Source organism: Antechinus flavipes, chromosome 2 (genome assembly GCF_016432865.1).
Source record: "Antechinus flavipes isolate AdamAnt ecotype Samford, QLD, Australia chromosome 2, AdamAnt_v2, whole genome shotgun sequence".
Lineage (NCBI taxonomy): Eukaryota > Metazoa > Chordata > Mammalia > Dasyuromorphia > Dasyuridae > Antechinus > Antechinus flavipes.
In genome coordinates, this window is record NC_067399.1 from 273956845 (window position 1) to 274068232 (window position 111388).

General features: G+C 35.2%; 2 protein-coding genes and 2 long non-coding RNA genes across 4 annotated transcripts; 2 read left to right on the forward strand and 2 right to left on the reverse strand.

The window, feature by feature from the left end:
• Nucleotides 1-19760: 19760 nt before the first annotated feature.
• EXD1 (exonuclease 3'-5' domain containing 1) lies at nt 19761-35138 on the reverse strand. The gene is made up of 11 exons (XM_051977107.1): nt 34881-35138; nt 32895-32963; nt 29395-29449; nt 28667-28800; nt 27996-28054; nt 26945-27031; nt 26083-26187; nt 25896-25976; nt 24025-24168; nt 23204-23395; nt 19761-22222 (listed from the first exon to the last, which is right to left on the reverse strand). The coding sequence occupies exons 1-11, from the start codon at nt 35011-35013 to the stop codon at nt 21662-21664; spliced, it is 1620 nt and encodes a 539-aa protein (XP_051833067.1). The 5' UTR covers nt 35014-35138; the 3' UTR covers nt 19761-21661.
• Nucleotides 35139-37454: 2316 nt separating this feature from the next.
• On the forward strand, nt 37455-85968 carry CHP1 (calcineurin like EF-hand protein 1). The gene is made up of 7 exons (XM_051977109.1): nt 37455-38118; nt 47423-47495; nt 60125-60205; nt 64181-64308; nt 72687-72748; nt 83647-83769; nt 84025-85968. Exons 1-7 carry the CDS (start codon nt 38052-38054, stop codon nt 84076-84078), a joined length of 588 nt encoding a protein of 195 aa, XP_051833069.1. The 5' UTR covers nt 37455-38051; the 3' UTR covers nt 84079-85968.
• On the reverse strand, nt 65226-88965 carry LOC127549256 (uncharacterized). Its single transcript, XR_007950544.1, has 2 exons — nt 88762-88965; nt 65226-65501 (listed from the first exon to the last, which is right to left on the reverse strand). It is a non-coding gene; the product is annotated as an uncharacterized LOC127549256 (long non-coding RNA).
• Nucleotides 88966-89106: 141 nt separating this feature from the next.
• On the forward strand, nt 89107-107824 carry LOC127549255 (uncharacterized). Its single transcript, XR_007950543.1, has 4 exons — nt 89107-89409; nt 92172-92264; nt 95707-95747; nt 99727-107824. It is a non-coding gene; the product is annotated as an uncharacterized LOC127549255 (long non-coding RNA).
• The last annotated feature ends 3564 nt before the right edge of the window (nt 107825-111388 follow it).

A 111388-nucleotide genomic window follows, 5' to 3' on the forward strand; every position in this document is an offset into this window, starting at 1 on the left:
TACTAATAGTTTTTCTAATATTGAACCAGCCCTGCATTCCTGGTATAAATCCTACTTGGTCATGGTGTATTAATCCTGAGGATGATTTTCTGTAGTCTTTTTGATAATATTTTATTTAGGATTTTAGCATCAATATTCATTAAGGAGATTGGTCTGTAATTTTCCTTCTCTGTTTTCAACCTACCTGGTTTAGATATCAGTACCATGTCTGTGTCATAAAACGAATTAGGTAGGACCCCTTCGTTCCCTATTTTTTCAAATAGTTTATATGGCATTGGGGTTAATTGTTCTTTAAATGCTTGGTAGAATTCACATGAAAATCCCACTGGTCCTGGGGATTTTTTCTTAGGGAGTTGATTAATAGCTTGTTCTATTTCTTTTTTTGAAATGGGACTATTTAAGCAATTTACTTCCTCCTCTGTTAATCTGGGAAGCCTATATTTTTGGTGGTAGTTATCCATTTCACTTAGGTTATCAAATTTATTGGCATAAAGTTGAGCAAAGTAATTCATTATTAGTCTAATTTCCTTTTCATTGATGGAATGTTCTTGAAAGGTGATATTTTTTAAAAATAAAATTAAAGGGTGAAAGAGGAATATATTGAGAGAAAAGGAAAGGCAAATAAAGGTAGAATGTGATAAATTATCACACATAAAAAAGGCAATAAAAAGCTTTTATAGTGGAGGGGAAGAGGAGAGGAGAGAAAGTGAATGAAACTTACTTTCATCATAATTGGCTCAAAGAGGGGATAACACATTCAATTGGATATAGAAATCTATCTTACCCTACAAGATAGTAGATCTTGTATCCTGCAAATGGATAAAGGAATGAGATGGATGGGGTAGTGATAAAATGGAGGGCAGATTGGGGGAGGGAAGCAAAGGCTTTTTGATGGAGATGAAAGGAGGTAGAGAATATAATAAATTGGGTGGGGAGATAATTAGCAAGAATAATTGTGGGAAAAAAAGTTTGAAGCAAGTTTCTCTGATAAAGACCTTGCTTCTTATACATAAGAGAATGGAGTCAAATTTATGAAAAATAAGAGCCATTTCTTAATTGATAAATGATCAAAAAGATATTAATAATTTTCAGATAAAGTAATCATAGCTATTTCTAATCATGTGAAAAATGCTCTCACTATTGATTGGAGAAATGCAAATTAAAACAATCTGAAGTACTATCACATACCTAATAAATTGGCTACCAGGACAGAAAAGAAAAATGATATATTGGAGAGTATGTGGGGAAAATGAGACAATAATATATTGTTGGTGGAGTTATGAACTGATTCAACCCTTCTGTAATTTGGAACTATGTGAAAAGGATGTGAAACCATTTGTACACTTTGCCCTAGCAATACTATTACTAGGTCTGTATCTCAAAAGAGATTAAAAAAATAATAATAAAATAATCTACATGTACAAAAAATATTAATAGCAGCTTTTTCTGGTGGCAAGAAATTGGAATTGGGGAGATAACCATCAGTTGTGGAATGGCTGAATAAATTATGGTATATGATTATGATGGAATACTATTGTGTTATAAAAAATGATAAGCAGGCTGCTCTCAGAAAAACCTGGAAAGACTTCTATGAGAAAATGAAATGTATTGTTATAAGATGATCAGCTATGAATGACATATCATGACATATCTATTCTCAGCAGTATAATCCAAGATAGTCCTGAAAGACTATGATGAAAAATGTTATCCATACCCAGAGAAAGAACTGATGGTATTTGAATGCATATTGAAGCATACTTTTTTTTACTTTATTTTTCTTGAGGGTTTTTTTGAGTGGGTCTTTGTTTTCTTTCATAACATAATTACTATGGAAATGTTTTACATGATTACACATATATAAGTTATATTGAATTGCTTGCATCCTCAATGAGGGGGGTTTGGGGCTAGAAAGGAGCTGGAATTTGCATGTTTTAAAAACAATGTAAAAATTGTTTTTACATGTAACTGGAGAAAAAATAAAATACTTAATTTGGAAGAAAAAAAAAAACAACCCAAGGTGGTGAAGGAGGAGGGAAAGAAATTGTGAATAAAAAGATAGATAGATGGATAGACAGACAGATAGATAGATAGATAGTTGAGGTCTATCAAATGTTTAAAGTGCAATTAGTACCTGTGCTAAACAAATTATCCTCTATAATGGATTACAAAAACATTCTCCTAAAGTCCTTTCAATATGAAAAATATGATTCCCTTCTCTCCCCCAGCATGCCTGTTGTTACTAACAAAATATGTTATTAACAAGATACAGGAGGAAGAGATGGCAAAAGAAGTGACATTTAAGGCAAGAATTAAATACATTAGATAAGAATAAAAGAGAAGTAATGTAAGATTATTAGATTCCCTAGATGAGAGAGTTACCCCTTTATGGAGGGTTTATGCTAAGATTGAGATTTCAGATTTTATTTGATGGACAATCATATTTGATGGAAGCATCATACATTCTTGAGTAGGGACATGATGAAAGTGGTGTTTCAGAAATTAAAATGATGAAAAGACAGTTAATTGCTTATTCTCATATAGGAGCTCACAAATAAACAAAGGGATTAAAGTAATGTTGAGCCAGAGACTGATTTTTTTTTTCTATTCTTAAAAATCCTCACTTCAGAAGGAGAGAATATTGTGATATTTTAAGCAACTGCATACTTTCTAAGCAAAATATATGATTTCAACTGATGATACTTATTTAACTTTAAGAATTATTTACATTTTTTATCAAACGCTATTTTAAAAAACCTTACATAGAATTAAAGGAGATATTCTTATGGATAGTCAACTAATTTCAACTTCTCTGAATAGTAGGCTTCTCCAGGATTGGTAGAGGAACTAGTTTTATCTAATATGTTCATACATCATCTGTAAGTGGGTGTATAGAAACAGTTCTAAAATAACAAATGACACACAACTTTTCTGGGATGTAAAAAACCCATACCTGGGTATGGTGCAATGGATAGAACAACGGCCCTGGAATTGGGAAGACTTGAGTTCAAATTCGACTTAGACACCTAACACTTACTATCTGGACCCTGAGCAAGTCACTTAACCCAATTGCCTTGCAAAACAAAAAGACTTTAAATCTTCTATATTCTTGTTTTCATACTTCACTGATCATCTCCAGGAATATGTTATTCAATAAATTGTAAATAAAAACTGTGAGATAAACTTAAATGTAAGCAGGCATAAGAACTATGCTTCAAAGTTGATGAAATTACTCATCACTATCCAAGACAACTATTTTGGAATTACTGGAGACTATTCAATAAAGACATAAAATCAAATCATTGCTTCAGTTAAAAAAGAATCAACAAAGATTTCCTGGCATTTCCTTCCAGGAAGGGAAATAGGAGGGGAGTCAGAGACTGTCCACTTTGCTCTTCTAAGTCCACAAAAACTAGATCTACCATGAACATATGTTCATTTATATGTCATTTGTGAACAAACTCATTTCTCCTCGCTGATAGCAAAATAGAAATCAGAGAAAGTATATATGTAAGAATATATACAAGATAATATAGAATGAAGGAGCTCTCCTACCGAGAGTGAGATATCTCAGCTCAACCAAGAGAGAAAATCCTAGATCTCACCAAATGGAAAAATTTCCCAAGTCTCTAGTGTAGCAAACTGAGGATAGGAACATAATAGAGACTGTCCACTCTTTTCCTGTCAACTTTTCAGAATCTTTCCCTCATTTTAGCAACTGGAACAGAGATTGAAATGGCCATCTCTCAAAAATGGAAAGCAAAAAGTACTGGATTTCTCTGTTCTCTTGCTCTTCCCAATTCTGGGCCTACTTCTTCTATAGCAATAGAACCTTGTTCTCCACCAATCAAAAACTAGCCTTATATCAATGGGCTTTGGAAATCAGGTTTGCTGATAAACCTTAATGTTTACCCAACTTTTAATTTCTAGTTCAACATATTCCATATATCTGTCTTGAAGATATAAATATTATGCATATATATATATATATATATGTGTGTGTGTGTGTGTGTGTGTGTACACAGACAAACATGCACACACATTTACTTGCACATCCTTTCTCTCTTGAAGAAGTCTGCATCTTCCAAAAGAGCCATAGGTAGCCCTCAAAAGCATATGTTATATTCCATAAAATTAAATGCAGTATTTTATGTTAAGATGAATTAGGCTGTGATTAATTTCGTAATTCATTTTTCCCCTATGCACTAAGATAAACAGTTATGATCATTTGTTCTCTTTTGTTTATCTTATTGCAAATTTTAAATTACTGTTACTACACTTACCTAGAAGGCATTATGAATTCATTTCGAAAGTGGAATTTCACAAGATGTTAAGCCAAATGCTGCTTTGATATCTCAATCTAGAATATCTAGCATTTCTCTTCTGCCCACTGTTCCTGGAATTCTTAAACCAAAAACCCCCCAGAAAACCAATCAAATCAATCTGGCAGAGGCTGCTATTTATAATTCATCACTGTTACTTAGGATTCCTTTAGCCCCCAGAGGTTTTTAGATTTTTCTTTTTTAAATATTTATTCCATTATTTTAATCAATGTTGAAATCTTGGAGAATGGTGGTTTCCAAGAACACTTTTAAATTCAGTATGTTTATTTTCTTTCCTCCTCCTTTTTTGATTGCTCTAATGCCTAGTATTTATTCAGCACCTGCAGCATACAGAGAGTTGAAGAAAACTTAATTATGCCATAATTTTTGAGATTTTTAATAAACATATCATATATTAAACCTCATTGTCACTGAATCACACTACTAGTCGTGCTAATTTTGAATTTCCTGGATTTTTACTAATAAGTATGTATGAAGGGTATTTACTGTTCCCATCCCATTATGACTAGACCTGATTTTACTTGCCAAAAGATAAAATGTAAACATATATTCAGTGCCTCAGCTATTTGACTGTTCTCAATTTCCTGACTTCTACTTGATGATAATAATGTTTCTTGTAATCTCTCCTTTTAGACATATTTATGAAAATCTTCTCACTTCTCATCAGTATGACTTTATCCATATCCCAAACAACTAATAATTAGAGAAACAAAAACTAAAATAACCCTGAGGTTTTATCTCACACTTATCTAATTGAAAAGATGATAAAAGACAAAAACAATGTTGGATGGATTATGAGATAACAAACACTATTATATTCAGTGAGGTTCTAGATTGGTACATTATTCTGGAAAACAATTTAGAATTAAATGAAACAAGTTACTAGTCTTTTTACATCTTTTGCAATCAATGTCCTGATCAATATATCTCTAGGAGGAAAGAATAAAAGGTCCCATATATCCCAAAATATTTAGAGCCCTTTTACAGTAGCAAATAAAATAGGTACTGATAAGGTAAATTATTCTAAATAAATTGTTGTATATTCAGTTAGTAAGCATTTATTAAGTCTCTCCTATGTGATTTATATTTATGAAGCCTATCCTAATCATTTAACCATTTATTGTATTATTACATATATGACATATTATATAATCATCACAATAAATAAAATATATTACTGTGCTATAAAATGTATTATTAAATTATTAAATATCATATTTTGTTTTTACCTATCTGTATATATTTAGTTTTCCTCCAATAACGTGTAAGTTCTTTGAGAACAGAGACTTTTTTTTCATCTTTGTATCCTTATTGCTCAGCACAGAGTGCTTAATGAATATTTGTTGAATGAATTGGGGGAAAAAAAGGCTAATATGAGAAATTCAGAGAAACATAGGAAATGTATTAAGTATAGAGCAAAGAATGAAGAAGTCTACCATCTTATATACAATTATTATAAAAATGTAAATGAAACACTAATAGGCATGTGAACTCAGTTGTAAAGGACAATCTTGGTTGTAGAAGCTAGATAATGAAAAACATTTACCTCTGCTTGGTAGAGAGATGGGAAGTCTAACAAACAGGTATGGAATGTTGTATATTCTGCCAAAAATACTTACTGTGTTTGTTAGTTTTGTTTCAAGAAAGGATTGTATGGGGAAAGTAACTGTGTCTATTTAAAAAAAAAGAACAATAATAATTTTCAAAAATAAAATATTGATTAAAAAAAGTAGTGACATCCCTGCTACTAAAAGTGTTAAGGGTCACGGCCCTAACTCCCGAGTGGAACAGGCCTTATGTGACCAGCACTGTGTCTACCTGAAATGGCGGAGACTGTAAGTAATGAGGGGCGAGAGCCAGGGTGGTGTGAGACTCTATTACAAAGACTGCAGGTCCTTTTATCATCTTGGTGCTTGTTTCTAGTTACTACTTCATACGTAATCATATTCTAGCTTATAGTAGGTACGTGATTCTCTACAGGAAGCTACACATAGATATGATGTATGCATTTCTCTCCTAATAAGGATATTCAGGGTACTCCCCTCTAAAGTCTGGCACGCCTTTCCTGGGAATTGCCACGTTGCTCCTTTGGGTGGGACCCCCTTCCTCCCAAAGCCAACTTGTTCACCCTTACAAGGCTACCCTCAGATTACCTGAGCTGTGTCCTGTGTGATGTCCAAGGCTGGCGGAGTGTTGGCAGGCCTTCTACGTAAGAAGTCACTGACCAGTTGTCAGAGATATTGTAAAAAGAATATTTTAAAATTTTTGTTTGTTTAATATTTTCCCCCAGTTGCCTTTAAAACAATTTTTTACATTTGTTTTTAAAACTTTTGAGTTCCTTCTCCCAGCCCCCATTAAGAAAACACATGAGAAGTTGGACAAAACATTTCCATAACAGTCATGTTATGACAGAAAACATAGATCTCTCCTCTAAAAAAGAAAAAACCCTCAAGAAAAATAAAGTTTAAAGAGAGTGAGAGAGACTATGCTTCAATCTGTATTCAGATACAACTAACTTCCTTCTCTGGGTATGGATATAAGTCCTTCAGAGTAATCATGGATAATAGCTAAGTCATTCACAGCTAATCATCCCAGAACATTATTATTCCTTTATACACAATATAGTTCACTTTACTTGAGTTCATGGAAGACTTTTCAGGTTTTTTTGAGAACATCATTTCCCATAGAAAAACAAGATTTCGTCATAATCATGTACCACAATTTATTTAGCCTTCCCCCAATTTATGGGCATATCCTCAATTTCCAATTTTTTGCCCTGAGAAAAAAAGCTGCTACAAATATTTTTGTACATATAGGTTCTTTACCTTGTTTTAAAATCTCTTTTAGGATTCATGCCTAGTAATGGTATTGTTAGGTCAAAAGATATGCAAGATTTTATAGCCCTTTGGACAGGGATCATATCTTCCGGTCATTTATCAATTGGGGAATGGCTCTTTTTTTTTTTTTTATATAAATTTGACTCAGACCTGTGTTTGAAAAATGAGGTCTTGTCAAAGAAACTTGCTTCAAAATTCTTTTAAAAATTACTTTTTCTAACTGTATTTTTCCCCATTTATTCTATTCTTTCTCCTTTTACCCTGCCCCTCTTCAAAAGTGTTTTACTACTAATCCTTCCTCCAATATGCCCCCTCTTCTATCAATCACCTTCCCTCCTTCCCATATCCCATTCTCCTTCTACTTTCCTGCAGAGACAAATTTTTTATACCCATATTGAGTATGCATGATATTTCTTCTTTGAGCCAATTCTGATGGGAATAATATTCATTCACTCTCCCTTCTCCTCCCCATTTCCCCTTCCACTATAAAAGCTTTTTCTTACTTCTTAATGGCAGATAATTTACACCATTCTACAGTTTTCTTTCCTTTAATCCCAGCACATTCCTCTCTCCTTAATTTCATTTTTTTTAGATCTTTTCATATTTAATTCACACCTGTGCCCTTTGTCTATATATCTATTCCTTCTACCATAATAATGAATTGCAGGTATTATCCTTCCATGTATGAATGCAAATAGTCCTTTATATCACTTTCCTGATTACTTTCTTATGCTTCTCCTGCGTCTTGTATTTGAAAATTAGATTTTCCATTCAGCTCTGTTCTTTTCATCATGAATGTTTGAAAATCCTCTATTTCATTGAATGACCTTTCCCCTGAAAGATTATATTCAGTTGTGCTGGGTAGGTGACTCTTGATTCTGGCTCTCCAGAATATCATATCCCAAACCCTAAGGTCCTTTAATGTAGAAGCTGCTAACTCTGGTGTTATCCTAACTGTGGCTCCACTCTGCTTGAGTAGTTTCTTTCTGAATGTTTGCAATATTTTCTCCTTGACCTGAGAGTTTGGGAATTTGGCAGTAATATTCCTAGATGATTTGGGTTTGCTGGTTTCCCAAGCAATAGAAGTTAGATAAGCAGATGTCAGAGATGTTGTAAAAAATATTTTTAAAATTTTATTTAATATTTTCCCCATGTTACATTTAAAACAATTTTTAATTCATCCTACTGACAGGCCTTGCAAGTGGTCTTTGTTATCTCTGGGCTGAGAGGTCTAGAAACCACCAGTGTTGCTGGTACTTCAGGGGTCTCTTACTTTGCTGCAGGGGCAGGAACTCAAGCTGGGCTTCCACCTGTTGTCTTCGGCTGGAAAAGGGCTTCCATGGCTGGAAAATATTCTACTCCATCTTTATAGGTATTCTAATGTTCAAAAATTTATTTAAAGTCTTTTTTTTTTTTTTTTTTTTTTTTTTTTTTTTTTTTTTTTTTTGCTGAGTGACTTGCCTAGGGTCACACAGCTAGGATGTTTTAAGTGTCCGAGTCAAATTTTAACTCAGGTCCTCCTGACTTCAGGGCTGGTGCTCTATCTATTGCGCCACCTAGCTGCTCCCTAGAGTCATTATTTAAAGGAATTTGGAACACTTTGGGAGAGAGATTGAGTTCCTGTCTTTACTCTGCCTTCTTAGAAAAAGAAAACTTTTAAGTGAAAAATTGTCTTAGAGAACTCTTTAAGCTTAGTATCAATTCTAAAATAACATAATTGATTTTAATGTGGTTCGTGGAATTTGCCAATAAAGGTATTGAATAAGCATATCCTGAGCTTACGATTTTAAGAAAGGCTTGACATATAATTCATAGGGAAATAAATTGTTTTAAAAAGTAACTTTTAATGATGGCTTCTGGTTTTTTTATTACTTAGTTATCACTAGAATCTCTTCTCTCTTCCCCTCTTAGAAAGCTGTTGCATATTATATTTTTTCTACAAAAGAGAAAATGAGGGGTGAAATTAGCACAATTGATGAATACATTGAAAAAAATCAGAAAACAATACTTTTGTTGGAGAAGTGGATTAGGACTATCTTCTCATAGACTGAGTCATACTTAATCTTTAGAATTTTCTTAAATTAACTTTTGATTTTGGGGGGGTATGGTCATTCTTACCATTTATATTGTTGTATTTATTGTGTATATCATTTTCTTAGTTCTTAATTCACTGTATATTAGTTTGTTTAGATCTTCTCATGTTTCTCTGCATTCATCACATACATCATTTCTTACAGCACAGTAATACTCCATTACAGTCATATACCACAGTTTGGCCATTCTCCCATCAGTGGGAATTTACTTTGTTTCTAATTCTTTACTATCACCAAAGTATTGCTATAAATATTTTTGTATATATATGGACTTTATGATCAATGGCTTTTTTGGAGTATACATATATATATATATAAAAGCCTTTCCATCTGATTTGTAGACAAAACATCCTATATATGCTGTTTTTCTCCATTAGAGTGTGTACTCTTTGAGGACAGGAATTTTTTTTTTCCTCTTATAAAAGAAAAAATGGAGGCCTCCAATTTATTTAACCCTAATTAATTTTGAACTTCCAACTGGCTTCTTAAAAATCAAACTATGGCTGTATTCCATCAAATTTCACAACAAAGGCAATTTCTTCCACGCACTTCCTGATTACTGGAACTTGCTATTTTGGCCATTCCTTGGAAAAAAAATTTCAATAGGCTTTTTTTTCCATTACAAGACTCTTCATTTAAGAGGCTCATAACTTGGATATCAGGTGACTTTCAATTTGCAAACAAGAATGCACTTTAGGGAAATTTGGGAAATCCAGAATGAAGAAGGAAGTATCTTACTTACATGAATCAGGGATGACACTAACATACCAAATTCAGTTTTAAAAGTTTGGGCATTTCATATGTGAATATTCAGTCCTTCTAGCAGTCTGGTCAGTTTCATGAAGAAACAAAACATGAAAGCAAAATAGTTCCTAACTCTGCTAATTCCATTCACTTAGTGTCTTTTCAATTCTCATCTTTCTTGATCCCTCTGTAGCATGGTTCATCTTCTACTTAGTATTCCTTTCTCTCTAGAACCTGTTGGGTATTCCTGGTTGTCTGCCCACTCCGTCTCCATCTTCTTTTCTGAATCTTTATTCAAGGCACACCAGCTAACTATGGGCATCTTCGCTATGGCAGTTTCCTGGATCCTTTTCTCCTCTCCCTCTGTACTATCTTGCTTAGTGATCATATCAGCTCTATTATCATCGGTAATCAGAGTCTCAGATTTATGAAGCTGAAACCTTTCTCTGATTTCATCTTATATCTAACTGCCTATTAGACATTTTGAACTGGATGTCCTATACATAAATTAAACTCAACATATCAAAACTTATCTTTTCACCTAATTTCGTCCTAATTTCTCTGTCAAGGTCATCACCACCATCCTACTAGTCATCCAGGCTCCTAAATTAGATGTCATCCTTAATTTCTGACTCTCCTTTAAGCCCTTATCTTATATAAAGTCTGTTATCGAGTCTTACTTTTACCTTCACAGTTCTCCTATATGTTCCCATCTTTCTTCTGATATAGCAGCTATCTTGGTTCAGATGTACATTTCACAACTAAATTATTGCTATATATTAGTTGGTCTCCTTGTCTTAAGTTTCTCCCCACTCCAGGCCATTCTTCATTCAGCTTTCAAAGCAATCTTCCTAAAATACAACTCTAACCATATCACTTCCCTATTCTATAAAGTTTAATGATTCATTATTACTCGTAGGATAAAATATAAAATCCTCTGATTTTTAAAGCCCTTCAAAGCTTTGCCCCTTCCTGCTTTTTCCATCCTCTTATATGCTACTCCTATCCACATACTCTGTGATCCATTCACACTAGCTGCCTTGCTATTATTCACACAGAACAATCTCTGGGCTTTTACAAACTGTTCTTCACATCTAAAAGTTTTTCTCTTCTTCCTCCATCTGCTGATATCCTTGATTTCCTTAAAAAAATCTCAACTGAAACACCATCTTCTGCAAAAGAACCTCTCAATTCTGTTTCCCTCTAAGATTATCTCCAAATTATTCTGTATATATCTTATTTGCATATAATTGGATTCAAATCCCATTTACATAAGATTTTCCTCATTGATGAACATTGATTACTCAGTGCTCTTCACCTCCATGAAGAGTAAAGTAAGCAAGGTTTGAGAAAAGAGAGATCCTAGGTTCTGGTTTCCAGCTTTGAGAGAGAAGACATGATTTCTAGATTCTCTTTAGATCCCTTAAGGAAGAAAAAGACTGGGTAGAAATCTACTTGCAGAGAAATTGCATCTTAATCAAATCCATATTGCCAGCTTACTTCGTTAAAGACTTTGGGGCACTTTCCTTTAGGTGAGATTTGGGACTCTTTGTTCTGGTTACACGAATATATCTTGATCCCAATGGGACAGCTCATTCACTCTGTATTGTATGGTTGATTCTTATCTGTACACCCTTTATTTGCTATTTACTACATGTGTTCTTTATGGATCTGGATTTGGTAAGAAGAGAATCAATTTTTGCATACAGATTATCAGTATTTAGGGAAGATGAGAAATATACTTCTATCCCAGTACCATTTCTTTGAGAATATAATGGCCCATTCTGGAGAGCAATTTGGAACTATGCTCAAAAAGTTATCAAACTGTGCATACCCTTTGATCCAGCAGTGTTTCTACTGGGCTTATACCCCAAAGAGATACTAAAGAAGGGAAAGGGACCTGTATGTGCCAAAATGTTTGTGGCAGCCTTGTTTGTAGTGGCTAGAAGCTGAAAAATGAATGGATGCCTATCAATTGGAGAATGGTTGAGTAAATTGTGGTATATGAATGCTATGGAATATTATTGTTCTGTAAGGAATGACCAGCAGGATGAATACAGAGAGGACTGGTGAGACTTACATGAACTGATGCTAAGTGAAATGAGCAGAACCAGGAGATCATTATATACTTCAACAATGATACTGTTTGAGGATGTATTCTGATGGAAGTGGATCTCTTCGATAAAGAGAGCTAATTCAGTTTCAAAGATGGACAGAAGCAGCTACACCCAAAGAAAGAACACTGGGAGATGAATATAATCTGCTTGCATTTTTGTTTCTCTTCCCAGGTTATTTATACCTTCTGAATTCAATTCTCCCTGTGCAACAAGAAAAGTGTTCGGTTCTGCACACATATATTGTATCCAGGATATACTGTAACCTATTCAACATGTAAAGGACTGCTTGCCATCTAGGGGAGGGGGTGGAGGGAGAGAGGGGAAAAATCGAAACAGAAGTGAATGCAAGGGATAATGCTGTAAAAAATTACCCTGGCATGGATTCTATCAATAAAAAGTTATTTAAAAAAAAAAAAAGAGAATATAATGGCCAGCTTCTGATCACAACCTCTTTGCTTCCCCTCCTAGCAAGGAGCAAAAGATTCCTTTGGAGAAAAGTGGGCAGGAGAAACTCTAGACAGCCACATCTAGACATACTTAAGTGAACACAAATAACCTACATAGGTATAGTGCACAGCACACACCCTTGCATGTACATAGCTGTTTGTGCTTTGTCAATCCCTATTAAGATTGTAAGCCCTTAATTTGGAACTATGCTTAAAAATCAAACTGTGCATACCCTTTGATCCAGCAGTGTTTCTACTGGGCTTATACCCCAAAGAGATACTAAAGAAGGGAAAGGGATCTGTATATGCCAAAATGTTTGTGGCAGCCCTGTTTGTAGTGGCTAGAAGGTGGAAAATGAATGGATGCCCATCAATTGGAGAACAGTTGAGTAAATTGTGGTATATGAAAGTTACGGAATATTATTGTTCTATAAGGAATGACCAGCAGGATGAACACAGAGAGGACTGGTGAGACTTACATGAGCTGATGCTAAGTGAAATGAGCAGAACCAGGAGATCATTATATACTTCAACAATGATACTGTTTGAGGATGTATTCTGATGGAAGTGGATCTCTTCGATAAAGAGAGCTAATTCAGTTTCAATTGATCAAAGATGGACAGAAGCAGCTACACCCAAAGAAAGAACACTGGGAAATGAATATAAACTGCTTTCATTTTTGTTTTTCTTCCCGGGTTATTTATACTTTCTGAATCCAATTCTCCTGTGCAACAAGAGAACTGTTCGGTTCTGCACACATATATTGTATCTAGGATATACTGTAACCTATTCAACATGTAAAGGACTGCTTGCCATCTGGGGGACGGGGTGGAGGGAGGGAGGGGAAAAATCAGAACAGAAGTGAGTGCAAGGGATAATGCTGTTAAAAAAATTACCCTGGCATGGGTTCTGTCAATAAAAAGTTATTTAAAGAAAAAAAAAAGATTGTAAGCTCTTTGTAGACAGGGATTGTTTTTGTATCCTTACCTTTTAGCACATTGCCTGGCACAGAGTAGGTACTTATATCCTTGCTGACTTCATATTTTTTGGCCAGTTTCCTAAAAAGGGTTAAGTGCCCCACAGGCAAATCTGAAATCTATTTTGAGCATGAAAGTATTGTCTTTTTTGCTTTAATAGATCTTAACTTACAAAATTAAAAAATTTAGTTATACTTCATATGACTTAAATAGGAGTATGTATGTAAAGAGTAATAATATGTATTAAAAATGTTAAAGTAAGACATTAGAGTGTTTTCATTGATATATGGATAATAGGTGATGCCAGAGGTAAGAGTGGCCAGTATAAGAAAATTTTCAGATGAAGAAATTGAAACTATTTCTAGCCATATGAAAAAATGTCCTAAATCACTGCTGATTAGAGAAATGCAAATTAAGACAACGCTGAGATACCACTACATACCTCTCAGCTGGGCTGAGATGACAGGAAAAGATAATGACGAATGTTGGAGGGGATGTGGATAAACTGGGACACTGATATATTGTTGGTAGAAATGTGAATGGATCCATCCATCCTGGGGAGCAGTTTGGAACTATGCTCAAAAAATTATCAAACTGTGCATACCCTTGGATCCAGCAATTTTTCTACTGGGATTATATCCCAAAGAGAGCCTAAAGGAGGGAAAGAGATCCACATATACAAAAATGTTTTTGTAGTGGCTAGAAACTGGAAATTGAATGGATGTCCATCAATTGGAGAATGGCTGAATAAGTTATGGTATATGATAGTTATGGAATATTATTGTTCTGTAAGAAATGACCAACAGGATGGTTTCATAGAGGCTTGGAGAGACTTACATGAACTGATGCAGAGTGAAATGAGCAAAACCAGGAGATCATTATACATGGCAACAAAAGACTATATGAAGATCAATTCTGATGGACATGGCTCTCTTCACCAATGAGATGATTCAAACCAGTTCCGGTTGTTCAGTGATGAAGAGAGCCATGTACACCCAGAGAGAGGACTGTGGGAACTGAGTGTGGTTCACAACATAGCATTTTCACTCTTTTTATTGTTGTTAGCTTGCATTTTATTTTGCTTCTCTTTTTTTAAAAAAACTGGTTTGATTTGATTTTTCTTGTGCAACATGATAATTGCATAAATATGTATGCATATATTGGATTTAACATATATTTCTATCATGTTTAACATGTACAGGACTACTTGCCATCTAGGGGAGGGCATGGGGGAACAAGGGAAAATTGGAACACAAGGTTTTGCAAGGGCTAATGTTGAAGACTTATCCATGCATATGTTTTGAAAAATAAAAAGCTTTAATAAAAATTTTTTAAAAAGATTGGCCAGTATCTCAGTACAGGACAGGCTGCCAAGCAGATACCCTAAAGCCTGTGGGATCAAAAGGGAAACACCTTATTAATGTAGCTAAGGCCTACTAGCCCAAATGGCATCTGGCTATCCCACAAGATTGATGCATGTGCCCCATGCAATATATTAATAATGCAATTCTAAGATAATAGGGCACCATGACTAGGAATGCCCCCAAAGTAAAAGTGTAAAAGCTGGGGTATTCCAAGTACTGCCTAGTACTACTAGCTAGGTTGAGACACCCATGTTTTGCCATCCATTACCAGTGTTCCTAATGGTTCTAAAATATAAATCATCTGTTTTCACTGTAGAGTTCAGTCATGTTTGTGAGCAGTGCACCTCTGTCATATATATCTATTGGGCAACCTTCCTGGCAAGAATTGAGAAATTAGGGTTTTGCCCCAGCCCTGGAAGAGCTCCTCCCTGAAGCCTTTCCTTAGTTCATGTGACACATAGGCTCAGATGAAAAGATAACAGCCACACAGATACAGGGGAACATAGCACTACATGTCTGTGGGTAAAAATCAAGGATCATGATCAAACCCTCTGTCCTTTAGAACAGGCATCTGCGAACAGCCAGGAGCATGACAGAGCAACTGGTTCAATATACAAGATTCTCTATGAGTACTCCTTTAGCAGTAGGGCAAGAAGAGCACTAAAAGGACTGGGACAGGTCCTGAAACATCCAGCAATTGTGGGAGGCAGGTAGAGAGACATGTAGAGCCTTTTTCTATACTGGGTTTCTGCCAGTGGTGAAGGAAGGAGAAGGCAGTACCATAGCAGTAACAGGAAGAGCAAGGCTATTGATTCTCTAGCAGCATGATGAGATTCCGTGCAGTACCCAGGATACCCCAGAGGAGCAGGGGACCAGGCAGCAAAGGCATGAAGCTTCATGAGAGTTGAGATAAATGAATCAAGGGCACTATTCTGGAGGTCAAGTGAAGCCTCTTGTTTACAGGCCTTGGGAAGGGTGGATACAAGGACTAAGGGCACCAATCAGGCAACCAACAAAACCACTTGTTTGCAGGTCTCAGGATACTTGAGTCACTTTTAGAAGGGGTAAAAATCACTTGTCAATATCAAGTAAGTAAAGTGTTATATGAAAAAAGAGAAAGGATAAAAGAAACAAGGCTGTTTGTAACCTCAGGCAACTCTTGAGGTGGCGCAGAATCCCAGAGAGAAGTATTGGCAGTCCATCAATAAAACTTCATCCAACTGGGCCAGCATAGATTCTAAGTTCCTCAGCCTCTTGTTCAGGCCAACCAGCCCAGAAAGGACCAGAGGTTGCTTGGTGGAGCCTCGCATCACTCTATTGCAGGGAGCCAGCATTAGTATGGCACCCACTGCAGACAAGGAAGAAATGTTATTGCCACAAAAAAATCCCAGTACCCAGGGGTACCAGTGACCCAGCCCTTGGTCCACACTTGCCAAAACCCTGCTGGATCCAGAGCACCATACTTTCCTCAGTAAGTAGTGACCATGTGGGACAAGTGCAGGAACCTGGACACAATGGCACCTGCTGGCACTATGTGCCACCATAACCAAGGTGAGAAAGGACAGGTAAAAACACTTCCCCTCCTGCCCAAATCAGTATAATCCAACAATACCTTAAGAGAAGAAGCAGATCCCACAGATACCCCCATCATTACTAGGATGTTTTGGAAACAGGATTAAGGATAAGAAAAAAGGGAAGGAACAGAGACAGAATGAGGTTAGGCCAATGACCTGCCAAGAGATCCAGACCATTCAAAAAGCTGTCTTCCTCTGACTGTTGTTGGAGGTCTATTTAAGGGTACCACTTCTATTTGATGGGTGAGGATTTGAACCTCACAGACAGGACATAAAGCAATTAATCTCTATCTTCAAGGACACAAGGGTCACTCATCAGCTCAAAAATCTGGAAGAACTCATTGAAACTATTGAGGTCCCAACATAGGAAAAAAAGCCCAATACAGCCCAGACAGCTAGCTCAAGACACCCATGTCCTCCCAATGGCATTGGAATATGAGTCATCTATATTCTTTCTAGGTCCAATAAGGTGTATGAGCATTGCAACACTTCCACATTTGTCTGTTGGGGAATTTTGGTAAGCATCCAAAGAATCATGGCTTTCTCAAGTCCCATACTTCTTGGACAGGGACTCCCTGACAACCAAAAATAAAAATTTTTAAAGTTATATAGAGAAAATAGAGATCACAGAGCATGACTATAAAAGCAATGCGCAGTTCTATACAAAGATTGGAAGTACAGCTCAGACCCAATTGCAGTTAATAAGAGAAATTAAGGTCAAGAAAATGACACTGGTATCTATTATTTTTATTTAAAGCTGCACTGAGGGAAAGAGGATCAAAAAAGTAAGATTACTGGATGGAGTGATTTGGATGGTATCTGATGGAGAGAATGCATAATTAATTAAACTTTGCTTCTTCTGCCAAGGAAAATAACATTTGAAATGGAAATGAATGAACCAAAATGACTAATAGGGAGTTGATACACAGATAAAGAACAAATTAAAAACTATCTAGTTTCCCTTGTTGAAGTAAAGTCATCTAACCCAGATGAATTATATATTCATGAGTTTTGAAAGTTGGCAGATATGATTGCTAAACTACTATCACTAATACCTTTGGTATCACAGGACTGAAGAATAGCGAATATTTTAGTTTTCAAAATAGGGAAGAAAACAGTAGATAAATTATAAGCCAGAGAGTTTGACTTAAGAAAACTATTGTTCATTCAAGAGACGGTGAATATCTAGCAAAAGAAAAGGTGGTTATAAAGACCAATATGACTTCATCAAGGACAGGTCATGTCAGATATTTGGTTTATAAGGCCACTAAAGATTTTAGCAAATCTTCTGGCAAATTATGTCACTGTATTCTCATAGAGAAGATGAAAAAATGGACTAGACAATAATACAAATTGTTTAGTCTGGCCATCCAACCTGTTTTGAAACAATTTGTATTATTGTCTAGTCAATTTCTTCATCTTGATATTGACTCTTTAAGGTCTACTCTAGTCTGGGCATCCAACCTGTTTTGAGAGTAGACCTTAAAGAATCAACATCAATGTGACAGGAGTCTTAAGTGAAAGCTTGGCCCTGTGCTGATTTAACAATTTTATCAACAACTTAAAGGCATGCTTATCAAGAGTTCAAATGACACAAAATTGGAAGTATAGTTAAACATACTGGATAAGAGGGATCCAAAAAGATCTTGACATTGAGCTAATTCATTAAGATGAAATTCAGAAGGGATAAGTGTCAATTCACACAGGTACAAAAAATATACTTCACAAGTACAAAATGGGGAGAGAGTCAAAAAGCAGTTCTGTAAAATAATCTGGGAGTTTTAGTGAATTGTATGCTCAATATGAGTCAGCAGTGAGATGTGATAGCTAAAATAGCTAATGCTATGTTAAGCTACATTCAGAGATATAATTTCCAAGAATAGGAATGTGACAATCCTCCTTAACTCAACTCAATAAATAAAAAAAAAATATTAATCACACAGTACGTTCCAACTACCGTGTTAACTATTGGAGATAGAAGTATAAAATTCATGAAGTTCCCACCCCCAAGGAGCTTGTATTCTAGAATAAGAGAATAACATACAGGGAGTGGAGAATGGGGGAGGGTGTTTTGGCCTGAGAAATCACAGAGATGGTGAGCAGAGCCAAAAGATAATCAATTGTCTTTTCAGGAATGATAGTGTTGATTAATTACTGAACTCAGATCTATAGGTTAAAAGGAGGAGGGAGGAAAAAGATACACAAAAGAGAGGTATGACATGAAGATAAAAATCAACACAAAAAATTTTGACCAGTCTATAGAGCAGGAGATGTAGTCCCTAGTCAATGATACAGTGACCAAGATGAGGATGAGTTTTCATTTGATGTATTATGCTCAGGAACAAACCATTCTGAGAGTCAGTGAACCTGAGCCTGCAGGTAAAGGTAAGAAACCATATTTGACTATCTTAAAGAATGAAGAAGTAGATTAAAAAATGTTTTTTTCTGATGTATAGTAAGCTGTCACCCTTTCTTTACTCCTTTCTATCTAATCACATAGCTACCAAATAAGTTCAGGTCCTTATCTTGTTTTACTTAGATTATTGCAATAATTTTCTAATTTGTCTCCCAGTCCTCACTCTCTATCCCTTTCAATCCTTCCCCCACACAGCTGCCCAAATTAATATTCCTAAAGCACAAGTCTCATCCTGTCAATTTCCTAAAAAGCTCTTGTTTACTCTATGATTTAAAAACAAACAAAAAACAGCATCAAATTTCTCTGGCACTTAAAACTCCCCAGATCTCCTTCCAATCAACATTTCCAGGCTTCCACATTGCCACTTTGCTTTCCAATGAAACCGTTCTTGCCCCTCCACATATTTTCATAAGCTGCTCGATGGGGCTTGGGCTGCTCTTTCTCCTCCTCTTCTGGAAAGCCTGGCTTTTTTGTTCTCTCCCCAACCTCTAACAATTATTCCTCACCATCTAGTTACCTTGTATAGAAAATTTATTTGTATACACACTTTCCAGTAGAATATAAACTTCCCAAAGGCAGAGACTGTTTTGTTTTTATTTATATACCCAGAACAGATTGTCTAGAAGGACTTCTTAAACTCTATCCACTTGTGATCCCTTTTCACCCAAGAAATTTTTACAGGATCCCACCTTGAATCTGAACCAATGTGTTTCTGGTAGCATTAGTGTAAGTGAAGTGCAAAGTACGCATGTTGTGTGTTCTGAACTAAGGCTGCAATGAAGTCATGTAATGCAGTAGAGCAAATACTGCCAGAAACAACTCAGATTCATTATACATTTGATTCTGAATTAATTTTTTGGTTGTTACATTCAGAAAGCTTTTTTTATTGTGCCAAATATTTCACAATCTCACATTCAGTTACATTTGGTCTAGAACATAGTAGGTATTTAATAAACTTATTGAATTGAGTAAAGAGTAGCTCTTTTATTTTTGTTACAAACATTCTACACATCCATTCATTTGCAGTCTTATCAATGCTGCAGTGATATCATCCATGTGTCCCTTTCTACATTCCCACTAATATGACTCAGTTCAGATTCCCATCACTACTTACTGACCTAAACTAAATCTCTTTGCAAATCTCCTATACATTTTCTTATTTTAAAATGCTTTTAGATATTTTTTCCTTTACATCATCTACTTTTTTTCTTCGACATTCTTCTTCTTGAAAGTCATCACAAAGAATTATAAAAATATTATGTAAAACTCTAAGGCTTTAATTAAATAAAGCCCCTAAGAAAAGAATCTTATCATTGGAAGGAGATGTCTACATAAAATATTTCTGATCAAACTCTGATATTCAAGATGCATGGATAACAAATAAAAGATAAAAAACTATTCTTCAAAAATTAATCAAAAGATATAAAGTCTCATCAGAAAAAGAATTGTAAAGTTACAAATAATCATATGAAATGCTCCAAATCACTAACAGAAATGTTAATCAAAACAAATGTGAGGTTTTGCCTCAAAGGTAAAGAGCAAAAGATGAGAATAATCACTATTGTTATGGGTTATGAAAAGAAGGTACAAGAATGTTCCATATATGGAGTATAAGTTGGCCCAATCATTTTGGAAAGCAATTTTAAATTATTAAATAAACTGACTAAATCGTCCTTACGTCTTTCCAGGCTTCATCTAAAGCAGTTATCAAACACCTTGTTATGAGTTTCCATTCTAATCACTAAAATTAGGATATGAGATACACAAATAACCTTTCAAAATACCATGTTTTAAAGATAACTAGGTTTCCTCTGGATTATTTCATAAAAATCAAACCCTGATCCTCTGAGCAAATTTTTTGAGAACATCAAGTATCAATACAAACTTCTTTATCTTTAATAAAACAAAAATTTGAAATCTCAAACTACATAGATAGGCTCAATAAGCAAACACTCAGCATCTAAAGACATACCTGAGGACCTTGCCTAAGGATTTAAAGAAAAACACACCCATTAGATACAATTTATGAAAACAGTAAATCAAATCCATGTGCTAAGCAGTTGACAATGTATTGCTTCAAGAACAGGGGTAAATAATAAAAATTTCCTTGGCAGAAAGAAATTTGAAATATAATTCACTGATGTGCTATGGCACAAAGTGATTAAAAACAAAGGAGAAAAACAGTAGTAAAAACAGTAAAGGTTACAATGTACTAACAGTAAAGTGCTCTACAGGTAAATAAATATGACTGAAACTAAAATTCACCACCTCTCTCAAAACTAAATCAAACTTCCCCCAGGTAGAGAAATGACTTTTTGATAATCAAATAAGATTTTCTTCTACTTCAAACTTTTGTATACAATAGAAATAACTATTCCCACTGGTAACCTTGCCATACAATGGTATATATAATTTTGAATCTGACTTTCTCCATTATTTAACATGTCTTTTTTCTCACCCTCACCATAACAAAAACAAATAAAAAACTAATGAAGTGAGGAAGTGAAGACAGAAAAGAACCAGAAATTATACACACTAGGGAAAAAACTAAGTCTTCCTATACTTACAAAGCTAGGAAGATGACTACACACATGTTCCATTACAGAGACTGAAAGCCTGCTTCCAGGTTTGCAGAGCAGTTATATATGAATTTAGCTAAGAGCCAGGCTTCTTCAAGGCTTATCCAATGTTATTTTGGATAAGAGTAAGATTAGGGAACTATAGTTCTCTTTAAAGTAATCTCCTAGAAAACATTAGTTTCCTGCAGAAGAGAAAGAGACAGACACTTTATTTTCTACATTCTCATCTTCCTTTCCCCCCATCAACAGCAGCTCTATTTTCTCTTGTAAGGACATGCTGGATTGAGTCTTGTTTGGCATATCAGTTTGTTCCTTCTGAGTTACTCTGACATCCTTTGAACCCTGTAAGCCAAAGCAATTAGATGTCTTTGTGGTAGAGTCACCTGTTTCTGTGGCCTTCCCTGTGGAAGATGCATGTTGATGTTTTGTTCTCACTTGTTTACTGTCATATTTTGTTTCTTGTTTCGGCAAACATGTATCTTCCTGAGCCTGCTGAGGTTTGAGATATCCTAAATCCAAAGTTTTAGGAAGCCTGGCTCCTTCAAAAGACAAAGAACCTCTAGTGCTTTTCTGTTTCCCTTCTTCTTCCACTGCCTTTTCTTTGGGATATGTTAGTTGTGGTCTGACAAGAAGCCCCTCTGCATTTGTCTCATAATCTTTCATGGCTCGTTCTCTTCGAAGTCTCTGGAAATCCATCAACTGACGCAATTCCTCTGGTAGTTCCATACATGATGGCTATGGAAAGAGAGTGAAACATTCCTGCTTTTTCAAAACTCTTTAATATTGGGGGTAGCTAGGTGGCATAGTGGATAGAGTACCAGGCCCTAAAGTTAGGAGGACCCAAGTTCAAATTCAGACTCAGACACAACACTTCCTAGCTGTGTAACCCTTGCCAAAAAACAAAACCAAACCAAAAAACTCTTTAATATTGTATTTCGAATCATCTTGTACTTAATTTGCAAGCTATAAAGTCTATACTATACTTTAAATTATGTTAATACACTGCCCTCTAGTGACATCAACTAGTATTGAGGATGGAAATTACTAAACTCATCCACAAAACTTTTAAAACAAAACCTGGTATGAGTGTGTATATGGTGGCAAACAATTCCAGAATGTGTTTCCAATAAGAAAAATTGTCTTCCAATAGACTTGGGATGGAAAATGCCAACCATATCAAGAGAATTATGGAGACTGAATATAAATAGAAGCATAATACTTTCACCTTTTTAAAAAATTTCTTTCTTTCTCATGGTTTGATTTTTCTTGCACAACATAATAAACATGGAAATATGTTTTAAATTATTATACATATTTAATCTATATCAGATTGCTTACTATCTTGGAGAGGGGGAAGGTAAAGGAAGAAGGGAGAAAAATTTGGAATACAAAGTCTTAGTTTTTAGCTTTCATTTTTATATCTTCACATGTATTTGGAAAAGTAAAATACTACTGAGGAAAAAAGAACATCTGTCCCGAGGAAACGCCATCAATATAGCAAATCTTTTTCCTCATTAGTTTCCTCATCTGCAAATGGGAATAGTATCTATATGAGCTGCCTCACAAGATAATTATAAGGAAAGTACTTCATAAATCAAAGTGCTCCATAAATGCTAGCTTAGTAAACATTTCAAGTAGAATAGGCACTGTGTTTTACCAAAAAATTAAGAATACCAAAGATCTTTGTCATATACCCACAAGCAAAACTGTTCCTACCTCAGTGCCTCCTAACAAATCTCCAGATCCTTCCCGATAGGTATTCAAGTATGCATCCACCAGTGTAGTCAGGTCAGACATCATCTCATCCAGAAGCAACAAGCGAAGGGGCAGCAAATACATAGTCTCCAGTGCTAGAACTTTCAGCAAGGAAGGTGGCAGGGGTCGCATAAACCATATTTCAGGATTCTCCTGTAGCCACCAAAACAATGTCTTCTGAATTATAAGCAGATATTTAAGACTAACATCTACTTTTGTCCATGTTTCCTTTACTGAAGGGGTAACAGCTTCTTAAATGATTGTCCTATGCATATTTGATAAGTCAACTATTAATAGTTCCTTATTAGGAAGTAGTATATCCCATGCCCTGCCTCAAGTTTCCAAGCATGAAAAAGCACTAACTTCTAATCAAATGAAGACTTCTTCACTCAGAGCTGGCCTAGGAAAGTTAAATGAACAAGACTTATGGTGGTTGTGGCCATTGTCTAAAATTTGGGGATCATGGTTAGACCTCCATAGTAGCAGAAGAAATTATCTTTTCTTTGAGAAAAACTGATGAGAAAATTTTGTTTCCCAATCCCTTAAGTAAGAATTTTGCCCCTCTATACCTAAACTTGAAAACTGAATGCTTTCTGAGAACATCTTTTTGGAAATCCAATAAAACTGGTCTTAGTAAGGTTAAAAATATTTTCCCAAGCAGAAAAATTAAGAATTTGTTATCTTAAGATTGCATCTAGCCTCTTCTCAAGTTGATCATTTGAACAAAGGCTAGAAAAAGCAATTATCATGCAGAATATTCTTTGAAAGTCTCTATTAATCACCTGAACCATCTTTTGCTTGTCATCCAGGAAGGAGACACATTTGGGGGACATTTTAAGATGTCGAATTAAGCTCTCCTGCAAGGTACTGATGCAGTGTGGAAGAAAACCACCTGTTTCCATGGAAAACTGAAGGACATCAGCTACCTGTTATAAAATAAAACAAATAACCACACAAAAGTATTTGTGCAGTGTGAAAACAGTATAATGCAGAATTACAAAAACATTGAACCCCAGTATTGGCACAAATCTGGCAGCCTAAGAGAAGCTTTAAAAGGTTTACTACAAGTCATTGTGAAATTTGCTTTTAAGACTATAATCAGAAATTTAAAGTTTCCTTTTAGATATGGTCTACTAGGATTTGGCTAAGATCATCCTAAATACCAAAGAATTCTGAGGAAAACAGGACATTTGAGCTAGACACTCAATGCTATTATGGAGCATATTTCATTCCCTGTTTCATTGCCCAGTTTAAACCTATAAACCTTTTTTCACAAGCATTCTAATCCTAAAGTAAATCATTTTTTACCTCCTGATATTGTCTACAAAGAGTGAGCACTAAAAGCCACGTTTTCATATGTCTACATACAAATGCGCAAAGTACAGGAGATTAGCAAAATAACCCAGAGATCCTGATAGTAAGAGCCTAAGTTTAACTTCACAGTCATTCCTGAGATTTTGGTGGGATGAGGCCCATGAATAGAATATGGCTCTAAAATAAGAAAACAAGGAGAAAGAGAGAACAGGTGTAAAATGGCAATATCTATGAAGATATGCCTCTGAGAGGAAATCTCAGAATTGGAAGGGTGAAGTATGATATCTGAGTAAACATTAGAGAAGTATAATAGAATTCTCTGAACTGGAAAAGACAAAACAAAACTGATTAATAGGGTATTAAAATCCAAGATATTTAATAAGAGAACATTTTACTTTGTCTGAATACTGTCTGCTAAAGTCCACAGATAGATTCTGAAGAGCTCCAGCTCTACCTTCTAGGTGACTACAAGAACCTACAGATGTGGTTGCTAACCCACAACATCAGTGATTCCTGAAGTAGTGCTGAGAAATGGAGAGATGCTATAGGACAAAAGGACAAATGTTCCCATTTAGACCATAGCTAGAGGACTATTTTCTATTTGGAGTTCCATATTTTATGATGGACTGCACTGTTCTTAAACTGAAACGCATCCATGAGAAGATAACCAAAATAGTGAAGGACCTCAAGGTCGTACCATTATATTTGATGTAGAGAAAAACTTCCTAACTACAAAAGCAACATGGGATACCTCAAGAAGGTACAGTGAAAGTGTCCAGGAAAGGATAGATGAATACCTATGAGGAATATTGCAGAGGGAATTAGCAACTTTTGAGTTCCCTTTCAATTCTGAAATCTTGTGATTCACTGCCAGATTTCAGAATTTCTCCTTTTTACACAAGGGAACTGGCCATTTGGCATAATAAGGCTTTTACTTTATTTATTTTATCATATTTCTTTCAAGTGAATTTAGGAAAAAAGAATAATATATATCCTATAATACAAACCGACTCATTTTTTCTTCTCAATCAGAATCTACTGTTTTCTGTGGATTCAAAACAACAAAATACACACATTCCAATATACCTCTATATGGCAGAGGAGATTTACACAGAAATAGTGACAAGAGTAATGGGGTAAAGAATTCAAAGAGCCATGTTGGAGTCTTGGCTCTAACACTTATACAAGGGTAATTTTAAACAAATAAATCGCTCTCTGGGCCTCTATCTTATCTGTATGATAGGGATAATATAACTGCACTCCTGCCTCCCCAGGTAATGGGAAAATATTTTGTATGGCATAATATGATGAAAATATCAGTTATTATTATTGCACACACCTGTGTGTCAAATACATTGGAAAGAACAATTCCATACTGATGAGAAAGACAGTCAGAAAGCCAACGACAATCATGAATAACCTGAGGAACAAGAAAACAAAATAATTAAGACCTGAATGACACAACAAATACCAATCTCAGATTACCCAACTTCATTCCACATATTAGGAGACTTACTTATACTCACCTTCAAAATCTTTCTATCTTCTAATACCATCTGAAGTCCATTATTGAAAGCTCGACTTCCCAGAAGGAAAATGTCAAATAAGTAAACCCGACTACTTGTTGCCACCTATTTAAAAAATATATATATATATATGATAGACACATATACTCCAGGACTGAGAAGTTGTGGAGGAAAGAGTACAAGGACTGAATAATGGTTAAAATGTGACAAAAAGTTTGACATCCATGCTCTTATGCTATGGAATGTGTTAATAAAGATTTTTCTTTTTTCTTTTCCTTTTTTTTTTTTGGCTGAGGCAATTGGGGTTAAGTGACTTGCCCAGGATCACACAGCAAGGACATGTTAAGTATCTGAGGCCAGATTTGAACTCAGGTCCTCCTGACTTCACAGCTGGTGCTCTATCCACTGTGCCACCTAGCTGTCCCAATAAAGACTTTTCAAAGCAGGTTTATAATTGTTTAAGAAAGGAACTACAAATAATCTGGGATATTTTCAAAGGAAAGAGACCAACACAGTGTTTACATACATAACCTTTTCTCTGGAAAAACTGAAATCTCATTATGTTTTGACTAATTTACCTTTAATAGTTCAGTAATTCCCTCAAAAAACAAAAATTTAGAAAGAATAAGGAATAATATGTAATTGCTACTAGATAATAACTATATGCCATTATGAACACAATATTATGCTAGAGGTCTGTCACATAAAATTTCACAAGCCAAAAACTCAATTTTATATAAATGCTTTCATTTTAAATGGGCAATACAAATTTGACAAGTGTCAATACAGCTTAAAATATTTTGAGTTAGATAAATCAAAAAGAAATAAGTTAATAACTGGGTTCAATTTTTTTTTTCTTCACCTGAAGCCAACAGAGTTTCCCATGACGACATAAATTAACTCCTTCAGCTGCCACACTCAGGACACTCTGTTTCTTGATGTGCAGCATCTAGTAACAACCAAAAGAAAACAGTTCCTGGAAACTCTCAGGCTAATCAATAAAGGAGAGGAATATTAGCAGACCACAGATTTTGGTAATGAAAGAATTTTCACATAAAATAAACATCTATGCTCTGATGAACCTGTTATATTATAAAACTTGCCTTACCGAACCTGCATTATGCATTACTTATTTCTTTCACTGGTAAACGCAAAACAGAAACCCCAACCTGGGAAATGAACCACATTTACAAATCAATATAAAAGCAATAGAAACTGGAACAGCTCCCACTAGCACAAATGCTATTGTTTTTGCAGAGAAATTTCAAGATTCAAGTATCATTAATTCCAAATTCTACAATTCTGTTACAGATATTGGTAGTGTCTTTGTTCAGAGACACTAAAATGCTCTGCATGAAAGCAATATAATATGATACAGTGGAGGGAGCACTGGATTTGGAGCCAGAAAACCTGTGATCTAATCCTAGCTCATTCATTTATTCTCTGTGAGACTTTGGACTAGTTACATACTGTCTCAGAAATGACTTCCATATTTGTAAAACTGATGGAGGAAAGAAAAAGAAAAGAAAGCAATATGATTTTCAAAAGTCCCTTCCATCTCTAAATGTATTACAATAGTGAAAAGGACAAAATTTAGAACAAGTTGCTCATTGAATGATTGAAAACAGAGAGAATAGAACCACATTTCTTCTGATTAAGAAAGGACATGCTTTGGGCCTCAGGAGTTAGACCTTTAAAATCCTTTCCAATTACAAAGTTCTATAAATTTCAGGTTTCTTTTATTACTCATTCAACCAAAATGAAATCTTTCATCCCTAAAATTTTTCAAATTAACAAATTCTTGATAAAACCAGAATTAATCAATGCACAAACATATCTAAAATGTTGTAGAATTTTGACCAGTAATGTTAAAATCTAGAAAGATATGACAAAGAATTTTAAATAATACTTACAGCAGAACCAAACTTTTGTTGGAACTGATTAACTACTGTGTACGTCACATCTTCTTCCTCTAAATGAGAAAGATAACATTACAGACAACTCTCTCATCAACTGATCCTCCAATTTTGACTATCTTCATGAATTTTCCCCATTTGTAAATTAAATACCTACTTTTATTATTGCCTGGTAACGCCTCTCTACTATCCCCACATCTATACTTTGAACATAGGCACAGGAAAGAGAATACCAGGAACAATTTCCTTTGATAATGAAATATTTTCATCCTTATAAAGAAACCTTAAAAATCCTTTCTAGTTTAGATTCTATGTTATTTTCACAATAATTCTCACAAGATCTGAGGACAGAAAAAATGAAAAGAAAAAATGAAAAAAAAAAAAAAAAAAGATGTCTTTCTGACTCCAGGCCTGGTGTTCTGTGAAGTACTACAACACCTAGTTGCCAGTTTGTATTATATATTTAGCCTATTTTCAATACAGCTTATTTTATTACACAACAACCCAGAGGAAATGATGCAGGTTAAATATTTCAGGAATAATCTTACTTTTCATTAGCACAATCAATACAAGGTCAAATCCTGAAAAGTTTTAAACCATGATAAACCTCATTGTGGAAAATTCACAATACAAGAGTCTTTCTTCCAGGCCCCTTATCAATTAATTACCTGATGGACTGTATTTTAAGTCATTCAGCAAGGTGATAGTATGTGACTCAAAGGAAGGAGAAGCTGAATCATTCTGACTCTGGTCTGCTTCTTTCACTTTGTCCATCCTTGTTCCTTCTGTTTTTAGGCTATCCCTACATTAAGACAACACTCAGAGGTATTTATTCTCTACTACCAATGACACATATAGAGTTTATCTTATATCAGTATTATAACACTGCAGGTCTTATGCCCTTAGCATACCTGGCACATAGCAGACACTTAATAAATGCTTATTGATTAACTGAATTTAATAATAATAATAAAAAAGACCTAGTTCTTCTGGCTTAGATTCTCTTGAGAGAGTAAAATTACCTACAAAATAGAAAAAGCCATTCCTATATCCCCTGTACAAAGTATAGGAAAGACTTTTTTTATCCAGACCAGAGTTATATTGCTTTCATGCAGAGCATTTTAGTTTCTCTGAACAAAGAAAGACACTACCAATATCTGTAACAGAATTGTAGAATTTGGAATTAATGATACTTGACACTAATACATTGTTGGTGGAGTTGTGAACAGACCCAACCATTCTGGAGAGTAATTTGGAACTGTGCTCAAAAAGTTATCAAACTATGCATACCCTTTGACCCAGCAGTATTTCTACTGGAATTATATCCCAAAGAGATCTTTTTCTTGGCAAAATTCCTGAAAGACAATGATTTTTAAAAATGATTCTTTCTTCATACCTGACAGAAGCTGTCTTTTCTCCTACTCCTTGTTCCATATCATCCAGCAGTTCCACTAAAAAAAAATACATATATCTGTTTCTGACAGTTCCTCCACATGGAAACCACCATAAACCCTCAAAAACAGATCCTGATTTTGTTAACCAACACAAGGAGTAAACTGAAAAATATAAAGTTTTATTGATGCCTTTTGCTTTTATACTACTTTCCCTTCTATATATAATGCTCTTCTCTCTCCAATGGTTCTTCCCTTCTAAGATTTAAAAAAAAATCAAAACCAAATCATGTTGTCTGATATCATATGTAACAAGCCATCCTCCCCATCTATACAACAAAGGGAAGGAGATAGATTTTTTTAGCTTTTCAGCTGTCCCAACAACAGCTGAGATCATGCTGTTCTTTTTCTTTCTGCCAGTCCATTCAAAACTTTTGTGGTCATTCAAATATAAGTCCATTTCCTTTTATGTATGTACCACATTTGCTAAGTTTTCTTTTCTTATTTTACAAATTTTCATATTATTTTAAGTTATCAATGGGAAGAATTCTTTCCATTAATATAGACCAATAATTGTCTTTACTGAAACTACTTTTTTCAGAATTTGCCAAATGCTCTATTAATTACTAAATCCAATGGCTTTTTCTCAATCTTCCTCTTCTATGATCTCTGCATAGCTTTCATTAGTCATGATCAATTCTGCCTCCTGGATTCTCTAGATTTTTATAACCTTGCTTTTTCCCTCTTCTCCAACCTGACTGATCATTTCTTTTCATTCTCCACTAATTTATCATGCTACTCCCACTCTCAAACCATAGGTGTCTTCCAGGACTCATTGTCTCAGAAGACTTGCTCTGCTGAAATGCAAATTAAGACAACTCTGAGATACCAATCTACACCTCTCTGATTGGCTAAGATGACAGGAAAAGATAATGATGAATGTTGGAGGGGTTGTAGGAAAAACTGAGACACTAATACATTGTTGGTGGAGTTGTGAACAGATCCAACCATTCTGGTGAGCAATTTGGAACTGTGCTCAAAAAGTTATCAAACTATGCATACCCTTTGACCCAGCAGTATTTCTCCAAAGAGATCTTAAAGGAGGGAAAGGGACCCACATGTGCAAAAATGTTTGTGGCAGCCCTTTTTCTAATGGCAAGAAACTAGAAACTGAGTGGATGTCCATCAATTGGAGAATAGCTGAATAAATTATGGTATGTGAATGTTATGGAATATTATTGTTCTATAAGAAATAACTAGCAGGATGATTTCAGAGAGATCTGGAAAGATTTACATGAATTGATGCTAAGTGAAATGAGCAGAACCAGGAGAGCATTATACTCGGCAACAATAAGATTATATGATGATCAATTCTGATGGATGTGGCTCTCTTCAACAATGAGATGATTCAAAACAATTCCAATTGTTCAGTAATGAAGAGAGCCATCTACACCCAGAGAGAGGACTGTGGGAATAGAGTATGAACAACATAGCATTTCCACTCTTTCTGTTGTTTGCTTGCATTTTGTTTTCCTTCTCAGTTTTTTTTCCTTTATTGATCCAATTTTTCTTGTGCAGCAAGATAACTGTATAAATATGTATACATATATTGAATTTAGCATATATTGGACTACCTGACATGTAGGGAAGGGGTTGGGGGAAGAAGGGGAAAATTTGGAATAGAAGGTTTTGCAAGGATCATTGTTGAAAAATTACCCATGCATATGTTTTGTAAATAAAAAACTTTACTATATAAAAAAAAGAGAGACTTGCTTTGCTTATTACATATTCTCTTTTTTTATGTGATCTACTCTCAAGTCACATACACACCCTTACTATATTTCCTAAACTCTACTTACGTACCTTCAACAGCATATTACCCATATCCACCTCTAGTACTTCAAATTTAGCATTTCCCAAAATGAACTTTAATCTTTCCCTTTCCTCCCCTTCTAAACTTCCCTCTTTCTGTTGATAATATCACCATCTTCCCAAACATTGAGGTTCAAAACCTCAGAGTCATCCTTGATTCTTCCTTCTTCTTTATGGCTTACATAATAGTTTAGCTACCAAATCTAATGGATTCTAGTGCTAAAACATTTTTCTTATCTCTTTTCCTTTTTTTCACTAACACAACTATCACTGCTTCAGGGCCTTATTATCTTTTGCCAAGATAATTACCAAAAAGCTCCTAACTGGTCTTCCTACTTTCATTTGCTCTCTTTTGTGATATAATTGCCAAAAAAAAAAGTTTTTAAACCATAGGCCTGATAATGTTATTCTTCTAGTCATAAATCCTCAGTAGACTCCTACCTCCTCCTTTATGATAAAATGCAAACTCCTTGACCTGGAAGTAAAGAACCTCACACCTTCCCACCACCCCCACCCCACTCCCACCCCACATTCCTACCAGTATCCAGTACCAAACTATCTTCCACTCACTTTATCTCCATTCATAATATGTTCCAGGCAAACAGGATTACTTGCCATTTCTCGTAACTCAATATATTGCTTCCCACATTTATGTAGTTAGTCATACTCTGTATAGTGGGATGCTTTTCATCTAAGTTTTTGGGAATTTGTATTTTCCTTTAAAGCTCAGGTATTACCTCCTTTTGTGATGTATTCTAAAGTGTTCTCTTCCTTTCCATATTTTCCTTGGGTCACTTTACTTTCACTTCCTATCTGTTGTCATATTTAATCTATGTACATATATTTCATCTCCCCCAGTAGAATGCTCTTGAAGGCAGGGAAGTTCTCATTTCTGTTTTTATTACCTAGAGTAATGAGTTAATAAACGTTTGTTGAAATGAATTTAACAAACAAACGTACACTGAGATGCTCTGGCATAATGCTTCAAAATAGTAAAAAAAAAAAAAAAAAAAAAAAGGTAAAATTGTACACAAAATTCCAGTGGCTTTATATTTAATGACATTTCCTTGGGGAGTATAAGAATATTTTATAATCTCTTAAAATTTTTTTTCAATAATATTTAATTTTTCCAAATGCAAAGTTTTCAACATTGACTTTTGCAAAACCTCGTGTTGCAAATTTTTCTCTCTCTCCTTCTTTCCCTCCTCCACAAGACAGCAAGGAATACAATATAGGTTAAACATGTGCAATTTTTCTAAACATATTTCCTTATTTGTCATGCTATACAAGAAAAATCAGTTAATTTTTCCTTTAAAAATATATTGTACGAGGCAGCTAGGTGGTGCAGTGGATAGAGCACCAGCCCTGAAGTCAGGGGGACCCAAATTCAAATCTGGTCTCAGACACTTAACATTTCCTAACTGTGTGACCCTGGGCAAGTCACTTAACCCCAATTGCCTCAGCCAAAAAAATAAATAAAATAAAAATAAAAAATATTATCAAGGCTCTAAGAGAAAGTCCCATCATAACAAAATAAAGTAATACTGTTCTTTAATTCCAATTGTTGGAGAATAAAACTTCAGGTTACTAATAGGGTTAATATCAGTCTTCATGTTCAACATGAAATACTCACCATTCACAATTTCATGGCCAAAAAACATTTTCACTCCTGGGACACTTCTGCCAGTCTCCAAATTCTTGACTATGTTTTTGAAAAATGACATTAACAAAATATCATATATTAACAAGAATAATAAAACTACCCCAAATCTATAAAATATCTTGTCTCTTAAAAGCTTAAAATGCTTAAATTTGGATAGAAGAATAAGTTGAACAGAAAACACCAGCTGGCATTGATAACCTCTGCTTCCACCCCCTACAATTGAAAATTCAGGTAAGAAGTCAATCCTATTTCAGAAAAAAAAGGTGGGAGGCTTTGAACTAGAATTGTCCTGATATAGTAGGTAATACAGGCAATTGCTGATAATAGAGATTAATTTCATAATAATACTTTTGATTTGCACAGAAGTATGTAGTTTTCAAAATGATTTTACTTCTATGATTTCACTGATGCCCATAATAGCCATCTAAATTTTTCTTAAACTTCATTTTGCTCATTAGAAAACAAGTCTCAGGAATATACTCAAGGTCATAAAATTGTGGCAGAGAAATTAAAACCCAGATATTAATTAACCACAAATCTCTCCCTACCATAGTACCCTTTAGAAAAAAGATATTTCTCCAACTTAACAATAATAGTTCATATTTATAGCTTACATAAATCTTAAGGTTTGCAAAACGTTGGTTATACAAATACTATATCCCTTTTCATAAATGAGTAATTTATTTAATTAAGTGACGCATCCAGGTTCACATGACTAATTAGTGACAGGGCCTGGCCCAGGACATAATCCCATGTTTGCCTACTATATAAACTGTGCTCTACTATGCCTCTTACAAATGGACTGTGTTCAAAAAGTTCATTTGTAAATACACTTTGAAATTTGGAACTCACTTTTCCACAGAAATTATGTTATGATTAATCAGGAAATTAAAACACAAAGCCTAATTAACACAAATAAAATGGAGAAAGCAATCACTATATTATCTTTGCCAAGAAACCCCAAATAGGAGCACAAAGAGTCTGAAATTGCTGAAACAACTGAACGATAACATATTAACACAGTTGAACCAATAACATCATTAATTACAGTGTCTGTGTAGAACATAAGTTCCAAGTTGCAATTTGTATCACAGAATGCCTGTGAGCAGCAAAAAGGGAGTTTTCTCCCATCACTCCCTTCTTCAAATTCTGTTTCACTGGAAATGGAGAAAAGTTCTCTTGTGAAAGCATCTTGAGAAAGGAAGTCCTTTAAAATAGCTGCTATCCTTAATACTAGGTGTTTTCATGTGAAATATATTCACAAGCAATAAGAATAAATATTTCCCAAAAGGCTATGAATAATCATATAAAAAATTATACAGAACTAGACTTACAGGATTTAGCACTTTAATAAGTGGTTACCTAGATTTATCATCTAACTAGTTGAGTAAACCTAGCCAAGTCAGTATCTTTCCCCTTACATTTCTTTTCTGTAAAATAAGGTAATTGGAATAAATTATTTCTAAGGATCTCAAACCCAAGTTTTGATTCTGTAAATTTGACATTCTTTGTAAATGAAGTGTGTGAATTGGAATAAATTTTTCACCTTAATGGAAAAAAGGATTATAGAAACTTTGACAGGTAAAAAAGGTTACAGAGTTATAGGCTGTTATGCAAAACATTATCTGCCACAGTCTCTCCTGTTGATAAAAAGAAGTCTAACCAACCTTCCAATTTCCCTCAAAGTAGAGAATGGCTCAATATCCAAATGATCAAATGTTGTCATTTAAATCTTAATCATGGTTCATTTCAGAGAATGGTAATTAGAGATTAAAAATAAACAGAGGTACAGCTAGGTGGTGCAGTGGATAGAGCACCAGCCCTGAAGTCAGGAGGACCTGAGTTCAAATCTGCCCTCAGTCACTTAACACTTCCTAGCTGTGTGACCCTGGGCAAGTCATTTAACCCCAATTGCCTCAGCGGGGGGGAAAAAAATTAACATAAATAGAATAAGACCTTTTTTTAGAACAATTATCTTGCTAGGGTCCACATGTTGAAGCACACCCTGGAAGATGCCACAGACTAAAGTAATTTTCACCCTTCTACCCAAAATCTGATTTAAGAAATGGTAATCACTACTGGGATCCATCTTGTTTGACACTAAAAATAATTCTTCAAGCTTGCAGCTTCCTAAGCAGTTGAAAATCGAAAAGAAAATGAGATAAAAGGTTTTTGCTATTGGTTTTTCCTTTTCTTTTACCTGAAAGAAACAAAGAAAAGAATAAGAATTATTAACTTGATACAGTTACTAAGTTCCTATTTTATGCCCAAGCACTATGCTATGAGCTCTCTCAGGAGGTACATAATGGTTCTTTGAAAGAAATATATTATCACAAACACCAATACAAAGTCATATACTGAAAATTAAAGAATTATATGAAAATTCTCCTGCTTCATTAACTAAGAGTAAGAAGTCAAGGAGACAATACATAAATTTATATGGCTAAAGAATACTTCTTAAACAAAATATAAGCAAATAGGAACAAACCAACATTGTGAACTGTTGTCCAAAACATTATTAGTTTCTATTTATTCAGTCCAATATTTAAACATTATAACTACATCACATTACTCTAGGGAAATAAATGGGTATCTCTGAACCTTATAGAACTGCTTGAAGAATGATGAATGAAAACTAACACCAGAAACAGAATATTAAATTCTATCCAGCATACAGCATAATCTCCAAAATATATGTCAAAATATATCACAAGCACAAAGCAAAATTAAAGATCATATTCTTCAAGGAAATTTTAAATTCCTTTTTCTAAGTTAAATAGGTAAGATTTACAAATAACATAAAGAAACTGAAGAAAATCGATTCTAATAAAAGAGAAAAAAGTGCCGTTTCCTTCTATTATTACCTTACTTATTTGATTTGCTTCAAAACTTAATTTTAACATAGCTAAAATAAAAATTAAGATAATAATAAAAGCACAATAAGGCTTTTGCAATTATATCTATTTCATCATGTATAACATTCAAATAGAATAAGGCTGTTATTAAGTTAGTGAACAATTTAAAGCAACACCTTGAAAAAAGTTAAGATGTACAAAGGATTAAGATACAAACACATTTAATATTTCAAGGATCTATGACTTTGCCGACTATTCCCCTCCACCAATGGAGAGTACAAATCCCTTCACCTTAGTTGTTTTTTGAATTTCTGTAACTGAAAAATAAACCGCTTTGTTGCCAACTGTCTCCTTGAGAGGATAACCATATAGCTTGGAGGAAAAGATATTATTAGCTTTCATGTTTGGTAGTGCCTTGCACAACTTTTGTTCCAGTGGTAGTCTCAGAAATCTCCAAAAATTAAAAGTAGCAGCCTACTTTTTCAATTATAAAACCTAAGGTAGCCAATTCTAAATATATACAATAACTCTTCTCAGTTCCCTTCTCGAAATGGCTCAAAGAATGAGACTTTACAAAGTTTTATATGTAAATACATATTCTAAAAACAGGGGAAATTCAAAATATAATTAGAAAATAGAAATAATCCTATGATCTGACGGATTTGCTGATAAAAAGTAAAAGGAAACTTAGGAAATATCAGCAATGGAAAGCTAAACTAACTATAAAGCTGCAATCTAAAATAATCAAGATTTGAGCAGGTTAAGGATTAGAAGAAGAAAAAAAAAACAGATCATGGAATTTAACAGATCATGGATTTTAAGCTGGAAGGTCGTGCATCCGACCAGACTTATATACAATGAAGAAAGTTCAAAATGAAATGCCTATCTTTTCCAAGGCTATCCTGATTTTCCTAATCAACCATAAAAATCTGCAATGCAAAAAAAAAAAGTTCCTCTTTTTCTTCAAGGGTCAACAAGTTATCTAGTAATATTCTATCACTTAAAAAAAAGAATAAAAGAGTAGACCGTTTGTGAAATGTGAAAATTATTGGCAACAAAATGGATGGCTTTCAAGGCTTGCTTGAGCATTTCATTCTTTATTTCAATAATGAAATAAAGAAAATTGGTGGTCACCTGCCTCTGCCTCAGAAACTTATACCCTTTTCTGATTGTGGGAAAGGATTGTTTCTATCATAGAGCGGAAGGGGGAAGAAGTATATGAAGCCCAAGTTCGTGACTACTCGAGGCCTCGCTAGGGGGCACCGGAGGGGACAATAAAGACAAGGGAGGGGAACCGATTGACAGACGCAATGTGTGACCCAAGTCGGTGATTCCTCGAAGCCACGAAGTACAGGCGGCCCAGACAAGGCCAAACTCGGACTAGGACGCCATTACCCCGGCTGTCCGAAGAACCGGGCCCGGAAGACAAGCGAAGAGAGCTTGAAGGCGAAGAACAGTGCCTTGGTCCAAGCTCAGTGTCACTATGGCCCCAAATTCCGAATCCTGCCGCGCTGGGCCTCCCGTACTCGGAAAGAACACGGCCAACTTCCCGGCTAGCCCGCCCCCGCTCACAGGTGCCGGAGCTTGCTCGTTTCCAAGCGAGCCAATCAGCGGGAGCCAATGGGCGCGCGCCTTCGTGGGCGGAGGAGGGAGCGCGGCAATACGTCACCAGAAACCAGAAGCCCTCAACTCCCGACTTGCATTTCTCTAGCGGATTGGACTAAAAAGAGTGGATTTGGGGTTTTGTTTTGTTTTTCACCCCCATCTTTCCAGCAACCTGTAAAGGGGAATCCATAGTGAGCTTTTTTCAGACCATAGAAGAGACCAGGCCTTGAGGACGCAAAAAAAGGGGGTGGGTGCACTTCAACTTCATTTTTGAGGTCACCCTGTCAGGCCATAGTTTTTTGGATTCCAGGTGTCTACGTGCCTCAGGCATTGCCCTTTTTAAGGCAAAGTAACCTGGTTTCAGGGGGCGGGGTTTCTCCCGCAATAGACTAGACCCGAGGGTCGGGTCGGCGATTTCCACACGGGGTCTGCGGTAGGCTACACGGACGTCGGTTCCGTGCGCGGGGGTGATAGGCTGCTTACGATTGGCTGACTCTCTCGGGCCGCCCTCCTCCTCGTGCCCGCCCACAGTCCTCCCTCGGGTCGGCCGAGAGTCTCTGCCTTTCCCTTCCTGACCCCTATCCCTTCCTTCCCTCTCCCTCCCCCCTTTCCCTGCTGCCGCCGCCGCTGTCGCCTCTGCCTCAGGAGGAGCTCGTCCGTCTCGGCGATGGGTTCTCGGGCCTCCACGTTATTGCGGGACGAAGAACTCGAGGAGATAAAAAAAGAAACCGGCTGTGAGTAGGGGCTGCGGTCGGGGAAGAACTGGGCCGGGCCGCGAGTGTGGATACGGTAGCCGCGCTCCCTTTCCAACCCCGCGGGACGCTTACGGCTTCCCGGAGAGCAGGGTTTCGTAGGCCACCGAAGGAACACACCCTCCCTACCTCCCCAAGCCGCGGCACCCCGCCACGGTAGTCTGGGAACCTTGTCCACCTCTTGGTCAGTCCGGCATCGCGCGACACGTCGCCGCCGCCCACTCCACGAGTATGTTCTGGCAGGAGGAGGGGGTGAGCTCGGGTTCGGGGGACTGGGGTCCTCATCTCGGAATGCGAGCGCTCCTCCGCTTTTACATGCATTGCTTGTTCTACTCCGTCCCCGGTAGAGGACAAGGTGTAACTCTCTAAATGAAGGTCTTTTTAGTCACAACCTTCCCCTATTCCAACCCCTCTTTAAACTGAGCTGTGCCCCGGACTCCGCAAGGCAAGCTGCAGCTTCCTAAAGGAGACTGCCGGCTCCCATGACGTTTCTTAGCGGGGACCTCAACCGCCACCAGCTGGTGGAAATCAGAGATCTTTGCCAGGCGCAGAGTGGCTGCCCCCAAACGGGCAGTGAAAGCTAAGGAGTCCGAGCTCCGAGGAGTGACCCAAGACCAGAAACCTGGCGAGTGTATTAAATCCTAAGGATCCCTCCAAGTAGCTCCTCACCCCCAAGTTTTCCCTTGTAAAAAGGAATCCATAGTTAGTCCATTTGAATGTAACTGTGAGTTGTCCAAACTTGTGAGCATCATCTTGCTTGCTGCCTAATTCCAGAGACTGACTTCTACAGCACTAGTGTGCCATATATAGTGGCCTTTCGAAATTGAATGTATTCTAGAAAACTCGGTAAGAATTTGTACTTGGAACTGGCCTAATGTGCATATCTCCTCAACCTGGGCTTAGAGATGATAGAGGACTTTTATCCATAATAATAATAATATTAGCTGACATTTCTGTACTACTACTTTCTAAATCTATGAGAGGCAGTTGTTGGATAGTTAATGAGTTAGGAAGATCTGGATTCTAATTCTACTTTTGTTTTATCTATCTGTGTTACCGCAATCCAGTCATATCACCCTTTTCAGTGTATCTTCACCTAAAAATGCATTAGTATTAGTCTCAAAGGGTTTTTGTGAGGGTCACATGAAATAATATATGCAAAATTTAAACTGATATGTGTCAACCACTATTACTATCAAATCCAGTTCCCTCATTTGATCTTTATAGCAACCCTGTGAGGTAATTGTTGCAGCTATTCTCATTTGCCATATGGAGGAATTCAGACTCAATGAACTTTGGTCACACAGCTTTCCTAATCTTCAGGTGAAACTTGAATCCAGAACTCTCCCCTGATAACCAAGTACAACGCCCTTTCTGTTTTACCAATAGGATGCCCTTACATAGATTATCTCATTTGAGTCTTATCATAACTCTGTGAATTATTACTACAAGTTTTATCCACACTTTGCACAAGGAAACTTGGCTTTAGAAAGTTTGCTATTCACTCATGATTACACAGCTGGGCTAGCTAATAAAATGGATTTCAAACTTCCTAATTCCAGCTTTAGTGCTTATTCCCCTATGCTAAGTGGTATATCTCCTAAAACTCTGGTTTGAGTTTTCTAAATAAGACCAATATATAGACACAAGTATTGACCCTTTAATGATATCTGCCTCCTTGTATTTATACTGCCATCAAAGATAGTTCCTGAATTTTAATCATCTGTATGTAAATCATAGAGAATATGGAATTGCTAGGATTTTAAATGACTGACAATCTTCTTGGGGTAAGTAAAGTACTATCTTATGCATCCAAATGAGGATTATGTTGCACAGCTTTATAGACTCTTAGCAGTAGAAGGGGCCTCAGGTTAAACAATCCTATTTCCCACTCTTTGCAGCAATCTCCCCTTGTACCCAATTCCTAGTAGTCATTCAGTTTCTATTTAAATACCTTCTGTGAGGTGAAGTTTGAATCTTGAGCAAGAAAGGTGGCTTAGTTAAATGCTTTTGATTTACAATATTCATTTGGATTCTTAACCCCAACATTCTTTTTATCACTGGTTCTAACTCTAGGGATAGAGGCTTATGGAGTTCTTGAGTTCTTCAAGCACTTTATTATATTTAGCAATTCTGGCTTCTGGCCACATTGACAAACTCTTCCTGTCATCCTACCCTATTGTCAATAATCACCAGGAAATGAGTTTTCGAATATACTTCTCACCTCACTTCACCCCACCCCACCTCTGAAAAACATATCCAATATGAGGAAATGTGAAAGGAATCAAGAAGTTGAAGAGAAGATCCTTCCTTTAAAGTAGAAAAGATAGTAGCTTAGAACTGTCTTTTCTCAGATTAAATAAATAATCCGCATATGAGGAGAGGTTAATTAATCTCTCCTAGTAACTATTTTAAAATCTATTAAATTTTTGTTATCATTTATGATTCCCAGTTTCTCTATTAGATTCTCTTCTTTCCTCCTCTACCTGTTACATGCAAACATGTCTCAGTCCTCTTAGAAAACATTACTTTCCTGTCCATCAGAATATGCTTTCAGCATGATCAATGTCCAAGCTTCATCAGATGAGGATCTAAGTGGTGGCCAGAAAGGGCTCCTAGCTCGCCTAGGAGGAGTTCTAGCTTGCTCTCTGTTAGAGCAGGAGAGTCAGATAGAAACATCTCTCAAACAGCATATTGACTTAGAAAGTCACAAATTGACATCTTATAGGTGGTGTACTTGTTTCTTTTATTAAACATTTTTAAAATACATTTTAAACTGGAGAATTTTGCCTTGAGTTTAACACCTTTGTGTTAGAGGACTTGCATGTAGTCCATAGGTATCTTTTTAAAAAGCTTACTTAGTTGTGGAGAAGAGACTGGCAGATATAAAATCATGAAATAGTGGTACAAGAGTATCTATGTTTCTTGCTAAAATTTGTGCCGTACTGTCTTGTGAGGGTTTGCTGATGTAGGCAACTAACAAAAATAACGAAATATATGAAACCAAAGAACAAGCATTGCTTAAATCTCCTACCCCTAAAAACCATAGGAAAGAATGCTCCAAATCATAATAAGAGAAGAATGAAGCCAAACTACACTGAAATTTGACTTCACTGCCAGCAAATTAGCAAAGATTATTCATGGTGAGAATGCACAAATGTTGAAGGGGCTCTAAGAAGAGAGGGACATGGACACATTGTTTGGTAGAGCCATTCTAAAAAAAAAATTTGGAATTAATCAAAAGATAATAACCATAAAATGTCCATCCACTTTGAATTAGAGATTCAGGGATAGTTGTTCAGGAAATTAATGATAAAAAGAAAGTCACAATATAAATATCTATAGCAGAACTCTGTGGGTAATGATTAATATTACTATTCTGTATAAAAAATAATGCATTGTTGAATACAGAAAAGCCTGGGAAGACTTACATGAATTTTTTTGAACAAAAGAAAACCAGGGTAATAACATACACAATAATGGCACTGGTATAATGGGAAATTATTTTCTTATGTATGATTTTTGCTTTGTTTATTTTTATTCTCTTTTTATTTATTTATTTTGATAAGAAAGGCACATAAGTTATCTCATCCTACTCTACTCTCACTACCTTATTGACCCACTTCCTTTTCTAGTAATACATGATTATGATGTCTTTTTATCAGTTCTGTTCAAGTCAAGAATAATTTTACATCTTTGAAATTCCCCTTATCTATCATATGTTGGAGAGCACGGATTTGAGGTGGTCTCTGTGAAAGCTTTATACTGGAATTGGAAATCATATTCTAAGATTACCTTTTCATAGTTCCAATTTGCTTGAAATTGGCCACATTAGCTATTTCTCACAATTAGGTAAAATAATTTTAGGATTAGTTCAATATTATCCATTTTAATGGAACTATAGACCATTTTACTTACACTGTATCAACACTAATATAAATTAATGTCTAAAGCCAAGGCAGTGTTGTATAATGGATAAAGTAAAAAACATTTAAATTCTGCTTGACATACACTGGCTATGTGACCATGGGCAAATCATTTAATTTCTTAGTGCTAGTTTAGGCAATTCTTTTAAAATTTGAAGGAGTAGCTTAATCTTTGTACTTTGGCAGTCTCATTTTATCATTTTATATATATATGTATATATATATATTTATATCATATATTACTACAATCATTGGGTGTATTTTTTTCAGTAGTTCTACTTATTGCCATCTGTTCATATAAGTCATCATTGTTTATTGTTCCTTACAGCATAATAATGTTCCATTGCATTTATGTAAATTCATTTAGGTACTACTCCTTGATTACCACTAAAAGGATGGCTATGAATATATTAGTGTGTAGGGAACCTTTCTTTTTTGTTGACTCTTGCATATGTGCTTAGCAATGGGTTCTGTGGGTCAAGGGATATGGATATTTTAGTCACTTTGTTTGCTCATTCCAAATTGCTTTCCGGAATGGTGGAACCCCGACAGTGACTTTGCCACTGTTTGTCATCTTTTCCTGTATTAAGGGTATCAGAAGAAAAGAGTTTTTTGTTTTGTTTTCACTTATTAATAATTTCAAACAGTCTTTCAAAAATAAATGTTAATAGTTAATAGTTTGCAGTTCTTTTGAGAACTATTCCATTGTCTACTTTTGTATTGGCTTTTGTACTTATATATTTCTGAGAGTTTTCTATCTGCCATGGACACCAAGTCCTTGTCAGAGAATTAATTCAAAGATTTTTCCTACAGGCTGTTTCCCTTTTTATCCTAAATATGTTCATTTTATTTGTGCAAAAGCTTTTCAATTCATGTAATCAATATGACCTATTTTGTCTTTTGTAATTGCCTGTATCTGTTGGTTAAAGAATTCATCCCCTGGGGGCAGCTAGGTGGCGCAGTGGATAGAACACCAGCCCTGAAGTCAGGAGGACGAGAGTTCAAATGTGATCTCAGACACTTAACACTTTCTAGCTGTGTGACCCTGGGCAAGTCAACCCCAATTGCCTCAGCAAAAACAAACCAAAAATAAATAAATAAATAAATAAAACCATTTAAAAAAATTAATTCTGAAAAGCCTTAAACCCTTTGACTCAGGGATTTTACTGGTGAACATGTATTCCAAAGACATTAATGACAAAAAGAAAAGCTATATATACATTTCATAAAATATTTATGTAGCAATGATTTTTGTGCTACCAAAGAATTTGAAATAAAGTAGATACTCACTCTTTGGACATTAGACAAGTATATACAATGAAAAATAATCTATAAGAATGTGATTACTATAGAGGAGCATCGAAAGACATTCATGAACTGATGCAGAATTAAGGAAGCAGAACCAGAACAATATATACAATTATTCCAACAGTATGAATGGAAAAAAAACAAAATTTGAAGGAAATGAAAATGACATTAGTCCCAAAAAAGTGATGAGAAAATAGCTCCTCCTGTTCCTTTGCCAAAAATAGGATACTATGGGTATGAGATGCCATAAATAATAGCAGATTTTAAAAACAGCAATTTTGTAGAATTTTTTTTTCTTCCTTCAAACTTTATGATAAGATATGGAATATAATGAGAAATATAGCTATTATTTAAAAAGATATCAATAAAAAACTTTAAGGTTTATTTATTGTATATATGATGTGAGTCTTATGGCATGTTGCTTAATTTTGCTGAATTTTTTTCTTTATTGTAAGTGATGATTCTCTAAGAGTTAAGAGAAGATAACAGTGGGAAATATATATGACATAAAAACAGAATAATAAGAGTTTATTTAAAAAAAAAAACAGTCTATGTTATAAATCAGGAATGTTTTCAGGATCCAATTTCCTTCTTGGAAAGAGCACAAGATCTGAAATCAAAGGGTCAATGTTTGAGTCCTAGCTTAGTCACTTTTAGCTATATAATCATGTCCAAGACTCTGAGCTGAGTTTCCTCGTATATTACATATAAACTTTAAAATGTTACAGAAATGTGAACTATTATAGTATGAAATAATGTTTTATTAGAGTAGTGAAGAAGCTATCTTTCTTTCAATGATCATGAAATTCTCATTTATATTTTACATATTAAACATTCCCATTTATGCTCTAAAAGGAAGCAATTTTAAACTACTGAGAGTCTTCCTTTGGTCACCAAGAATGATGTAGCTGTCTGGCAATTGTCCTTAGCTAATGCCTTCTAAGAGAAAAGAGTTAACAGGAAACACAGTAGGGATTGAGTTGATGCCAGTAACTTCCTGAACTTCAGTTCCTTTTAAGGATAGTTTGGAATTGTGCCCAAATCCACCCCACCCCCTTTTTTACCCTCTCAGGGTGTTCTTTGTGTTCACTGTTAGTATAGACTTGGCACCAGCTCAAAGAGTAGTATTACCATTTAAGTCCCCAAAGCCCTTTGTAATAGTTTCAATACTGAAATGCCTTTGGAATCCAGGAAATAGGTCTTGGATGACACTTCGTTGGAGAATGTTAAATATTGACTTTGATTGTGTATTTCCCCAGTAGTTCCATGGTGACCTTGCACATAGTAGGTGTTCAATAAATATTTATTGAATAAATAATTAATCCCGTATGAAATACCACTTCAAGGTATTGGTATATTTAAAATAAAAAAAAATCTTTTTAAAAGTTTATAAAGTGGTCAGTTGTAAAGACTGACCCATTTTATAGGTATAGTGTATAGTCCTACAAAGTGCCTTATTGGGAGATGGAGAAGGCAATCTTCAAAGCATCATGGAGAGAATTGTTTTGACTATGAGAGGTTTATACCAAAGAATATCTTTTTGTTCAATTTACTTTCTAACAGGATGTTAATGTTAGACTGAATCTTAGTGGCGAAATTCTAGGACAGTGGTAGATGAGCCTTTCTGGTTTTTTTCCTCTCGTTTCTAAAATGGGGTAACATCTGATAATTGAAATCTACCTCGAAGAACTGTTGTAAGGATCAGATCAAATACTGTAGACTCTTCTGGATTTGCTAGAGGAAGCCTCTAGGTATGTTCAGATTTGGGTAGGAAGGGTATTGTTGTTTTCTGGTCTATCTCCTGATCTCTTCAAAAAAAAAAAAAAAACTAGTTCATAAGAATAAATCCTAAGGAGACTGTTGGTATCCTGATAGTAATAGCTGTTTTGTGATGATCTGCCAAATTTTGTCCTGCTCCCTTTTCCACTTTTCCTTATTTCTCATCTTCACTTTCCGGCAAGTTTTTGTTTTGTTTTTCCTCTGGGGCAAGATTAAGATGCCTTAGAGAACTAGTCGTGCCTTGACCCTTATCTACTCCTCCCTAGTACAGCCACATCTCTGGCAACATTCAGCTTTCCTGGGGACTAGACTGTAACAAAGTCCAAGCTGGTCACACCCTCTTTTTCTCCTTTGTTATTTCTCCTCCCTTATTCCTACTGCATAAAAACTGAGTGACTCAAAAAGCCATTTTTAGGGATTCATTTTGTAAAGTTCTTTGTACTTTTGTCATTTGATAGTGATATAAACTTGCTATTCTGGATTTCTTTTTCTGTGTATGTCTCTGCCTTCCCCAATAGGTTTTAAACTCTCCAGGAGTAGAAACTGTTTCATTTTTTTTTTTTTTATCCTCAGTGCATAGTGCATAGGTTCTTAATAAATGCTTATTACGAGGATGTTGACATAACCTAATTCCATAGTTTCCTTACTCCCTGCCATATTAGGAACTATACAGTGCTCATGCTCAATCAAGAAAAAGGAAACTTATCTTAGGTTTTAAGGGTATGACTACTTTTACCTTTCCCAAGGGCAATTATAAGTCTCAAATGATGGATAAATGAATAAATGTAAGAAATAATCTACTTATTGTTCCTTAATCTTTAATACTTCATCACTTAAATTATTCACCTAGGATAATGCCATACTAAAACATCAAACTGATGAATGGGTTTGTGGTTGTCATCAATAGATATATTATAAAAAACCAGTAAGAACATAAGAGACTTTGACATTTTTTTTCTTTCTTTCTTTGTTTTTTTTTAAAGAAACATTTGGATCCCCTTGGCTAAGAATTTATATGGGAAAGAGAACTTTTTAAAGTATATTGCTTTATGACAAATAGGTTTTTAAACCCCAAAATTCAAACCTATAGGCTTGGAACACAAACTCTTGAGTTAATCTATAAGTTAAGCTAAGGACTTAGCCAAATGAAGTTTTAGTTCAGCCCAGACCTTTCTTTATTCATGGCCATATTTGATTGCATTTGTTTTATCTTGCATTTCCTAATTCCTTTTATTCGAGTATCTTTACACACTTAGAAACTTAGTTATTAACTTATTTGGCCATGTGGCAAATTAGATGTGAGACTTTGTAAAGGAAAAATGAGGCACATAATTTTTTTTTTAATAATAACTTTTTATTGACAGAACCCAGGGTAATTTTTTTACAACATTATCCCTTGCACTCGCTTCTGTTCCGATTTTTCCCCTCCCTCCCTCCACCCTCTCCCCTAGATGGAAAGCAATCCTATATATGTTAAATATGTTGCAGTATAAGCTAGATACAATATATGTTTGCAGAACTGAACAGTTCTCTTGTTGCACAGGGAGAATTGGATTCAGAAGGTAAAAATAACCTGGGAAGAAAAACAAAAATGCAAATAGTTTACATTCATTTCCCAGTGTTCTTTCTTTGGGTGTAGTCCATCATTTATCAGTTGAAATTGAGTTAGGTCTCTTTGTCAAAAACATCCACTTCCATCAGAATACATCCTCATACAGTATCATTGTTGAATTGTATAATGATCTCCTGCTTCTGCTCATTTCACTTAGCATCAGTTCATGTAAGTCTCTCCAAGCCTCTCTGTATTCATCCTGCTGGTCATTTCTTACAGAACAATAATATTCCATAATATTCATATACCACAATTTACCCAGCCATTCTCCAATTGATGGGCATCCATTCAATTTCCAGTTTCTAGCCACTGCAAACAGGACTGCCACAAACATTTTGGCACATACAGGTCCCTTTCCCTTTAGTATTTCTTTGGGATATAAGCCCAATAGAAACACTGCTGGATCAAAGGGTATGCACAATTTGATAACTTTTTGGGCATAATTCGAGATAGGCACATAGTTTATAATTATAAAATGGTAGAGTCAGGAAGAACAAGTAAACTTGGTCCTAAAATGTTACAATACAGTAAATTAATAATTTATTAATATTTATTAATAAGTTAATACATTAATATAGTATAGTATTTTAATTTTGTGTTTGACTTTGTGGAGGGGAAGACCCTTGCCATATTAATCTAGATCTACTTTTGTATTCCTTAGTCTCCCACAGTCAAATCACCCGTCTCTACAGCCGGTTTACCAGCCTGGACAAAGGAGAGAATGGTACTCTCAGGTAAGCATTGCCTTTCTTCATTCGCTGGACACCATTTCCAAGTGTTCATTTAAAAATCTACCTTTATAACTAGGGCAGACTAGACAGTCATTTTTTTAGACCAAGTTACCACTCCTTGAATAATTTCAGTGCATTTGGTTCAATGCATCCCTCCCACAGTGATTTCCTAGGATGCTTGACCAGTGAGAATCACTAGTAACAATCATATATTTTATATTTATTGTCTTTATACTTTTTCTTCAGATATTTATTTGGCTATTTTTAAATCAACATCAGGGTAAAAAATAGTGACGTGTTGCATATTTAAGTATCAGATAAGTCTGATTGTTAAACTTCCCCACAGTAGGCTTTCAGTCTTCCAGAGTTGAGCTTGTTTTTTCTTATGGTAATGTAATGTCATTATAAATTATTTCTTATTGAACTCAAATGAGCATTTCCTCTAGTAGTGGTACATCGTATTCTCAAATTAAGTAGATAACACACAATGAAACTGGTCTTTTTTAGAGGCTGGTCCAAAGAAGGTCAGGATTTCTATGTACCAAGTTTCTAGCACAATCAATGGAAAATAATAGAGGATTGAGTGTATAGAAAGATTTTTTAACATTGTAGACTCTGGAAATAAATCGTAGAAAGGAACAGTTTAAACCATAAGACTACTTAGAGGAATTTCCTTGCAGAGAAAGTTATAAGGTCATTAAAATTAAATTTCAAAACTTAATATTCATTTGCATGTGAAGCAGGCTAGAAATCCTGGTCTGATCATCCATCTCCAAACACAATTTAGTAACCTACTTAAATATAGAAATTGGATAGCAATCTTCATTTGAAATGTAAACCATTTTAAAAAAGAACTAGCCTGCTTCAAACCAGTTTCAAATTAGTGCATTCCTTTTTTCTTTGTGGGAGACAATTTTTTTGCCTTTTGTTTTGTTTTGCTGAGGCAATTGGGATTAAGTGACTTGCCCAGGATCACACAGCTAGGAAATGTTAAGTGTCTGAGATCTGATTTGAACTCGGGTCCTCCTGACTTCAGGGCTGGTGCTCTATCCACTGCACCACCTAGCTGCCCCAGTGTCTGGTTATTTGAAGCAAAAATTGTGTTAGGACTTTTGGAACATCCTGTATAGATTTGGGAATCTTTGGTGCAAAGTGATAGATAAATTCAAAAGGAAAGGGGGAAAAAATCTTAGAACTTTGTGAAACACCAGAACGAAGAAATAGGAAATGGGGAATGATCCAAAAAGCAAAATTGGGGAAGTTAGGAGAAAACCAGAAGACAGCAATGTCATGGAAACCAAGGCCAAAGGATCAAAGAGCAGATGGTAAGCACTATGGCCCCAGCTACAGAGAAATCACTTAATGAGCACTTGAGGGGAAATAAAGCACACATTAGATTCATCAATTAAGGGTTCCTTGAACAATTTGGAAAGACCAAGTTGATTTTAGTAGTGTGGCCAAAAAATAGATTGTAAGGCAGCAAAAAATAAATGAGGGATAAAGAAGTAGAAATAGTGAGTACAACTGGCTCTTTCTCAGAGTTTGGCTATGAAAAAGAAGGAATAAACATTTGATAAGTGGGTACCTATATGCCAAGTACTACTAGGTGTTTGGGATAGAAATACCAAAATGGGAGTCCCTGCCCTTAAGAAAACTTATATTTGATTGGGCAAAATAACAAGTACATTTAACAATGCAAAAATATATACCTAACTATGTAAATATACAGACACGCATGTATATGTATGCATATATATGTGTGAATTGAGGAGGAAGCATTAGCAATTAGGAATCAGGAAAGGCTTCATTTAGCAGGTAGCAAATGAGTAAAGGAAGTGAGAAAGGAGTACATTCCTAACATAGAAACAGCCAGATAAACACAGATGGGCAGTGCCATTTCATGTGTGAGGAACTGCAGAAAGGTCAATTTGATAGATCCACAGATTTTGTAAATGGGAGTCACCATAATCTAGAAATACAGATTCAAATCAGATTGTAAAAGGCTTTACATTTTGCTACTGCAAATGGAGGAGTTTCTTTGGCAATTATATGGAGGATGGATTAGCATGAGGAGATCTCGGGCAGACAAACAAATTATGAAACTTTACAGGAATACTTAGGAGAAGCAGTCAGAAAAAAGTATTGTGGGAATTGTACTAGTAAAATGTCTTCTTGGCTTAACAATTTTTTTTTTCTTTTCTGCTGAGGCAGTTGGGGCAAAGTGACTTGCCTAAGGTCATACTAGCTTAACAATCTTTAGTTTAAATCTCCCTGTTCTGAACAGCATTAAGAATGCGTGTCCTTACTAGATAAACTCCTCCTTATGCTTGCTCATTATATAAAAAGCCTTCTAGATGTTAAATCACTATGCAACTTAATTGATTGTTGCTCCTCATCAGCTGATCTCTCTTGAAAAATAATCCTTAAAAATTTCTAGTTGCTGTGTTAGGAAATTGTATTAGGAAAATAAACCCATCTGTGATAAACATTTGCCTGGTAGTTTGAATAATCTCCTTAAATTCCTTTTAGTCTTGCTTTTTTGATTCTACTCTAGTGTCAGACTTATTTTTCAGAATCCTCCAGTAGCTTTGACTTTGGTAGAATTGAGTTCTACACAATTCCCAAAATAGAGATGAAATGGTAATAATAACTTCCATTTATAAATGTTAATAAAGATAAGTTTTAAAACTCAGCTTTGGAATTCCTCCCTAGGGCTGAGCTTATTTGACAAGTTTGTGTAAACTCATCTAATCATGTCTATCTGAAAACCTGAGCAGTGCTTCCTGTCCGTCTATCCTGAACCTCTTGGGACATCTTGCTATCCCACTTTTAACTTTACCTTTTCCCCCACTACTTTCCTCCTCTTTCTGTGGTAATAGAAATTAGATCAATACTACTATTGCTTCTGAAAAGGGTGTGATAAGCTTCTAGCTCCACTTAACACCATCCCTGTGACTACCTTGATGAAAACTCACTTTTCTCACCACCCCTCCTTACATGATTTGTCTCCTCTGTTAAAACCATCAGGATCTTGAGGACAAGAACTGTCTCACTTCAATATTTGCATCCCTAGTGTGACATTACCCATATTGTAGCTGTTTTGAGTGCTTTTTCATTCATTCATGTTCAAGTACTAATAAATATTGTAGATAACTCCAAGAAAGGTTATTATGGTTAATAAAATCCCATCTATTTAAATATGAGGATGAAATAAATGAGGATGAAATAAATATGAGAATAAATAAGAACACTGCACTAATTAAAGATTTGGATTTTATTCTCTAAAAGTTTCTTTTATCTTGAGCTATTATTTAATACCCTTCTGTGATTTTGATATTTCCTATGTAAAATGAAGATAATATTTGGTCTCCTTATTTTGACAGGGTTATGGGGATCAAATGAGATGATAAAGCCATTTAATAGATGAGAAAATGTTCTGTATACAGTACGTATTTAGTACATTTTTATTGAATTGTTGACATACTGTACAAATGTAAAATGTTATTGTTATGAACTATATAGAGGTGTGGTTTTCTTAGCTAAGTGTGACTATTAGAAGAAATAGGGGGAAGGGAGCTTAATCTTTTCATTGAGTACAGAATTATCTAATACATTACCTTCCTGCAGAGGCAAACAGGTGAATAAGTGACTAAAAAAATTAGTGTTTGGTTGTTTGGACTTGGGCTTAAAATAAAAACATTATGGCTATTTGGTGAGTAGGGAGAAAATATCTGCTTAGAGATTTACTTATCTGATCCAAAGAGCCTTAAACAGAATTGGGAGAGTGAGGGAAACAACTATTAGCACAAGTAATGTACTTGTTGGAGAAATGAAAGGTTATAGTAATTTACAGAAAATAATAGGAAAGAAAAACAAACTGTTTTCATGTCCACAGATCAACATATTAATATACAAATTATGGGGTAATACGTCGATATAGACATTTCTTAAAGTAAAGACAAAAACATAACTTCATAGACATCACTAAGATCCACAATTTATAACTGGCTATGGGCAAAAGAAGAGTATGCAGCAAAAGGCAACAAAGTGGTATTGTGGAAGAAAAAAATTTATTCTCGATGAAAAATCAAATACCTGAGGGAGGAAGTACAGTAGAGAGTATATAGGTGAAAACTAAAGAATGAAGAGTCAAAAATTATTTCAGAGTTAGAATCAATTTATAGGGGCATGCCTAAAAACAAAAATGGATTCTGAATTCCTCATACATATCAAAAGACTGACAAAGCCAATCTTCTTGGTATCACAAGTGTTTATATGACAAAAACAATATAGCTAATACATTCTTGACTTGCTTACCAATTATTTTCTTTCAGAAGGCAAAAGCAATAAGAATTGGTATTATAGATCTAATTTTGTTCAACAAGGAAGAACTAATAGAAGAAATAAAAATTATAGAACTTAGCATGATGTATGAGTTAGTAATAGATAAGTAGATTGCCCAACATAGTTTATGCTATCTATCCATCAGACTTTAGGAGAATAGATTTTGAGAAATATAAAGAAAGATAAATTTAATATGAGATAATAACAAAGAAGTTTGCTTGCAAGGGATTCGGGGGTGGGGAAGAGAGAGAATGTACACAAATCCCTTGAATGGAAAAGGGGGAAGAGAGGATACAGATATGCTATGGATGGCCCAGTGATACTACTGGTTTAGCAATCTAGTAATGTGTCTTGGTTGCCTCTAGTGCTACAAGCTTTTGACTAGTTCAGGATATATACCAGAAGCCAAACTTGAACCCAGATTTAAAGCAAACTACAGCTTGCCTGCCACCGTTTTTTGTACAGCCAGTGGGCTAAGAATGGTTTTAATATTTTAAAATACGATTTATATTATGGCCTTCCAGCCATACTTTGCAGAAAGAAAAGACTTTTAAAAGACTGGTATAGCTATACAAGTTGCTTATGAAAGGACTTTTATTTTTAAAGCAGATACTGAAAAGATAGGTGGACCAGGTAACTGAAGTTGAATGAAAAAGTATAACATTTTCTTTTGAAAAAAATTTCAGTGAGACTAGAGTCTAGATCAGATTGAGGCACCAAAAGTGCCTTTTTTAAAGCTCTTTCGGAATCAAGAGGAGGAAGAGCATGAACAAGGCAAAAATGGGGAGGGGAATAGAATGATATCTGTCCTTTCTCAAGCAAAGAGAATGAGCTTCACAGTGGAAAGGATAGAATGAACATGGTTAACAAGTAATTGGAATCCAAAGTAAGTGAAATAAGAGCATCTGTGATACTGATGAGGTATAACGTTTTGAAAGAACTTCCTAATAATGCTAAAAACATAGTGTTCTTTGAGGAATCAGAGAAGTAGAGAGGTACCTTGGGACTAGAGTTGGGCAAGTATAGCAGCGTTTTTCTAAAAGGAGGAAAAATAGATCCATTAAGCTGCAGACCAATGAAATAGTTGTTGGTTTCTAAAAAAAATGCGGGGCAGATTGTTAAAAGAACAGCTTGTGAGCACCTTGGCTAACTCACTACTTTGCATTTCTAAATCTCAACAACAGGTGGATTGGATTAAAAGGACTCTGAAGTTCCTTTTAGCTCCAAGTTTCTGACACTAAGACCTCAGAGTGCTGGAACAATGGATAATATGTAATAATAATGGCTAGCATTTGTATAGCACTTTTAAGTTTTATAAAGTGATTTACAAATATTATCTCATTTGATCCCCACAATAACCCCTGGAAGATAGATACTATTATTAACTTCATTTTATAGATGAGGCCATTAAGAAAGACAAAGATTTAAAAAGTTGTTCAGAGTTACACAACTATGGAATTGAACACAGGTCTTACTGATGTCTAATCCTGCACACTATTAAATGGCCCACTATTTTCATCTAATAATATAAAATCTAATGGGAATAAGTATAAAACCCTTAAATGTAGGTTAAAAATTAACTCTGCAAGTACCAGATTAAGAAGACAAAGACAAAAGGTTTGGATGAAGTAAACTTGAGGATTTTAGTGAATTTTGAACGATAAAAATCTCCAATTTGGTGCCACAGTTGCATCCCCACTCCATTGTAGCATGTGAGACTTACATGCACTGATGGTTCATGGCAGTTACTAAGACCAGAATGAAAGAACTTTTTTGTTTGTTTTTAAGAGAAAAAAGTTATCTGGAATGAGTAAACGAGTTTTAAATACTAAGAGAAGTTTGTTTGGTGAAGCCAGAGTTCATAGGGTAAAATCAAGAGACTCATCATGGAATCAGTCAGTAGTGAATAAGTATCTGTGTATCATGCACAAGAATGCAAAAAAAAAAAAAAGAAAGATAGACAGTCCCTGCCCTCACAAAGCTTGTAAACTAATGGGAGGAAGACATAAAAGAACACACAAAAAAGATGTTGAAAGGGAAGGGATATCATACCAGAGGATACCCAGAGCAGAAGCATGATGTTAATGTTTTATGTTACTGAAATCAAGCAGAGACCATGAAGGGCTCAAAGAATGCACCCTGGGTCAGTCAACATGCTGATGAGCTTATGGGGAAGGAAGTCATAAAACTGCCAGTGGAAAATGAAGACATAGTGAGAGTGTTTATAGAAGCTGTTTGGTGAAAGTAGAACCTATATAAAATGGAAACATTGTGCCCTCAGGGAGCTTACATTCTGTAGAACAAAACAACATATACACATCTGAGTAGAGAGAGAAATGTCCATAATCTACATAGAGTAATTAGGAAAGAAGCACTAGCAGCTGAAGTTCAGGAAAGGATTTATAAAGAAAGTAAAATTAGTTATGAAGGAAGCTAAAAATTCTAAGATTGAGGGAGTGTGTTCCTGCCCATAGAGATGACTAGAGCAAGGATTAGAACTTAGAGTTACTTCTAATAAATCTGGAAACATCTCCCGACCTTTCCTTGATCTCCCCCCTTGGAGTAAGTGTAACTCCAGACAGAGGGAGCCAAAATAATCCAGTGCTCAAAACAAGAGAAATGATCCTCGATGTGGTCCTGATCAGACCACATCATGTCCAATTCCAAATGCCATAGTATTTTCTCTTCTATAAAAAAATAAAAAGAGCCAACATTTATCTAAGTCTTTAAGGTTACAAAGCACTGTGCTTACGTCATCTCACTTGAGTTTCACAGTGACTTTGAGATAGGTAACTCAAAGGGGCTTTTGTGGTTTTCCTGAAGTCACAAAGTGAGAAATGCCAAAAGCAGAACTCAGATTTAAGATTTCCTCGTGCCAGGCCCAGCATTATCCACCATGGAATGCTGCTTTTCCTGTTTTGACACACTAAATATTTCTCAACAAAATCCCTCTGCAAAATATATTCAGCCTCCTAAACAATTATATTACCAATTCATTAGTATCTTTTATCTTTGGCTTTTTGATATTAACATTGATTTGTATTTCACTGGAGTTTTGTTGCTTCTTGTTGACTTTCCATTACATTAATAGATTATAATTTGGTCATCCATTTCTTCAATCATAGGTTCACAGATTTAGAGTTAAACTAGATGACCTCTAAGGTTCCCTTTAAAGAGATCTTAAAGGATACCTATTACACTCCCTTCCCTCATCCCTTTTTTTTTTTTTTTTTTTTAAACAGATGAAGAAACATGACTCCCAAAGTATTTTTTCATTTGGGTTGTAAGTAGCAGAAATTAGATGTAAACCCAAGTCTTCTAACTCTAAACTTAGCATTCTTGACACCTTCCCATGTTGTTGAGTACATTTTGTTCCTAGATTTTTGTCTAGTTCCACTCAATATTTTTTGGTACATAGAGGTCTTTTGTTGACGTCAGTGTTCTTTTCAGTGGTGAAATCTCTGGGTTAGGGGCGGGAACAATTTAGCAACTTTTCTTTCATAATTTCAAATTGTTTCCTAAAGTGGTTGAACCATTTTGCAGCTTTACTAGCAGAAGATTGTTTTTCTTGACTTCCCTTAACCCTTCTATATGCTACTACTTTTGCATTATCATAGTTTTCAAATGCTTTAAAGGTTATCTTGTGTGAGTATGATTAGATTATTCTCTTTGGTCCTAAAAAAGCAAAATCACATTAGTTAGCGAAGTTAGAGCAAGACACATTTTTGGCTATAGTTAAGGAAAAGCTTTTATCAATTAAAGGTGGTCAGGTTAATATTAAGTCTACATTGTGCCAAAACACAAAGAAAGATAAAATTCCTCTTAAGGAGCTTACAGACTAACAGAAGAGGTGATATGCAAACAACTATGTACAAAAAAGATATTGACAGGATAAATTGGAACTAGTCACTAGAAGGAAGGCATTAAAAGGGGTATGGAAAATATTCTTTATAAAAGGTGGAATTTTAGCACTTGTAGAGAGCTAGAAAAGCTTGAGAGATGAGAAGAGAAGGAGAAGTTCAGGCAAAGGGAGTACCAGTGAAAATGTACAATTTAGAAATGGAGTGTGTCTTGTTTGAGAAACAGTAAAAAGAACTCGGTGTCCTGAGCAGAGAAGTTAGGGCTAGAGAAGGACTTTTGAAAATCATTAGCATGGGAATAATAATTGAATCCATGGGAAATCAGCAAGTGAGTAGAGTTAGGGAAAAAGAGAAGAATACCTAAGACAGATTCCTGTGAGGTACCCACATGTGGAGTTAGCAGACTTGTCCTGGATGAAGATCCAGCAAAGGAATCCTCAGGTAGAAAAAGAATCAGGAGAATGAAGTTATGAAAACCTAGAAAGAAAAGAATATAAGGAAAAAGAACCTTTAACATCATCAGAAGCTGTTGAGAATGCAGACTGATAAAAAAAAAACAAAAAAAAAACTAGCAGTTAAGAGCTCATTAAAAACTTTGGAGAGAGCAGTTTTAGTGAAATGATGAAGTTGAAAACCAGGATATATAGAGTTAGGAAGAAAGAAACGAAGCACTTATTATAGATAGCCTTCTCAAGGAATTTAGCTACAAAAAACTGAGGGAGCGGTATGGAATTAGAGTCAGCAGGTGTGGGATAGACCAAGTGAGGGTTTTGGAGCATGCTAAAAATACAGGCATGTTGTTGTAAGCAGTAAGGAAGCAGCCAGTAGACACAGAATGAAGAGGCGAGTAGAGGGAATTGTCTTCTGCAGAAGATGGGATAGAATGGGATCACTTGTACATGTAGAGAGGTTTGCCTTAGCAAGGAAAACAGTCACCTCCTAATTTGAGACAATAAAGGTAGACAGAGTAGCAGAGGGCATCTAGTAAATTTGAACTGAGGATCAGAGAATTGGAGAGCTTCAAGTGACTTGAGTTTTTTCAGTGAAAGTTGTGGCAAGGTTCTCAGCTGAGAGAATGGGAAAGCTATGGAAAGTTTGAGAAGGTATGAAAAGAAAGTCAACCAATGGGAATGAAAAGGTTTGAAAAAGTTCCTGTGGTCATTGAAATAGGTTGACATAAGAAAGATATAGGGATATAGGTGGTATGAAATTAAAAAGCTCTCCAAAAAGGGAGCAAGCTTCCTGGAGAGGTGGTGAATTTCCACTGATACGGATGATCACTTTTTGAAAATGTTGTGGAAGGAATTTGTACTAAAGGAATAAGACTGGATTTTATGGGGAAGATTGTCTTGTCTTACCAATTTACACTTTTTTAAATGAAATTCCAGAACAAGAAAAAGAATTCTCAATGTAGAGATAACTTATATAGAGTCCACATCCATAGGAGCTGCATGTATGGTAGTCTACCCTCACACAGAGGATTTCTTTACCAAATAGAATATTGGTTAAATCTTAAGTTTTGTCATCTTAAGTCATGATGACTTGTGACTTTCATATAAATCCATGAGAAAAATAAAACTAATGGGCCTACAGAGCTATCAGATTCCCTTAGGGAAACTAACCTTGTGCTGAAGTACAGGAATCATTAAGCCAAGTAATATACCATGCTTATGCTCCTCAGTCTAATAACTCTTTCAGTATTGACTGTTTGACCTATATGTTAGTAGTACCATTGAAAAATGTCCAAGTACAAGGTTCAGGCTCTCATTCATATATGAACTTAGGGTAAGCCGAAATGAAAATCCAAAGCTGGGGCCCTTTTTCAGACTGAGTTTAAAGGAAATTACTCACCAACCATTTAATACTAAACTTGTTATTTAAACTATGCCCTTTTTTTCTGTTGAAATTACTAAGGCTGGTTAGATATTAAACTGAAGTTTATGACTCTTGCAATTCAAATTAGTCTTAATCTACCTCCCAGAATCAATGCCTATCTTTTTCCTAAGCTTCCTGCTTGTCAGACAACCAATAGCCACATTTTGAAGATAGTGTGGCTTTTTTATTAGAGATTTTTAAATTATATGCAAGGTTTCTAGTAACTTTTGTTACATTAACGGCATCAGGAGTTTTCTCTTTTTTTAACTTTATTAATTACAAAAAAAAAAAAAAAATCACAGAAAAGTAATTGTGACCCAGAAAAATAAAGGCATTTGCCCAAAGTTACACAAGTAGTTGGATCACAAAAGGTAATGAGAAGTCAGTTCTCAAATTAAACTTTAGTTACCTTTCCTCTCCCCCACCTATTCATTATTATACTATTGCCATCAATAGCATTACCATTTATTCACCCATAATTCAATTTTTATAGTATTTTTTTTTACTCTTAACAGCAGTTTTCAAATCCTTTAAGATTTATTGAGTAATATCTTTCATGTCTCTTCTCTTCTCTCTATTACTATCTTAGTAGAAGTTCCATGATAGCCCTACCAAATGCTCTGGACTCCTCATAGAAAAAGAGGTTATATTTATTTTGCTTATTTCCAAAACTAGGAACTGTTGTTGAAATTTGCAAAGACTCCCATTCAAACAAATAAAAAAAAATTTCTTATAGCTAGTATTGTCCAAAATTAGAACAGGCTACCTCCAAAGATAGGGAGTAAGTTCCCCAGCACCAGAAGTCTTCATGTTGTAGAGGTAATTTTTGTCGACGTGGGTGTTGGACTAGATGACTATATAAATGTTAATATTTATCATCTTCTCTTTCTAATTTTGAGGTTCTATGGTTCTCCATGTCTGCCACACAATGCTGTGGAGAATAGTTTGGTTTAGTCGATCATTAAAATTTAAGCTTCAAAAGAAATTAGTTAAAATTTACTTTTGTGTGAAATAGAAGCTTTTCCAATTGAGAAGCAACAGTAGGTCTTTGAAATGATTATTTTATATTTAAGTAATTTTTATCTTGTAAAGACCTCAAAATTCTTTGATATATTTTGTCCTCAGAGCATCCCTTAGAAAGTTGCCTAGTTTTGCAGACAAAAGCATGGAGATCCAGAAGGACAAAATTATTTTTTTAGGAAAAACGTTCTTATTTCACTTTTTCACTCAGTATGAATTGTTTGACTCTACCTGACATCTTTTCTTATATTCTTAATTTACACATAAAAATGACTTTATAATTTCAAAATATGACATTGAATGGAAAGTATATATAATTTTCTTTTGACCTTACCCTCAGGTCTCAACAGTTTGCTTACATTTAACCAATATGTATTAAATGCCTATTATGGTCAGGACATGGCATTACTCAAGGCTCTGGAGGAGCTACACAGATTAAGGTACCTACCTGCCCTCTTGGAGTTGATAATTTAGATGGGAGGATGAAACACAAACTCAACTATAATATAAAACAGAACAAGATAAGTGCTTTGCTTAGGTATAGAAATCAAGTGCTATGTGAAGTCCAACCTGGGGGATCTCAAAATATAAGAAAAGGTATTATTCTTCTTCTTAGAGAAAGCATTTGAATTGGGTTTTGGGGAAGAATTTCAACAAGCAAAGATAGGGGAGAGGGGAATAGAAGAGGAGACTTTCCAAGTGCAGAGAGTGGCATAAACAATGATATAATTTGACTGGAGCATATGATTATGATGAGGAGCCACATAAAATAAGATTGAAAAGGTAGAGTGGTTTAAAATTCGTGGGAGGAGGGGGGAAAGGGCTGAATAATAGTGATGCAATCAGATATCTCATAAAGACTAAAGTGCCATTAGGAACTGGCTCTAGAGTTTTGTGAAATACTGTAAATATTTAGTACAGCAAAACTTGTTGGAGGTAATTCTGATTACTCAATTTTTTGAGGTTTAATTTTTTTCCTCTAATTTACAAGTGGTGGGGCAGGCTAAAATAAAAACAGAGCAAGGAAGCTGCCTATTATTTCATGTTGTTATTTTTCTAGATATAAACATTGTCTTAGTAGCCCTATATAGCAGTGGAGCCAGAGTTCTGCTTGCTTTGCTATTAATTAAGGGTAAGAGAGCTATTTGTAAATTTTTGCTTAGAGAAACAAAATTTCAGGCTAGCTATGCCTTTGCTTGATGATGGCATCACTTTTGCTATAAACTGTCCTGATTGGACTGGAAATAAAATAGAAATGTCTAGGGAATCATTAACTTATAGGATTAGTATTTGCCAGAAATTAGTTTCTTTAATAAAGCTATGTGCCGAGTTCACTGGAGTATAGCATACTCAAATCTGGCTTCTTCCTACCTTTCAGAGTTGTTGAAGGAAGAACATTTGGCAGTTTTTCCAGTGCTATATCCTGCAGTTGTTCAACTACATTTGGCATATAAGTACATTTCAGAAGGTGAAAAGTGTGATCAGGGTCAAAGCATTCTTACTCAAGGTGGATTTTTTTTTCTAATTGGGTAGCCGGGAAGACTTCCAGCGGATTCCAGAGCTTGCCATCAATCCCCTGGGGGATCGGATCATCAATGCCTTCTTCCCTGAGGGGTGAGTTTTTCCTCTGGTTGGTAGTACCTTAGCCTCTATGAAGGTCTAATTTGAAATGGCTTTGGTGGCTAGAATCTTACTAGAATTGCTCCCCAGTTCCAGATCTCTCCTCCTAATGTTGCTTTGTCTTAAGTCACAAAACCTAGATTTGCTAGAATCAAACTAGGTATAACATTGCCTCTAATTTGTATGTTAGAAAGTGTTCGGGGATAAGCTATGAGAAGTAAATTTATGAGAAACTGAACAATCTGTAAAACAGTTTCTAGATTGGTCTGTCTTGACAAAGCAGACTTTCTTGGGTCATTATATTCCATAAAGCTTCTTAAATTGTGGGTCTTTACCCAAGTGTGTCACTGAATGTGGGGGTCCTTAAAAATTTGGCAACAACAAAAGGTTTCTTGACAGGCAACAACCACAAAATTAATTCAGAATTAAACTCTTAATGAAACTGAAGTATTTCTGGCAGCACTTACATCATTGGACTTCACTGTGCATTCTTGGTTCTGAACATACCATGTGCACTTTGCACTGTTGTGCCCTCACACCAGGAAGTACCAAAGAACACTGCCAGAAATATGTCAACTCAGATTTGAAATGGAATCGAGTAAAAATTTCTCAGGTAAAAAGAAATCATGAGTAGAAAAAGTTTAAAAAATCCTGATCTAGAGGACCTCTAAGACCATTTTTTGATCTGCCTTTTCTTTGCCCTGCCAACTATGTTTTATCCCTTCTCTGAACCACAATCCAATTTAACATTTCTTAGGTAGAGGCATATTTAGTGCTCTTTATAATTGTCAAACAACTGTTATTTTTAAAGGGGAAAAAAATGAGAAAGGAAAAAAAAAGAACAAGAAAAAAGGTGAAAAGAGATGAAAATATTATGCTTTTATTCACATTTAGTCTCTATAGTTCTCTCTCTGGATGCAGATGGCTCTTTCCATCACAAGTTTATTGGAATTACCTTAAGAGTCACCTCATTGTTTAAAAGAGCCAAGTCCATAACATTTGATCGTCACATAATTTTGTTACTGTGTACAATGTTCTTTTGATTATTCCACTTCATTTAGCATCAGTTCCTATAAATCTTTTTCAGGCTTTTCTGAAATCAATCTGCTCATTATTTCTTATAGAACAACAATATTCCATTACATTCATACACCATAACCTATTCAGCCATTCCTCAACTTATGGGAAATTGCTACATTGTTGTTTCTAAATCTCGTCACTCTACCCACACTTTTTCATGTAATCCATTTTTTCTCCTTCTCCCACTTTAGGTATCCTATGGCAGAGTTTCTATCTGTCAGAGGGTGAGGTACATTAGGAAGCATTACCACAAGACACAAGACACACAAGACAAGTGTTCCTATCCTAAATCTCATCTCACTGGATTATCTCCAATACCCCTCCACTTGCCAATTAAGATACCTGATGGTGCCCCCCTGGATTCATCTAGTCAAATGACCCTAAAATCATAATTTTTTGTAATCAGCAAGGCTTTCAGATTTCTTCTGTGCTTTTCACTTAATAGATGCTTTGTAACTATTTGTTGTTTTGATTATGAAACTTTAAAATCTTTAATGTGTATGTAGGTGCTGGTATTTGGCTTTATTCATGTGAATAAAGACTATATAATATAACTTTATACTGAGCAGTCTCCTTACACAATCACTTTCTGTCTCCATGTTCCAAGTAAAACTGGGACTAAGAACAAAAATTCAAGTAAATGATGATTCTCAGTTGTGAAACAGTTCCACCTAGAACAGTAAATGTAAATGCTTGGTCTGGAAGTTTTGATATCTAAGATTATCAGCAAAGGAATTTTTTAGTTAGCAAGGAGAAAAAAGAATGGGAAAACTAGTAGCTATCTTGTTTAATCAGATACTGAATCTAAAGAAAGAGTTAAAGGAGGATGATTCGTGTTGATAATATTTTCCCAAAACTTCAAACATTACTCCTTCTCTGCATACTAATCTAGCTTATTTCAGGTTCAGCTCTCTACATACAATCTTTCCATCTCCTGATGCAGAGCTAACATTGAATGCTAGGTCTGCCCAGTATTCAAGCAAGTTTTCATTGAGAAAAGAAAAACCTCGTTAAACTACTCTTCTCTAAATTTATTTATGTTTTCACGCCTTATAAGAATCCTCAGATACTGCTAATAGATATAAGCATAAATATTGAATCTAAAAAAATTTAAACTCAGAAGGCTGATTTATTGGCAGACAAACTTAATAATTAGAGAGATATTAGAGATAATATTTCTCTAAATATTAAATTTGTCTGCCAACAAATCAATTTCTACTCTGAGTACAGTATTACTTGTATTTGTGGCACTGACTGCCCATTTTCTTTTTTTTTTTTTTTGTTTTGTTAAATTATTATGACTTTATTGATAGAACATATGCATGGGTAATTTTTCAACATTGATCCTTGCAATCACTTCTGCTCCAACTTTTCCCTTTTCCTTTCCTTCCCTCCATCCTCTCCCCTAGGTGGCAGGCAGTCTCATACATATTAAACATATTAAAGTGTATCTTAAATATATGTGTACATATTTATACAGTTCTCTTGTTGCATAAGAAAAATCGGATTTAGAAAGGTAAAAATAACCTGGGGAAAAAAATAAAAATGCAAGCAGTCCACACTCATTTCCCAGTGTTCTTTCGCTGGGTGTAGTTGGTTCTGTTCATCATTGATCAATTGGAACTGATTTGGATCCTCTCATTATTGAAGATAGCCACTGCCATCAGAATTGATCCTCATATAGTATTGTTGTTGGAGTGTAAAATGATCTCTTGGTTCTGCTATTTTCCCTCAGCATCAGTTCATGTCAGTCTTTCCAAGCCTCTCTATATTCATCTAGCTGGTCATCATTTATATACCACAATTTACTCAGCCATTCTCCAATTGATGGGCATCTATTCAATTTCCCGTTTCTAACCACTACCAAAAGGACTTTTTCTTGAGCAAGTTGGAAATAGATTATATATCTGAGTTCTTGGCCATTCATTACCTCACATTACCTCAGAATTAAGGGTTAGATTTTCAAGCTTTTCTTTTCTGTTCTTTTTGATTAAACGTGAAAAATCAGATTTGGAAGTAGACTTTTAAAGATAATTTCTTATTAAAGATATTTCTTATTATTTAATCGAAGATATTGAAAAAAGCAAAGATGTGAATGGACCAGAACCACTCAATTCTTATTATTCATTTCCTATATTTTACTCTGGTATGACATGCCACCACCATCTACTAGTATCATCCTAGCAAAGTAATTGCATTGTGAAACGAATGTATCAACTTTTGTCTTCTTAAAACCTCTATTCCATCTCTTGATCATGCTGAGCATCCTCTCATCTAATATACCCCACATAATATACCCACTATGGCCTGGGATTTACTTTTAGATGTCTGTAGTAGGTAGGCAATCTGTCCCATTACTGCTTTTGGACGTCTAAATAACTTCGTAAAATATTTCATTCATCTCTTTAAAAGAACAACAAATTCTTCAAGAATCTTTTTATTTTTCCTTTTTAGAATTATTTGGTCTAGAGGATTACATCATAAAAATAACTTTTAATTACTAAAAGAACCATTTATATGCATATTAGTGCAGTAGCAACACAGAATGTAGAGCTGTCAACTAGTTGAAGCAATTGTCCTTAGTTATCACTAATTTAGTAGTGGGTTACTGTTCTTTAAGTTTTTGATGAATGAATTATCACAACTGATATTTAGCAAGTACATTGTATATTTTCCTTTATTAGCTTAACAACAATTCTGTTGGGCAAGTGATATTTCCATTTTATAGATAATTTAAAAGAATTTCAGAAATAATAAATGAGACTGCCTTTGGTCACATGGTGTCAGCAACTGAATTTTAAGTTGAGTCATTTAGTTCCAGCAGTAACTATATAGGAAATAGTCATAATAATCAACAAACACTCTTATGTTTGTTTTAACTGTTCATAGAGAGGACCAGGTAAACTTCCGTGGATTCATGAGGACTTTGGCTCACTTTCGACCAATCGAAGATAATGAAAAAAGCAAAGATGTGAATGGACCAGAACCACTCAACAGCCGGAGCAATAAACTACACTGTAAGGAGCTGTCTTTTTTATTGGAACTTTTTACTTTCTTATCTACTTTTTTATTTATATTGTGTTTCCATTCATATCTCTTCAGTTTTCAGTCAGACTCCAACTGTCTTACAAATTTGATGAACACAAACTTCAGGTCTTCTGGTCATCCTTATTACCTAATTCCTTTAATGATAATTTAGATTCAGATATTTTTAAGAATTGACCTTCTGTTTTTGCCTCATTTGGTGATTCCTCCTGACTTTCCAACTCCTTTTCCCTGTATACTGTAAGACTTTATTGTTTATGTTTTTTAATTAAATTATTTTAAAATTGTGGAAAGTTGAATTACCACATAGATAGAAACTTAAAACCAAGGCTGCTATGCTATTGGGAGTTATGCTGATTAAAATTCTATTTATAGTTCTGTGAGAGATAATTACTTTGTAGCTGAAGAGATGTGCCTCAATTGACTTATAAATATAAGAAAATACTGACTTGACTTTCATGCTTTGGAATTTTAAAGTAGAACCCAAGTATTATTAAGAAAAAGTAATCATCAAAAAAGTAGGAGACTTAAGTCCAAATGTGATTAGAGCTGGCAGTATGGTTAACAGACCCCTAATTAGCCCTCAGTATGTTTCTATTCTTACAGTATATTATTGATTGAAGGTATTCGATTAGCACATAAAGTTTGGGAAAACTTGGTTGTAATTAGCAAGTGAATTTGTGTTTGGATTCCAGAAGTTTTAAGTTTCAAAAGTCTTTCATTTCATATTGAAATTAACCTTGTTGAGTCTCTAAGCAATATAACTTTGATAGGTGTGAAGAGAAATAGTCATTTAGCATTTTTTTTCCTAGTGCTTGTTTTTATTCAATTTATTATGAAAATGGTATCACATATTAATATTTGATTATCCAGCGATAAACAGCATGAATATTTTGGCATTTTGCATAAGTTTTATTTTATTTTGCTTGAGAAAGTGGATTTTAAATAGTCTCACTGATTTTTCTACTTCTGACACCTCAAAAATGGATGATCTTTGGCAAATCACTGAACCTTCTGGGCTGAGGTTTCCTCATCGGTAAAATGAAGGCACATTCGGGGCAGCAAATAGGTAGGGCCTGTTCCCAAGTTTAAATCAGGTCTCAGACACTTGCTGTGTGATCCTAGGGAAGTTCCTTTACCTCAGTTTTCTCATCTGTAAAATGAGCTGAAAGAGGAAATGGGAAATCATTTCAGTATCTTTGCCAAGAAAATCCCAAATAGGAATCACAAAGAGTCAGACATGGCTGAAATGACTAAATAACAACAAAATTGACTATGAGACCACTTATAATATTACCACTTTGTTGTTCCTGTATAAGTTGTTCTCCTGATTCTGTTCACTTTACGTGGCATTACTTTATGTAGAAGTCCTCCCATTTTTCTCTGAAATCAACCCCTTCACTTCTGAGGCAGCTGATAGCTGGTACTGACTAGAGCTAGGGTCTGGATTCAGTAAGGCCTCAGGCACTTACCAGGTGAGTAATCCTGAGAAAGTTACTAAACTTCTCATTTTCTTTACCTGTAAAATGGGGTTAATAAAGCATCTATCTCAGAGTTGTTATAACAAATGGGATAATACTTGTGAAAAACACTTAGCATAAATGCTTATTCCTTTCCTCATTTTCTTCTTATACTATCATAGTATTCTATAATATTTATAGAATATATAAAAACTTATATATTCTATAAATATTTATATTTATATAATATCATTTCCCAACTTACAGGCACTTACTTGGGTTTCAATTCTTTGCCACTTCAAAGGAATTATAAATATTTTTACAAAGAATTAATCACTCTCTTAATTTTACCTCTTTTTAATTCCTCCTCTCTCTTCTCCCCTTTCTTTCCTATTTCTCTGTTGAGTTAAATGTATTTCTGTATAAATTAATTCATTCTTCCTTCCTTTAGCCAATTCAGATAAGAGTGAGGTTCAAGTACTCTTTCCTCTTTGAATAGATCTCTATTTGTGCACACTAATTATATGGGATAATTTTCCTTACTTTTCCTTCCTCTTCCTATTGTATTCATCTTCCCTTTTTTTTTTTCCATTCTTAAGATCAACACAATATAATAGGGATGTCTCTCAAGCCTTATCTAATTAGATTTCTTTCTGTGATCCCTGATGATAGATAGGGATCACAGGGAACACTTGTATGGAGTGATGATACCATGTTTGAATGTAAGTCATTTGTTTACCTTTTTATGTTGTTCTTTACTTTTGTATTTAAGTTTTCAAAGTTTCTCTGCTGCTCTGATCTTCTTAATCAGGAATTGATGAGAAGTATTCTTTTTTTTGTTGAAGATCCATTTCTTTTCCTTGTAACATTATACTCATTTTCATTAGGTAAATTACTCATGGCTGTAAGCTGTTTGTTTTCTGCAATATCTGATTCCAAGTTCTGTATTCCTTTATCAAGGTGGCTGCTAAATTGTGTGTGATCATCACTGTGTCTCCTCAGTACTTGAATTGTTTCTTTCCTGCTGTTTGCAGTATTTTTTTCCTTTGACCTAGAAACTCTGACTTTTAGCTGTGCTATTCCTGTTAGTCTTGACTTAGGGATTTCTTCCAGAAACTATCCACTTTATTCTTTGCTTATAAGAGAACTGAGTAATTTTAAGATTTCTTGAAATAATGTCTAGGGGCTCTTCTTTTTTTAATCATGAAATTCAGATAATCCAGTGATTCAAATTTTTTTCTCCTTGGATCTGTTTTTTGCCTTGTGATAATATTTTCTTTTAGTTTTTCAATCTTTTAACTTTGTTTTAATTTATCTTATTGCCTTATGAAATAATTAGCTTCTATTTGATCTATTCTAATTTTCGAGTTAAGGGGTTTTTTTGGGAGGGGGCAAGGCCTAATATTTTTTCTTTTAAGTGCTCTCATTTTTTTATATGAATATATAAAATATATATAAATATATAAACTTATTTTTAAATTCTTTTTAAAAAATTCTTGCTTCATCTCTTCAAGGAATTCTCATTAATTTTGTGCTGTAGTTTTTGTCTCAGGTTTTACTTATAGATGTCTTGGAGTTATTCTCTACTTTTGGGTTTGTTTCTTGAGCATCCCTGCCCCTATAATAGTTGTTTACGATGAATTTCTTTTTTTGTTTACCCATTTCCATATTCTAACTTCAAACTTATGCTAGAGCCAGGTTCTGCACACTTTGAGGAAAAATCTCCGCTGAGCCTGTTATTGCCTTCTTCCAGTTTTTAGTGTTGTTATCCCAGAATCTCAAGGATAGACTGGAGATTTGCTAGCTGCTTTCAATACTTCTTGGTTTGGTTTGGTTCTTCTTGGCTCAGTTAGCCAAGAAGTTTTAATTAAACTTGTACAAAATATCAGGCACTGAAAATGCAAAAATCAATGAGTCTTTTAAAGGAGCTTAAATGCCATTAAGAGAGAATATGTTTACATGAATTTGCATGTGAAAAAATATACAAAATGTACACAAGGACATTTTGCAAGCGCTAGCAGCCAAGGATGGAGGGTCAGGGAAGGTGCAGATGTAAGGACAGTTTGGCTAGATTATAGAGTTCAGGATATGGAATAATATAGTTGGAAATAGGCCTAGGACCAGTTTGTAAAGAGTTTTAATTGCCCAAAAGAATTATTGATGCCACTAAACATTTAGTAAAAACTCTGCTATGCATTGGGGCTACAAAGAAAGGCAAATGACAGCCCCTTCCCCCAAGGAACTCACAATCTAATGGGGGAGCCAACATGCAAATGATTATGTTCAAAGAAGCTTTATACAGGATAAATAGGAAATAAATAACAGGAAAAGCATTAGAATTAAAGGGATTAGGAAAATCTTCCAATAGAAGGTAAGATTTTGCCTGGAATTTTAGGGAAACCCTGCAGGGGGTGAAGATGATGGGGGAGGGTCAGTGAAAATATTCAAGAATCCTTATTCAAAAAATGGTAAGGAGGCCAGTGTCATGAATCAAAGTATTCATTGTCTAGGAAGGGTGTGTAGCAAAGTATAAGATGGAAGGGGGGTGAGGGAGCCAGGTTATCAAGTGCTTTAAATGTCAAACTGAGTATTTTATTTTTGATTCCAGAGATGATAGGTAGCTACTGGATATTAGTAAGCATAGAAATGATATAATTAGACTGTACTTAAGGAAAATCCCTTGAGTCATTCAGGCCATTTATTCAGGAATCAGAAATCAATAGTAACTCTGCTAAAAGGTCTAGTTCCATTGGTTTGGGTATTTTATGCCTCAGTGAACAATGAGGCCAGACTAATGTTTCTAGCTCTAAATTCATCAGGCCACTCAATTCTCAAGGACATCCTCCATATACCCTTACTAAGGTCCATTTGATTGTCCAATTGATGTAAAACAAGTACCATCCTATTACATCCCACCCCAGTGGCAAACTCTCAGAATTTTTCTAGGGTATCATCTACCCTAGTAAGTAGTTTTAAAACAATTCAAAGCTCATAAACAGCATTAAAAGAGGAGCTTAATCAAACAGTAAAAATTTAAACAATCTTCATTCTCATATTGATGATAATTTCAAGAGCAGGTTATAGATTTCCTGATCTAAAAAGAGAAAATGTCAAGGAGTATCACAGGAACAGTTGATCAGTAGCACAGATGGCAGTGTCTCCATTGCTAACCAGGCCATCTGTGGCAAAATATCTAAGTCACAGGCTTCTTGCATGAAATGCAGGTCCTGCTAGGACCTGAGTTAATTGCAGAACTCATCCCCTATAGTATTTTAACAACCAAATAGACCACTACAAAGGAGCTCCATCAGGAAATGGTACCAAATCTTGCCCCCTTTAGAGGCCTCTATTGTGAGAGCTAGCTGCATACTCTCTTTACCCCCATCTTGGGAATTATATTACCACCAGATTAATTAATGAATTTTCTTTTTTCTAGGTGAATTTTTATCAATCACAATTATAAAAATACAATTTTACCTTTTCTGTTTTTTTTTAAAAAGAGCACACCTTCTAGCCTATAGGAAAAAGTTGTTCAAATCATCCTTGAGGAAAGATTACCAATTAAGTGGAACCTGAATCATTTTCTTGGGTTTTATTGAATAATCTGATGAGACAGAAACCTTAATTGAGATGATAGCCAAAAGCAGTCTTTTCTGATCAGGTCAGTCTTGAAGGCCAAACAGCTTTCTCCCTTCTTAAGTATCATTAATATATCAAACAGAACTTTGATGGAAAACATACAATCCCAGTTATTAGGGGTGTGGTGGTGGTGATGATGAAGTTGTACTTTTAAAAATTTCTACAAACATTCAGTGATAATAATTGCCTGTGGAAAATCAGTTAATGGTGATGGTACCAAGCCAAATTTAACCTTCATAATGAGTGTCCTGATCAGAGAGGCAATGGTATGAGAGAGCTATAAAGAATAAGAATATGTTCACATGAGCTTTGATGCTGGTTTCCATAGGAGCAATTTAAATGATATTTCAGTCTCCTCTCCCGAATAGAAACTACAGTGAGAACCTCTTGCCCTGACATAGAATAAGAGAATAAAGGTAAATTTCCTGATTGACATGAAGAGTATTAAATATTGTCCTTACTTAAGATAATCATGTGGTCCCACATTCACTGCAACACTGCATATTCACATTTAAGATTGAGTCCCTTATCTGTCTCTATTGTACCAGATTATTTGGTTCACCAAAGGGCATGTGTTTCCAAGGGGCTTTAATTATACCCCATAAACAGTTGTATGGAATGAGACATTAACATTTCTCCATTGTTCTTCACCTTAAACAGGTATATCTTTAATTTTCCTGTGCTAGTCTTTTAGGACTCTAGACTACTTGAGCAGATCCATGGCTACTACCCAAAAGGCAGTATAAATAAAATTTTTGTCAAGCTTATTACATGTCAGCCATGCAATTTACATCTTGACCCATTTAAAATATTTTTAAAGGTTGATCTCTCCTACCCCATACCTTATATAAAACACCATCTATCTGTTCTAAGATCTGTGTTTTCCTATTTAACATTGATTATGATTTTAGATTTCATTGCCCTCAGGAAGCAGGTCCTTTTTCAGGTCTTTGTCCACTAAATTGGCAATAAAATGAGTCAAGAAAGCTGAAGAAAATTGATAAAGGTAGAGCAAAAGCCTTCCCAGAAAAGACAAGCTACTTCTACCTCATCTTCAATCAGGGGGATGGAGAAAAAAGTCATTTTAGAGATATCACTCATTCAGGGCTCTGTCTTGTTGAAATCAAGAACAGCTACAAAAATCAACCCAACTTCATTTATCTCCTGAAAATCTCCTATTAGTAACTAGCTTCCATCTGCTTCCTTCACTGGCTACAGAAAAATATAGGGGAGTCAGTATAATGAAGTACTCCTGCCTCTTCCATCATTAAGAAGGAAAATATCTGTCACTGCTTCCTTCCTCACAATCTGAGGAGCCTAGCATTATTTGATATTAATTACAAAGGGTTGTTTGGGTAAATCCAAGGAGTTCTGTTTAGCCTTCCCTACCCATATAAATACTACCATAGGCTGCCATAAACATATTGATTCCTGGAATTCCTAATATCCACATCTACTATATACCTGAGCTCAGTATTGGATTCCTTCCTGTACCCCATGCCACATCAGAAATTGGGAAACTCCTATAAATTGCTAGGGAATAGCTGGAATGATGATAACTTGATTACTAGTATCTTAACAGCTTTCTCTCTTTCCAAGTCACAGTGATTAGTGATGTGGCTTCCAAGTTCTCCTGTAGTCTTACGGGTTAGACTTCCTGCTACCTGGATGAATTAGAATTCTTTCTGTAAATGTATTTTATAAATATTTTTAAGGTAATTGGACTTAATATAGCCAATAGTCATTCTGCCGTTTTACTTTATGATAGTTTGTTTTCCACTTTTGTCTGTAAAGGCTACTTAAGTTTAACTTAACCTAAATATTTTAAGGAAATGTGGAGATATCTAATCACTTGTAAAATTAATATTCAGAGAAATTTTAATTTGATGCTTTGTTTTATTCCAATTATTTGTAATTATTTGTATGTTCATATTATATTAGGTGAAAAGAGTTTGAAGCATGCCACTGAGCCTCTCAGTATCTCTGGGCCAGTCTTTAGGACTTTAAGTTTCTAAACAAGTATTGATCCAAAATGATAGAAGGAACATTATGCCTTATTCCACTGAAATCACAAGTCTGGCAAGTGATTGGGGATTCCATCTGTGATTTTCAGATGGATGGAAGCTCACAACTTACTATAAAATAATTACTTTGCTGAATATAATTAATTATTTAAAGTTAAAGTGATAGTAGGTATTAGAAAAAGACAAGCCCCAGTTTACAAGTTGCCTTTCATTTTTCTGTAGAATTAAAATCACAGAATCACATGGCTAATAAATGAACCTAGGCCAGAACTCAAGGCGACAAGCATTTATCCACAAGCATTTACAAACACTCCCTATGCTAACCTCTGTGGAGACACAGAAAGGCAAAAACATGGGTCATTGCCCTCAGGCAATTCACATTCTAATGGGAAGATGGTGTACTACATATACAAGGAGTGGTGGAGATAATTTCATAGGGAAGGCACTAGCATTGAGAGAGTAAGAAGTTGTAGATGATACCGAAGTGTCTTGAAAGCCTGATGGTGTCCTCAACATTAATGGTAAAAATTTTAAGTAGGAAGGGTTTGGGAGAACAAAGAAAATGATGAATTCATTTTTAGACATGTTGGGTTTTATCCAATTTGAAATGTTCAATAGGCAGAGAGAGTGACTAGAGATTAAGAGAGAAGTTTGAGGAAGATAGAACTGAGAATTACTTGCATAGGGATGATCATCGAATTCATGGGAACTTATGAAATCAAACAAGATAAAATATAGAAGAGTTTTGTGTTTTTTTCTAACTGTAGATGAAAAAATAGATTTATTACAGTCTTATACGCCCTTATACCCAAAGCAAATAGATACATATTAGACTGAAAACAGATAACTAAAAGGGATAGGTAGCTGGCCCACCATATCTCCAGCAGGGATTTTTACTAAAGGAACAATCTGCTGAGACTTAAAGTAGTCTTCAGGGCAGTTAATATCATGCCTTCATCTTTTACCCTACCATTTTTAATAGTGAAGAGAAGCATCAGCTAGGTTGGCTATCAAATTAAAGGCTGGTCTACATTCTTAAGACCAAGGATCATCATTTCAGAATTAATTTCTTTTAGTTTTTAAAAACCCTTCAATAATAATATTACTCTTAGAGAAATCTACTATTTTTTTTTCAATTTTATATATTTCCTTCATAAATTCAATATTTTGGGAAAGGAAAGAACAAAATGCCATCCATTTGAAATGATTTTATCTTTTCCTTCCTAGTTGCCTTTCGATTGTATGACTTGGATAAAGATGACAAGATTTCTCGAGATGAATTGTTACAGGTATGTAGTGCTAGAGCTATGGATTAATTTATGTTTTGATTCTGCCCCTTATAAAGAAAATTGTCAATTCATTCAGCTAGCTTCTGATACAGAGCACTATATAAAGAAACTTGAACTGGTAGGTATTTCAGTAGGAGAATGGCAAAAAGATTGTTCTTGATATATATAAAGTACCTGACTTAACAAACTCTGTATATTTGGCCAAACAAGCATATGGGAAATAATTAAGCTCAGAAAAGTTAGTTGTTGGCAGATGACTTCTTGGGCAGTAAGAACACTTACTGAAAAGATGGCAACTACACACACATCCTGAACTCAGCCTCAAAAACAAACAACAACCACCAAAAAACCAACTAGGAGATATAAGCTAAAATGAGAGGGCAAAGACTATTCTGAAAAGGCCTGCCTCCTGTTGTCAGCTGGCCTTAATACCTGACACTCCTGGCATAATCTGTGGTTTTCCTGATAGGGGCTGCTATGTGTTTACTTTGGCCTGATCTCTTTCTCTTCCTTTGGTTTAAGGGAGGAGAAAATACATTTCAATTCAATACAGCTTTAGAGTAGTTGTGATCTAAATGATCTTCTAGGACCTTAGTTGACTCGGCACTTATTTTAGAGTGGGCTCACAACTTAATAATTTGGAGCTATAAAGCTAGTCTAAAGTAAATCAAAATTAAATTAGTGTCTGGAAAGAAGGAAATGGAAGATGATTCAGGCCACTTTTAAGGATTATCACAGTTGAGTATCAGCCTGTAGTTGTAAAATGATACTTTATAACTTGTTCTTTGATGAAAATATCCTGTCTTGAATGAGAGGTTCATTCACTTCTTCTGCAACAAACTCAGAAGCCGATGGGCAATAGGGTTTCATAAAGACAATTCCATAGAATCATGTTTATAAGGCAATTCACCAGAAGGATCTTTCTATATTTTTATACTTTGGCTTAGACCAGACCACAGGAAAGGTTTCAGTTGATTTGGGTTTCTTTGTATTTTCCCTCAGACTTATTAAGTGTAAGGAAAGCTGAGAGAAGGATGTCTGATTAGAGCATGGTTCTAGACGTTTTTGGTATCATTGATGCCTTTGGCAGTATAATAGTCTTTGGACCTCTTCTCAGGATAAAGTTTTTAAATACATAAAATGTATGGCATTACAAAAGAAACTAGTTATATGGAAATAAAAATGGATTTTTTCCCCCATCTAAACAACAAACCTCCTGAAACCTGTCGACAGAGGTTCTTGGAACCTAGGTTAAGGACGCCTGGAACTACAGTGTCAGTCAACTCCTTTTCTAGTCAGTAGCACTGAAATGTTGAGATTAATTGTGCAGTGTATTCATTTTTGTATTTTAAATGTTTCTTCTTGGTCTGATAGCACTTTCAGAACTCCTGCTTTCTTTTCTTGATTCAACATGATCTATAATAGTAAAAAAGAGTTCTAATCCTTGTTTTTATGCTGTATATGCCTTTGCTGTAAGCAGCAGATCCTTTTTATCCTTAACTAATGTCACTTTTTTCATCTTTTTGGATTATTTAATCCATTCATATTTTAAATTATAAGTTAGGTACCTTTTCCCCCCATTTGCACTAATTGAAGTTTTTTCTTCCCTCTTTCTTTGTAAACACAGTATTATGTCTCTTCAATTATTTTAGCTAAGCTGTTTTAGGCAACTCTGTTCCTACCAGCTCTCTTCCCCTTACTTCAATCACCTTTCTTGTGTTACCTCTTCCCCTAGTACAAGAATTTTGCTTAACATTTTTTACTGCCTTTTTCTTTATTTGGGGGCAGTTAATGTTGCATTGAATAGAACACTGATCCTGAAATCAGGAAGAGCCAAAGTTCAAATCCTGCTTCATATACTTACTAGCTATATGACCCTGGGCAAATCACTTAATCTCTCTTTGCTTCAGTTTCCTCATCTGTAAAATGGAGATAATACAGAGGTTCATTTTAAAACTCAAAGGAGATATTTGTAAGAAAGTTCTTGGCACAATGCCAGACAAATAGGAGATGTATAAATGCTTATTACTTTCCCCCTTATTTTTATCCAGTTATTTAATCCTTCCCCTCTTTTTTTTCCTCAAAGTTAAATAGTCAAGTAAAATCCTCTTTGCTCCCCTTCAACTTGTTTTGTTAGTTTTAAGTTTAATTAGTTTTTTTTTTTTTAATCAGGCTTCTCTCCCTCCCAATCTTCTCATAGAAGTTGTTGCAAACATGTATACTCAGTTAAAACTAATTTCTGCATGGCTAGGCTCTACCATACATCTGGAGGGAAGATCTGGACTGCTCCTGTGCTGCTCTCTTGAGGTACTGGATGCTATGTTATTTTAGGATCTCAGAGGTTGATTTGGGACCAGCAAGCTTTCAGTGACCCAATCCAGTCTTAGAGTACTGCTCTCTGGTCTGAGCTTTGTGAGTTGCTACCTGGGTTTGGGTTCGATCTACAACTTTGTTCAGAATAAAGGAACTACAAGCTTCTCTTTATTTGCAATCCCTTCCTTAGGTATTTTTTTGCGGGCTTCAGATCGGGCTAGAAGTTGTTACTGAAATCCTGTTCTGCTAGGGTCTGAGCCATAGCACTGCTGCCTACTTTTGAAGTTGCTGCTTCCAATAGAGCCTTGGTCCTCTATCCATTCTTTACCCTGGGATGCCACTCTTAGATACAGGTCCCCCTTCTCAGTCCATTGTGCATATGTGACCTAGAATTGATAGTAACCAACACAGCTTGTCTGATACGAATCTATAATCTTGTCTTGCTCTTGGGCACAGTCCCTGCACATTACTCCTGGCCAGACTCTGTACCTGATATGTCCATAAATTTATCTACTTATTCTTCTCTGATGACTTGTGTTAGAAAAATGACTTACTGTGGCATTTTCTTGGACTTCCCAATTGGGATTTGTTCTGGTGCATTTTCTAGATGTGGGGAAAGAGTGTACTTCCTGCTACTATATTTTCTTAGTTCTACTCCTGCTCTTTTTCTTTAAAAGGATTTATTCCCATCACTCTTAATGTTATTTCTATTCTGGATCTTTATTTTTTGTGGAACTTGTTAGTCTATATTCCTCATGGAATTAAAGCTTCCAACAAATTGAGGCTCATCGTAAATGGTTTCTATTATTGCCTTATAGATCTTGCCCCTTGGTGCCTCCCCACTTTTTTACCTACTGTATTTCACTCTTAGAAAAAACAATTCTTCTGACAGTGAGAAAGGTTATTTCCCTAGAGTAGAAATTTTCTTATATCCCTGATTATGTATTTATTATTGACCTTTTCTCTCCCCATGGTCATTTTTCCCTCCATTTTCTTTGAAATTTCCTCCCTAGATCCATACCTTCCCACTTTTCTGGCTTTCAGTTGCCCATAGGAGCTCTTCCCTTCTGAGTTAAGTTGAATAAAGGATTTCTTTAAGTTCCAAATCCTTGTAAATTAAATCCATTGTAAGCTTTCTGTCTCTTTCCCTAGTAGAATATAGAGTAGAATATAGAGGCTTGCAAAGGAAAGCCTGTGGGTTATCTCATAACAAATTAGCTTAGAATTGTGAATGGTAGAGAGAGAGGTAGTGCTGAGTAACCACATTAGGGACTATCAGGTAGCTTCCCCTGTTGTTAACTTACTGAATTTTTATCTTGGTATCCTAAAATCATGGAAACTGTTGGAATTGCTTTTATCTTTCATGCAGTTCTTGTTTTGGAGAGGTGAGAGGTAGTGAGAACCAGAGAAAATGTCTCTGTTCTCTTATCTTGTTAGTCTTATCTGAGATTGACTCTAGAAAAGTGGTTCCCAAATTCTAAGAGATCCCTGTGCTGAGGACCCCTGAAGATCCATTGAATTTACTGAATGAATCTGTATGTATTTCAAGTATTGTCACGTTAATGACTTAATTCCAAGAGAAAATGCATCATGACCCACTATCATAAATAAGCAAATGTAATTTCTGTAGATTGATTCACACACAAACAAGTACTACTATTTTTCAAATGTATATGAGATGCTGTTATGATTACATAAATTCATTTTAAAATGTTACTGAATTTGTAGCTTTTTATTCATACTTTTTCTCAATGGCTATTAATAACAAATACAGATTATTAATATCATAAACATGGAATTTTTTTATTTTAAAAGGATTCCTCATATTTATAGTTTTGAACAAATACTATTTAATATTACTCAGCTATCAAAGCTGCCCTGACATCTAGGAATTGTCATGGATGGCAGATAAGTTTTCTCCTCTCTTTTCCATCTGTAAAACACTGTGTAAATGTAGTGCCTTGCCTGGCTATTATTTCCACATTTTTTGTGTATGTTTTACTCATAATTTTACCAGAACAAACTAATGCATAGGCTACCTTTTACAACAACATAATAAAAACTTAACCTTACTGTTTCCATGACAATACTAAAGATAGGTCAGTCTCTGGTAGTTGGAATTTAGGCTACAATTCTTATGATTTAGTTGGCTCTCTGAGCAGGAGGCACAAGCCATTCTTTAAGCAGTCTTGTACAGAAGAATGACAATTTGGCCAGATAGAATTAGATGAAGTGTTTTGTATCATTCATCACATAGTTAACAAAGTTTCTTCCCATGATGCAGTGGTCAAATGGGGTTATACTTTTCAAATTCCTTGTTGCTATGAGTTAAGTCCTTCTCTTACACTTCTCCAGGGCAGCAGTTTTTCTACCCAACCCAGTAGCCACTATTAAGTACTTACTTACTTAAGGTATGAGAACTAAAACTTAAGATATGAGACTATATTTCATTTTCTATTTTGGATCTTTTAGTATTGATATATAGTAGATACTTGATAAATGCTTGTTGAATGAATGAGGTCATTACTGTGATGTTGAATGGTTAATGTAAAGTTTGCCCTGCAGGGAATTTCAGTAAGAGTATTCTTTTGCTACTGAGATGTTTGTCAAAACATAATAAATAACAGTGACATTAAAAAAACCTTAATCTGTGATGTTTGTACAATCATGGTATAAGATTAAGGATCAGCCTTGTAACAAGAAGACTTGAGTTTCAGTTTTACCTCCAGTATTTACTGTATAATCACAGCTAAGTCACTTAAAGTCTAAGTGCCCAGGCAACTGTGTAAAACTATGTGTTATAGTTTAGTGCTGATCTTTATCAGTGTAATAGTTTCCTATACCAATGAAATCAGAAATCTGGACCAAAAAAAAAGAAGATTATGAGAAGATGATGGCATATTAAGTCCTAAAGGAATACAACTCTCCCACGAACATCCTACTAAAGTTCTAAAAATGTATAAGGTATAAGTTTGTTTTTTTTTTTTTTAAGGAGATTTCAACTGTAAGCTTCAAACAGTACAGAACTGCACCAAAGAAAACCTGCTAGAATCTTGTAGAAACTTGAAATATATAAGATGAAAGGCAAAGTGCAAAGTATTCAGTCCCACTGGCAGGAAGAGCTCCAGACCCATCCCTAGTAAATTCCAAACAGAGCCCATATTTACACATTGAAACTTCCATGTCTCTTAACACCAAAAAACATAGTGAAAATAGAAAAGATCTTCTAGCTGCCTCCTGGAGAAAAAAAATAAAAGACACTCCCATAATGCAGATTTTCAGCATCAAAGAAAAAAACACTCCAAACAATTGAGGGAGAGGGAGGGAGAGGGAAAGAGAGGGAGGGGGAGAGAGGGGAGAGAGAGGGAGAGAGGGGGAGAGAGGGAGAGGAAGAGAGGGAGAGAGAGGGAGGGGGAGAGAGGGGGAGAGAGAAAAGAATCCCAGTATCATAGAGTCAAAGTTAGTATTACAGAAGAATTGGCATTTACCAAAATAAAGGAGAGAAAAACTTGGAATATGATATTTCAAAAGGAAAAAGGCTTGCAACCAAGAATAACCTATCCAGGATCAATAAGTTTAATTCTGCAGAGGAAAAAATGAACCTTTAATTAGAGGATTTCTTGAATTGCAATCAAGATGGCACAATAGCAGGAATTAGTATAGCCAAACTTCCTTCCATAGAATTCCTCCAAACATTTAGAAAACACACCAACTCCTGATGATGAAATTTAGAAAAAGTCATAGTGAGCTATTCAGGCTAGCATAGAAAAGGAGACAGGTCTCCAGGAATGGAGTTAAGCCATGCTGTACAGTAAAGCAAGAAAGTTCCAGGTGCATACTTAGGCACTGTAACTGTAACAGCTCATGTCACCCACTACCCAGGTCCAGCTTACATATGCAGGACAAGTTAAAAAAGGGACCTTTGCAAATTCCCAGGTAGAAACATCCTGGGCCATAGCAGAAAACAGAACAAGTTCTAAAGACAGCATCACTGTGGTTTGGACCTAGGAGCAGGGCAGGTCATATTTCCAGCATCTACTCTAGCCTCCAGAAAAATAACAAGGGCAGGAATACCAAACCAAAGGGAAGACTACAGTTCTGTCATTGGTCTAGCAGAACTTCCTAACTGGATGATATGGATTAAGTTCAGCAGCAGACTACTCATGCTAAGACCCCAGGGCAGGAACTTGCAGAGTTTAGACCCAGGATCAGACCACTTTGGGAATATCGGAAGCTTGCAGATTCTCAGTCCATTCCTGAGATCCTGGAATAACAACAACAGCAATAGGACCAACTTAGACCTTCTCTCTAGAAGTACACAGAACTTAGCCCGACCATTAAGTGGGAAGTCAGAAAATAGGTTGGAAGCATCCCATCATAATGAATTATTATGGTGGCAGGGGCATTCAAGATACCCAGAATAAGTCCAAAACATCAATTAAAAGCCCCAGAGAAAAAAACAGCTTGTACACAAAGTCAACTAGAATCCTCAAAGAGATGAAGCATTAGGTTTTTTTTTTGTTTTTTTTTTTTACTTTTTCAATGAAATGGGAGCACTTGTGAAAAACATTAGAATAAAGAACTGGAAAAAGACTTAAAATCTAAAGGAGCTACAAAACTTCAAAAGAACAAGCCCTCTAATAATTAGAATGGAACCGAGTAAGAGCCAGTGACTCCATAAAGCAACAAGAAATATTAAGACAAAGTAAAAAAAGATAGAAAGGTTAGGATAAAATGTAAGATATCTCAAAGCAAAAACATCTTATTTGGAAAACAGATCAAGTAGGAAAAAAAATTAAGAATTGGATTATTTGAACATTATGACCAAAAAAAAAGAGCATAGATACTGTAATTCAAGAAAACGTAAAACTGCCCAGATAACAGAATCTAAGGGCAAAGTGGAAATATAATCTTCAGTTCACCTCCTGAAAAGAAATCCCAGAATGAAAACTATTTAGGAGCATTATAGCTTAAATCAAGAATTTCCAAGTCAAAAAAAAAAAAAAAAAAATACAAGCAACCAGAAAGAAAGAAAACAAGTATCTAGAAGAAATAGTTGAGAACATATATGATTTAGTAGCCATTACTATCTATAAAGATGTAAGAATTTGGATTACATTATTGTAAAAGGTAAAGCCAAGAAAAACTTATCCATTAAAGTAACATAATAGAATAGGGTTAAAATGAACCTTTAACTAAAAAAAAAAAAAAAAAAATAGGACTTCCATATACTCTTGATGAACAGACCAGAGCTGCAAAGAAACTTTAAAGTTAATAAGAGTGAAGAGAAACGTAAATATGAATGAAAAATAATAAGGTATTAAACAAGGATAAACTACATTCAAATGTGGGGAGATAATACTTGTCTCTCTTTTAAGCTCTGTCTAGGGAGTCAGTCTAAATATATTGGGAGTGGGGGAAGTGGAATCTGGGATTAGTTCTATTATGTCTTGACAGTCTTTTAAAAAGAGTGGAGAGAAAGAAAGAGGAATACATATGAAGGTGAAGGGAAAGGAAGGTTAGGAAAAATTTTCTTAGAATGAACAAATAGGCCTCTATACTCAATTAGGAAGTCAGGTAGGAGGGAGTGACTAACACTTCAACCTCACTCTCATCTGAAATGTTCAAAAGAAGGAAGCATATAATGCAAACACACAATTGGGTACAGAAATTTATTTCATTCAACAGAAAAATCTGAGGGAAAGGGGAATTAGAGGGAAGAAAGATTAAGAGCAGAATTAGTCCTGAAACAAACCAAAGATGGACAAAAATGTTTATAGTTCTCTTTGAATTGGGAAAGATTGTCACTTTGAGGCATATCCATAAATTGAAAGAGGATAAAGAAGTTAAAGTATCTGGGACACTAATTCATTGTTAGTGGATTGTGAACTGATCCAACCATTCTAGAAAACAATTTGGAACCATGCCCAAAGGGCTATAAAACTGTGTATACCATTTGATCCAGTAGTGCCACTATCGTTTATGTATTCCACTTGTTGGTACCAAAGAATTGGAAAATGAACAGGTGCCCATCAATTGAGGAATGGCTGAATAAGTTGTGGTATATGAAGTTAATGGAGTATTATTGTCCTATAAAAAAAGAACAGGCTTGATTTTAGATACTCTTGGAAAGATTTACATGAATTAATGCCAAGTGAAGCAAACAGAATCAGAAAGACATTGTACACAACAATAAGATGATTGTGTGGTGATCCACTGTGATAGACTTGATTTCTTCTCAGCAATTCAGTAATTCAGGACAATTTTAATAAATTTTGGATGGAAAATGCCATCCTTTTTCAGAGAGTGAGAACTATGAAGACTGAAAGCAGATTGCAGCATACTATTTTCATCTTTTTTTCTTCATGATTTTTCCCCTTTGTTTTAATTTTTCTCTTGCAACATGACTCGTGGAAATATGTAAAAAATGAATGTACATGTATAATTTTTTAAAAGATATGTAAAAGGAAGAAAAAAAGTTACAGCATATAATCATGTTAGAGTACTATTGTACTAAAAGAAATGATAAAAAAAGAATGGTTTCAGAGAAACCTGGGAAAATTTATGACCTGATACAGAGTGAAGCAAACCAAACCAGAAAAACAATTCATTACAAATATGGTATGGTGAAAACAACTCCGAAAGAATTAGATACTCTTATTAATGTAATGAGTGACAAACCACCATTGCTGAATAGTAATGAGTTAGTAATGGTAAACACTGTATCCAAGTCCTCTGATAGGAAAATGAGAGGTTTTTTTTTTTAAAAAAAAAAACATAAGCCAATGTGGAAAATTCTTTTGATGAGCTACTATGTGTGCTTGTAATAGGTTTCATTTTTCTTGTGTTCTCAGTTGGAGAGATGAGAAGGCAGGTCTTAGCTAATAAAAGAAAAATATTTTTAAATATAGAGAATTTCTGATGAATGACTTTGAAAATGACTCTTTAAAATAGAAACTGCCCAGAAAGTCACTATATTGTGCATGCCTTTTGACCTGTCAATATCATTTGTAAGTCTATCAGGGAAAAGATGAAAAACAATTGTACATCTAAACAACGTATAGCAATCTATTTCATAGTAGTAAAAACTGAAATCTAAGGGAATTCTCATCCATTGGAAAATGGCTAAAGAAATTATGTGAATGTAATGGGATCTTATATGCTATAAAAAATTATGAAATGGATAATTTCTGAAGAAACAAGGTAAGACGACCTCATAAACTGTAAACTGTTCATTGAGAATTAGGAGAACAATTGATATAATAGCAACATTATAAAGAAAAATAATCTGAATGACTTTAGAAATGATCAGTGTAATGACAAAGTACTATTCCATAAGACTAAAAAAACAGATTATCTACTCTCTGACAGGCTATAATGCATTTAAAATTTATAATGAGACAGACATTTTTGGACATAACCAAGGAGGGAATTTCTTGTCTTGATTATTCATATTATGAAGATTTTGATTTCCTTTTTTGTTTTAAAACACTTGGGGGAGTATGAAGGGTGGGATAAAATAAAAATATTAATATAAATCTAAAAGGGTAAAGTATAGGAGAAAATAATGAAATGTTTTATGGTGGACTCTTGGTAGTTGGGGCCCTAAATTCTAGTCACAGTTTGGCCACTTATGACTTTGGGTAAGTACTTTTTCTTTGTTGTTTTTTTTTTTACTCTTTTTTTTAAAATAGCTTTTTATTTACAAATTATATGCATGGATACTTTTACAGCATTGACAATTGCCAAACCTTTTGTTCCAATTTTTCCCCTCCTTCCCCCACCCCTCCCCTAGATGGCAGGTTGACCAATACATGTTAAATATGTTAAAGTATAAATTAAATACAAAATAAGTATACGTGTCCAAATAGTTATTTTGCTGTACAAAAATAATCAGACTCTAAAATAGTGTACAATTAGCCTGTGAAGGAAATAAAAAATGCAGGCGGACAAAAATAGAGGGATTGGGAATTCTGTGTAGTGGTTCTTAGTCATCTCCTAAAGTTCTTTCGCTGAGTGTAGCTGGTTCAATTCATTACTGCTCCATTGGATCTGAAAATGGTTCATCTCATTGCTGAAGATGGCCAGGTCCATCAGAATTGATCATCATATAGTATTGTTGTTGAAGTATATAATGATCTCTTGGTCCTGCTCATTTCACTCAGCATCAGTTCATGTAAGTCTCTCCAGGCCTTTCTGAAATCATCCTGCTGGTCATTTCTTACAGAACAATAATATTCTATAACATTCATATACCATAGTTTATTCAGCCATTCTCCAATTGATGGGCATCCACTCAGTTTCCAGTTTCTGGCCACTACAAAGAGGGCTGCCACAAACATTCTTGTACAGGCCCCTTGCCCTTCTTTAAGATCTCTTTGGGATATAATGGGCAAGTACTTTTCAACCTTTGTTGGCCTCACTTTTCAGATTCTTTTCTAATCAACCTGCAATTCAGAGTTAAGCTAGTTGAATGTAATTAACTAATGCAAAATTTCAAACTGCCTTGGCTTACCATTTTCATATTTACAAAAAGGTTTTCCCTAAAAGCAACCTATGATTCCCTGGACTTTTTGTGTTGATAGGTACTACGCATGATGGTTGGAGTGAATATTTCAGATGAGCAGCTGGGCAGCATCGCAGATAGGACAATCCAAGAAGCTGACCAGGACGGAGACAGTGCCATATCCTTTACAGAGTTTGTCAAGGTCAGGAAATCATTTCTTTTATACTAGAAGTCAAATTCTAATCCCTAGGAGGAAGAAAATATATATAGTCATCTATTTGCTTGGGATAAAACCTGTGAACTTGACCTTTGCAGTGTTGGATGTAGACTTCTCTCCTTCCTCTTCTCTGAGATTTGGCTTCCTGACCCCACACATGACTGATTTGTGGCTTGGGTTACTAAAGGGATGGAACTGAAAGCCAAGAAGTTGTCTGACTGCCTATTTGGATTCTTTCAGGTTCTGGAGAAGGTGGACGTAGAGCAGAAGATGAGCATCCGATTTCTTCATTAATAGATTGGGACCAAATTGTTCCTGATTATCTTGCATTTAAGAAGTGGAACTTGAGTTTTTCCTCCCTGTCCCTTCAGAGCCCCTTCTCTCCCCAAGTGCTGCTGCTGTTGCATGACAAACCCTGCCCTGTTTGTGCCAGCACACATTTGCCAGCCTTGGTTTTAGAAGCAGGGCACTAAGGAATGAATGGTACACCTGGGCTGTCCTGCTCTCTTCGATTTCTCCCTCTACAAATTTCCATTTATCAATATTGCCTTTCCTTTTTGTGTTATTGTCAGCTATAAATCCATCATTCTAAAAAAGGGAGGGAGGGAAGCACTCCCACCCATCTCCCATCCCCAAGAGCCAGCAAAGGCCCTTTCCTAGATGGAGATTGGAGCCATACATATGTTCTAGTCAGTTTTTAGCATGCCTCTTCAACTTTCTTTAATGTCTCCACCTGCACGATTGTAACTGCACAGCCAATCTTTCAGTCTCAAATTTCCTTTTTATTGAGTCTCACTCTCCCTTGTTCTTTCTTCCCTATTCTGTACCCTATTTCCTTTCCTATACCTATCACATTCACACATTTGTCAGGGCTTATAAAGTTGGTGAGTGGCTTGATGGTTTTTAACCTCCAACATTGCCTCCCCTGGAGCTTTTGGGTACTTACTACTCCTCTTTGAAGAATAGGAACATTCTTGGACTCCTTACACTCTATGTTGCAGTTAAAAGACTGCAGGATGGAGGCATTCTTCCTGAAAGTGAGTGGCCAAAGTGGTCAAGCTCTTTGGGTGTGCTCACGTAGGTCTCCTCACCTCTGATCTCTGACCTGCATGATTACTCTTGTTAGTACAGTATTTACCCTTCAGAAACTGGCCATCCATCTGGAAGCATGCTTGATTTCTGGGCAGGTATTAACTGAGAAGGCATCTGTGGAAGTAAGTGAGATATCTCATGGCTCCTTGGAAATGGAGGCAGGTAGTGTCCTCTGAGATCTTTGGTATTGACACCTACAGCATGGTTTATACTTCAATATTATTACACTTAAGTATCATAGACTTTGAGTGTCCAAGTAAACAGACTAGTGTTAAGGAAGTGCCTAACTTATCCTAGACCAAGAGATTTTAAGATTGTCCTCAGTATCTTGAAGTTTTGCACACAAATTCTCTTTAAAATGGACATTTGCAAATGATTATGCTGGAATTCGTTACCAGCTCATGTTACAGGTTCAAAGAGATGAATGTATTGCAAAGTTAGCTAGCTTTCTAGCTTCTCATATATACTGCAGCTGATTATTCAGGATCAAGGGCTCTGGCACCAATCACACATCCCGAAATGGGTTTGCAGGCCCTTGAAAAAAGCCAGATTAACTTCCCTACCAAAGTCAGCTTAATTGAGACTTCCCTGAATTGGACTGTGCCATGCTGTTGTATGAGTTGATTCATTTCTGTATCTGCCCCGAACTGGCTTTTTCCTGGTTCCTTGCTTGCTTATTTGCATCAGAAGACCCATCTAAGGTGTGCATAGGATTCTTTGGTAAGGTACCTTGCTGACCTATCCTGAATCAGAATGCCAGCTGAAAAAATAAGGTTGAGTAAGAAAGAGGTCAGGTGGGGCAGTGTAGATGCAAATTGCCAGTGATTTTCTCATGAGGGAATGAACCTAGATTACTACTCAGATGATGTAATATAGGAATTGTATAAAAGGGAAGAATTGTCCAATGTGATCTGTTAGAGAGGTACTTTAGTGGCTTTGTGACTTGCATATTTAAGGTTCTTAAGGAAAAAAAAAATGCATTTTCCCCCATTGGCTGTATAGCAAATTGTTTTAATCCACGGTTGTGCCTTACTGTTCCATTAAAATTGTACTCTTCGATCCATCAATAAATACTTGTGGTTAAAACAAAAAGCTCTTGTTTTAGACTTTGTTTCAAAACACAACTTTACTCCTTTCCCTTGAACACATACACACATTCTTCTCATCTCCTTCACCAATGGTGGATTGCAAATACAGTAATTTATCACTGATCCACACCCACGACCACAGATGCAACTGGACAAAAGACAGCTGTCTTAATTTGATACATGTATTTGGGGGAATTCACCAAAAGTCTATAGCTTTCTTTTTTAAAATTAATGAAAGATGAACTTCACACAATCACACAGCAAGTACACAAATATTTCCTTATAGAGAGAATAGAAAATTAGTGTTTCACATAACACCATTATTCTGTTATGTATAGCTATAAATATGCATGGATAATATGTATATAACTTAACATAGTAATTTCAACACTGCCCTAATTGTGTAGCCTAAACTGCATTTTTTGAATGTTTCTTTGCTTCTGTCATCTTTTTGGAGAATAATATTACCACTCTTTCCACACTCTATCTCTCCCTTCCTAATCCCCCCCTACAATCTATTTGTAATAAGCAAAATGAATCCATATGCAAGCTGCCTCTAAAGATGTATGTCTTATTACACCTCTAGTCTATCTCTCTCCCAAGATGATGGAAGCATTACTCCTTATCCTTGGTCGTTTCATCGTCTTACAGTTACTTTGTTTTATAATATTATAATGTATGTTCACATCACTGCCTCTGAATATGTCCCATGTGTCATGTGTTATTCCCTATCCCTCTTATAAACACAATTCTAACAATTCAATCCACAAGCATTTATTGAGCACTTACTATATTCTAGGCGCTAGAGAATGAGCTTTTCCTAGCCCATGTGAGAAAAAGCAAACTGGGAATGTTTTGAAAATGATGACTGTAAGAGAATATGGCATAGCTGAAAGTGAGCTAACCTGTTGCTGACTGGCCCTGCATGAGTCATTTAAGTTCTAAGAGCTGACTCTAAGAGACAATGATCTCAAGAGTATCTTATAGAGAATGTAGGAATTTATGAAATCTCAAGTTTAAAATAAAAAAGATGACATGGTACTCCCCCCCACACACACACAAAAAAATCCATAAAAAGCAATAATAGCATCCTCTGGGGCTATAGTATTGTGATATAATTCTCTCCAAAACAACAGTAAATATTTGTTCTAGATACTCTTAAGAAATCAAAGAATGAAGTGACACTGCTTAGGAAAATTCTGTCTTAAAAGGTTAAAACAAAAAAGGCATGTGCTTAAAACAGCAATTACCACTTATCTAGAAAAATCCATTTATGTGGAACAGATTTGGCATCCCAATAACTGGTTAAATAAAGTGTTTCTACATATGGAAGCTTATTATATTTGGAGTTCAAGAAATTGATATTTTAAGTCCTATATAAGTGGCTATAATCTGATTTTTTTAATTAGCTGGGAAAATCCCTTATGAGATTAGCACAAAACAAGGATGGTCTTACTTATCTACATAAACTCTAAGCCCATGAAATGGTTTTTGTAATGACAGGAGAAAAACTTGTCTGCCTGCAAGCTGCTCTCTTTTCAGCTGACTTGGTTCACACCCATATTGTGACTATTTATTGAAAATATACAATTTGTTTAGTTGTTGACTTACACCCAGATGAAAAGGATAGCTAATTCTGCTCTGTGTACATTCCTAGAACTATGTGGCATTAAATGCTGTCTACTATAAAAGTGTGTGTGCTATGAAGAAAACATATATAGGAATCTCTTGAATGCATTTTCTAGGAGGCAAAAAAGTAAACTAAAATAGCCTTCCAAGAGTAGCTTTCAGAACTGTCCTGCATTTTCATGCTACAAAGTAACAAACAAATGTAAAATACAGAGTCAACTATAGGCCTTTATGAGAAAAGAAGGTTCAATGACTCAGATACAGTATTTAACAGAATAAAAAGAATATGCTTAGAGATTTGGGTGCCAGTGACAGCTAAAGAATTGGAAGACAAGCAGATAAAGACTGACAGTTTCAATATATCCTTTTTCCCCAATTCCTACCTCTCCACTTTCCTCCTTCCACACCCAGCACTCCAGTCGACTGAGTGAGCATTTTATTATTAAAATAATTAATAGTCTTAAACCTTGCTGCTTCCCCTTTAGCTTTCACATCTCTGGAGTCTTCCCCAAGGCATGAGTTTGAAAATTCCTATCAATTGCATCAGTTGGGAGATAGTTAAAGAAGTTAATGTAATGAAACATTGTTCTATATGAAATGAGGAGGCTGATTTCAGAAAAGCCTGGAAAGACAGCCATGTACTGATGCTAAGTGAAGCAGGATCAAGAGAACATTGTACACAATAATGGCAAGATTGTGTGATGATCAACTGTGATAGATATGGCTCTTTTCAACAATGAGGTGACTCAAGACAATTCCAATAGATTTGTGATAGAAAAAGCGTCCAGAGAGAGAACTATGGAGAGACTGGATCAAAGCATAGTATTTCTATCTTTTTTGTTTGTTTTTTCTTTCTCATTTTTTCCCTCCTTTTGATCTGATTTTTCTTGCCCAGCATGACAAATATGGAAATATATTTAGAAGAACTGCATATGTTTAACCTATGTTGTATTTCTTGCTGCCTAGGGAAAGGGGAAGGGGGGAAAGAAAGAAGAAAAATTTGGAACACAAGGTTTTGCAAAGATGAATGTTGTAAATTATCTTTGCATGTATTTGGAAAAATGAGAAAAGCTATTATAATAGACAAAGAAAGAAAATCCTATTATTTTAGACATATGGAATTGAAATATCTTTATCTTCCCTACATACCTAAAGATCACGTGCTTACCTGCACAGTCTTCGTGCCTTCTCGATTGGAGGTTAACAATTATCAATGTCACGGTGCTTTATAATGTGCAGTGATGTGCTTATTGTAACAACATGGTAGAGTTGTGAAAGCACTGTCCCTTAGCCACGCCGTAAACTTTACCTGGAACTAGTAAATAGAATCACAAAGCCCAGTAGCGCAGAAGGGAAAACAACTTGGTTCTAAGAAAGAGAGTAACTCCATGTCGCCCCCGCTTGACTGCTGCGGGAACAATCACCAAACTAGGTCCTAGAAATGCGGGAAAAGGTGGGAATAATAAACTAGTCCACCAATCCCCGCTCCCAGAAATGTCTGCCTTGTTGTCCAATTGGATAAAAAAAGGGGGAGGGAAGAGCCAGTTAATCGACATTGATTTTGACCAATTATTACAGGAAAGCCGAGCATGACGGATGAATTCAACTATCAATCAGATTTCGGAGACGGATATGAAGGTGGGGCTTCGGGACTCCCTCGGTCTCTGGGTAGGCGGAGCTGAGGAGGAGAGAAAGATGGCGGAGTGAAGAGCTGCCGCTCCCGCTGCGGCTATGGCTGCGGCCGCGGCTGCGGGGAAGCTCGGTGGCCGGGGGTGGGTCAGCCTTGGTCAACGGCCCACTAGTCTTGACAACTCAGGTAAGCGTGGGAGGAGGACGGATAAACGGTCACGGGTGCTTTCCCCATAGGATACGGTATGGGTAGTGCCTGTTCTTCTCCCTGTCGGAGCCATCCCGACTATCTAGGGGGAGAGAGGACTATTCCCCGCGGTCGCTTCATCCTAATGAATAACTCCTTCTCCAGTCCCCGTCTCCGCCGCCATTGGCCTGTTCCTGGGAGTCCCGTATTCCCTCCATCTCTGCAACTTTCATTGGCTCTTTCCGGCAGCCCACCCTCTAGACTCGCCCATTGGCTGACAGCGCGGCCTCCTTGATCAGCCTCTCGTCCTTCTCATTGGCTTGCCCTTCCTGCCTTTGTGTTATCCCTGGCTGTGCTTCCCTAATTGGACAAAGCTTGGGCGTGTTACGCATCCGCTTTTCCTGTTATTCATTGCGGCCTAGGCGACTGCATCTGGCTTGTTGATTTTAATTAATTTTTTTCCTTCTGTAAATAGAATTTCAACCCTTTGCTTCTTTCCCTCCACCTTTTCTCTTTCTCCTTAGTCATTTGCTCATTTTTTGGAAGTCGATTTGATCCTGACCCGGCCTCATTCCATTGACCTTGAGATTTGTTTTCACCGAGAGGTTACCCAGATGGGCTTTATTCTGGTTCTGTGCAATATGGACACTACCCAGTTTCCCTTGTGTTCTTTTTTGGGAGGGCCATTGTATGTCTTATTACTGAAGTCACCCCTGCCTCCGTTAACTTTAGCGTTCTGAAATCCACAACTAGATTATTGCCTCAGGGTCAAGAGAATTCGTATATAGAATCGGTCTTTAATGAGAATGATTTTGCCAAGAAACCTCCTTATGGAGTCATCTCCTGACACGTTTGAACAACAAATTAGAGGGAGAGGCCAAAAACATTTTTAAGGCATTTGGTTGTATGTATGTTGTGCTATAAGTTGTTTTGCCTGAGTTGACTGAGAATTATTAGAATGCACTATATAACTTGGATTCAATTATAAAATGTAATAGAGGCAAGATTGAATTTATTATGTAACAATACTGTTCAGTAGCTCTTTGTAGTTATAACACCTCCCTTCTCCCATCCCACCATATAACTTCAGGGACTTTTACAGACTTCAAAATGTAGTATAAATACAGTTTTTCTAATTAAGTTTCATAAATATTTCTATATTATGTGCTTTAAATTCTGAACTCATGAACTTTCGTTTACGTTGTTGTTCCTGTCTTTTACAAAATAAAGTTAATTTGATCCTCTTTCCCCCAGGGAGGAAGTTACTGCAGTTCTCTTCACTGCAGATAAGAAAGCTGAGACTTAAATAAATTAGGGTGGGATATGTGGTGAGAACATTGGACTTAATCACTTTAATTCCTTAATTCTTCAAGTCTTTAATTTCTTCCTCTATAAACTAAAGGCTGGTACTTTCACTCTTTGTCTCTGGATTCTTTTACCTATTCCACACAGATTCTTACAAAAAATCAGGTGCTGGAAAGGCTAAATTCTTTTTTTTTTTTTTTTTGTCTGTGTACAATGCATTTATTTGAATTACTGGTTTATTAAATTACCTGTTCCCTCAGAGTTCTGATTAATCAGTATTAAGCTTTTTTTTTTTTTTAATTTAAGCTTTTTATTTTCAAAACATGCATAATATTCAACATTCACCTTTTTGATACCTTGTATTCCAACTTTTTTCCCTTCCTTTCTCCCCACCTCCTCCTCTAGATGACATGTAATTCAATATGTTAAACATATGCAAATCTTCTATGCATATTTCCAAAATTATCATGGTGCACAAGAAAAATCAAATAAAAGGGAAAAGTGGTATAGACCAAAAATACAAGTAAATAACAATTTTAAAAGGTATATGTTATAATCCACATTCAGTTCTCACAGTTCTGAGTGCAGATGGCTCTCATCTCAATTGGCCTGAATCACCTTGCTGTTGAAAAGAGTCACGTCTGTCAGAATTGATTTGAATTCATATTTGTTAATGGGTTTATGTCAGAGGAAAGCTTATATAAGATAGGCCTTATTAAAGCTTTTGTCTGTCAATCAAGAACTGTTTGAACATTTTGTAATGTAAGGACATAGAATGTTTAGCCCAGTCCCTTGTATGTAGTAGTATCTGTCTATGGAACTAAAGTATTTCTGATATTATGTGCTTAATAGTGTGGTTCTTGTTTCAGCATGGCCTTGAAATACTAGAAGAGCCACATTTAGTCAGCCTTAAGTCATTTCTATGCAGTTCTGTTTAGTTTTTGACTATAAGAAAGTATCAATTTAGACCCTTTTAGAAGAAAGGAGGATTTAAAAGAAAGAAAAGAAAGCAGGGAAATTTTCTGTCACAAATCTTTGATCATCATAAAGAGAGATTTTTTTAGCATATTTTAAGTTTCCTTTTTTTTTTTTAATTAAAGCTTTTTGTTTTCAAAACATATGGATAAATAATTTTCAGCATTCACCCTTGCAAAACCTTGGGTTCCAAATTTTTTTCCCTTCCTCCCTAAGATGGCGAGCAATCCAGTGTTAAACATGAGCAGTTCTTCTATACATATTTCCACAATTACCATTTTAGCATCATTTTTAGGTAAATTCATTTTAGGGTAAAAGAGAAAATAATTATCAAGTTGTGATTTTTTCTGTGGCATGTGATAAGGAAATTTTTAAAGTTAGATTGGTTCATTTTAATAGTCCTACTGATTCATAAAGTATCCATGAAGGGTATATTAAAAGCCTTTGAAATAATGGAATTTTCATTTTTTCCTTATCCATAGGTTCCTCATACTAGGCAAAACAATTTTCCTACAATGTTTATGGTTGTCCCCATCTTGAAAGGAAAACAGAACCCAGAGCTCAGAATTTAGCTGGTAAGTAAAAGTTGAAGCATTATTTCAAATCCTTTCTTTTTTGAACAACTGCTTAATAATTCTCTGGACAGTTTTCTCTAAGCAAGTAACAATTTGTAATAGGCAAGTAAAAAAGATGCAAATTTTATTTAATTTACTAACATAAAAGAGGTAAATCAGTTAAAAAAAAAGTTATATAAATTTTTTAGTCCAAAAGACTGGTTCAAAACTTTTCCTAAGGATTTGTGTAGTATAAGTATTTTGAAATCAAAAGATCTTGGTTAATTCTTGGAGTCACCCTGGACAAACTCCTTAAAATGATCTAGCATGTAATGATTTACAAAATACTTTCTTTACTTTGATTAACTCAGTGATATTGCAAATATTAGCATCCTTACTTTACAGGTGAAGAAGTTTAGGAATTTAGGATTTTAGTAATTACAAATGTGAATGTATTTTAAGTTAGTTTATGTCCTGTAAAATAATTATTGTGTAATGTTTTCTTTGATGACTATGTATGGTATTATATAAAAACTTATCAGGACATGCATCTGAAAGATTCCTAGTTCTTTGTCTTCCATATCAGTTATGTGATATCTTCTGAATTTATCATAGAAGGAAAGTAATTTTTATGCTTAGAAATTTGACTTGAATTGTGAATTTTTTAAGGTTTCTGGCCAATCTCCTAATCTAAGAAACAGGTATTATAACTACTCCATTATAGTTAATTCTATGATATGAACATTATTTAGTATTATAAACTTAATTTGAAAATTAAGAACCTATTATATGAGTTTCATTATTGGAAGACGGGACCAAAAAATGAAAAAATAAACTGTTGAATTAAATCTAACTGAATTTATTACCCATATTCAGCACTTTATGTAAGAATTGGACTCTGAAAGTAGAAAATTAAGGTTCTGTCATCTCTAAAAGTATGAATTTTAGAGAAGATGCTAATCTGCATTGATAAAAAAAAAAAAAAAAATTCCTGTCAGCTCACAGTTCTTTTAAAAAAAAATTATCCAAGTGATTTAAAAAGAAGCGAAGAGAAAGGAAAATACATTTGTATAGCCCCTGTTATATATCATGCACCCTACTGAGTGCTTTTTACAATATTTTATATGGTCCTCATGACAACTGTGCTAGGCAAGTGTTTTTATTATCTTCATTTTACAGTTGAGGAAATTAAGGCAAATAGATCAAGTAATTTGTTCAAAGTCACACAACCAGTATGGATCTGTGTCCATATTTGAATTCACATTTTCCCGACTCCAGACTCAGTGCTATATACACTGTGCTTATTAAAGTCATTTTGCCCATTTTTTATGTATACCTTCCCTAGATTACAAATTCATGATGTGCAGAAACTGTTTTCTATACAACTCTCTATGGTGTCTAGCATATACTACATGCAGTTAAACACTTCCTTTCATCAGTGCTTTGGGCAACATTATGAAAGAGTATTACAAATTTGCAGTCTGCATTGTAGGGCAAGATGCCTGCATTATTCTGGACAATGAATCATTCTTCCTGTCACAAAAATAAAAATGTGGTTCTTAATTTCCTGAACAAGGTAGTGAGATTGCTTATATCAGTTTTTACTGAAAAGTCCTGTTTTCCTTTTCTGCTAGTAAGTCACATTTGCTAATGAAATGCTCGCTTTAATTTTATGTACAAGTGGCTTCAGAGCCTTGAAAATGAAACATTGAACTTCAGCTTTATAAAGCATTTTATATCTATCCATTATAGTTCCTTCTCTTTAATACTATATAACATAGAATAGAAACTTACTTCTGTCCTTTCTATTGAGTACAGGCATTTAATAAGAGCTTGTGTACAAAGCATTGTTTTAGATGCTGAAGGAAATAAAGGTTCATGAATATAACACATACTATTATGGCAGATAAAAAATGTAGGTAAATAATTTAATTGCAAAATGGAACATATGTATATAAGAAAAGTAGAGGGGAAAGATTATGAGATTTCTGAATGGGAGACATTTTTAGATGAGAAGATTGGATAAAAACTACATGAAGTAAGTGATCCTTCAAAATGAATAGGATTTTAGCAGGTAGAAACTAAGGGAGAATAAGATTCTATACTTAGGACCTCCAGAAAGCATAGAATATGTATTATTTGACTGAAAAGTAGACTTTAGAAGGAGATAAGAGCCAAAGTTGGAAAATTAAGATTGCTGCCAAGTGATGTGATGCTTTGAATGCCACTGTGATTTTTAGCTACATATGAAGTAAGGGCAAGTTATAATTATGAATTATTTATTAGATAACTGTAATGCACTGAATTCTTTGCAGAACATAAAGCTGTGTCCTGTTGAATTATTTAATTATTGAAACAGCAATGAGGAAGATTTTAGAGGTTATACAAGAGTGAAGATAATTATATCATTTCTGGGAAGAGCCTATGTTATTAACTAGGTTGATTCTTGAAAGCATTATCTATAGAAAAAGAAAAATTAGTTTTCTTCTTACGCCAAATTTTCATTAGAGATCTTTTATAGAATAGGGGTAATAAATGTCTAGTTTGCTTCAGGAATCATTTGCAACCTATTTTCATTGACCAGAAACAAAAACAGTATAGGAAGAAAAGTTAGAGGACTTTTTTCTCCTTTTATGTTTTCTTTACCTTCCAGTTTTATCTATTCTGCCACCTCTTTAAAAAAAAAAAAACCTAACTGCAGCATTGCTGTGTTTTTCTTTCCTGTTCTGCATTTATATAATCTAAGAAAAAAGTATTTGCCAATTCTTCAGAGGAAGAAATAACTTTTCTTTAAAGTAGAGTTGAGAGTAGAACATAGAATTGAAGATTACAGAAAAACTAATTTTAACCTTTTGTCCTTAAAGGATTTTTGCTGATGAAGCTAAGGCTAGGGACTAAATACAATATCATACATATTACTCAGACTATAGTTTGTAAAAATTGACCAGAGGTGCTTATATAAAGTATAATGCAGAAATGGAAATAGGCCTTTCTAGAAATCAATATTGTAGCCTGTTAAGGTATCTCATAAAAAATTCAAGCAAATAAGTAATTAACAAAATAAGTGATGATCTACAAAGATTAAAGAGTTTAATGTGATTTTTGGAAACTGGAATTCTTGATTGGGAACTGTCAGTATGAAAAGCTTGTTTTGATGTGGCATGTATCACTGCAGACTGTTGTTCCTAACTCTGAATGACAGTGTGCCAGAGAGGAAAATTTCTTCTACGGACAGCCTTTGTACAATTTGACCTCATTTCAGAGAACTCTTTAGAAGTTATATGTCCCCGTCTTCATCTTCCTATCTTCTATCATAGTAAAAATTTCCCTACCTAAAAAAATGTCTGTAAGTCTCTTCTCCTGGTTTTCAACAATTAATTCTCTAATATTAGTAGTTACCAGCTTCTATTTTTTTCTCCTCTTAAAGAATCCTCATTAGATATACTTTTTCTTTGTCTTACAGGTTCTTTAGAAGAAGAAAAAAGATTTCATTTGCATCATTATGTAGGTATTTCTGGATTTAATTTTGGAGAAATCTTAATAATAAATTAGTAACAAATCATTGATTCAGCTTTCAGGCTCAGTTTTATCCTCTTTCCATTTCATTGAATGACCCAGAATAAGTCCTTTTCAATGTCTTTATTTCCCCATGTGTACAATGAGGATAATAATTTTTACTTGCTTACATCATCAAGCTGTTGTGGGAATTAATGAGGTTATGTCTTTGAAATGGAATTTCTCAGGGGTGTAGTACCAAGTACATAACAATTAACAATTAATAATCATTTTATAACTCAGTGTTTTTGTACTTTAACTAGATACCAATGTCATTCTCGTTTATTTATGAATAAATAGGCTGTTTGAACCATTTCTTGTAAATTACTAATTTTGCATACAGGGGTGTGACTACTATTCTTTGCATAACCCCTACTGATAACACAAAATGAAATATGAAATGTAATGTTTTTCGGTATCAAGTCCTATGTAATTCTTAAGACTTTCATTAGTTTTCTATATAAAAGTAGAATTTATACCACTGAAAGTTGATGACAATCATTTCTCTTATCTCTTATCCTCAGTAGTTATAGTTTAAATATTCTTTTGGGGAATAGTCTTTGTTTGCAAGTACTTATGTTGTTTGTATATCATGTAGCTGAGTGTAAAAGCTGGAAGTTTCGGTTTGAAAATCAGAATCAGACAGCAAGAAATTATAGACTGTCATGAGAAAATGCTGTCAGGAACCACAGAAAACAGCAAATTGCATCTTGCAGAAGGGATTTAGTCCCTTCTGCCTGTAGGAATGTTTCACTGTGTAGATGAAAAATAAAGGAAACCAGCTTTTGTAGGCTTTAAATTAGCCCGAGAAAGCTCTGGCTAATGAAACAGGCTTGCTAAATAGAAGTGATCGGTCCTTTCAACTACTGGGTTGTCAGTATCTCAAAGGTTGCCAAGAATCTTCACCTAGCCTGCTCCTTTTTTTATCTCACCAGTGTTTCTTGTGGGATTTGCACATTTTTCTGATGGGGCTTCTATAATTATCAGAGTTTTTCCCCCCTAGACTTTTATAGCAGGTTTGAGTGGAGAGATTTGTAATAGTCTAAAAACCAGATAAAGGCAATTAGGTATTACAGGGGGTAGAGCACTGGACCCAGAGTTAGGAAGACCTGACTTCAGCCCTGGCCTTAGACACTTGCTAGCTGTGTGACCCTGCTCAAATCACTTAACCTTGTTTGCCTTAATTCTATGGAGAAGGAAATGGGGACCAACACAAGAAAAGCCTAAATGGGTCATAAAAAGTCAGGCATGACTCAATAAAGACCAAATAGGGGCTATTAAAATTAACTAACTAATTAGGATCATAGTTATAGTTTTGTCATTTACATGTCGAAATCTACCTTTCAAACCTCTTAGACTCAGACTCCCTTTTCTGGGCTCTGCTTGCCCTATATCTATAATGCTTCTGTTACTAACAAAAAGAAAAGCCTTATATATACCAAAGGTAAAGGAGGACTTTTGTCCTGAAGCAGTTCACACAATGTCTAGCAAATAGTAGACACTTTAAGTTTTTGTTGATTTTCTTATTTTGTAGTAGCAGAAAACTGGGAACAAATCACATGGCCTTTGACTGGGGAATGAATAAATGGATGTGGATCAAAATATTACTGTATATAATGGATATGATAAATGCAGAGAAGCATGGGGAGACTTAAATGAAATCACATAAAGTGAAGTAAATAAAACCAGGGAAACAATATATTACCACAACATTGATTGTAGGAAGAATAGCAGTTAAAGCCTGGCTTTTAGAGAAGGTCCACCCCACCTATTGTACAGGCCAGGACAAGGAATGGAAGGGGCAGGGTGTGAATGCACACACTGTTAGCTTTTCTCATATGCTGGTTTTTCTGAACTTTTCTTTGTTATGAGGGGTAGTTTACTGGAAGGAGAGAGGATCCATTGGGAAATGTAAGGAATATATTTTTTTTAATTATCAGATTACAAAAGAAAGTATTAATCTGGAAAGCATTTTTGCTTTTGTATCCCCAAGGAACTGGTATACTCCCAGGTAATTACTAAATTTCTTTAATTCTTTTTTCTGCCTTTTTATATTAATTAATGTGCCTGTTTAATGAAATTTATTAAGTGCTAATCATGTACCAGATACTGTGCTAGGTATTGGGACACAAAATCAGAAGTGAGAAGAGCACATTTGGGAGGCTATTGGGAGGTAGGAATAAAGTAAAAAACTAAAAAGAAATCACTCTTGCTCTCAAGGAGTAAACAAGGAATTTACATTAGGATGTAGGAAAGTAAATACAGATTATATAAGGATGTAATTGTCCGGTGATATTTATGTGCAAAGTACTTTTGTACAGTTACTCTAGTAGACAAATTTGTCTGTTGTCTTAAAGCTAATGAACTTCAGCAGAAATATAAATAAAACTCTGTTTAGTGAACCTTTTGTAACTGACCTGTGGCTTTGTCTTTGACTGTGTCACATTTAAATCACCTTAAAGTAGTTTCAAATGTTATGCATGAGATAGAGAAATGTTGTTGCTAGAGGAAGACATAAAATAAATTAGCATGTGTTTCATAGATTCAGGAATTAAATAAGGGTTTGTTTATGTCTTTAGAGAATAGTTACCACACTTTTTGGACTTTGTTAAGAATATGATATTCTCATTATTTTCTGATTTGCAGCTGAACCAGGATAGAATCTTAGACTCTTGGCAGTATTTTCATTCAAACCTCCACCTAATGCAGGTGTTTTCTATCGTCCTTTCTTGGTTATTATAATTTTACAGCATTCAGTTTTGTTTGCTTTGTTCTTACCATTTAGATTGTTGTTGTGATTATCCATATTGTTTTGCCAGTTCTGTAATTCATGCATGAAGGGGATCCTTGTTGGAAGTATGAAATGGAAGTGGGCAGACTTTCATAATTACATTCTATAGCATACTGGTATTATCTTTAAGCCCATCTAATTGATAGAAAGATGCATGGAAAGGAATTTCATCGCTTATTTTTTATCAACATTTTAAAAGCATTGAATTTGGTAAATAAAAAAAAGCACAGCCTTAAAAAACTACCTACCAACAACTTTTCTCTTATGCATTTGTAAAGATTGAAGGATTATAAATCCAGAGCTTAAAGATATCTTGTGGTCAAATTTGCTTCCATCCCCCCTTCATTTTGCAGAAGACAAGATTTGAACTTGGAGAAGTTGTGATTTGTCCAGGGTCACACAGGTAGTAATTGACTGAGATAGGAATTAAATGGAAGTTCTCTGTTCTAAATCCAGTACTCTTTGTATTACACCATGCTGTTTTCATCAATTCTATAAATTCCTTGAAAGATGTAATAATGTTATTAGATGATCATCTTATTATGAATATTAAACCAGACATAAAACAGGAAGATAATGTATTCTTCCAAAGTATTTTCTGCTGTCATGGAGGACATTTCATAACAGAGGGTAGATTGCCTGTAGATATCAAAATTTTCATAACAAATAACATTGTTATGATTATAACTTTAAAATGTTGAACAGTCTTAAATTACAAACACTTGAGTTCAATCTAATATCCATATAGAAAAACAAAAAATGGGAACAGTATTTGTTGCCTCATAGAGTAGATTGGACTGTAGAACTGGCCCACTGATACCCAGCATATCTAGCTAGACAGTGAGTTGGGTCCAAAAAATAAGAGAATTTTACATTTGAGAAATTATTAATGCTATGTCTGTAAATCTATGGATATTTTCTGTAAGTGCTTAGCTGCTTTTTCAGAAGAAATAGTTTATGCTTATTATTTTGCCAGTATTTCTTCTGACTGAAAATTTTAAACCATGTGATATAGATAGATTGACTGATAGACATAGACATATATATATGTTTTTGGTTAGAGAAATAAACCTTTTCAGTGAAATAAGCTCAAGCAGAAATAACTATACTAATCCTATTTTTCTTTTGTGTTTTTAGATCCTTCACTGTTTTCTCAGGTGATCCTGCTTTTTTTACTTAACTGCAATCCTTGGTCTTGACATTTGGATCTATCTCCTCTCTACTTGAACTCCATGAATCAGAATGGAAAAGATAACTTCACGTCATGTTCCACTTCTCAAATCCAGCACATTTAGCTTTGTTAGGTGGCTTCCCCCAGGGTGCCATCTGTCAATTACACCAGGAAAAAAGAAGTAATTGATGTTTGGTATTCAGCAGCTGTTTGCTTAGATGAAAGAAGGGATTTTTTCCCCCCATATAAAAGCATAATATTTAGATTGGTGCCAGGTGCTTAGATGGTGATATTTGTGAGTTCTTTGCCTAAGAACTCAAAATATCTGCAGGGGCCACTTGTATCCTGTTTGGATTAGTATCAAATTATATGTATACATAATTAGAACAGGATATCTTTTATTTCAATATGGAAAGTACATTTTAGAAACTAAAAATAATGTGTCTGAATCCTAATTAATTCCATTACATAGATTTCTTAGTCCAGAACAAAGGGCCAGCTTTGTAGATACCCATGTAACATGGTAAGTAAAGCAGCTTATGTATAGTATACTGGATTTTTTTTTTTTTTAACATGTGAAGAAAATATGTTCTTTGAACAAATATATTTCTGGAAGAGTATGTCCACATTTATCAGTGAGAAGAAAGATTTCTTCCTAAGAAACAAATCCTGGCTGCATTGCCTGTTCTCTAGGTAACATTTGGCTTCATACCATTAAGGTGTTTTTTCCAATTTTCACAAAAAAGGAGCAGGTTGTTCACAAGCATATACTCCATGAATGCATTCCTGGATCCGTTGGGGAAAACAGATTTCATTGACTTTTGATTAAACAAAGAACAAAAAATTTTGATCTTACCAAGAATTAAGGCTGTCTTATGGATACTTGATTTGCTGTCACCTTTCTTCTTTGTGGAGTTTTATGGGACATTCTGGAGTTTAAGTTTTCATCCTGCTGTTGCCAAGAGTGAACTGAAAGAAGGAGCCTGCCTCTGTATATTTATAATACCAGATCAAATTTGTAGTTGGCTATGAATATAGCAGAATGGGAAAAGAGTGGGAGTAGGAAAGAATTTTCCCATGTAACTTCACCTTGAAAGACAAAAAGCATAAATATCTTTTGTAGCTCCATTTGCATGACATCCTATATTATCATCCCTTTCAGTGTCAATGGGAACATAATCCTTCAAATCAGATGACTCCAAGATAGATTTCCATGAGTGAAAACTGAAGCATCTCATAGGAAGATGGGCCGCAGAATAATTTTCATCAACCTTTGCTTGAGGCAGAGTAAAATTAGGTCTTGGAGAATTTTAGGGATTCCATTCCCATTTGCACGTTTTCCCCCATACCCTGCCCCCCCCCCAAAAAAAAAAAAAAAGCCACAAAGTAGTTTTATATCTAGATCAAGCACTGCATATGGCATAGCTTATTTTCCTCTAAAAAAGGAAAAAAAAAAAAAAAAACAATGCTTCCCTTGGCAGCTGAAAATCCTTCCTTGCTCCTGAGAAGTACAAAGCACAGTTTGGGATGAGGCGTTACTAGTTCAAGAGAAGATCGCTCTCTTTTATTTGTGATGTTACATGACTAGAGAAATCAGTCATGAAACTTTCCAGATAGTAAGACTATATGTTACATCTTTGAGTTTCTGGGAATGTGCCCATCCAGAACCTTGATATGATGCTAAAAGTAAAGACTCTGGATTCAGGACTGGGTCTGCACAAGTGGAAGTTTGTTAAAGATGAGAATTGTCAAAATGGAATATTGACCTCTAATGAATTAGTAGGTCTTAGCCAATGGGAATTGAAATCTAAATCAAAATGTCTTTTAGGAGGAAAAAAAATATGGATAAAGTATGATTTTATAAGGGCAGTAGTTGAAATTGGCTAGCAGTAAAATACAGCATTCTCAAAGTCCTGGTGTAGTTAAACTTTAATAGCTTAAAATTACACTGAGACTTTTGGGATACTCAAAATAAGTAGTCATGCCTTTTGAAAGTTCTATGTTTGCAGTAGTTAAAAATCTTTCAATTTAGTTGGGCAGACCTCCCAGTCATTTGTTTATTTTTTTATTCATTACTATTCTGTAAAGGTAAAGGTCAGTGTTATTGGGGAAACTCCTTACTAAAGGGGTAACATTGCTGCCACCAAGATGTTGAGAAAGACTGTAAATCTTGGTTCTCTGCCATCCCTTTAATATCTTCTTATTGGTAGCCTTTCTGGCAAGATCTGCTGGCAGGCAGCAGGGCCATTCTATTCTCTTTACGTCTTCTGTCAAACTTGCAACAGATCTATTCTGGCCCATTGGTGCTTTTGGCATCAGACCTACTTCTTTAGATTCTTTAGAGTTTTCTGAATTCATAGCCAATAACTTAACTGTTTAGTGTTTCCCTTAAATATATGCCTGCCTTATTTACAACTGTCAAAAAATCTTGTTACAACTAAAATTTGTTTCAGTCTTATATTCCCTTAAGACACCTTTTGTATTTTTTTTTCTATCTTGCTACAGTTTCCTTCCTGGCTGTGGTTTTAGGCAGTGCTGTCTATAACCTCTCTATTTTTCCAGTCCTTCTTGTTGACTGGAAATTTTCCTTTTTGAAAAGTTAAAACAAATAAACAAGGGACATGTGCAATAATTACATATATATGTGTGTGTATATATATATGTATGTGTATATATATATATTTTTTTAATACTTGTGGACAAAATAATGTTACAAGTTGTTTGAGAACAACAAAATCACCAATGTCTTCCATTTTGATAATATGTATAGTTTCATAAGCATTAAAGCTTTGTAGGAAAATGTAGTGCCATGTTAGGGGCCAGTGCATGAGCCTAGTAGTAATTTTAAAATTAAAAGTGATGAATTCTTTATATTAATAACCAATAGTTTTAAAAAATGGAAAATGTAAAAATTTCTCTTTTTGTGTAAAAGTTCTGAACCTGTATCTTCTCCCTGGGGGAAAAGTGACAGACTAAACATACATAGTATTGCATATTCTAAACCTGATTTAACTGACTTGGTCCAATCTGTACCACAAACTTAAATTCTGGATGACACCTCCATTTCCCCCCCAATGTAGTGATCCTGGTTTATACTTCTTATGTAGATGAGATTATTCTCATGTCCCTGTATGTCTTCTAGCTTAATCCTGTTTGATTTCTGTATGTAGACTTTCTCTGTATCCAGGGACCACAGTACAATTTTTATATCTTAATTGGGTACTCTTATCTGCCTCACATGAGATGCTCTGTCAATTCAAGGGTAGCATGTAAACTATTTCACATTTCCTATCTGCACGTCACTGTCTGTGGGTTGTGCAGAGAAATCTTTGTAAATATTAGAATCAAAGTATTTGTTTTAGGTTGTCCTCACTTTTCAAATACATTTTATTATTTTTAATATGGTTTTCTTGCTACTTCTCTTGCTTGATTTGCATTTTGAAAATTGGACGTGTAGTCAGTTAGAAGCTTAATAGGTTATCTCGTAGTGAGAAGTAAAAGAGTATTTCTTCTGTTTGCAGTATGCAGTTTAAGGATGTAACTTTCAAACTTGTACATGACCTCTTTTTTCTACCTTTCCAGAAGAAGTAGTTTTGCCACTCATAGACTAGTTCATCTTTCTCTGATAAAGCAATTCCTGTCTGTAAATGACTTCTTTGAGAAATTGGAGGTGATTTTCTTGAAATTATTAGAGTCCAATTTCCCCAAATAATGATTAGAATCCAAAAACCTCAGATAATCCAGGTTTTATAAAATATGGCCTCTACAAATATGTGATAAGTGTGCATAAGTGCATGAGAAAACTTAGAGTAAGTAGGCCCCTTTGTAGCAGTGCTCCTAGGGACAAGGTTCAGGTTCTCTTAGTCTAGACTCAAATAGTTATACCTTTGATTCAAATAGTATAGTGCTTAGGAGAATCAGTTTAAAAAAAAAATACCTCTGAAACTGGAATGCAAAATAGCACAGTATGCAGGGGGAATGCCCCTGATGCAAACAAAGCCATAAAATAATGTAATAATTTTAAAAGGATAAAATTTTAGTAGCAATAACTATTTTGCATGTACTAGTAACTAACTTGAATTAGCAAACATGTAAAGTAAGTTACCACCCAAGTTTGTGGTGTGTGGTGCTCAGTCCTTGACAGAGCTGCATGAAAGAAAACATGTTTTAGGTAGATGACATCTATAAGAGGGGTGTATGTGTGCTCACATGCATGTGTGCGTGTGTGGATGTGTGTACGCATGTGTATGTACACACTAGAGAAAGATTTCATTATGTGAGACTAAAAGCCCCATTTCTTTTCCCAGGTAATTGAAGTGAGCTTTTTCTGGGAAACAAATTGGAATCTCACCAGTGCATTCCAAATAGCTTTTCTATTTGAGACTTTACTTTGAGGATAACTCCTCCATGACAGATTTTTTTTCTTTCTTCTTTGGTTTCTTAAATTCTCTTTTTTTTAGGATTAAGAAAACAACTTGAATTTGGTATTTGCATTTTCTATATTTGTGCTTTTAGTGTTACACTTGTGAGAAAGGCTTTATGTATGTGAATTTGTTTTTCTTTGTTTTTAACCATGTTTTTAATGGAGGAGTGGCCAAAGTCTCTGTCAGCTTGTCCTCAAATGTAGAAAACTGTTCCACCTCCTAGCACACCATCCCACCATCCCAATTCAGGAGCCAAGGTAGAGTAGAGAGACCAAGTAAATTTTTCTATTGTCTCATACCATCTGTCTATATGGATAATTCATCCTGGCCATTTAGCGCCTAAAAAATAACTACATTTCTATATAAGCTGGTTATAAATCCCTTGGTTCATGATGTTTAATTATATGCCTGTATGTGAACCTAGGGAGGGGAGGGAAGAAAGTCATGCCTCTTGAATGTGATATTCTTATTTCGTGATCCCCAAAGGTAAGACAAAAACTAAATGTAAAGTAACCAACATGTCTCAACCCACCAGAGGAATGTACCCCCTTGGCTTCCTCTTGTTCTTTAGTGTGCCCCTTGGTGTCACACATTGGAACAGGCAAGCGATTTTCAGATATCTGGCTTGGGCACAGATGTACATTTATGCTAGATAAAGGACTTTATAGAACAGCCACATTAATTGTGAATCTAAATGCTGTAATTAACCAGATGCATCCAGTGCAAGGATGATATCCAGATAAGCTGCTTACATTCAAGGGTGTAAGCATCACCCTTGTGTGGAGACATCACACTAATGGGTGAGCTCTAATTAAATATGAAGTGTGATCATATGGTATTCCAGGCACTATGCAAAATGGGATGAGGTCTTTGCCCTTGAGGAGTTTACATTCTCTTGGTGCTGCTGGTAAAGGCAAATAGCTGCCTTTGTTTAGAACTTGCTGGGCTGTTAAAATAACCTTGGCCCAAAAGATTGCTTGTTAAAATAGTTTTTAGAAGCAGAGGACTACACCAAATTTTAAGGCATTGGAAATTTAACTAGTTTATATTGTACTTGCTATGCTATTAATCTTTCCAGAATGTATGTGGAGCAGGAAAATAAGGAATACTATATAAGTAATTTCTTTCAGCATTAGTAAAAGAAACTTACTGAATAGGTTCTCCACAACATACTACCTTTGTCCTTTTGTGGTATCATACCCATCACAAAGTTGGCCAGAAAAATCCCTAACAAATATAAAATTGTATATTTACTTTTCTTAATAGTGGCTATTATTTCTGCTGCCATATATTTCCACCTTTAAGGGATTGGATTTGTATCCCAGTCTCCCTTGTACCAGTGTGAAATGATCCTGAGTTTTACTTTTTTATTTGTTGGTAGTTTTGTAATTCCATTCAGAAGTATCAGAGGGATAGACATGGAGAGAACTTGATTAATACTCTCATTTTCTCTTCCCAAATGTTTCCCAGTTTTCTCCCTTTCAGTTACAGTATTTCAAAGAAAATTAATTGCATGCATCTCAGCTAAATCCTATGATGCCTCTGAATCAAGAAGTTTTGTTTTGCATGTTTATCAAACATGGGTCTGATTGAGGGACCCAAATGCATGATGACCATAAAAGCAACAGTGGCACAAAGCCCATACTCCCAGTTTTGTAGAGCTAGAATTCTAATATGCATGATTTAAAATGCCTAGTGTTATATAATTACTAGGAAACATATATGCATTTATATATAACAAAGCAATAGTAACTATTAATAGCTTAAATTTACTGCTTGAAAACTCAGTTCTTGTGTGGTTTGCCTCCCATCAGTAAAGGGAGGGTAGAGAATAAACAGGGATAGCAGCATGACACTCCAGCTGTTTAGAAGAGGGTTTATATTAGCCCCCAAAGCACGGTTTTTAAAATAACGGGACAAACTAAGAAGAAGCATGTGGTGTTGATGAATGATTTCTTAGTTGTCTCAACTGTAGCAATCAAAAAGGTGCAGAGTTTCAGGAGTGAGTGGGTGAGGCCCAACTGTAGTATAGAAAGTAATAACTGGGTCTATTTAAAAAAGGCAAAAGTGGCCTGAGTGTAAGCCCAGTAAAACCAGTACTTTGAAGGTGAATGATATCAATAAGCATGTATTTCAGATGTTGAGTAGCTTTTTAATACAGTATTTTTAGGTAATTTTAGCCACTTAAAGACAACTGTACTGAATTGTACCAGTGTCAATTAGCAATAATGGCTCCCTGCAACAAAGGATACTGTTCCATTTTGCAGGAATTGACCTGAAAATATTGTTACATCTTTGTTTAGTTATATTGATATATTTTTGAATTTATGTAACTTGAAATAGGTTTTTAGAGCCAAAGATACAAAATTATTTAGCCCTGATGGTCTGATCAGTTAGACTCCATAAAGAATTCTTGCCCCTCAAGATGAATTTATGTGCATCCTTATTTCGTTAAATAGATTTACCGTTAACTTCCTCATTTAGGGAGAAAAAAAGCAAATGCTCTTAAATTCACTGTAACACTTAAGAATGTTGGGGACTAAAGATTCTTGTGGAGCTTTTGGAGTAACTTGAGTGTTACCAGAAGCATGTGTGATTATAGCAAACAGGAACTAATACAGGACAAAGAAGTAATAATAAGCTGCTTCCCACAAAGCTTTTCCTTCTTAAATTAGCATAACCTCACTTTAATTGTAGGGCTTATCTTGGCACTGTTGGAAAAAACTCCCATCTTCCAAGTTAAGGGATAAAAATAACCTTCAAATAGTCCAGAGTTGAACCACTTAGTTCATACTTAGCAAGTTTGTTCCTAACACACATTGGAAAGAAGCTTTGCTAAACCTCTTTACAGTTTTTCTCTAGCCACTTATTGATAGAACATCTGTGAAACCAACTAGGGAAATTAAATATTAATTGTTTTTGGTTTAAGAATACATTAACCATCAACCTTCAACTCCTCTAAAAGGGAGTTGTAAATACTGATATATGCAACTCCTTTTATCTTAAAATACATCAAGAAACTCAAACTTAGAATTATTCTTTAAAAGCAAAAACAAGTAAACAGAAAGCCTTTCTTCTAAAGACATTTTTCCCTTGAAAATAAAGGTGTCAATATGCTGCGCCACTGTTGAGATGTTAGGTTGTTTTATTTTTTCCATCATGGGGTGAAGTACCTAAAACAAATAAATTGGAATAGCGTATGATAATTTTCTATAATTGTACTATTCTTGAATCTGCTTTTAAGTTTATGTAAAATAAAACAATGTGACATTAAATTAGGAAGACCCAAAACTCACTTATATTCTATGTATTATATTGACTTTTTTTAGTGCAGGAAAGATTGTTTACTTACTGTATGCACATGCAGCATTGTAATCTCTATTCCATTGCACAGTTATACTTTATAAGGTAATATTGTTAGAATTTCTCATTGTATATGCCTGAAATTTTTCAGACCGCAGCTTGCTGTTATATCTATGCATCTTTGGGATTTTGAAGAAGAGATTTTATTCTTTTGATGGTATAATGAGAAACTGTATTTTAAACCATACATTGGAAACTCTGCAACTCTGTATAAAACTTTTGGGGTTTGTTTTTGGTTTTTAGCAATAAAGCAGCATGAGCTGAGAATGCACTGAAACTTGACTGTCATTTGTTATAAAGAGTGAATACTCTGTGGTAATTCTACAAATGATTGTGAAAATGAGTTGGGAGCTTTAGGAAATGGAAAAATCAAAAGAGGGTTTCTAAGGAACAAAATACCTCATGGATGAGTTCCATTCCATTCCATATGAATGAAATATATTTACAAACAGATCTTATCTCTCTCCTCTCACATGCCTCACTCTTTAAATTTCCCCATTACTGGTCAAGGATTCCAACATCCTAGTTAGCAAGACTTATCCATCTCTGGCCAATTTGCTCTACCTCATATTTCCAGTCTATTGGGGTTTTTTGTGTGTTTTTCATGTTACCAATTTTATTTTCTGTATTTCATTTTATGGATTATTTCTTGGTCATTGTGTTAGGAAAAATACATAGTATCAGAATCAGTATTACCCCAGGCAAGACAAGTCACTTCATTTCTATTTGCCTCAATTTTTTTTTAATGAAAGTTTTTTATTTACAAAACATGCATGGGTAATTTTTCAATATTGACCCTTGCAAAACTTATCTGTTCCAAATTTTCCCTATTCCCCCCCACTTCCCCTAGATGGCAGGTAGTCCAAAACATGTTAAATATGTTAAAGTATATATTAAATCCAATATATATACATATATATATATTTATATATACATATTTATATAGTTATCTTGCACAAGAAAAATCATATCTAGAAAGAAACATAAAAAAAAACAATGCTACCAAACATCAACTGAAAGCATGAAAATGCTGTGTTTGTGGTCCACACTCAGGTCCCACAGGCCTCTCTCTGGGTGTAGATGGTGCTCTTCATTACTGAATAAGTAGAACTGGTTTGAATCAGCTCATTGTTGAAGAGATCCACGTCCATCAGAATTGGTCGTCGTATATCTTGTTGCCATGTTTAATGATCTCCTGGTTCTGCTCATTTCACTTAGCACCAATCTGTTGAAACTACTTGGCAGAACTCTGGAGCCTAGACTCGGGAAATCTCAGATTCAAATATGATCTCAGATACTAGTTGTGTAAGTTCCTCTGTCTTGGTTTCCTTATCTGTAAAAGATTGAGATAAAAGCACTTAACCTACTGGGTGTTTTGTGAGGATTGAGCTAATATTTGTAAAGATCTTCTTAAAGTACCTGGTAGACTAAATCTCTATAAATGCCTAATCACTTCTCTTATTGAATATGCTTAATTCTAATTTCACAACATGTATATGTCCCATTTCTATTCATAGCCACTAGATTGGTTTAGGCCTTCCTCATCCTTGGACTAATGTAATAGCTTTCTGGTCAGTCCTTTTGCAAGTCTTTCTCTGCTCTAGTCCATCACCTGCTCAGATGCCAAAATAATTTTTCTAAAGTACAGATCTTACTCGCTCTCTACCCAATCAGTTCCAATGGTTCCCTGACACCACCAGATCAAATACATCATGATGTTTAGCTTTTAAAGCCTTTCACAACCTTCTACCTTTTTAAAAAAGCTTTATTCTCCAGTCCACCTATTCTGACTTTTTTGCTATTCGTTGAACATGACACTCCTTCCCTCTTGACAGCCTGTCCCCCATGCTAAGAATGCTTTTCCTTCTCATTTCTATTGCCTGTGTCCCCTGACTTCTGTCAAGACGAAGCTTAAAACCCACCTTCCACAGAAAGCTTTTCTTGGTTCCCCTTGCCTCTCCCACCATGGGCTAGAGCCTTGCCTCAGATTTCCTTCCATTTTTATTGTACATATCTTACATGTACATTGCATATTGTGCCTACCATTACAATGTAAGCTTGAAGGCAGGGACCATGTTTTAGCCATTCTTTGTAACCGAAAGTGCCTGGAGTATAGTAGATACTTAAGAAACATGTGTTGACTAACTTGACAATACCACCATTATGACTAGCTCACCTTCACATAGTATTGTAAACCTAATAAAGCACTTTCTTCACAACCCTATAAGGTAAATAATAAAAGTCATTGCCTCCACTTTATGGCTAAAGGAACAGAGAGGCTAGCTAGACTTCTGATTTCAAGGTCCATGCTCATTTGACAATGGCACAACACTTGGAATATAAAAAGTATATTTTAATGAATCAGCAGTTGATATTGGAAAAATAAAATAGGAACATAATTGTAGGAGTAAAGGGGCATTATGAACAAATCATTTAATATATTCAGGTGGGGGTCAAAGGGAAGAATGAAGGTTAGTATGGGCAAGAATCTCATCTATTATCAATCAATCAGTTTTTCAGGGAAAGAAGGGCCAAGAATTGCATATTAAGGATGTGGTTGAGTTTCTTTGGGGTATGGTTTGGTAAATGGAATATTATTGTGCTAAAAGAAATGAAGTAAATGGTTTCAGAAAAACCTGGGAAGTCTTAAATGAACTGATCCAAAGTGAACAGAACTAGAATTTTCACAATGCTTTAGAGAAATGCACATTAAAATAACTCTGAAGCATCACCTCACAACTATCAGATTAGCTAACATAACAGAAAAAGATGACAAATGCTGGAAAGGATTTTTCCACAAAAATAGGTACCACTGTTGGAGCTATAAACTGGCCCAATCATTCTTAAGATCAGTTTGGAACTATTACAAACTCAAAAGGTGATAAAACTGCATATCTTTGACCCAGCAATACTTTTTTTTTAAATTACTTTTTATTTTGAAAACACACGGAAAGATAGTTTTCAACATTCACCCTTGAGAATCCTTGTATTCCAAGTTTTTCTCCCTCCCTTCCCCCCACTCCTCTCACCTAAACAGCCTGTAATCTAATATAGGCTAACTATGTACAAGTTTTATAAACATATTTCCACATTTATCATGCTCAACAATACTTCTACAAGGAGTATGAGCCAAGGAGGTTAAAGATAAAGGACCAATATGTACAAAAATATTATAGCTCCTTCTGTGATAGAAAAGAATTAGAAACTGAGGGGATACCTATCAATGAGGAAATAGTTGAACAAGTTAGGGTATATGTATGTGATGGAATATTATTGTGCTAAAAGAAATGAAATAAATGGATTCAGAAAAACCTGGGGAGTCTTAAATGAGCTGATCCAAAGTGAATAGAATTAGAACATTGTATACAGTTACAGCAATATTTGAACAAATCAACAATATTTGAACTTTGAAAAACTGATCAATTATCTTGTTCAAAAGAGTTGATCCATCATATTGATCATCACATAATTTTGTTATGTGCATAGTGTTCTCTTGGTTCTGCTCACTTCACTCAGCATCAGTTCATTTAAGTCAGGCTTTTCTAAAATCACCTGCTCAAATTTGGAACTATGCTCAAAAAGTTATCAAACTGTGCCTACCCTTTGATCCAGCAATGTCTCTACTGGGCTTATACCCCAAAGAGATACTAAAGAAGGGAAAGGGACCTGTATGTGCCAAAATGTTTGTGGCAGCCCTGTTTGTAGTGGCTAAAAGCTGGAAAATGAATGGATGCCCATGAACCGGAGAATGGTTGAGTAAATTGTGGTATATGAACGTTATGGAATATTATTGTTCTGTAAGGAATGACCAGCAAGGTGAATACAGAGAGGACTGGCGAGA

Coding starts and splice junctions, on each gene's coding strand:
- EXD1 (XM_051977107.1), bottom strand. CDS start 35,013: ATGGATCCCAGTAGTGATTACCATTTCTTAAATCAGATTTTGGGTAGA. Junction 32,964..34,880: donor GATAATTGTTCTAAAAAAAG/GTCTTATTCTAT, acceptor TCAAAAACATAG/TCAAGAATTTGGAGACTGGC. Junction 26,188..26,944: donor GGAAACTCTGTTGGCTTCAG/GTGAAGAAAAAA, acceptor TTTTTTAAATAG/GTGGCAACAAGTAGTCGGGT.
- CHP1 (XM_051977109.1), top strand. CDS start 38,052: ATGGGTTCTCGGGCCTCCACGTTATTGCGGGACGAAGAACTCGAGGAG. Junction 72,749..83,646: donor CTCGAGATGAATTGTTACAG/GTATGTAGTGCT, acceptor TTGTGTTGATAG/GTACTACGCATGATGGTTGG. Junction 83,770..84,024: donor CCTTTACAGAGTTTGTCAAG/GTCAGGAAATCA, acceptor GGATTCTTTCAG/GTTCTGGAGAAGGTGGACGT.